The sequence below is a fragment of the Ambystoma mexicanum genome, chromosome 2q, assembly GCF_040938575.1.
Source record: "Ambystoma mexicanum isolate Mex_15411 chromosome 2q, UKY_AmexF1_1, whole genome shotgun sequence".
Lineage (NCBI taxonomy): Eukaryota > Metazoa > Chordata > Amphibia > Caudata > Ambystomatidae > Ambystoma > Ambystoma mexicanum.
Genome location: NC_090924.1, coordinates 1,241,296,478 through 1,241,440,656, shown reverse-complemented (window position 1 = coordinate 1,241,440,656; position 144,179 = coordinate 1,241,296,478).

Here is a 144,179-nt window from a genome sequence, read left to right as displayed (position 1 = left end):
CGTTTGACACCGCAGGAGGAGGAGAATAGCCAGGCCCTGCATTTTATTGCCCAGGACCAGCCTTTTTGGGATGCCTGATGACCAGGTCTATGGTAGGTATAGGTTTCCACCTCATATCATCCTAGAGCTGGTCATGGAGTGGGAGGATGAACTCACATCACCCACCCTGTGCTCCCAAGCATTGAGCCCCTTGGAGAAGGTGCTCAATGTACTGCATTTTCTGGCCACTGGGTCATTTCAGCGGACAACTGCCATAGTGGGTGGTGTCTCACAGGCCACGCAGTCACGCTGCCTACACCAGGTGTTGCCAATCATCACTGCGTGCCCCTCAGTCTGCAGGCACATATACATGCCCAGAACACCTGCAGGAAGGCAGGCCTTGGTCCTGGACTTCTACAAGGTGGCACACTTCCCCAAAGTGCTCGGTGCCATAGATTGCACCCATGTGGCCCTACGTCCACCTAGGGCCACTGAGTACATCTATCGAAACCGCAAGCACTGGGATTCCATCAATGTGCAGGTGGTATGAGATGCCAAGGGAATCATCACCTCTGTCTATGCAAACTAACCCGGGGCACCCATGATAGTTTCATATTCAGAATGTCCTCCCTGAGCCGGGCCCTGGAAGCTGGGAAGCATGGCGACACATGGCTCCTAGGTGAGTACAAATTCCTGTGCACATGCATACATGTCACACACAGACAAATTCACAAGCCCAACTAATGACAACTATTATCACCTTGCCAGGGAATAGTGCCTACCCTCTGAGCACCTACATGATGACGCCCATACAGAACCCCACCAGACCACCCAGGTAATATACAACGCAGCCCATATTTCAACTAGGGCCATAGTGGAGAGCACATTCGGAGTGCTCAAGTCACGCTTCCGCTCCCTTGACCGCTCTGGTGGACAGCTACTATATGCACCCCCAGTAGTGTGCAGGATCATTGTGGCAGCATGTGTCCTGCACAATGTTGCAGCATGGCATGCCGTACCGGTGGACATGGTGGTGACCCCACATGCCCAACACACGCACGGCCGCTGCGCATGGGAGGGGAAAGGGCATGTGGCGAGTCAGCCCGTACCCAGCTTGTGGCCACATTTTTCACCAAAACTCCAACCCCTGCGGAGTGCACACAGGCCTGGCACATACTAGGTCACAATCGATGATGAGAAAGGGACAGTCAACTGTCACTACCTTACCACCGTGAGAATGTGTCCACGGAAGTGCCACATTGTGTGCATCCCTAGCTAATTAAACACAACCAATCCCATGTGACCAAAGGGAAAACATGCAAGGCATTTCCCCCCCACCCCCTTGCTAAACAGGGCATGAAAGGGCTGGTATGCCACCCAAACCCTCCCACCACTCCTGAACCCTGACTGCCACACCATACCATGGCATGCAATGGCAAATCATCCAACCATATGCACAACACATGACACAATAGTCATGAAGTGTCATGTGAGAAAAGTAAATAGGCACCAGACAATTATACCTGACATGGAATCGGAAGAAAGTACTGACCAAAACCTCACACCCTGAAAACGGTTGCACAAATGCATGCCACCAGCGGTGCAACCAACAAAAGTTAGAAAACCTGTTGCCATGCACATTGGACAATTGCAAATTGCCATATCAAACACCGCACACTGCACAGCACAGTGAGTGTCCATTGCATTGGTGAAAACCCTTCTGCATCATTTCAAAAAATGGCATTCAACCAAATATTACCCTGTCATGCATGCACACGATCAATGACTCGGAAGTGAACATGGATTGTCGTGACACAGCGTGCATGAGAAGGCAATCTGGGTGCACGCGTTTGCATGGAGTCAATGTAGTTGGGGGGTGTTGCCCAAGTGTATTTGTCCATATGGACATGCCTAGAATACATGCATGTGAAATGAAGTGAATGCCAGTGTCCCGTACACAGCACATATAAACATAGAACCAAGGACCCCCCTGTGTGTCAAACCACACCCATCCCCTGACACCTCAAAGGAAAGCACTAGATTACATCAGCCATTGACCAGCAGAACATATCATGTACAGAGTACACCACATCGGCAATGGCAGACAGTGACCCATTACTGATTCATAGAAATCCATAATATTACCAACACACAAACTCCATCAAAGAGCATCAATGAGGGAGTGAATAAGGGAGAAGAACCTTCAAACAGTCCACAGTGTGATAATGAACTGGAAAAGCAAAGTACATATTACAATTGCATGGACCAATAAGGGAAAGTCTAGGGAGGGAATGTTGGATGACATAACTAGCATCAACATTCCTATGCCTGACGGGAATAGTCGCAGTGCAGGAGTCACATAATGATCAAATTAACTGTCAAAACTATACTTAAACTGGCGAAGGTAGGGTGTGGAAGGACAGAGGCAGAAGGGCAAATGTCTGCGAAGAACAAGTGCCTAAGTATCACCATGGCCAATGGCAATTGGGGTAGTTGTTGAAAATGACAACCGGAGTACAAGAAGGAGGCCAAAGGGTGGTGGAGAGGAAGGAGAGAATGGAGGAGGGGGCCAAGCTCAAAATTACTAATGGGGAAGATGGTGAAAGAAAGCACACACAGGGGGCAGAGGGAAACCTGACAGTGCAGGAGAGTACGGGATGTGATAATGAAGGGGGGAGACAGAGGGACACTGACAGGGGCAGAGGAGACAGGGGGCATTCAAGTGACTGAGAAGGCATGTGGACAGGTCTAGACAGGTCCACCTTTGTGGGCTTTTGATAGTGGTGGCAGGCTCAAGCATCCTGGTTGTCCGGATTGTCACAAGGGCCAAGTGCAAACAGTGGGAGGGGGGAGCAGGTCCAGGACACAAACAGGAAATTTAAATCACGAACAATGTAGTCATAACTCAGATGTCACATCCAAACACCAGCCAGGGCTAGGAAATGTCCAAAGTGGTGCTAGCAAGGAATGGGTGTTTGTTGAAATGTGTGGTGACAGGGGTAACTCAGCGTGCAGCCTTCATGTGGCATATCAAAATCACAGTGGGAAAACTGTCCCAATTCAACATTCTCAGCACATGGACGCCTCCCACCATCAGTGTGTTGTATGCAACCAAAGGGTGCATGGTACCAGCTACAGCAGGAAGTGCATCAACATAGACAGTCAATACATAACAAACATCTCAACCAACATGATGAAATGCACAGTCAGCTTAATACTCACCAAAGTGAAGCGCAGACATGCATTGGAGAACCCATCTGGAATACCCACTAGGGGTGTAAACACAAGTAGAACTGCAGGCTGGCCACAGATATGATGGAAGCCCAATGCCCATGTGTGATATGCTGTTACACCGAGCCATCCTTTCGAGCCCATGGAAAAGGGAAGCAGAAGTAGCATATGTGTCAGGACCCAAAGCAAAACACATACACAAGACAAGCATGAATGGGCCCAGCAGGAACACACAGTGGATGCCTTCCGATGTCACAAAGCACCACGCTGTCACATGTATGCACAATAGACAAAATAAAATTGAAAAAAAAAAGAATTCAAAAGAAAATACAAATTAAATCAAATAATCAATTGAAATTAAAAAATGAAAAGAGTAATGAAACAAACAAAAGCTAAATCAATAAAACTGAAGAAAAGCAGAAAAAAATAAAAAGCAAAGTGAGATCATTGAAAAAGAACAACAAAATAACGGAAAAAATAAATAAAGTGAAAAATGAAACTAAAAAGATAACATACTTACCAAAAACCATACAATTTGGATGAAAAATCAAAAATATTTTTAGAAAAAAAGTGCTGGGAAAAAAAGTGCTGAAAAAACAAAAATCAAAAATGCCCATTTATCACCCGGGGGGTGGGGAGGGCACCGAAGAGGGGGGAGGTAGAGGGTGCACCTCAACACCCACATGTGTAGATGTTGAGGTAAAAAAACAAAACCTCTCTGGGCTCAGCGCCTGTACGGCCTGACCTATGTGGGAGATAGGTTGTCATTGTCACCCTCTGGACTCACCACGCCTAGCCACGCCTTGCCCCTCAATGGCAGCAAGTATGCGGGTCTGGTAAGCCAGGTCCTGGCAGGCAATGAGACTGAGGTCAGCATGCATTACCTCACGTGTCACACGTGCCTCCTCCTGCAGGGACTGACGTGTGAGACGGAGTTCTGCTTGCATGGCCTCACATGACAAATGGAGTGACTCCCGGCTTGCATGGAGTTCAGCTGAGATGGTTCTTTCAAGCTGTACCATCCTGTCTTCTGTCCGCCTACTCTGATCCTTCATGAGGTCAGCTAGAGTAGATCGGAGGGCTTGTTGTTCCACCCTCAGGGTCTCACGGTGTGCCTCTGCTTGAGGATTAAGTGTTTCACTCAGAGCCACCATTTCAGCCCGGCGCGCCCTGTCATACGCTGTCATGCCCAGCATGAGTGAGCGGCACGTGGACTGCGTATGCGCTGATGGAGCACCATTTCCCTTACAGAGGCGAGGATGGAATGGGCCACACTTTCCATACCTTGAGCAATCATCTCAACTGCTCCCCCCTGTTGCTGTGCTATGGCAATCATGGAATGCTCCCACTCAGTTGACCCCAGTGGCACACGGCCACCACGTTGCCGGACACCACACCTGCTGGGCCCAAGGAGCCGTGGTCCTTGCTGGGTTGGTGCCGCCCGTGGCTGCAGGACTGCATCCCTCTGTCGACCTGATGCCCAGGAACATGGCCAACTGGTCTCGAGTGTGACTGTGCACCCGTAACCACCACAGGCAGACATTCCAACCCTGCCTGGCCCCCTACTGCAGGTGTTGCCGACAGAAGACCATCCAACACAGGATATCCTACCGGCGACGACACGTCATGTTGCAGATCCGGCTCAACATAGTGGTCAGAGGATACATCAGAGCCTGACTCAGAGTCAGCTCTGGACACGATGGCCTGGAGCACTTGTGGGTTCTCGTGGACTGCCACCCCACGACCACCACTGGTGCTTGGTTGGTCACGTGAACTGACCACCGTGTCTGGCATGACATCTTCATCCTCTGCCGCCAGTGCGTCATCACCTGCAACATAAAGAAAAGAAACAAGAACACGCATGTCAGTAGCACATACCACACACATACTGTTCACAACATTGACAGCCAAATAATGAAACAGCCATGTCACAGGCAACACAAACCCGAACATGCATCCAATGGCATTGCAATGCAGGGCCATACCAAAATCAGAAAAGGATGTGTGCAAAATGTGAATGCAACACATGTATTGCACGTTGCACATCACCTGCATCACACACAACCTCTAGAAGGCATATATCCAATGCCAAAATGAGAGATGGTAACAAATAGTCAGCACCTAGCATAAGCATGTGTTAACACACAAATAGACACAGCTAGAAATATAACCAAACACACCATGATACATGTAACATGCATGTTCATGTTCAGCACTCAACTACAATCAACTATGCACAGTACATGTGTCATAGGAGGCACCTACACTAGTGCATTTCCATACTGTGAGAGGAGGAACATGGGTACATACATGTCAGGTCAACATCACACAGCACCATCATGATTGCACGTTGAAGGGCTTAACTTGGCATAGGAGTGGGTGTGTGCATTGCAGTGCATGTGTAGCCTCTCAACTTCAAGATGTACCTTGTGATGACAATACTCAAACATTATGGCAGTGTAACGGCAATTGCAGCCATCATGTGCAAATGGAATGCACCAGGTAGCATGGTTTCCGTGAAACACCCACCCTCTGGCCAATAGCAGGGATGCACTGCATGGCAATGACATGTTCCATGCTTAACTGTGCATTGCCAGACGGTGTAGGCGTGCGTTTATTGAATTTCATCAGTCAAATGTCACTACAGCCAATGAGAAGTGGACATGATGGAGGAGAGGTGAGGAACCATCCATAGTACATCCATGCATGTAGAAGACAACACCAGTTGAAAAGTGGACATGGGCCTGTAACTGGGGAAGCCATGGCCATGATACAGATGTGCACAGCCTAACGTTGTGCGTGATGACACACAGACCTACAGTGAGCATGACATGGCTGTCCAAATGAGATGACACATGGATCATCCTAGACAAATACAACAATGAGCAGGTTGTCAAGGACACCTAGGGGCATACATGGAATGCACATGTAACATGATCCTGCACATATGTGCATGGGGAGCTACTGCCATCAGCACACTCAGAGTGAGCCACACTGCACCAAGGACAAAGGATGCATATGACATGATGTGACATCTCATCAAGATTGCACTCGTGCACAAGTGGCTCAGAGCGCAAAAAAAGCAAAGGGAGGGGAACAAGGGAGAAAAGGAATTCAAAACAACTATCATACTGGGCACAGTGACATACAGAACACTCTAGTGCATGGAGAAGGGATAAAGGATTGAAGACCCAGGAAGGGGGAGAAGAAGAATGTGCCAAACAGAGGAGACCAAAGACGGAAAATGAAGTGCAATGATAGAATGTCCATTAAAAAAGTGGGAGTGCAGACAGCAAGTGGCAAGTGCAAGATGTTTTGGACAGGGCAAATCTGATGAGTGCAGACAAAGAGTGCTGGACTGTATGGCGACACACACTGGACCCATTCATGTGGGAGGCCTGTAGGCAGTGCAGCAAGGATGCAGGGTGAGCAGGTACCTGATTCAATGGACAGAATGTGTGCAGGGGCACAGTGACAACATAGGAAACTGTTCAGCTGGGTAGAAGAGGGGCTAATGCAGGAGCAAGTAGGAAGGTGTTGAGGTGCTTCCAGAAGCAGATATTTCTCTCCTCAAGATTCAACGTGGCCAGTTGGCTGTTCAAAAGTGAGCTCCCAGCTGTACACACAGATCTGCTCCTACCTTATTTATTCAATTAACGACTGACCTTGAGGGAGTGTGGGGTAGAGGAGCAAAGGACTCAAGAGGGGAGGAATTGGTAGAGGGATTATTGAAGGTATTTTCTACCCAGTCCCAAAGAAATCTTGTGCACAATGCAGAGGGTCTGAAGTAACATCCTTGCATCCACTGGTAGCCAATGAAGGGGTCAGAGAGCTGGAAAGATAGGATCCCAGGGCTTGAGGCCAAGGACAAGTCTTGCAGTCCTGTACTGGATTAGTGGTGGAGGGTGGAGGTTGGAGGCAGGTCGAACATTGAAAGAGACTGTCACAGTACACCAACCTTGAGTAAACCAGAGCTTGACAGACTGTGACCATGCAGGAGATTGTTAGGAAAGGCACAGTACCCTTGAGGAGGTGGAGCAAGAAGTTAATCCATTCCAAGATACATCACAAATGTGTGTGTAAAAGGGATGTGTTGAGTCAAAGGTGACCCTGAGGTTCTTGGGCTTGCAGGTGGAGGCTGGAGGAGGGCCATGTGGGACTGGCCAGAGATTGATGGCAAAGGATGGAAAAGGTGCATCGATGAGAAGGATGCCAGTCTTGCTGGCATTCAGACAGAGACCGTTGGTAGTACACCAAAAGCAAATGGCCATGAGGCTATCAGAAATAAGGGAGGGACAAGAGGTGGCCAAGGTCAGCCAGGAAATGAGTTGGTTGGCACCGGAACTTGTTCAAAAAAATGATAATGCAGTAGTCAAGAGCTTCCACTTGCTCTCCATGTATTGGGGCCAAGAGGCCAGACCCCTGGTGAACAACACAGGTGGTGAGGGAGATTGAAGATAGGAAAGAGCCTACTTGTAGCTGGGTGGGTCACACATGCCAAACACACATGTCATTGAGTTACACGCATCAATACTCACCAGATGATGCATCATAATCCATCCTTTCTCCCACTCCATGGATCTGTTCTTCCGGGATTAACTCTGAAGCGATCTCCTCATGTTGAGTGAGTTAATCCTCCTCTGGTGGTGACCCACCACCAGTCACCAGAGACATGGTGTAATTGGAGGCACACTTTTGCTTAGCACTGCGTCTTAGGTCATTCCAGCGCTTGTAGCAGTCCTGAGCTGTGCGCACCTGGAATCCCATGGATGTCACACCACCCGCAACATGCTGCCAGTGGACCCAATGCTGGTGATGCGTTGTATGTCACTGTGGGCCCACAAGCATATTGCGTTGGTGTTCCGAAATGAAGTCTACAAGGAAGTCCAGTTCCTGATTGCAGAAAGGCTTCTTCCTTGACGTGCCAGATGCCGAAGCAGTGTCTGGGGTCCCAGCCTCTTGTGCAGGAGCATGCTTCCTCCTTTTGGACCGTGGTACTGACCCTGAGGGGGCAATGTGGCCCTGATCAGTGGGGGCAGTGGCGCTGGTGGACTGGACCAAGGCAGTGGGTGTTGGTATGAAGACCACTGCCGGGGTAGTGATGGCTGCATCTGCACATGCAGTTACCACCACCCGGCTGCTTGGGGCAGCAGATGTCATACCTGCCCCAGATATGTGTGCCACAGTCACAGCCGCAGTGGACGCACATGCCCCCACCCTCCAGACAAGATGGAAATTGTCCTGGGTGTCCTCGTCACACAACGCAACATGCGCTGCCTGACCCAGAGCCAGGGTGGAGGTGTCCACAGCTGCACCTGCAGCTACCACCACCGGTGGGCCTGTGACAGCAGATGTAAATTGCTGTTGGGTGATATGGGTGCCAGGTTGTGATGCAACAGCTGCATCACCAGGAACCACAGGGGGTGGTGGCATGTCTGCACCAGCACATGGCTGGGCATCCCGTCCTGGGGGGGCACCTCTGCCTCTTCCACCCCTGTAGCCACCCTGGCCACCCTGGCTTCCCGTTCTCCCTGGTCTCCGCGCCCACGTGCCCGACCACGTCCAGCCCTGGGAGGATGCCCAGCTTTGCTGCCCTTAGCCTTTGGTGGCCTCCCAACCATGGCACAGATGGAAAATGGGCTATGGGAGGTTCACTCAACAATTGTCCTGGGCAATTGGCTAGAAGGGGGCAGGGTACTTGATGGAATAGGTACCCCAGTCCCCCTGCAAGGCTGTCTGTGACCCCTCGGGAGAAATGATGGGTCACACAACGCTCAGGCACCCCCAAAAAGAATAGAAAAAATCAAAAAGATCTAAATAAATAAATAAATAAATAAATTAAGCACAGGAAATTGGAATAAAAAAATTGTGCACGCAACCCTGGTAGCCCACATCTGTGAATATTACCTTCAGCAGTACGGTGTGGAACCCAGGAACACAAAAAACATGTACGCGTCGAACACGCGGGCTACTATGACCTCTAAATGGTACGCATGCACAGGATGAACCACAGTGGGAAAAAAGCGTACGTGACTCACAGTCTGCCTTGCGTGGAAAATAAAAAACAAAGCCACATGCGCTTGTTTGCGTAGGCAACACCCCACCAAAAGAAGAGGTAGGGACTTCAGACGCTGTGAAGTAATCGTGTGTGATTCCAGCAGAGTAAACACACGCGTCGGTCTCCACGAACAGCACGTGCAGTGTTTTGCTGGCCCACGCTCGCCTTTAACCCGTGCTGAAGGCAACACCCGCGCGCGTAAAATCACTTACGCGCTAAGGGCCTTTCCTCGAATTACACGCATCCACACACGAACGTGATTTTTTTGCACGTGCCGAATCTCCATGCACCCGTGATGAGGGAAACGCCCACGCATATCACGTCACAAACATGCTTACGCGCTAAGGCCCTTTCCTCGAATTACACGCTGACGTGCCATTTTTCACATGCCAAATCACTCCGTATCAAGCTGGCCACGCGACAACACATGTAAGACCATGCTCCTGCCCAGAAGGCCATTTTCCTGCATCCCAGAGCCCTGAGCAGACTCCCACCAGCAAGTCCTAGGGAATTATGATGCCCTCTTCGGACGACCACACGCCGACAATGAAGGACATAAGAGGATCTGGATGGACATCGTGGCTGCCATCAACGTGGAGGGGTTGGCAGCCCGCAACATAACACACGTCCAGAAGCGCTGGGAGGTCTTCAGGTCCAGGACCCTCAGCAAGGCCCGGTGCCTCTTGGAGGCAGCGCATGCAGAGGGGTGCCGGGTCTGCCTTACCGACAACCAGATGAGGGTCCTGGAATGTATACACCCAGTGCTCCACCTCCAGGTCCTTGAGAGGCAGACCCATCTGGAGTCGAGCGGTAAGTGTCCATGTGTACTGATTGGACGCAGTGCATGTTGAGGTGCGCCAGGAGTGTGCAGCTTGGACATATGGCTGGAAAGGCCCATGTATGGTTGCGTATGTGCAGGGACATGAGCCTGCCGCATGTGTGTCCAGTCATGTGTGAGGCACATCAATGGTGTATGTGTTAAAATGCATGATGCACAAATGCATGTGGGGATGCACACATGTTAGATTTCTGTGTATGTACTGTGGCATGGTTGTGGTGTGACACATGGATGCTGCTTCCACTTTCATGTACGTGCACGGCATAAATGTGCGTGTGTGTGTTTGACATGTATGCGAATGTGATATGCCATGGATGCATGAGACATAGACATGTGGGAACCCGATTGGCAGATGTGACATAGTTGCTGATGATTACACTGTGACAGGTGGTGGAGATGTACAGATGCATGTATGTCTGGTGGCCTGTGTGCATGTGTTTGGCACTTCTCCGTGTTGCATGTGACGTCAGGCTAACCTTCAGATGTTCATGATGTTGTATTTGTATGAATGCTGCTGTCTGCTGCAACATTCCTGTTAATTTACGCCTGTGTGTGGGTTCAAATGATATGTGTGTTGGGGAGTGTGATGCTATCTGTGAAGTTTGACACTGCCACTCATGTGCAAATGTCATGTGTGTATCCGACCATTGTACAGTACCCTGATGCCTGTGTTCTGTCTCTCCCTGTCTGCAGCCTCAACTGATGAAGAGGGCGGAGACGGTGCTGTGGAGCACATCGGCAGGGATACTACCGCTAGCCAGAGACGCAAGGCCCAGCTCCCCTCCCAAGTTGTCATCTCTTTGGGGAGTGAGGAGTATGGTGCCGCATCCGCGGCCGTAGATGCCGAGGGAAGGTCCAAGAGGCGGAGGTAGGATGTGGACTCCTCGGCAGCAGAAGGGGCAGCTGAGCCTCCACAGGGGGCTATGGAGGTAGATGGAACGGAGTCATCCAGGTTGGTGGAGGGTTTGGTTGAGGAGGCCTGGAAGGGGGGATTCCACTGGTGCTAGTGGTGCAGTCCAGGGACAGGAGGCCACCGCAGAGGTGCCTGTGTGTAATCCTGTCCCCGATCCTGTGACTGCATCATCCCGCACCAGCAGGGATGCCTTCGTCCAGACCCGTTCTCAGGGAGGGGATGCGCGAACAACAACTGGCCTTCCTCTCCCTGCGGACGTGGCAATCCGTGACCGGGGCCATCAACGCCACAGGGGCAGGAATTGGCCGGAGGGCAGGAGGACCCTGGATTGGGAGTGTCTTCCGTGTGGCAGCGGTTGGGCCAGCAGATAGATTCGGAGCGGCGGCGGGCGGAGGAGGCACGGCTCACTATGGTCAGGGCAGAGAACTCCATGCGCAGGGCATTGAGGCGGGCTGAGTGCCTCGAGGCAATTCGCAGGGAGTAGGACGCTGCCATGACTGCATCCCTGCAAGACCTCAAGGCCAGGGAAGAGGCCTGCCTCCAGGACATTGAAAAGGAGTTCAATGATGCCCTGGCCCGGAACATCAAAGAGTGAGCCATAGGACTTGCCCGCCGCCTTTGTACATAGTTCTTTAGTGTTAGGTTTCCTTTGTTTTTTCTTTTGTTTTGGAGTTAATGGACTTTGCTCCACTTCATGTATATAGTTTTTTTTACTAGGACTTTTTGGTAGGTTTCATTTATTTTTGGGATCATGGACCCTTTGGACTTCGTTTGTATATAGTTGAAGACTTGTACATACTTTCTTTCTGGACAATTCCCATAGATCAATGGTTTAATTTTTTTTTGGTTTATTTTATTCTTATTGATATTGCCGATGGACCACTTTTCTTTTTTATGCTGTGGATTTTTGTTTTTCATTGGATGTTCAATACTTTTTGCTAATATCTGTCATTGTTTATTGAATTTAACATTTGATTTTCTTTCTGTAATTTTATTGGGTTTTTAATACATTCATTCTGAGTTCATGATGATTGGTGTTGTGTACCATCATTGCTTTTGTGCATGTCTCAAGTAACATTGCCTCAGTCATGTGTTGGCACTGTGTGGCTCTGTTGTGCATTTATGCATGGGCATGGTGGTTCTGGGTGCTGTGGATGGTTGTATGCTTGTACTGGGGGGGAAGGGGGATTTGGGTTGGCATTAGGGCCATGGGTCTGTTTTGTTAGGACATTTTGTTTGGTGACCCATGTGTCGGGTCCTGCTGGCAGGTGCCCGTCAATGGGGGTGGGGGTGGTGGGTGGGGGGACCAGAGTCGGGGCCTGCTGGCAGGTGCCCGTCAATGGGGTGGGGGTGAGTGGGGGGACATGAGTCGGGGCCTGCTGGCAGGTGCCCGTCAATGGGGGTGGGTGGGGGACATGAGTCGGGGTCTGCTGGCAGGTGCCCATCAACGGGGATGTGTGGAGGATGGGGGGACATGAGTCGGGGCCTGCTGGCAGGTGCCCGTCAATGGGGGTGTCAGGTGGGGGGACATGAGTCGGGGCCTGCTGGCAGGTGCCCATCAATGGGGGTGGGTGGGGTACATGAGTTGGGCCTCCCATGTGCATGGTGCCATGTGGCCTGCCTGTAGGGCATGGGCAGGAGTGATGGGCTGCCTGCGGGGCATGCCTAGGGGTGATGGGCTGCCTGCGGGGCATGGACTGGTGTGTGGCCTGGTCCCCTGTGGTGTGGGCTGCCAGCAGGGCATGGGGAAGGGGGGCACACCCGGGAGAGCACACACTGCCAGATCGCGAAATACACATACCCCGCTCGCGCCAGCCCTATCGTGTGTGAAAGTCCACGCGCACCCCAGAGATACACGTACCCCGCTCGTGCCAGCCTTATCGTGTGTGAAAGTCCACGCGCACCCCAGAGATACACGTACCCCGCTCGCGCCAGGCCTATCACGTGTGAAACTCCACGCACACCCCCAAAATACACGTATTCCACTCCTGCCAGGCCTATCACGTGTAAAACTCCCCGTGTACCCCTGGAATATGCGCAGGCAGCCCATCCACCTTGAGCATGCCCCACAGGCAACCCACACCACAGGGGGGACTTTTCCACACAATTGACCTGGCGCGAGCGGGGTACAGGTATTCTGGGGGTGCGCCTGGAGTTTTACACGCGATTTCGCTAGCGTGAGCGGGACACGTGGATTCCGGGGGTGCACGGGGAGTTTTACACGCGATAGGCCTGGCACGAGCGGGGTACATGTATTCCGAAGGGTGCGCAGGGAGTTTTTCACGCGTTTTCACTGGCGCGAGCGGGGTACGTGTATTCCGAAGGGTGCGCAGGGAGTTTTACAAATGTTTTTGCTGGCGCAAGCGGGGTACGTGTATTCCGAGGGGTGCGTGGGGAGTTTTACCTGCGTTTTCGCTGGCGCAAGTGGGGTATGTGCATTCCGAGGACTGCGCGGGCAGTTTTACATGCGTTTCCTCTGGCGCGAGCGGGGTACATGTATTCCGAGGGGTGCGCCCGGAGTTTTACACACGTTGTCGTGGTTGGGGGGCTGTATGCTGATCCACTGGCCTTTGCGACATGTACTGGATTTGTGCAATGTTTTTGGCACATGGGGTGGGGTTGGGGGCGTAACTGGCGCTGCTGCAGGGTCGCCACGCCACTCTGCACCACGTCTGGTTATGGATGTATAAATCCACAAATTTGCTGTGCGCCTAAATGGGTTTTGGTGCACGCGGCTGGCGCAGACTGCCACACGCGCACTCTGTACGCAAACCGCGTGCACCACTTGTGCTCCGAATTCTATGAATTACCCCCTAAATCAGAAAACTACATGCAATGGCTGGAGCACAATTATCCTACAGAAGAAATAAAAACCAAAGAAGTTGTTGAACAAAAAGAAGTAAAAGAAAATACACTACATGCAGCATTTTATAAGTCAATTTTTTGTGTATATGTGAAATGAGACTAACAATACTATTTTAAGGAAGAAATATTAGTGACCAAACACATATAATGTGTCTGCCTACTATAAATTGTTCATACAACCAACACAATTATTTTTAAAGTGTATTATATCTGCAATTGTTTCTAAATATTAAAAATATTTTCAAACAGATTAAGTTATTCAACTATGAAGAAGAATCAAAAAAGAAGCACCACAAAATCTACTCACAAAACTAATCCTGGATTAATTAAAATAATAAAACAACTATTAATTAATGTGGGAAAAGAAGTACAATCAATCAAAAAGGATATTGAAAATGTAATAAGAATGTGCCGTAAAAATCGCATTGTGTTAGTAAACACAGAGATTTGAATTTGTAATGTTTTTTGTCACTAAAATTGCAAACTTGGATCATGATAAATGATCTGGTGTAAGTCTCCTGGGATGATTGATGTGTATTGGAAATTGAATGGGATGATCTGGGCCATAGTGGGTTGCAGATATTTTTGTCTTATGTGTGGTCTTATATATTTTTTTGTAGTTGTAAGCAGTGGCTCTGCATAATTACATTCACCGATTAAAGGTGCTGCAACAGCTAGAGTCTTGAAATAGTGGCATCACTGGAACACTCTATTGGAAAAGTCATTGCAAATGTTGCAGATGTTCAGAGAGGAGGCTTTATTTTTTGTGGCATTGTGTTTTTTGTTATTTTATATTTATGTCACCAATTGGATATTACGATATGTCTATTTTAAAACATTAACAGGCTACCAACCATAGATTTTGACCTTTACCAGTGGATACAGCTTTCAACCATGTTCACTATATATTATATACTGTATATCATATACAGTGATCAGGTACTAGTCATGGACTTTAGCACAATACTGGCCAGTTGCCACAATCTTTTGCTGTGCCCACTATGTATTTTAAGGATTGGGGGTGTTTGATCGTATGAAAGGTGAACGCGGCAAACTGACCAAAAGAAAACAGCCCACATACTGTCACTTTTCATATGATCAAACACCACCCCCCACCATGATCAAACACCACCCCCACCCCTACTTACCGGATTGCTCGCCGCCTGATCCGCATCAACCCTGCAGCATCAGATCCTTCTCTCTAACACCGGTCAGATCTGACACGCCACAGGGTCCCTTTTTCTGTTTTTTTTTCTTTCTTTTTTTATTCAGTCCCCCACCTCCAATATCAAGGAAGCGTGGGACACCACCACAACCCCCAGGTCAATACACACCTAACATGGGGAGCACATGTTTGGTATGTATTAGCCAATTTGACTAAATATATTCGGTCAAATGATACAGGCCAAATTTGGTCAAATGCACCATTTGGCCAAATATATTTGGTCAAATATGCTAATACCCATTCAAACATATAAATGAGCCACTTGCATAGCCTTTTACCTTGAGTAGTTTGTACATGTTTTGCCCATGTCCACTGTTTGATTTAAAATAATAAAATGCAATAAGCAATGGCCTTCAACCATGCTCACTGTATATGCTGTACACTAACCAGCCACTGCCCATGGTGTGAACACAATACTAGCCAGTAGCTACGGCCTTTGGCTGTGCCGACTGTATATTTTAACATATTAATGGGCACTAGCTACAGCATTTAGCTATGGAAACTGACTACAGCTTTCAATGTTGCCCATTGTATATTTTAAAACAGTGATTGGCTACTAGGCATGGCTTTTAATCATGCGCATTGGTATTTTTGAACACTAACCGGCCTCTAGGTATGGGATTTGGTGCTGGGCAGTGACCTCAGCCTTTGGCATGGCCAAGTCTATGGCCTGAATTGTCTTGTCTTGCTGTATGTGTAGAAAATGGGTAGGCATACTTGTTGGAAGTTGTTTTTTAGGAAAAGAAAAACATTCTAGTAGTGAAGTGTGAAGATTTGGCAACAGTTTATAGATATTCGAAATGCGAAAAACAAATTCGGGTTTCTATTGGAGCACAAATCTTTATACAATGGCAGTGTGTCTGTACCAGGCTTGTGTATGTTTGATGTTGAGTTAATAAAATAAAGCTATTCTTGTTGGTGGCCTTCATTCTGATGAACAGGGATACATGAGAGTGTATGGGTCCATTTTTCTTCTGATTGTATCTTTGTAATTGGTCCCAACTCATCTGGTAGCAATTTACTGGCATTGTTTCCGGACTTACAAACTAAGAGTTTGCTGGTAGGGGTTCGGAGCTCTTGGCAGGCCTGATCTGCTGGGAGTTCAGGCTCCTACCAGCAGTGTTTTTAATAAAGCACCAGCACTGTTAGCTACATTGCCACTGTGTCAGTGAGTCAATTCCCATGGAGTCTATGGAATTCCACAGTAATGGGGATGTAGCATTTCCGCTGCCTGCCAAAATATCTTGGTGGCACCAGGAAGTGGGGAGGTGTAAATGGTGTTACAGGGTTATATCTTCGGTGTAGCTCTGAGTGGTGGTTGTGTATAATGAACCTCCACCTATTAAAGGTGCTGCTATCAACAGCTAGAGTCCTCAAACATCTGCAGCATTGGAACACTCTATTTGAATAGTTATCAGAAATGCAAGAGAGGTTTAGAGGTGGCTTCATTTTTTGTGGCATTGGGCCTCATTACGAATGTGGCGGATAGGCAAGAACAGTGCCGGTAGTGCTCCCGGCGCCGTTGTTACCTCTCTGCCACATTACGAGTTCCGCTTGCCGGGGCTGAACTGCATGCGTGGTCTGACCAGGTGAGCAGAAATCGTGATTGCACCGGCACTATTAACGGTGCCGGTGCAACCATGCTCCCGACCCCCATTCTGTTGTGATACCGGCACCCGGGAATGGGCAATTACCGGCCCATTCATCTCGTAATGGGCCGTAATGGCCCATTCGCGGGTGCCAGGGCCAGTAGCGAGTTTGGCGGTAGCCGTGCCCTTAATAAGGGCACGGCTACCGCCCAAACTCATAATGAGGCCCATTCTGTTTTAAAAGTTGATATTTTGGTTATTTTATATTTTTGTCACCATTTGCACATTTGAATATGTCTAACATTGTGCAAGAAAGCACTAAGACATGGCCCTTCTAATTTTCAGCCAGAATGCTCAGGAACATCAATCATGATAAATCATCTGATGCAATGCTTCTGGAAAGATGTGGATTATGTCTATTGGATATTGAACGAGATGGTCTGGCCCATACTGGGCTGCAGTCTTTTTGGATAATATGTGGTCTTAAATCTTCATTGTAGCTGTGAGCGATGGTTGTGCATAATCCACCTCCACCCATTAAAGGTGCTGCTAGCAACAGCCAGAGACTTCGAACACTGGCAGCACTGGAACATGCTATTTGAAGAGTTATTACAAATTTTAGAGAGGTTCAGAGCGGTGGCTTCATTTTTTGTGGCATTGTCTTATTAGAGTTGTAATTTTTCGGTGTCGGGTCAAAGTTTCGACTCAAAAGGGTCGAATGACAAAAGGGTCGAGTCAATTCGACTGAAAACAAAAGGATCGAATTTTTTTTTAGATGTATATTTTTTTTGTTGCTTTAGTATAGGTAAAAAAAGGTGTTTTTACACCAAAAACAGGGGTTTGGGAGGGAGGGGGGCCCATAAAAAAAAAAAAAATCTGACCCTTTTTTTTCGGTCAAATTGACTCTTTTGTCATTCGACCCTTTTGAGTCAAAACTTTGACCTATAACCCATTTTTGTTGTTTTATAGTTACGTCACCAGTTGGACATTTGAATATGTCTAATATTGTGCAAGAAAACAGTAAGACGTGGCCCTTCTAATGGTCCCTTTTTTATTTTTTGAGGCCTTGTCTTTTTCATTTTGTAATTTTTATTGTTTTGTTTTATTTTTATTGTTTTACATATTCCTCCCCAGTTGGACATTGCAGCATGTCCAGTCACGAGAGTATTAGCAGTGATGACATTGTCATTTGGTTTCTGAATTCATTACCACTAAGGAAGAAGGCAGCTGGGATGAAAAGCACTGCTGACAGTTGGCAATTCTTTAAAGTTAAAAAACACTGTTCCAGAAAAGAGGCAGAGGAGTAACGGTGGACATTCTGTAACAAAACTCTATGCCGTGGGACTTCAGATGTTCCGTCTCAAAGCTTGGGAACATCAATCATGATAAATCATTTGGTGTGAGTCTTCTGGAATCAAGTGGATGATAGGTATTGGAAATTGCACAAGATAGCATGGCCCATACTGGGCTGCAGTCCTTTTTGGCTTATTTGTGGTCTTATATATTCACTGTAGCTGTGAACGGTTGTTGTGCATAATCAACCTTCACCCATTAAAGGTGCTGCTAGTAACAGCCAGAGCCTTCAAACACAGAAAACTCTATGTGAAGAGTTATTAAAAATGGCTGAGACGTTTAGAAAGGAGGCGTTTACATGAAATGTCTACAGATGTGTTTTTCCTATCTTCACCAGTGCCACTTTGATGAGCAAGAGGCCTTCGCCTGATCTTTTCTTTCTGATGCAATGCATCTGCTGGAAGTCTTCATCCACTTCATCCCAGGGTACTAAAAGTGTCTTTATTTGGTTGAAGACACATCAGCATTTCGCAACTAAAAAAGGAAAAAAAAAAGATGTGGGATATGAAGATTGGGAACATCAATTATAATTAGTTATTTGGTGCAAGTCTCCTGTGATGATGTGGATGATATGTATTGGCAATTGCATGAGATGATCTGGACCATACTGGGCTGCAGTCTTTTTTTGGCTTAGCATTGTAGCTGTGAGTGGTGGCTGTGCAGAATCAACCTCCACTCATTAAAGGTGTTGCTAGCAACAGGCAGAGTCTTTAAACTCTGGCAACACTCTATTAGAAAAGTTATATGCTAGAGATGTTCAGACAGGAGGCTTTATGAATTGTCTACAGATGTGCTGCTCCTATATCCAGCAGTACCACTTGGATGAGCGAGAGGCCTTCCCAGGATCTTATCTTTCTGAAGTCTTCATCCACTTCGTCCCGGGGTAGTAATAGTGCCTTCATTCGGTTGAAAAAAAAAGATGTCCGCCATAGAATGGGATATGAAGCCTGTTCACCCTTTTGATGGTGGCCATTTAAAACAGTAAAAAAGAACTGAACAAAGAAGATGGCCACCATGGAATAGGAGAAGGAACTACATATATTCTATTTTCTTTGTCATGGCGGCTATTAAATCTTTATATGTTTTTGTTTGTAGAAGAAGGATTTGACCCAAATGAGTCACTTTATGTTTGTAGTCACTGTGTGGTGTTTTATAATGAATAATTATTTCTGCAAGAAATGTTTTCAATGCCATGGTAGTGCATGATATCTCTGTTGTGTTGAACATGTTTGAAGCGATTGCATTGCAAACTGTTCATCCTTTTGGAGGCAATGGGGCTGATTCATGGAATTTGTGTGCCAAAAAACAGGGATTTGTGCGCCATTCTGCCCGCAAATCCCTATTTGTTAAACAGGGATTTGCGGGAAGAATGGCGAACAAATCCCTGTTTTTCGGTGCACAAATTCCATGAATCAGCCCCATTGTCTTTTCGTGTTGTCATTTTTATTGTTTTACATATTGCTTCCAGCAGTGATGATGTTATCATTTGGGTTCCAAATGCATCGCCACCAAGGAAGAAGCAACTGGGATGAAAACCACTTCTGACAGTTAGTGCTTCTTTAAAGTTAAAAAGCAGTGTTCTAGAAAAGAGGTAAAGGAGGTACTTTACACATTCTGCAACAAAAGGCTACGCCATGGGTCTTCCAATGTTCCAATGTTCAATCCAATGTTTAATCTCAAAGCCTGGAAACATCTAATATGATTAATCTTCTAGTGTGAGTCCACTTGGATAACGTTGATAATGACTATCGGAAAGCGCACAAACAGAATAAAAGTAAAACGCATGGGTTCAGTTCTTTGCATAGACAGACATCAGCACCACATGCAGCACTTCCATTCACCAGTGCAACAATATTGCAAACTGCAAATGAAGCTAAACTTCAGTAGCACAGACTCCTTTTTTACCGATTCCTGATCTTTCCATGACGCAAGTCATGTTTAGACAATGGGCCATGTTTAGACAGGCGGGTGGCGTTACTCCCACCAGGTCAGACCTGGTGGAAGTGACACCACCCACCTGCAGAACTCGTAGTCTGCTGGTCTGGAGACAACGGTGGTGGTGGGTTTACCACCACCGTTGTTTCTGGACCGGCAGGCTTGTAATGATGCCCAATGTCTCGAATGGGTAGTTAAGGGTGGTGCCACATTTGAGGAATGGCAGAAGTTAATTGCTGAATACCAGATTACCTGCCATTCTTAGTTTTTTTTTAAAGTGGCAAATCCTCCCACTTTTTTCTAAAAAAATAAATAAAAACAAAAAAAGTAAAAATATATGTTGCTTTTTATTTTTATTCCCTTTCTTATAGGTTTCACCTCCCTCTTTCTGTCCCCAAAACGGCCCTTTTAAGGGCCCCCTTTTAAGTTACAAAAAGAGATAAGATTGAACAAAGACTTCAAAAATATATTACATTATCTATTGTAATTTATTTTATGCATTTTCAGTAATTAAAATCTCCCAATTGTTTGTTTGTAACAGCAGTTAAACTTTTAACACATGCAAACTCTGTAATCGTTGCTCATCTTTGTCTCACAAGCGCAATCCTGCAATCAATTGGCTGATAATGTATCTGTGGCTACAAATAACAATATTAAAAAGATGTACAATTCTGTGTCTGTACATATGTGCATTTCACCCATACATATTCGAAGGAAAAAATATTAGTTGCAGGAACGTTAAGGCGAGGAATACGTTGTAACAAAACCTTTGAAATCCAAGGAAAAACTTTAGTTGCAGGGATGTTAAGGTGAGAACTTAATGCAACAAAACCTGTGAAATGTATCTAAAGTCACCTTAACTTTGTGCCCCCTGTTGCACATCCTATGACCACAATGAAGACATCACTGATGACATCACTAATTAAATTACGGCATTAACTGTCATTAAACATGGTCTTCAGCCATGGTCATTGTGCAGGGCTAAATATATTTTAATATGGGTGTAGGAAAATTGGAAAAGTTTGAACTCTGCGCGCCATACCACTGACCGACGGTAGACACATCATCATTGTCATTTCTGTCACTTTCACAAATTGCGGCACATATTGCAATATTTATGGTAAATGGGATGTGTTACATTTAGATGACTTTGTTTTATTTTGTGTAGAGGCGATACATTTGTAGATTTGCATGGGCGCAGAAACATAACGATAAAACATTGTCACTTGGAGGGCCCTTCCCACTCAGGTGAAGCAGGCAATCAATATGTGCACACACGTGGTATTTAGCTGTATGAATGGCGGTCATGATAGGAAATCATAATAGGTATAAAAATGCACACATAATGGTATACATATATAGGAACTATTTTTCAAATTTAGTAAAAGATATGAAATATATGAGGTGTGGTTGCTCTGTGAATCATGGGTCTTTGTATTGTGGATTAATTAGAAGGGTGTTTTCGGAATCATGGCAAAGGCCCATCAGTAGTCAGCAAACAGGTTTTGTAAATTGGTCAACAGGGTGGTTGTGGTCAGTTTGCGGATGGCCGAAGTGCTGAAGGGTGAAGGGAAGATATGATCTGTGGTAAACAGGAAAGCTCATTGTTGTAAGGTATAGGCATCTTGTGAGCTCTCTGGGGTATTTGGAACAGGTGGTTTCTCACAGGGCACTTACGGAGATCAGTAGTAATACATTTCAGGAGAGCGATTGTGTTGTCAGAGAACAGAGGCACTCATGTGAATAGGAAAGGTCAGTAGTCATAAAAATCAGACACCTGACAGGTTTGGGCAATGCCATTAGCAAACATGAATAGGTCAAAAGGTAATCTACGTGTCCTTCTCTCATCTTCAAGTGTTTAGATATTTTTAGGGCAGGTCCGTGTGCATCATTAATACGAATTCTGTTATTGTGTAATGAAGAGGCAAGGCTGCCACCAAATATGGAGAGGTTTTTCGGAAGGAGTGTGTTGAAAATGAAAACCTAATTATTCATTTTTAGGGGATTGTGTCATAATGCCAGTGTCTAATGAACTGTGTGCGTTTTAGATTTCTCAGTACAGGGCAACCAATCATGTTTTGGGCATGCCTTTGCAACGGTATCTGGGGAGTGTATTAACTGTTGCAAACTGTATATAATATGTGTTCTTTGTGTAGTTCAGAGAGACCAGGGTTAGTGTGACTGTAAGATGTCATCTAAGCCCCTTCCCAGCCATTTGTTCAATAAACCTGCTTTATGGACAAATGGCACACTTACTAATTCTAGAGGTGGGCCTAATTTGGGTAATGGGGTAGAGATAAAGGTCCCACCTACAATTTGGCTTTCCAGATAGGAGCCTTAGGCTCTCCGAAAATATTGGGGGTCTCCAGTTCATCCAGCATGACTGGGGTCCTTCCAGCAGGGACAAGCTCATGCACAAAAAATAAGTGGTTTGCAGGCACCAAGAGGCCTGTCTGGTCCCTGTGGCGGAAGTTTCCACAGCCCAGCTATGAAGCAGAACCGATTGGGGCAGACTAGTTCGGATCACTTGGAGGTTTCTACGTCCACTTAAGTGCATCTTTGTCAGGTAAACCAAGTGGGGTGTAATCGGAGAAAAAAGGAAAGAGGTTTTTTTAGGTAGGCAAGAAATGTGTTTGTGAAATTAGAAGTGACTAAGCAAGTTGAAGAGTGAATGTGTTTACGTGTTAGGCAGAAACCTGTGCAGTTCCCTCTGGGACCACTGCAAAAGATTTAAGACTACAGGTGTTTGGCAGTAAACTCACTTGGTAGCAATCTGTACCACACAGATTCACTTGGTAGCTGTGGCTGAGCAGTCAGACTTCCCTCAAGAAGAGTTAGGGAGTATACAGAGTATTCACAATAGGTCAAAAGAACACAGTAGAACAAGTAAACACTGACCAGGGCTTGGTGTAAAAGAGATATAATTATTTATTTAAAACCACATCTAGAAAAACACACAGGCACTAATAGTAAGCAATTCAAAAACACGGTCACTAAAAGATATACACTCCCTTAGAAGAATATTAGACAAGTCTTAAGTAAAGCCCCACTTATTTTCAGACAGCGGTGAGCGCTTAACACAGATGGCAATCTAATAATTCGTTTTTAAAAGGGAGAGAAAAGCAGAGAATAAATTGAAACAGATCCCAACACTTTTTCACGAACACAACAAGAGAGGAAGGCAAAGTAACACCGTGAGTTTAGAGTCAGTAGGCCGGATCCACTTTAAGAGGATCAAAACGAAATGTGTCCAAGGTCACACGGTTGCAGTGCACAAAAGTCTTGTAACGGTTCAAAAAGGAGTTGGACCACAGAAAGGGACCAGTTAGAAGGTCAAGGCGGCCAGCCCAGTCCAGAAGATTAAGGGGTTATTATTACCTTGTAGCAATCTTTAGAAAGGGAGGCCTGGTGGACACGGTACCTTAAAGTGGTGAGAATACTCCAGAGGGGGCAGTTGTTCCTGGCAGCGGATGCAAGTCGGTGCTTCGTCCGGGGGAAGAGAGGATCTCGTCAGGGAGGAAGACAGGAGTCCGTTGCACTGCCAAGAAAGAAACCAGCGGCAGAGTTCTCAGTTAAAAGGAACGGTCCTTTAGTTCGCGGTACAGTGGTAAGTGGCTATTCGGTTGCCGGGGTGCTTGGCATGGGCAATTCGACCACAAGCCGGTCTGGGGTGCGAAGAGAAGAAGGTAAACTGGTTGTGCCCACCAGTCAGGGGAAGAAGCCTCTCCAGCCAGGAGATCTTCTCTGTCGTCGGGAAGTGGTGAGTCGGTTCCGCAGGGCTCCACCGGTGGTGTCATTGTGGTAGGTTGGCTCAGCTTCTCCCTCGTCGGATCCTCAGGTCCTGTGGCGACTTCTGAAGTTCCAGTCCCCAAAGCCCTGCTTTTATGCACCACACCCCCATTCACTCAGCCTAGCTGTCAATCAAACATGCTAAGTGGTGAGCCGGCTGGCTCACCACTTGGGCCAATCACACAATAGTGTGACTTGAGTTACCAAGGTAACTCAGTCCAGGGTGCCTAAACCCCCTCCCACACCCCCTGTGGTACCCAGACAGAGTGGCACTACTTTTGGAGGCTTCTGTGGAGAAGCCTGCCAAAAAGTGGAACAAAGGGCTCGACTTGGGTTGGAGTCACAGAAGAGAACACAAACGCCATTTTAGAATCGAGTCCTGGCAAAAAATACCAACCGGTGAATTAATATTAAATAAATAAACCGGCGGTATGTTCGAGGCTATGAGAATTAAATAATTAAAGTTGGTAGCCTCGAACAATGGGAAAATCCCATAGGAATATATTTGCGGTGGAATATAAAAAGTGGTATCCACTGCCACCAGCCAAAACTCGATCAGGGGGGACGGAGACGTGCCCCCTCGACTAACAGACCCCGGGGCAATCGAATTGCCCTGACCAGTACGTCCACAATATGATGTTTTGTACTGGTTTCTGTTAATAATTTGGGACTAGTAAAGCCAATGGTGACTTTACATGCCCTGGGAGACAGTAGTCAGTCCCAGGGTATGGAGTCTATGGTGGGGTGTCACTATGACACCCTGGTGTTACTGCACGGAGGGTGCTGTGTAACACACATAGAAAAAAACACATGAGACCCTATGGAGAAAAGGACCCCATAGCCCATAAAACACATTAGCAGTCAAAGGAACACCATAAATCATGTCCAAGAGTGGGAGAAAAAGAGTCTCACTCTTGGCAGGAGAAAAAAACAAACTCCAGAAATCCAGCAAAGCTGCTGGGGGACTCACTAGGTTAGGAAATTCAGCCTAAAGAGAGAATTCTCCCTAACACTCGCCCCACCCCAGACTAAGGGACAGGAGGGTTTAATCCACTCCTGGATGAATCTCATACCTCGAGTCGATGACATACATCCTAGAGAGACCATCAGCATTTTGGTGGTGACACCCTGACCTGTGCTCAATGGTGAAATCAAACCCTTGCAGGCAGATTGACCATCTCAATAGTTTTGGGTTTTCCCCTTTCATTTGCATCAACCATCTCAAGGGCTGGTGGTCAGTCTGAATGACAAAAGTAGACCCATACAAGTATGGCCTAAACTTCTTCAGAGCCCACACAATAGCAAAGCACTCTCGTTCAATGGTTGCCCACCTTGTTTCAGGATCCTTCAGTTTTCTACTGATGAAGCAAATGGGGTGCTCCCTACCTTTCCCATCCAGTTGACTGAGGACTGCACCTATTCCTACATTTGAAGCATCTGTTTGCACAATGAAAGTTTGGTGATAGTCAGGAGTTCTGAGTACTGGGGCTTGGCAAAGAGCCTTTTTCAGGGTTTCAAAGGCCTGATTGCATTCCTCATTCCACCTAACCTTTTTAGGGAATTTAGGGGAGGAGATGACATTCAGTGGAGAAGCTTTGGACCCATAGTTCTCAATGAAATTCCTGTAATACCTAGTGAGACCTAACAAGGCTCTCACCTGGGTATGAGTAGTAGGTGTTGTCCAATTTTGCACAGCTTCAATCTTACTGGGCAAAGGCCTTATTTCTCCACCTCCTAACTCATGTCCAAGGTAGACCACTTTACTCTGTCCAATCTGGCATTTACTTGCCTTTATGGTCAGATTAGCCTTTCCAAGAGCCTGCAAAACATATCTCAGGTGGTCCACATGTTCTTCCCAGGAATTGCTGAACACTGCTATGTCATCCAAGTATGACATGCAGAAGTCCTCCATCCCATTCAGAACCTGGTTTACCATCTTTTGAAAAGTAGCAGGTGCATTTTTCAATCCAAAAGGCATAACCTTAAACTGGTATAAGCCAACTGGGGTAGAAAATGCAGTTTTCTCCTTTGCATGGTCTGTCAGGGCTATTTGCCAATAGCCTGACATCAAGTCAAATGTGCTGGGGAACTTGGCTGCACCAAGTCTATCCACCAACTCATCTGTCCTTGGCAAAGGGTGGGCATCAGTCTTAGTGACTGCATTAAGAGCTCTGTAATCCACACAGAATCTAAGTTCTTTAGATCCTGCCTTCGGTACTAACACAGCAGGGCTAGACAATGGACTAGTAGAGGGCTCTATTACCCTGAGATCAAGCATCTTGTTGACCTCACCTTTGATGTGGGTTCTTACATTTTCTGACATTCGATATCCTCTGCTTTTGACTGGCAGACAGTCACCAGTGAGTATGTCATGCTGTCCCCAAGGGGTCAAGCCTGGTGAAATGAGAACAGAGAGGCAAACTGATTTAACATAGATTTGCACTCTTCCTGTTGCTCAGGTGTCAGATTTGAAGAGAGATTTACTCCTTCAATCTTTTCATCTAAAGGTAAGCCTCTGAGGAGATCAGGAAGAGCTTCACTCTCTTCTTCTTCCTCTGATGATGCTAGAAGCAAAGCTCCTACATCAGGTCTGGAGACATACGCTTTTAGTCTGTTGGTGTGGAAGACTGTTGGAGCCCCCTTGGGATTGCCCAAGTCCACCAGATAGTTGACATCTCCAAGTTTACCCACAACTTTGAAGGGTCCCATCCATTTGTCTAGCAAGGCCCTATGCCTTGTTGGAATCATAACGAGAACTAGCTGGTCCTGAGTAAACTCGACCATGTAAGCCTTTTGGTCATGCCAGTGCTTGACCAATGCTTGTCCAGCTTTCAAGTTATCACTTGCTTCTGCCATCATTTGTGACATTCTCCGTCGGAGACCTATCACATAGTCAGTCACTCTGACTGGCTTGGGGGAAGGAGCACTCTCCAACCCCTCCTTGATCAGGGCCAATGGACCTCTGACCGGATGACCATAAAGAAGTTCAAATGGAGAATAACCTACTCCCTCCTGAGGGACTATTCTATAAACAAAGAGAAGGCATGGCAGTAGAAGGTCCCACTTTCTTTCAAGGGGGTCCTCTAAAGCACCTATCATGCTCTTCATGGTTCTGTTGAACCTTTCAACCAGTCCATTTGTCTGAGGGTGGTATGCGGTTGAGAACTTGTAAGTAACTCCGCAGGTTTTCCACATGGCTTTCATGTAGTGGGACATAAAATTCGACCCCCTGCCAGAGATTACTTCCTTAGGAAACCCAACCCTGGTAAAAATACCACGGTGGGCCTTAGCCACAGCCGGAGCTGTAACAGTCCTCATAGGAATTGCCTCAGGGTATCTAGTAGCATGGTCTACTACAACAAGTATAAACCTGTTGCCTGAGGAAGTTGGAGGATCAAGGGGACCAACAATGTCAATCCCTACTCTCTCAAATGGGACTCCCACTACAGGGAGAGGCACTAAAGGTGCCACATTATTGGAGCCAGCCTTACCAGAAGTCTGGCAGGTGTGGCATCTCCTGCAGTATTTATCTACTTCAGCAACCATCTTTGGCCAATAAAAGTAGAGTGAGAGCCTTTCCTTAGTCTTCTTGAAACTCAAGTGACCATCCAAAGGAATCTCATGGGCTAACTGCAAGAACTGTGGTCTGTTCTCTTGGGGTACTACAAGTCGTTTGTTGTCCCCAGGTGCAGACTCTGTTGGTTCACTGTAGAAGAGGCCATCTTCCCAGTGTAACCTTTATTTCCCAGGCTCTTGCCCTTCAGCCTGAGCATCTGCCTGGTGGCGAAGACCTTCCAGAGTTGGACATTCTCTCCGTCCCTTACTGAAGTCTGCCCTGCTGGGTCCACCTTCTGCCAGTAAAGAATGCAGCTCAGGATGGTCAACAGGATCCAGATCTCCAATGAGTTCCTGGCCTTCCACTAGCTCTTCTTCAGAGTCTAGTTCAACCACACAGGGTTGTACCTCCCTCTCAGCCTCAGCTGGAGGGGGAGTTGATGGTGTAACTTTGGACAACCTGGGGGAATTCCTTGTTGGCTGCACTGGAGTGCTGGCTGTGAGGTTCTTTTTAGAAGTTTTAGGTTTACCTTTTTCTTCTAGTTTCTTAGAGACAGCAGCTGACATCTCCAGTGGAGCAGGAGTGATCTCTTTCTTCATCATCTCCTTGGGAGTACCACTCATGGTTCTCTCCCTTGCAGGTCTGGTGAGCTCCTGTAACCTTTTACTAGGAGGTCTGGGGGTTTGTGACACTACTCCAAGAGTTTTCAAGTCATTACCCAGCAGAACCCTTCCTGGCACCTCACTTTGTATGCTGACAGGTATGTCCACAGTCATGTCATTACACTGGATGAGAACTGGTAATTGGGGAAGCATCTGCACAGGCCCTCCAGCTAACTTGGTGAGGCGTTTGGGTGCCTTAGCAACATCCTCAGCCTGAAAAAACGATTTGTCCACCACAGTTATGCTGGCCCCAGTGTCCCTAATGGCAGGAGTCTCCTGACCATTCATCTGGACACTGTCCTTATAATACTCTTTAGTATTATCTGGGATAGAATTATAGACATCTAAGTTCTGTTGTTCCCACAAACCCAGAGACACTAAAGAAACACTGGCTGAGACTCCAATGGGTTCATCAGCCAGCAACAGAAAGTTTCCACTTGCCATTTGTACTTCCTCCTCTGGAGCGAAGGCTAAGGAGACAAGCTGGACCCCTGAAGGTTTACCCTTACATCTGGGATCTCCTTTCACATGGTCAGTAGTGCCACAAACAAAGCATTTTCCAAATGATTTATGGAATGGTGGCTTGTTCTGACCTCCTTCTGGTTTGGCACCAGGAGGTACACTAGCCTGATTTGGTTTCCCTTGTGGCTGACCCTTTTGGTTTGGGTTGGGGCCCTCTTTGGAATTGGAATTATTAGAATTCTATTTGGAGTCCTTTTTCGGCTGTTTTCCCTCATCCTTTTTCTGAGTAGCCCCAGAATCCTTGTGAGTGGCCCTGTTGGCAACCCACAAGTCAGCAGCCTTAGCTAACTTCCTGGAATCTAATTCCTTTGAATCAGCCAAGTGCTGTCTGAGCTCAGGAGAGCAGGCATCATAAATTGACTCCAACATTACAAGATTCTTCATTCCTTCATAAGTGTTAACTCTGTAACCCTTAATCCATCCCTCTAAGTTTTTCAAACTTTCACTCACCCAGGTAGCCCAAGGGGTACCATCATGCTTTTTGAGGGTCCTAAACCTCTTAAGGTACTGGGAAGGGGTCTTCCCAAATCTAGCTATTAAAGCTAGTTTCACACATTCATAATCCTTCTTATCCACCTCCCCCAACTCCATTACCACATCAGTTGCAACAGGGGGAAGCCTAGAGAACAACCAGGGAAGTATCTCATTCCCTGTGATGTCCTGGAGCCCATGATTATACTCAAACATTTTTAACCAATCCAACACATCCAATTTAGGTTCATACATACCCACTAATTCCTTAGGCATCCGGGGTCTTTTGGGACTGGAACTCCTAGAGGAACCAGAGGAGAGAGAAGCATTTTCCACAGACAACTTTTTCATTTCTAGTTCATGATTAAGCTCTATTTCTCTGAGTCTTAACTCAGCTTGCTTCTGCTCAGCCTGGGCATTCATTCTTCTGAACTCTAGCTCTTGGTTTCTTTCACATTGAGCAATAAAACGTTTGTACTCTAATTCAAGCTTCATTTTTTCAAGTTCAAAATAAGCAGGGTTACATGTAGGACCTAGTATAGGCCCAGTAGGTACAGTAGGTAAGGCAGACAGAGGCTCAGAGTGGCTAACTTCATTAGGTTCACTTTCCTCTTCTGACTCATTATCAAGACTTTGATTCAGATCAATACCATCACTGTTTTCTACATTTGCTGGGGGGTAGATTCCTCTGTACCACCCAGACTTTGGTTTTCTAACAATCTTTCTATAAGTTCCATTTTCTTGCCCTTCTCAGAGAGATTCTTATGTCTACACAATACTTTTAAGCAATCAGCAGTTTTGGCAGACAATGATTCTAGGCTATAACTCTCCATAGCAGACATAGTTAGAAAATCAGCTTTTTAGTGCTAAGCTCTGTGGTTAGTTGTCCTAAAGTGTTCAAAAAGCACTCTAAAGTGTATACTCAATACAAATCCCACCGCTGTACACCAGTGTAAGGCAGAATCCTGTGCAGTTCCTTCTGGGACCACTGCAAAAGATTTAAGACTACAGATGTTTGGCAGTAAACCCACTTAGTAGCAGTCTGTACCACACAGATTCACTTGGTAGCTGTGGCTGAGCAGTCAGACTTCCCTCAAGAAGAGTTAGGCAGTATACAGAGTATTCACAATAGGTCAAAAGAACACAGTAGAACAAGTAAACACTGACCAGGGCTTGGTGTAAAAGAGATATAATTATTTATTTAATACCACATCTAGAAAAACACACAGGCACTAATAGTAAGCAATTCAAAAACACGGTCACTAAAAGATATACACTCCCTTAGAAGAATATTAGACAAGTCTTAAGTAAAGCCCCACTTATTTTCAGACAGCGGTGAGTGCTTAACGTAGATGGCACTCTAATAATTTATTTTTAAAAGGGAGAGAAAAGCAGAGAATAAATTGAAACAGATCCCAACACTTTTTCACAAACACAACAAGAGAGGAAGGCAAAGTAACACCGTGAGTTTAGAGTCAGTAGGCCGGATCCACTTTAGGAGGATCAAAATGAAATGTGTCCAAGGTCACACGGTTGCAGTGCACAAAAGTCTTGTAACGGTTCAAAAAGGAGTTGGACCAAAGAAAGGGACCAATTAGAAGCTCAAGGCGGCCAGCCCAGTCCAGAAGGTTAAGGGGTTATTATTACCTTGTAGCAATCTTTAGAAAGGGAGGCCTGGCGGACACGGTACCTTAAAGTGGTGAGAATACTCCAGCGGGGGCAGTTGTTCCTGGCAGCAGATGCAAGTCGGTGCTTCGTCCGGGGGAAGAGAGGATCTCGTCGGGGAGGAAGACAGGAGTCTGTTGCACTGCCAGGGAAGAAACCAGCTGCGGATTTCTCAGTTAAAAGGAACGGTCCTTTAGTTCGCGGTCCAGTGGTAAGTGGCTATTCGGTTGCCGGGGTGCTTGGCACGGACAATTCGACCACAAGCCGGTCTGGGACGCGAAGTGAAGAAGGTAAAATGGTTGTGCCCACCAGTCAGGGGAAGAAGCCTCTCCAGCCGGGAGATCTTCTCTGTCGTCGGGAAGTGGTGAGTCGGTTCCGCAGGGCTCCACCGGTGGTGTCATCGTGGTAGGTCGGCTCAGCTTCTCCCTCGTTGGATCCTCAGGTCCTGTGGCGACTTCTGAAGTTCCAGTCCCCAAAGCCGTGCTTTTATGCAGCACACCCCCATTCACTCAGCCTAGCTGTCAATCAAACATGCTAAGTGGTGAGCCGGCCGGCTCACCACTTGGGCCAATCACACAAGAGTGTGACTTGAGTTACCAAGGTAACTCAGTCCAGGGTGCCTAAACCCCCTCCCACATCCCCTGTGGTACCCAGACAGAGTGGCACCACTTTTGGAGGCTTCTGTAGAGAAGCCCGCCAAAAAGTGGAACACAGGGCTCGACTTGGGTTGGAGTCACAGAAGAGAACACAAACGCCATTTTAGAATCTAGTCCTGGCAAAAAATACCAACCGGCGAATTAATATTAAATAAATAAACCGGCGGTATGTTCGAGGCTATGAGAATTAAATAATTAAAGTTGGTAGCCTCGAACAATGGGAAAATCCCATAGGAATATATTTGCGGTCGAATATAATAAGTAGTATCCACTGCCACCAGCCAAAACTCGATCAGGGGGGACGGAGACGTGCCCCCTCGACTAACAGACCCCGGGGCAATCGACTTGCCCCGACCAGTACGTCCACAATATGATGGTTTGTACTGGTTTCTGTTAATAATTTGGGACTAGTAAAGCCAATGGTGACTTTACATGCCCTGAGAGACAGTAGTCAGTCCCAGGGTATGGAGTCTATGGTTGGGTGTCACTATGACACCCTGGTGTTACTGCACGGAGGGTGCTGTGTAACACACATAGAAAAAAACACATGAGACCCTATGGAGTAAAGGACCCCATAGCCCATAAAACACATTAGCAGTCAAAGGAACACCATAAATCATGTCCAAGAGTGGGAGAAAAAGAGTCTCACTCTTGGCAGGAGAAAAAAACAAACTCCATAAATCCAGCAAAGCTGCTGGGGGACTCACTTGGTTAGGAAATTCAGCCTAAAGAGAGAATTCTCCCTAACATTAGGAAGTGTGAATTGTTTATGTTGTTAAATTTTTTATGATCTAATTCATGGGGATAATCTTGTTACCCTTCAGGTTGCTTGTCTGGTTGGCTGGAACCCTCATTTTAGAGTGAGGTGGCATCTTATGGTAAGACCACCCGTAGATACCTTTCTGAGGCATATCTTGGTATGGCCTTACTTGTACTAATTGTACTATCGGACCCAGCACCTCAAGTTTCTTGGTTAGTCTAACAAAGTGTGGTTCTCCTCCGGTGGTTTCGGGGAAGATGGTTCTCTAGTTGAAAGGTCTACACTAGTGAAAAGAGGAAGAGATACAGCGGTATTGTAGTGGAAAATATTGTGCTCCTATGCTCGAGTGAAGGTGAAATCTCAAAGGAATGGAAAGGATTTGGGCCAGCGTGTTTTAATAAGATATTCTCTTTTGTGCGCGGTTGAGGAATACATTGCTATTGAGGCTTTATGATAAAGAAGTGAGTGTGAAGAGTGAATGTTTGGAAAATCTTTTAAAGGACAGAAAAAAAAATTGTGTAGTAATTTTTGTTTTTACAGGTTGTGTTTTTGAGATTTTGGGGTATTTTTGTTGAAACATGGAAAATCCATTGAATCATTTATGTCAGGTGCTCACCGGACATAAAATAAAAATTTAGACATATCATTGGGAATGGTTGAGGGAAACGAAGGGTAAGATGTCTAAACCGTGGCCTAGCGAGTGGTCCTATGATAAAGATATATTGTAAAATCTGTGTACTTTCTTATGGACCAAATATAAGAGGTCGAAATTGGATAATAGACTGAATATCTTGGAGCTATGTAGGTTATATGAGAATAGCTGGAAGGCCCAGAAGGTTGTGGCTATGGAAGAAGGGACAAGGAAGGAAGGTGTAGGAATGTTTTCTGCACCACCACCATATGGGTGGTATCCTTTGTCGCCCGCAGAAGGGTATACAAATCCAGAGTTTGAAACTCCATATTCTCCAGTGACTGCTCTGGTGGTTACGAGATGGTCTGGGGTAATACCTCCGTCGGCAACAAATTCTGAGAGACACTAGTATGAGGGAAGCAGAAGGGTAACACCTTCTATAGTAAAGGTTTTTGGAGGGCCCTGAATGAAGGAGGAAAGAAGTAAAGTCGTTCTTAAGGACAAATCAGTGTTAACCTTGGGGCTAAAGGAGCCAGAGCAAGAGAGGGTTGTAAGGAGATGGAGTCAGGGTCAGATTCTCATACGGCTAGATACATCTGTCATAAAGAGAGTAAGTGTGGACATAGAAAAAAAGCACCACTATAGGTGAAGAATTATAATGAAAGGGAAGAGAGGTGGCTTGCCATGGCAGCCCTGAGGGTGTGGTCATCCCCACTAAAGGGTCAGGGGATGTGATACAAGGGACAGAGGAGGAAGAGGAGGATGACTGGGAGACTGATAACAAACAAGGAGGACAGGTAGCAGGCTGCCCCGAAATATGGAGAGGTTTTTGGGAAGGGGTGTGTTGAAAATGTAAACCTTATAATTATACGTTTTTGGGGGGATTGTGTTATAATGTCTGTGTCCAATTAACTGTCTAGGTTTTAGATTTCTCTGTACAGGGCAACCAATCATGTTTGGTGGGATGCCTTTGTGACAGTATTCTTTGTGTGGTTCGGTGAGACCAGGGTTAGTGTGACTGTTTGATGTCATCTAAGCCCCCTCCCGTCCATTTGTACAATAATCTTACTTTATGGACAAACGGTGCACTTACTAATTCCAGAGATGGGTCGAATTTTGGTAAAGGGGCAAATCTAAATGTCCACGCCTACACATGAATGGGTACTAATCATGACATTCAGTTATGGAGAGTGGTCCTAACCGTCACCTATGTGCACTGTATATTTTAAAACACTAACAGGCTACTAACCATAGATTGTGCCCTTTACCAGTGGCTACAGCTTTCAACCGTGTCCGCTGTATATCATATAAACTGATCAGGTATTAGCCATGGACTTCACCACAATCCTGGCCACTGGCCACAACCTTTGGCAGTGACCACTATATATTGTAACATATATATGGGCCACTATCCATGGCATTTGATATTGAGCAGTTTGTACATGTTTTGGCCATGTCCACTGTATATTTTAAAACAATAAAATGCAATAAGCGATGTCTTTCGGCCGTACTCACTGTATATTGTGTACACTAACCAGCCACTAGCCATGGTCTTCAACACAATACTAGCCATTGGTATACATCCTTTGGCTGAGCTGACTATATATTTTAACATATTAATGGGCACTAGTTATGTCATTTAGCCATGGCCACTGACTACAGTTTTCAACGTTGGCCACTGTATATTTTAAAACAGCGATGGGCTACTATGCATGGCTTTTAACCATGTACATTGGTATTTTAAATACTAACCAACCACTACCTATGGCCATCGGTGTTTGCAAGTGACCCCAGCCTTTGTTATGGCCAAGTACATGGCCTAAACTGTTATTAAGGTAATCCAACTTTTCATGAGTTAACTTATAAATGATGTTATGTCTAATTCCATTATTGATGTAATCAGTTATATTGAATGTAATTAGTGTTGTCACCAGTGATGGATTCAGTGCTATGATTTGTAATGTCGTGTCTGTGTGTGTGTGTGTGCGTGCGTGCGTGCGTGCATGTGTGTGTGAGAGAGAAGGGGAGGCGTATATGATGGGGAGCTAATGGAATGCTAGACTCTACAGGACTCTGGAGTGATACTGAATTCTTCTGAGGGTAAGTCGGTGTCCCTGCATGGAAGAAGGTATTGAGAGGGGCCTTTTACCCACAGCTGTAGCAAGAATCTAATACAACGCTTACCAGTTCATTCTCATGGCGTGTGATGAGTCATCTCGTATCACCCTCTCCTTACCATCAGAACCCCATCACCCTGAAAAACAGGATTCAAGACCCACTACTAGGGATGCCGTCCTCTCTGGGGTTTTCATTGTACCATGGGTAAATGAAGGTAAAGGGACTCTGGCCCTGAGAATAGGCAAACACACATTGTGGATGATAGATGCAGGTTGCTTCACTTGGGATTGACAGGAATCTTTGTTCTGATCCAAATACCTCCTTCCAGAAAACATCATTGAAATACGAAGTCTGAATGACAGTGGAACATAAGCCCAAGACATGAATATGGAAAGGCCTGATAGACCGACCACCCTGCTGCATGATATCCTCCCACACTGGGCCCATCCATCCCAGCTCTGATCAAACCCACTAGTCCACCCATGAAAAAGGAAAAACCTCAAGAATCTATCCAAACCGGGTCGCACCTACCCTGCACCACGCCCCAACCAGTGAACAGTGATTCAGATCTGTGTTGCCCAAACCCACCCAGGAAGGAAGGAAGACGTATCCCCCTAAAATAGATTACTCACTGACCGTCAATTGAACTATGCATTCATTACAACGTCACGTGCTAGACCACCTCACCAATCAAGGTAATATGGTAGGTGACTGCTAATAGAGCAGTCACATCCAAGGATTGGATGGGGCACTCTTTACACCAAGACAGCGGCTGCTGTCATTTACTGTTTGTTCTGTTCTATGGGCATATGTGAAAGCCACCAACCATATTAGTCCAAATAGTTTGTCACTCAGGAGGATTCTTCAACTGCTTCTGTTGCTATAATGCAACCTGTCTACATGATGGGGGATAAGGGTTTAGATTGCTGAGCAAAAACAGCAGAGCAAATACAAGATTACTGTCAATGTTGTTTGAGGATGCACTTATAGACGCAATGAAAGGCAACACACAATAGTTATATGATCATTACCTAACCCAAAATGTTACTTGAAAGGGGCACTTAGCAGTGGCATCAATGAGGGGAACTGTAGGACCCAGACCCAGATCCAACCACTATAATTTCCCCTGATAATAAGTATTACAAAAGAGTCTTATTTCTACACTAGCGACTGTATAAGACTAAATGTAACCCATGTCTTTGCCTCACTCATGGTGAACTTATTTCAATCAATAAAATGATCACATATCACGTTGGTACTATTTACCAAAAACCATGTGTGTGCCAACCCCATCAACAGAAAGTGGACCCAATGCTAGCTCCCAGGATGTTACATTCTTGCCCGTTACCAGTTGGATGTGGGTGATGAGTGGAAGTAGTGACAATTATTATGGACATGTATTAGCCTTCGAGCTAGTGATAGGTAAATCCAGATAGTTTAACAGAGCTCATGAGGATGACAATGACTATGGTCGGTGTTCTACTTGTTTTTTCCATTAAAATCTGAAGCATGAACAGCGTGTTTATTTTAGATACTTACAGCTTACTCACAAAAAGAGGCATTGTCAAACATGTCTAGAGCTCGCCAACAGAGTGGTAAAGCCACTTGCTGAAATGTTTCAGAGCTTATTAACTGAAGAGACACCCTTAAATGTCCTCATCTCTATCCTATAGAGGGGTGTTGCTCCCTCATGAAATATGGATCTGCAATAGAAGTGGTGCATCAAAAAATGTTCTGTTTTTTTCCATATAGAAGAGTCATTTCCAAGCGAGGTGAGTCATTGCCACACTAAATTGCTTATCTCTTGCTTTAGAAAATTCCACTTATTTCCTTCCTCAGTAGAGAGACAATGAGGCATATGCCTCTCAAGAAAAGCCCATATTAATCTGTTCTATTGCTTCGACAGATTAGCATATTCCCGCAATCTAGCAAGAATGCACCTGCATGTCTGTTGGGACCCAGGCAAGGGCAATACCTGCAGCTGACACCCGCCCGCTTACCAACATAATCTCATGATGAAATCTTACCCCTTCCCAAAGACATCGGTGCCTGAAAGGGTCTATTGTGGTGGATTAATGCCACCCATTTCAAGTACTGATTTGAAGCAACACCAGGACAGCAAACATATTCATGTACCTCAGGGGTGTTGCTAGGTATGGAAAAGTTGCTGGGCTTTGCTAATGGCCAGACTTTTAGGACTTGGGCCTAGCTAGCCTTTTGGTTGTAGCACCTGAGCTTCTATTCGCGGCTACAACCAAAAGACCCGGGTTTATGGACACCTCTGATAGAACTTCATTTACCATCCAACCTGGAGAGTGCACTCAAGAGAAGCCATCTCCGGTGGAATCACAATATGCTCCCTCCATGGCAGACTGCATGCAATTCCTGAGAATCGCCAGCCAATACACTCCCATTAATACTGTGGACACCTGCCAGCCAAAAGAGTTTGCAGCACCCACATCCATTGACTCCAGCATTCTGAGCATCTCTTGAGACTCACCCAAGCCACATCGACATTGTGGAGCACTGACAGAAACAGGTTTGATCCGTAGAAGCAGGCAGGTTGTTGGACCTAAACAGGTCACTAGCTCCACTTAATATGATGCAGTGGTTAGCCGGTTCAACAGGAAGTATCGCAGCAATTTCTAAGGTTTGATGGAGTACCAAAATCAGCATTGGTGAGTACCTATGGTTTGAGTGTGGTGAACACGGTTCAAAAGTGGTTTAACTGGTTTGATGCAGCAGAAGAGCGAGCATTAGCCTACCCTGTCCTACCCATTCTGTGAGGCCAACTTTAGAGGTCTTAGGACAGGATAGGTACATTCCGGGTCAGCTCTCTCATCCTAGGGAGGGTTGGAGCAGAGCGGCAATTTTGGTTACTCAGCAAGAGTCATACCCATTGTGCCCAGGGAGTGGGTAAGGAGCAGAGCTTTCCTCTGCCTTGCACTGCTCCGCCTTCACTACAATGGATGAGGACTTTGGAAAAGTCCACTCTCCCAAAAGAGAAGTGTGTGTCCAAAAGTGAATCAGGGAAGGAATCCCTCTTTTGTAGCAAAAGCCCACATGTGATTGAACCAAAACGTGCCTGGTGCAAGAGGTCCAATACCTGCCCTTGTGACAAATGGTCTTTGCCTTCTGAAAGCATAACCAAAGTACTTTGCGATAAAGGAAGCGGTGGGACAGGAAGTAGAGAGAGATACAGAGAGAAAGACAGAAACAAGATGGTTGAATCACCCGCCAATTATGTTGAGCTCCCTCTCCATTAACTCTGTCCCCTTCCCTTGTCAATAACATCAACTGCATTTTCCATGTTGTGAGGCTAGTCCTTTTGGGTTGGATGTGTCCTTTGATGCCTGTTTTTGAGGGCAGACCCTGCTGTGAGGCTGTCTTGCGGACAGAGGTGTTATCAGACCTCACCAATGATCAAAGGAGAGACCCAGCCATTTAGTTTCCCACTATGCAAGTTAGCAGTGACAGGCTGCCAGACCAATCTACACAAAACCCTCCCACAGCTGAGCTGGTTCACAGTGATGTCACATGCATGCTATCATTTTGATGTGGCTTTAATAAATATCAGAGATACTTACCAACATACCTAAAACTCAGGTATGGCTTATATTTAATAAATGACAAATGCAGCCTGTATATTAACTATAATAGTTATGTGGTTTGGGAACAGAGATACATATCTTAAATGCAGCCTCTGTGCTGAGGTGACTTGGCTATCACTTCTACTGTCAAAGGACACCTGTGACCCCTGAGTCTGCTCTTTGTCACCTGGGAGCAGGCACTGCAGGTCAACCCTTCACACAAGGGTTGTGCATTACAGTGCACTCCTCCTGTCCCATCAATCAAATATGACACCGAGAGAAGTAGTGGCATAATCCAGCAGCGTCAGACAAAATGTGGGGAAGGTAAAGACCAGACAGCTGCCCGGAGGATGTCCTTCATCTGTGCACCAGCGGGAGAATCCTTATTTGCCATCGCCTACCACCCTAATGGTGCTGCAAAAATTGAAAAATCCTTAACCTACCTAGACAGGGTGAAAGAGGAATCTGTCCAATACAGCTTGCTAGCAGATGAGCATTTGGCCAGGGCCATGAGTCCTCTCAGGACTTGCTCTTTCCTTTCATCAAAGGTATCCAGACAGAGCAGAGCTCATGGCAGTTCTCAAAACAGGGATAATAAATAACGGTACCTAGTCAGTTTAACGAACATGTTTTACTGAGGTGCATTTTACCGAAAAAATACTGAAATTCAATTATGTATGCAGCAGGGGGTAAGAGTTGAAAAGAATGGAGAGGGGCTTAGTGAGAACCCCCGGCCCACAAATTAATAAAACAGGATTCTGTATTTTTTTATTTTCTTATTTTCTGGAAAAATTCCCTCGGTACAAAAAGGTTCAGTAAAATGACAGTAAACCTAAATAACCATAGAAGACGTCTTGGTTCTGTTGGCCACAAGGAGCTGACAGCCTGTGGGTATATTAAATCACCTGCTCAGTCCCATGGCCCATGTGTCCAAGACAGAAGGTTATAAGGCCCAAGAAGGGTGGCAAATTTGCGAACAACTGCCTTAGGGACAGGACATCATTTGGCAGTAAGGAGAGAAAATAATGTGCAACAAAGTGCCATCTTCCCATGTTGAGTAGTACCTGGACAACAGAGTGTGCCTCAGTGTGGCCCCTTGCAGAAGTCTGCAGACAAAATAAGTGTGGTAATGGACAATCCAGTCACAATCACAGACACTGGATCGCCAAGATTGCTACACCTCGTGTTTTCCTTCAATAGGTTAGCATATGCATAAAGGAACATAGAGAGAGCTAAGTATCTGCATAGAGCCTCAGATCACTCTTGCAAGGTCTTCATTGTATTGCCTTAAACCTCTCTGTCAGTGTTTCAAGAATCCTGATTAGCCACCTCTGCAGGTCTCCGCCTCTGGTCCAAGGTTCAAGCAGGAGTTTGAGCCACCTAATGGGCGCAAAGGTGCTGTGAGTCTGCTCGAAATGGCATGGAGATGTTTTAGGTGATACAAAGGCCTGTTTGTGAAAATCAAGCACGATTAAAGATGGGTTATTTTTGTCTACTTTCAGACTACGTACAAAATCACACGGTGCCACATCTCTTTCAACTGCCATTTGCCATGTGTGGTGCAGATGGGTAGATGCACACTTTTAGTCATATGCAGCCACTTCTATGGCTATGTGGATTGTATTGATTTGTAGATAATTCTATTGTTAACTACAGGAAGATGCCACACATGCTGCATGCGTTAAATACAGGGACGTCATTTGGGAGTCACCAGGGGTTGCAACTGCAACCCCTGAGGTCTCCCTTGCTACCCCTGTGGTCTCCCTTGCTACCCCTAAATTTCTTTTTTAAATACATTTCCATTTGTGGGGGATTTTTTTTATTTTTTATTGTAAGCTCCTGGGCTGTGGCCACTGCCATGTGGCTCTTTGTGGAGTGGCTGGCTTTCTTGCTCAGGCCTCTTAAAAAACATAGGGTTCCAAAAGTGTAACACTTTGAACAGTGACCCAAAATGAGAAAGAATAGGAATAACAAATCATGTGTCCTTCTGGAATTCAATACAATAATTGCTAGACTCATTAAAGGTTTGTTTCAGGCACACTTCAAGGGGTGAGCCACTGATTTAGTCTGTTCTTAAACACCTCATCTCAGCCTTACATTCTTCTGAGGTCGCTAAATGAGTATGTCCACAGGTTGGGTGATATTGTATGTATATGTGTTCTAAATAACGCACTTAAGCGTAAGTGCTATATAATAACAGATCATTATCATTTGGCCTTGGACCTCTGCTTGCTTTCATAGTAATTTGTTAATATGGGCCTATACACAAGGATATTAACGATACATATGGTGATCAATTCTTGTATGAAATGTATATCACATTACAGTGATATTGCAACCATATTGTTCGTAGTGTACTTAGGAACAATACTATGGGATGCCACTTCCTGTTTTGTCAAGAGGTGACAGGTCATGTTCCATCGCTTCCGTGACGTCACTTTGGGATGGGGTCAAGTGACATCACTTCCTGTGGTGTCATCAGAGGTCAAGGGTCGTGTGATTTCACTTCTGCTACCCCTGGCATTTTGGTGAAATGAAGTGCCTGGTTAAATACCCATTGCGTGTATCATAGTTTTCTGCTACATCTACAGTATCTTGATTCTCACTTTTTCTTAAAGTCACCTTTGTCAGATTTCAGGTGTGACCAACCAAAAATATACCAAAAACAAAAAAGGTTATGCAGTACATAACCTTTTCTAAACAGGTTTCCTGTTTTAGTGTTGTCAATTATGACTGTGTCTTGTCCTTTTAGGATGATAATCTTTTCTGACCTTAAATTCACTCCAAGAACGAAAACAGTAATTTTTCAAACGCACTGGAACTTTTAAATTGCTACTGCACTTTTTTTCGAAAACAAAATCTCTTTTAAGAACAATAAAATGTTCTTTACTTCGTTTGAATGCATTTCAGACTTCAAACAAGTTTCTTAAACTACACATTTATTATCTGTATATGCTAATATTTTACACCCATTTACTTCATCAGCGTAATGAAAAGTACAATTCTAAGAATAAATCACAGGTTTAAAGTAGGGTTAACGCGTCTATCGGACACAGATGTTTCGGTATGCAGGCTGCTTGCAGAGCTGTACAACTGTACATCAGATGTCTGGTTTCCCATACTCATGTTGTCATACTGCTGCCATGCGTGACACCCGCACATCGTGCACAATAGTAAGAAAAATGCACAATAAGCATGTAAATCCTATATTGTGAAGAAGGTAATCTCCTTATTTAGCATTGGAGGCAAAACAAAAGGTACAAGGGGAAATTAAACCCGTTAGCATGTGAGTGTGAAGACTCCAGCAAGGGTTACAAACATATGATACACACATTGCATTGTCGGGGTAGGATTAAGACTTTGTGAAGTAAGAGAAACGCTGAGTTCGCGGAGCTGTAGTAAAAACCCCAATGGTGTTTACAAACAAGAGGATGGGATTGTGTACAATAAGAGGAATGGTGCAATCTGGGAGTGGGAGTTAATATTCCATATGTAGCCCATGACCCAAATGTGGCCTCAACAGGTTGTCCCCTGAGGGAAATAAGGAAAAAAAAGACACAGACACCAGGGTGTGGACATTAATATTTTATTTAATATAGTGTATAGTGTTTTAGGGCCTCATCACGAGTTGGGCGGTAACGCCGGCGCTAATAGCGTCGGCGTTATTAGCCCTACCGCCAAACCCACCGGCGCTATTAGCGCCGGATCACGGGTTTGGCGGAATGGGTATTGCCCATTCCCCACTGAGCCCATTTGGGAATTCCCCATTCCCCATTGGGCTCAATGATTTCCCGCCGGCGGTAAACGCCCCGAAAATCGGCACATTTTCGGCGGATTTCCCCCAGCTCAAAGCCATGATTTGGCGGACCCTTAAATGCAGCGGTAACAGCGCTACCGCCGCATTTAAGGGCTACCGCCAAACTCGTGATGAGGCCCTTACTGTTTTATTTACATGAACTTATCTGCACTACACTATCCAGCCCACCATGAAAATAATGTAGAGAACAGAAAAAAATAAAGGAAAAGAACAGTGCACCGAGCTCCACTGCCCAGGAGTGGGTCAGGCACGGCAGGGCAGTGAAGACTCTGGAGAAAGACTGTTAGAAAAAACAAGTTGGGAGAGAGAAACTGGAAAGGAGGCAGTGTACCTGTGTGTACCTGCCACTGAACTTGGGCTAGTTTCCCTTGGATATGTCCCTTGCCTGGGGTGAGGGAAGGCTCTGGACTAGGGCCAGAAAAGCAGAAGCACATAGCATTAACAACCAGGAAGAAAATACGGTGTGACTTTTAGAGAAACGCTGCATTCTGGCAGCGTCTGTAATGACCCCATGGTATTTAAAAACAAATGGTAAAAAGTGTGTGATCAAAAATGCTGCATATTGGAAGGTGGAGGGAAATCCAAAAGCAAACAGAACCCAGAGAAAACAATATGGGACAACAGGTCAGAATAGATATTAGTATCCAAGTAGACAAAAGAGTATGTAAAGGAGAAAGACACCTTAGAAGGGAGAAGGGACACCCCAAACTTTGCTTCCAAAAGCCAGAGACTATGAAGGCATCTGGACAATTGGTAACCAATTTAATACAGCTTTAAAAGTATGCTTCTTACTTCTCTCGGTGTAGGCGCAATGACATATGCTGTCCTAAGCACTATCATCAGGACTTGACCACAATGTTCTAACCCACAAAGCTGGACAATTTGCAGTACAACCTTTCATCAGAAAACACGATGGAGCAGCTAAATGAAAATCTTGTTTATGTTTTCCATAGGAAGCCTTCAGGAAGTATTTCCTTTTCCAAATACGGGTTATTTCTGCTGTGACATCATAGCAGAGGATTATTAAGGTCATATTCCACTGCCATGATGTCACAGTAGGGGGAAAGAGCTTTTTCTCGTCCATGTATGTTTTTCCATGTTTGGAGGCAGTGAGGTGAGGGGAGTGGGAACTTGGCCTCATTACAGGTTTGGTGGTAATTCCTGTTCCGTTTCTGCAATTTGCAAGCATGATAAATCCACCTGATCACCAGTGGCAAAATGGCAATTTGTATTTGGAAGATTTTCTGCTGGCGGTGGTTCTTCTCATGGTAAATCCTTCAATGTGTATGGTAAAGTGGAGGAAAAATGACGCCCAACACATGCTGGAAATATTTTCTCTACTTTACCGAAGCTCACAAATTTGCCAGTGCCAGAAATTCTGGGTAAAGTGGCATTAATCACATTACCTTGACTTTAGTACAATTTTTTCCTGAACTCTCAAACTTGTAATGAGTCCATTCATATTTTTTAGGTTCTTCATGCCTCCACCCCAGACCCTCTGTAATGCTGGCCCATGAGGGACAGCACAGAGATTGGAAATGTGGTGTACTGGGCAAACACAACACAAGCAATAAGATTGTTAACTTTCATCTATGGGGTGCATTTCACCTTTCAGTTCTAAGGGACATCATAGACAAGTTGAGCTTCCATTCATTGTCTAGCAGATGTCACACGGAACACCTTGGTAGACTATATATCCCCGTAGTTGATAGCCGCCCATCAATAATACTATATGTACTAATATGACTAGCAATATATACACACCAGCTAAACGTTCGGTCACAGCAGCCATTTTGATTTGTACTGTCTATATGAATACGAGCAACAGAAATGGTCTTGGTCTAGAAAGATATTGAAATGACACTCTCTCATGACTCACATCAGAGCTGCATAAAGGTCCAAGTTGATGGTCCAAAACATTGAAAAGTTTTTCACTGGTGTTGTTGATGGGGCCTAAAAAGGTAATGTAGCTATAGTCGTATTTAACTTTGTGAAAGAACCATTTGAAGTTTTAAAAAAATGGAGTGACCCAGTAAATCTGTGAGCGCATCCTCTATCTCACGTTGGGAAGGCGCTATGTAGAGGCGATGTAGGATTTGAATTGGCTGACTCCAAGGTATTGTACAAGAAGAGAAAGAGGAAGGGAAGCAAAAGAAGTTATGGGAATAGCCGAGCCATAGGGCCGGGCTTGATTCTAGGATTCAAATGTAAGCTAAACTGGAAAAATATGCATCCCTCGCTGTCTGCTTTCCTAAATTCAAACACAAAAGTCAGACATGTAATCCTGCCTCCCCAACCCTGTCAACAAAACCCCAATATCTGGCACCCTTTTCCCTGCCCCCACAAACTATACCCATATCTGATGTCCTGCTTCCCTGCCCCCATACCAGCAAATATACCTGCATCACCATTTTGGAAGATATGGTACAGTGAAATTGAATAATTTGTCCAGTACAACATACTTTCTGTAAAATGTGATTACACCCCATTCTGCACCTTGGACACTTGACCCGATGTCGCCTCATCTCTAGTGGATATTAATGTCTGTTAATGTGTGGTTATAAGGAGCTAAAACAATTTATGTTCCATAAAGATGATTTAAAGGTGCATGAATCACAATATAAACCAACTTGGAAAATATATAAAGCATTACATCAGACAAAGGAGTAATTATAGCTTTTTTTCACCATCCTGAATGGAACTCTGCTTGTACCACAATGCAAAGTAATGTTGACATAAACAATCCCCTGTCTTTTTTATCAGACTTAGACTGTAGCCTTTGTTTCACAGTGACTGGGAGCTGTTATTATGCACAGCTACTAGCAGGCTTAAACCCTAGCCAAGGGATCCTAATTGTTTCAGATGACATACATGGGAGTAACTGGAAGCACCCACATGTCTTGGATGGTAGCATATTGAAGACAAATCCTGTGTGGCAGGAGAAAATCCTCATGTCTAGTGAAGCATCCCTCGTGCACAAGACCAGTGTGACCTCCCACCACCTCATTTACAAACAGTGTATTATGTGGAGAACGTATGGACACTGCCAGTAGCCCGGGGGAAGGTGTGGAGTAGAAGATATTGTTCAGACATTCGGTAAACAAAAATGCCCCAGGTAATCCCTCGTGTCCAACAAATAGAACAGTACCTCATCTATTTCAATTTTCCATAATAGAGAAACATGGCCCATAACAATGAGCAATTTGCAAGGGACACCTCAGCCTGTGGCGTGCACAATATAAATGATCAATATTGTTTGTTATCTTTGGAGTAAATACTGTATTTTAACATGTAATTTAATAAGCTATTTGTAAGCAGGGATATTTTGTATTGCACATTTAAGAGATTAACTTCTAGGTGAGTCCAATTGTGGCAGACAAAGGAAATATGACCCCTTTAAGTAGAGTGATATCCCAGAACTGTATAGATTGGTCAAGTGTGGAAGTCCAGTTCGAAGCTAGGTTTCCTTGCTGCACAGTTTGCAGTGTTGCCAGTTTCAGACCACGCATGATCCTATTGCATTTCGAGTTTTGCACCAACATGCAATTCCTGGCTAGAGATAAACAATGTACTCTGTGTAGTAGATATTTTCAGGTAGGGCCTCCCCTGCCGGAAAAGGGCCACTTGCAAAGTTAATGGCTTGAGCGAAGAGAGGGTCCCTTTTTGCGGGCAGAGGTTTTGTTACCGGCAGGGTCGCCGAGGGTCATATCGCTATTAGTACCCGAGAAGTTGACATGCGAATGCAAGGAGTGCTTTAGATAGAAAAAATGAAAACAGTCTTTACACAGCAGCTTCATGAAGCCACTACACTTGTAAAGTGTATTTACTTTGTTGCTGACGAGGAAGGGACAAGTGCTGTGGCTTCAGGACCCCATAGTAAGGTCTGTTCCCTTTTTTTTTACAGAGCTGGTAGCACTGTGTGTGAGCTACGTGGGTGCTATGGGGGTGGGGGAGCCAGTGAATGGGTGTACTGGCTAAGCTGAACACAGGCTGCTCGAAACGCAAACTTATCCCAGTGAATACAACTTGTCTTCAGAGCTGCCTGATTGGCTGTAACTCCACTTCAGTGTGCTAATGAAATTGTGTCCAATTTGTCAGTACAGAAGTGCTAAAGACATCTAAAAGGCACCCCTATAACTGCTGCCCCTTACTGAAGTACGATGTGAGCGAATGGCCATGGATATGTTGGGACCCTTGGCTTCGTCAAGCAATGGGTCTTGTTATATTGCAGTGAGTCCGGATTTTCCACAGAAGAGACCGAGACAAATATTTTCTCAATTAAAATACCACTCAGAACATCTGAAAGGTACTCATTCAGTACTTTGCAAGAACTTTCCATCTGAGTTCATAACATACCAAGGTACCACTTTTCATGTCTAAATTTATAAAAGAAAGAAGGTGTGGATTCTGACAACTTTGTTCACATGGAAACCATAAGTACATTTGTATTTCATCCACAAATAGATGGGGTGGTAGACCACTTAAGAACCTTAGCTCGGACAGTCAGAAAGGAAATGTGTTTTACATCCTTATCATCAATAATGTCTGTCCCTATTACTTGCAATGTTAACTAAAAATGAGAACGGGCCATTACGGAATAAAGGTTAATGGAATTGGGATACCTTGGGACGTGTATACAATCGGATTCTACAAGGTTACTCCTATTTGAGAGGTTTTGGGTTAAAGGTAGTATATGGGGAGAACAATATAATAGGGGCCAGAATGCCACTGAGTTTGTGAATAATAGTGCAGAGAAATAAATCACCAAGGACAACCTGCTAAAGGCCCAGGCTGAAACAGCTCAGGCGCATGCCTATGGTCGCTGTCAGCCATTCAAAGGAGGGCTCATTGTATTAGTATTGTCGTCAACTACTGAAAATAAGGTATCAACTCAATGGCAGGCCATATGTAAAAACCGAGGAGTTGGGACATCCGAATCATTAAATACGCCAAACAAACCGGCAGCAGAAAACACAACCTCACCTGACAATTTACAGGGAAAGAGCGAAGGACATCCGGCCATCACTAACATCAACAATAAAGGTGAGAATCACAAGCATATGGGAGCCTGACATACCGGACAATTTAACTTGCTGCAATGGCTTGATTGGATGTGCTTCCTAAAAGAATAGCACAAAAAAATCAAAACAACCAAGGCATCTAAATTCCTTATATTATTGCATATTAACTCCAAAAAAGCATGAGGTTAGGGACAGTTCTTCTGAAATCCTAGAAACCTTACACTTTACCATAAACAAGGAATTAAAAGAGGGATCAACTGGGAAAGAGAGCTCATGAGCAACGCTCTCATCTTGTAAACAAGACTAAACTGCGCATCACAGGTTTGGTCTCATTCCCAGGATTGTGCCTAGAGTTTGGAGTCTGGCAATATGAGAAACTTATTTAACTCTTTTTTAAAGTAGAGGAAATAATAAAGATGGGGTGTCTTAAACATATAAACAATGAGTAGGAATTCCCAGTTCTCCTTATTCCCTATATGAATTGATGATGGTGGTTTTCCATTAGTTGTACACAATGTCTCGCATTGCCAAACTGTTTGAAAAACAAAGGTAATCCAAAATGATCAGCACCTTTCATATGACCAAAAGATATTGTCAGGTTCACCTTCTTCCTGAGGACAAAGAAAAGTCTATTACTCTGCTACCCTGCAAGGATTATCTCTCTTCACTGTTCGACCTTAGGGCCTATATGGAACACATACTGAGGAGTATGTATTACAGAAGCACGGAGAGTATAATGGGGCATACTTAGATAATAAAGCCATCGACAGTCCAATTTGGGAAACCCACATGAGACATCTCCAGTTGGTTCGACGCCCCCTTTGAGAAGCATAGCTACAAAGCATTATGTGCCTTAAGCACATCATTTTTAAAAATGTTTGTATTGTATATGGTTACAGAAGAAAAAAATATAACCTTTCACAAGTTTCAAATTAAGTACATAATTTAGCAAAACAAAAAAGAAAAGAAGAAAAGAAGAAAAAATTATACAGTTAATAAACAAAGCATTCGCATCCAGACCAATTCCAACACAATTTACACAATCATTAAAAGAATTTTACAGTTCTATCTTACAGTCCTCAAGCATCTTCACTACAGCAATCGTCTTTTGGTGCGAGTGACCATCAATCAAGCTTTCCCAAGAGCAATCTTGTGCCCAGTATGTTGCATCGACATGAATCTACTGAGAAATTGATTAAGCACATCATTGGTACAGTATCTGCAGTATCATGCGGGAAACAACAAGGCTTTAGTGTCCAAGGCTTTCAGAATGCCCTAGTATATGAGTAAAAAATATATCACAACTCCATGGTATCACTAGTTGGTTATTATTGGTGATTGTATTCTGCATTTTACATCTTTGGTGCTAGTCCTGTGTCTGACATGCTCTATCGAACAATCATCCAAATCCCCCGAACTGGAGTATTCAGGCCCTAGGTTGTTTTCAAGATCTTGAGAATGTGTTGTGTAGTTCTCCTGGTTCTCATTTCTCCAGATGTTAAACAGCCCTTCCCATTACAGCTGGATGTCTAAAGAGATGTGGTGGGAGATAATAAGACTCAACCACTTCATAAGTCAGAAAATGTTTCCTTTGTATACTAGATGGCTTCCTTAGGGCAAGAGGGCATTGGATAAAAAAGGGTGGTAGACAGTCTGAAATACGAACTGGCAGGTATACACTACAGTTCAGACCAGCCCCAGCCAGTGGGGCTGGCCAGATGCAAAGGCATGAACGCGTGCATCCTAAGGCGTTTTTTTGGTGCGACAGCTTTTACGGTTGTAATTGAACAAAGAAGAGGAAAGGCACACCCACATGTAGACTTTCTATCTCACTTTACAATTCCTTTTGCGGAATAGGAACAGGTGTCTAAACTAAGCAAATTGATACGTGGTGAAAGGCCAGAATAATAAATGCTGTTTTTGTGCTGTAGAAAACTACTGCCAGGGAAGTCAAACTTCCCTTTTCATAATCACCAGAGCAGTGGAAATTAAGAAGAAGTACTATTACCTGAACATGGGTCAGAGAAACTATCCTGGAGGAAGCAGAGAGTGAACTATGTGGTCTGGTAAAAGGATTTCAAGATGTAGGGAGCACGTGAGCCACAGTGAGAAGGAGGCGAAGAGAAGAGGCATTTTGGAACAAGGAGGTTATGTATGTACCTTCGCCGGGAAATGGACACAGAGGAGGATATACAAGATATGCAAACCGTCAGTGCTGTTTGGGAGGATGAAGAGCCCACTTCGGTGTGTCAGGAGAGAGAGAAGTGCAACCATCTTTGAGTCCCTCCTGCTTGGCTGAACTGCGAGAGGCGTAGAAGTCGCTGAAAAGAGGGAACTGTTAAACCGAAGAGGGAATTGGAAAGTCCAGTAAAAAAAAATCACTATGCGCTGTCACATTGCATTTATAAGCAAGGAGCGAAACTTTGGTTAACTATGATAAATGCTGCATTCTGAGAGTTGTTATCAGACACCCACTTCATACAATACCAAGGGGATTATGCTTGTTACCTTGCATTTTGGGAGTTGAAGTAAAATTCCTATTGCGTTTTAAACAATAGTGAAAAGCTATATGAACTAAAAGAACGCTGCTTATTTGAAGGTGGAGAGGAATCCCAAGGAGTATGGAAACATAGGAGTATAAAGAACACTAGCGGATCAGGGCATTGTGGGCAATGTAGTTAAACTATTATGCAGGTTTAAAGGAATGCAACATTAAAAAGCAAGAAGGGGAGTAGAGAAAAGCTAAAAGAATTGCTGATGTGATGCTGGAAATGCATCAGAGGGACAGGGCCTCCGAATCCTTGTCCTTTATTGCTTTTTATCATGTGTTCTGTCTTGGTTTCCTCGCAGGAGTTCACTTGGGACTCCTGGCGGTGCGGTGCGGTCCTGCATTTGGTTTGGTGAACAGACCCGTGGGATACCCTTATGGCACCCATGGGTGGGAGCATGACTCTGTACTTCTAGAGTATGTTTTTGGGCACCTGTGTGTGGCCCACAGAGGAGGGTATGGGCTGGTGGCAGCTCTGTGCTGAATTGACAGGTTCCCTGCGCATACTCCATTTTGGGATGCCCAGGCCCTGTCATTGGAATCAGTGGATTCCTGATGGAAACAAGATGGCCCCCGTGGCCTCTTGCTTGCTATCACCTGTTACCTTACTTTTCCTGAAGTCCCGGGAAGCCCTGACTCGGTCCCTTCCCCCTGACTGGCTGTTGGGTGGAAGTTCCGTATATGGTATAGTGGGGAAGTCCAGGCCACTCGTGGGAGCCTTCCCAATGACTGTATGTTGTGGGTACACCCATGGGTTGGGACCTGGGTGAATGCAGTGTGTGACCAATATGCATTTCATGTTATGGGTGTCTAGTATCTGGTGGTTGACACAATGACTGAGACAGCCCTGCCCGAAACTGGTATGAATGCAGTGTGTAACGCTGAATGGCAGAGTGCTTGTCCAAACCCACATTCTGTGTTGGGAGTGTCTGGATGGAGAAGAATGGCCTGAATGCACTGTGAGTCGATTGGCTGCCTGACTGCCTGAATGCCCTTCTGAGTGATTAGTTGCCTGCGTGTGCCCCAGCAGAGTGCATGGGAGATCAACAGTATATCTTGGGGCCTCTCACTGCTAGAAATCATTCAGAAGCTGAAGTTGATACTTGATGCTTACTCTCGAAGCCGAGTAGGAAAAAGAAGATGAACTGCTGTTCCCTTCGTTGCAATCTGAAAGCTGCTGTGCCTTCAAGAACTGATCCAAGAGAGGACCTGGCTAGGAGACCTCTTCCCGAGCTACGAGGGACTATCGTGCACCAGCTGATCTTAGCCAAAGCTCTGTGGTAGACAGACCTACGAAAGGCTGCCGACCGGAGAAATGGACCGCCGAGGATAACAAAGAGAAGTACCAGACAGCCATCCACCATCGCTGACCGCTGTTGCCGACCGGAACCAGAGTGCTCCCTTTGCCTAAGAACATTTAGATCCAAGGACTCCCTTGTCCATCACTGTTTACCACTTTTTTCCTGCTGGAGAAAGTCAAGGCCGCCGATGACCGAGGTTTATAGTGAAAATGTCGACTGCAAAAATGTCGACGGCAAAAATGTCGACTGCAAAAATGTCAAATGTTTTTTTATTTCTTTTTTTAATGGGGGGGTTCCCCCCCAAACTCCCTGTTTATTTTTACTAGCTAGACCACAAAAAATAAAAATGTAAAAAAAACACATTTGAATTTTTTTTTCGACATTTTATTTTCGACATTTTTGCATTTGACTTTTTGCAGTCGACATTATAACTGGACACCAACGACCCAGGAGAGTCCGCTGGTGGGTTTCCCGCCACCCAAAGACCTAAGAGACGCGGATAAAGCTACTGAAGCCAGCCGTGGTCCCATCCCATTCACCGATGCCAAACACCAATGACCCAATGCCCTTGCTGGGAAAGTTCTTCATTGACTCTTTGCGGCAACAAACACTCGTCGTCGAGGTGCACTACACGCCTCAGATTGCAGGACGTTTTCGACCCATGGTCAACGAGCACCGCAAGAACCGAAGCTGCTGCCGCAATGATAGTGTTCCCCCTTTTTTCCTCATGGGATTTCGGCGATCTGTGGATCCTGCCTTAAAGGGAGCCACTCAAGATGGATCTGTCAATCACCAGACATGGAACTATGCTATTCCAGATACATTGGGGTTGTTGTCATGGCCACAGGCCCCAGAACACAAAAACCACACGATCTAGTGATGGGGCAATGGGTCACTTGACTCACTTATGTCCCTTTGGGACCCATAAACACAGGGGCCCTGGCTGAACACAGTCCTGGTGCCTTTGGCACCAGGCTCATATAGAGATGTGAGCAGTAACACTTTTTGCAGTGCAGGAGTGTTTTTACTTTATTTCAGTGCAGGAGTGCTTTTATTTTACAAGAACTTTCAAGGAGCTGAAAGCCTTTATTCCAGAGAACATCCTCATGTGCTGACTCATCAGGTGTGGCTCCCCAGGCCTGGACTTCATGTGCTGACTCATCGGGTGTGGCAGGGTGTGGCAGGCAGGCTGAACCTGTGGGCATGGCTTCAGAAGCTCAGCTATATAAGCTGCTCCATCCTTAAGGCCAGTGCTTTGCGTGACTGTGCACTCGCCCTCAAAGTGACGATCATCGCCGCTTGGACCAGTTTACTTAGTTTACTTAGCTTTGAAACCAGGCATTCTCCTGCATACTCACCTCCAGGAAACCGGTGCTTCATCGCTTCATCTGCAGACTCATCTCCTGACATCCAGTGATCTTGATCCTGAGGCTGCAGATCACACTCCGCATCCACAAACTCGGACCCTGTGAAGAAGAACAAAGACAAGGTTAGAACATCTGTCCTAGGGCCGTGCCGCATTTGAACCCCACGCGCCCCCTAGTTAACAATTTACCAGCCACTGTACCGCTGCAGCTTCGTTCCTCATTCTCTCCGGCTGCCACCTAGAGCTCTGCAGCTTCTGCAAAGCAGGTAACATCACCTGCATGGGAAGAAAGCAAAAGAGCAAACATCAAAAGTGGAACGAACAGCAAGCAATACAAGACCACGAACTTTACAATACAACAAAAACAGATGAGGAAAGACAGAGGCAAACAGGAACACTTACCTGAAGTAAAGTGCCTTAGTCGCGGCAGGACTGGACCACCATGTGCAAGGGACCAGTGAAGGAACTCAGTCCATATCATAAAAGAGCCCCTGGCAGAAGCAGCAGGATAGAGTGTTCGCCAAAACTAATCAACAGGTGAGCTTTCCACAGGTACCATGGTTTGGGAAAAGGGGTCTGGAAGGTGATCAGGCGCACAAGCTGGCATACTCACGCCCCCTATTCTCCACGCAGGAGCAGTCCCGAGCAACATCAGCTATTACCACCAGTCACCACATAAGCACAGAGGGCAAAGTCGGACCCAAGCAACCTCACCTCTGGGAGGGCTGCAACCGTGGCCCAACGCCTCCGCAGAGACCAGGTGAGCGTAACAGAACGCGAAGCCTCTTCGAATCTCTGCCTGGGCATTATGGAAACTTCTGAAATGGACAATTTGGTCCAATTACTGGGAGAGTTACGGGCTGAAGTTCATGCCTCAAGACAGGAAACCAATGCCCTAATTTGGGATCTAATTGTGAACCGGGAGCGGACAGATGAACTAGCAAGTACAGGGGATTCTTCCAGGGGGGTTCCCCTGGCCCCACCAGAACGCTTCACAGGCGATCCAAATAAGTACGTCATTTTTATAAATCAATGTTGCCTACATTTCTTGTGCAGACCTGGGGCATTCCCCAATGATCAAGTAAGAGTGGCATTTGTACTCTCATATTTGGGAGGTAGTTCAGCGGACTGGTCAATACCCTTGGTAAACCAGGATGATCCTTTGCTTCGAGACTTCAGAGGTTTCCAACGTGGAATGGAGAAACTATTTGCAGGGCATACTCAAGGGCGGTCTCTGGACAATGAATTCTTATCACTATGGCTAGGTAATCAAGATTTACTAACATATATCACTTCCGTCAATCGTCTGATAGCACAAACTAACTGGCCAGAGGAGAAAAGAACTACGCTCTTTTACCAAGGCTTGCAAGGGGAACTTAAGGACGTATTAGCACAAGTAGTAAATCCCCCGGAAAGATGTGCTGAATACATCGACCTGACAGTGCAGCTCGATCACAGATTGCAGGATCGGAAGATGGATCGGGCCAAGGCTGAGGGGCGGACGGTCTACGTGCGACCCTCTGAGAATCAAACAAAATCACACGATCAGTTCAAGCCAATGCAAATCGGAGGCTTTTGGAGCCCACTCACCAAGGCAGAAAGGGAGAAACGGAGACAGCACCAGCTTTGTTTGTACTGTGGTAAGGCAGGTCACTATCTCAGAGAATGCCCAGTGAAACCACCCAGGAAAGCAGTTGGAGCAACTGACAAGAGTGCACGAGAAGAACAGGACTCGGGAATCTCCAACGCCCGGCAAGCGTAGGGGTCCACTTGTCGAGCGGTGAAAAGGAACCTATACAGACCTCACATCTAGTCATCCTTGTGCTCCTGGTAAACCACAAGCAACCGTTGAAAATACATGCCTTGGAGGCATACATTGACAGTGCGGCTGTGGGAAATTATATGGCCCAGGATCTGGCTACCCGGATAGGCCTTCCTCTCTGACAGAAGCAGGTTTCGGAAAACATCACAGCAGTTGATGGATCTCAACTATCATCTGGCCCAGTGACGCTTTACACCGAGAAGGTCACTCTTTTGTGTCAGGACAGTCACCAAGAGGACATCACCTTCGATCTCATCGGCGCTCCATAGTTCCAGATGATATTGGGAATTGACTGGTGTAAACGAGTTCTGACCTTTCCCCAAAGACTGTGCCGACACCTGTCATAGCAAGAGATTCTCATTAAAAGGTCTTACCAACCCAGGTTCATCAAAGAAAGAAACCATAATGGGCCTCACCAGTTCACTACCACCTGAATACCTGGATTACCAAGATGACTTTCAAAAAGAGCAAGCAAACACCCTACCTCCGAACAGACCTTATGACTGTCAAATTGATCTAGTACCTGGAGCTCAAGTTCCATGCATCCGGATTTACGCCCTAACAGAACAGGAAAACCAGCATCTAAAAACCTACCTCGATCTGGCAAATGGCTTCTTTCGTCCGTCCAAGTCCCCTGCATCCTCTCCGCTTTTTTTTGTGCCTAAAAAGGAGGGAGACCTGAGAACTTACATTGACTACAGAGCACTTAACCAGATCACGGTAAAAAAACGGTACCCGTTACCGCTTATTCCGAGCTCTTGGATCAAGTCAAAAATGCTCAGATATATACAAATATAGACTTACGAGGGGCCTACCATCTAGTAAGAGTCAAAAAAGGAGACGAATGGAAGACAGCCTTTCACACGTAATATGGCCTTTATGAATATCAGGTTATGCACTTTTGACTATGTAATGCCCCGGCGGCGTTCCAATTTTTCATGAATGACGTGCACCGCAAACTGTTGGACGTCTGCGCCCTTGTCTATATTGATGACATTCTTATCTATTCGACCACCAAGGAGGACCACGTCAACCATGTCCGGGCAGTTTTGGAGAAACTGTGGCAACACCAGCTAAATGCCAAATTGGAGAAATGCTTCTTTCATGTGACAGAGGTTCGAATTCCTCAGATTTGTTCTCACACCACAAGGCTTACGCATGGACAGGTCAAGGTAGACGCTATCCTTAACTAGCCCTCACCGACATCCAAAAAGGGAGTACAGAGTGGACTCTGGTTCGCCAACTTTTATCACCGGTTCATTCCCGGCGTCTCCCAGATCGTCCACCAATCACTTCTTTACTACAGAAAAATATACAATTTATTTGGTCCGCAGAGACAGAGAAAGCCTTCCAGGAGCTAAAACAAGCATTTACCACAGCACCAATTCTACGGCATCCTCGACCAGAACTACCATACGTGGTCGAAACTGATGCTTCCAACATGGCAATGGGAGCAGTCCTGTCACAACGAGACCCCGAATCAGGTCAGTTGCATCCCGTGGCATTCTGGGCTTGCAAGTTTTCAACCCCTGAATTGAATTATGCAATCACTGATAAAGAACTGCTAGCAATTAAGGCAGCGTTCAAAGTCTGGATACATTATCTTCTTGGAGCTAGATATACAGTCACCGTCATCACGTATCATCGCAATCTACAATATCTGAAGACCGCTAAAGCACAATCATCATGCCAACTCTGCTGGGCTCTCTTCTTTGCGGAATATGACTTTGTCATCACCTATAGACCCGGATTACGCAATGGAAAAGTGGACGTACTGTCTCGCATGAGTGAGGGAGAAAAGGCATTCAATACACCAGACCCTGTGGCCATCATCCCTGAAGGACGAATCCAAGGCATGATTGCAGCAACCACCACTCTAGACAACTTAAAATCTGACATGCAACACTTGATGAGTCCACCAACGCCACAGGAATGGCTAGGGAAGTGAGACCGGTATACGATCGTGGACAATTTACCATACTACCAAGGACGATTGTACATCCCAGATAAGAAATTACAGAATCACATCATCGCAAACTATCACGATTCATTAGTAGCATCCGGGAATAGCCAAAACCAAAGCTAAAATAAAGAAAAATTACTGGTGGCCAACTTGGCGAAAGGACATTGGGCCTCATTACGAGATTCCAGGTAAAAACGAATCCTTACCGGCATGGAGGCAATACTGCGTCGGAGTAGCACTGATGCAGCTAACAGTGGCCGATTACGAGAATGCGTGCATGCGCGTACCAGCTTGTCAGTAACGTCCGTACTGGCATGCCATTAACGACCCTCAACCCCCATTAGCAGCATCATGTAATGCGCTGACACCTCCTCTGCCTACGTCCACCCCTAAATAACAGGCACCGGCAGTACCGGGTCTGGCAATACCGGGCCCAGCAATACCGGAACCGGAAGTAATGTAATCACACCGGAACGGGAAATGCAACGGTGGCCATCTTGAAAAACAGAATCCATTGCAATCCTCCACACACAGGACCTGGACCCCCAAAACACCAGATATATCTCTACCAGATTGCCAAAAGCTATCAAGAAAGGTGCCTCCCGTCAGTGCAAGTTGTGCTTTTCTGAAGACGAACATGTTGGCAGACACATTGGTCGAGAATGCTGATGTGGTTTTTGCTGCAGACCTCAGGCGACCTGCACAAATAAAGAAAAAGGATATATGGGAGGAAGTGGCCAGAAACGTCAGTGCGGTCGGCATCACCGCCCGCACAGTAAATGACGTCAAGAAGCGGTGGGATGAACTACGCCTCCGTGTGAGGAATATACTGTCCGCCAATCGGAGCCAGGGCTAGCAACAGGCGGCGGGGCCCACTCCCCCATAAAGCTCACCAGATGGGAAGAGACATGCGCCAGTACCATTGGCATGGAAGGCATCGAGGGAATCGGAGATGTGGAGTGTGGAGTATCGTCATCGGCAGATGGAGGTGAGTGTCCACAAAAACCATAGAAAACCAAAGCATGATGTTGGCCTACTAATGTGATAGTGACATAAGGCAATGAATGGGCCATTGCACACATCCCTGTCCAGATGTGCACCGTCACATCAACATGCATGCTGCATGCCAATGCCATACCTGAAACACACCCCACAAACAGCAAAACAGCATGTGTCACACTGCACGCAGTCCACAACACAAAAGCATGTCACACAGCATTCACCACCTCACAAATGTGAGAACCTGACGTATGCCTGAATAACCCCGCCATATAGCAAGGACCCTGTATGCCACAACTCCAAGATAGCAATGCATCACATGGGAACAACTGCACCAACACCAATGTATGCATCATGTACCTACAACCATCACTGATGCTGTTCCCCTCTTGGTTCCCCAAAGGCACAGATGCCGACAGTGATGCCAGGATACTGTGGCACAGCCCAGGATGCCAGCAAAAAAGGCCAGGGCCAGGGATGATGGCACCAGGCCATCAACATCAAAGGCCACTACCAAGCACCAACTGCCACCCAAAGCAACACCAATAGAACATGCCAAGGCACAGGAGCTGCAAACAACAGTAGAAAACCACAAGAAGAAACAGAGGACATATCCACTAATTCGGAGGTAGTGACAGATGGGATCCAGTCAGCCGCAAACAGCTCAATCGGGGAGGCAGCTGCCTCAGCACCCCAGAGTGGAGACGAGGGAGAGGGCCAGGTCAAGGAATGCTTACATGAGGATGGCAACCTGTCCAGTGATGGTGCACGAACACCAAGCCCCCAGCAAACCCCCAGAACACTCCACAGAGCACCCCAGATAGCACCCCTCAGCACCAGTCAGTAGGACAGTCGATCCAAGAGGCCAGACCTGCATTGGGCCCCTCGGCAGTTGCCCCGCCCACCTCCACAGCTATTCGGGACGTAGAGGGGCACATGGCCCGAATGGAGGAGCGGCAGCAGGAGCTCACGGACCTTGTCAAGCAATATTTTGCAGATGGTGCCTTGACAAGGCAGGAGGCACGTGACAACACTGCGGCCATGACAGGGGCCATGGAGAGGAATACCAGGCTGATATGCGAGGGGCTTTCAGCAGTGACCCAGGTCCTGGCCAAGATCGCACAGACCTTGGAGGTGCAGCATCCTGCACCAACAGTGGAACATGCAAGCACGGCGAAATCTACCTGCACATCTGCCAGCTCAATACAAATGAGCCCCGTGCGAAGATCAACACGCACCACACGGCGCTCAGATATGCAGCCCCCGGAGGCCAAGAGAGGCTGTCAGTAGCAGGGGCAGCCTGCATGTGCTGACTCATATCTCATAGAATGATATGAATTGCACATCATGTGTGGGGGTGTTGTGGGGGAGGAGAAGTGGGGGGGGTGTGGGGGTGTTGTGGGAGAGGGAGAGAGGGAAGAGGGGAGGGGGTGTATTGAGGTGTTGTGGGGGAGGGGGGGTGTTGGGGTGTTGTTGGGGGAGGGGGAGGTGGAGGGGGTGTGTGGGTGAGTTGTGGGGGGAGTGGGGGCAGTAGAGGGCCAATACACTATTTTGAAATATACTGTTCAATACAACCGTTGTGTTAAAAAAAGATATCACAAGTAGAAATTGGTTATTTGGCCTGTGTTCATTCAATGCATTACAGTGTACAGTGTCCATCTACCACCACACTCTGTGTCCATATGCACACGATCCCAGTGCCCAGAGTACAGTCACCATTCTACCCTCTGCGAAATTGTCAAGCACTGATTGGTGCACCGCACGTCCATCTGCTACATGGCGCCCTGGCCGTCGTGCAACATCTACTCCCTCCTCATCCTCATCCACACCCAGTGCTTGCTGGTCAATGTCAGGTGACAGAGAAACGTTCCTCCGGATGCACATTTGTTCAACATGGCACAGACCATGATGATCTTATCCAGCCTCTCAGGCCCGTAGAGGAGTGCGCCAACAGCCCTGCTAAGGCAGCGGAGCCGTGCTTTCAACAGGCCAATGGTCTGCTGGATCACAACACGGGTACGGGAATAAGCCTGATTGTAGTCCTCGTCGTGCCTGTCCTGTGGATTCCTGACAAGGGTGAGGAGCCACGGATTTAGGGGATAGCCAGCATCACCTTCATGGCAGCACAATAGTGTATGAGTGGGAGTATCTCCTACATGACATCTGTACTAAGGGTGTACATTGTTTATGTTGGTACGCAGGATATCAATGTTGTTAGTCATTGGCTACACATATGCGCAACTATCTGGCCTGTTCACTACTTGGCGACGACATGGTGTAGGGCATGTGTGACATACAGGATAGAGGGGCCTTGATATGGGACTCACCACACAACCAGATCAAGTGAGAGGGACCATGACATGGTCACATGTGAGGGTTGTGTGGCAGGTGATGTCACAATATTCAGGTCATACAATGTTTGTAGCTTTAGGATGATGTGTACCATGTCACATGTACTTTGCACTCTCATGCTTGCAGCCCTTTGATGATGCCATGCACATGTCCCGTGACATATGCACACATTTTGTTGTGCCACTACGTGTTTGGTCTAATGCTCCACAGGTGTAGGTAGCATTCCCCTAATGATGCAGGGTGTCCACTTGCATGCTGGTACTCATGTACTGTGGATGGCTACCACTGCAATTGCACTCATATGGGTGATGTTGACTTTTTTGTAGGTGTGTTTACGTGCAGTGGTGGCACAAGTTTGTATTTAATTTTGCATACACCAGTTCACTTTGCCATGTTGGCATGAAGCGCTACTACGGAGGAGGGCCAGTGACAATCAGTGGATTCCCTGTTTGGAATGTATTCATGTGCACTCATGGATGCATTGCCGGTGTGGTGCTTTGATGCGGTCATGTACATTAGGCTTACTCAATGCATGTTGCTGTATTGTGTTGCAGGGGGCACGGTCTGATGATGTGTAGTGGACATGTTGAGGGGTGTGGGCTGCTTGCAAGTCTGACATATTGGCATTGTTGTGCCGCAAGGGTGAGTGGGTTGACATTTTCAGTGTCATGTTTAGGTTGGGATGTTTAGCGGAGAGTAATTTGCAATATGGGAAGTGTCCAGTCACCATCCCATTCTCACCCAGGTGGAGTATGCATCTCACCCCCCCATACACTGGTATGGGTCTGTGTGCAGACTCACCCAGCAGCCAGGCATGTCGTGCAGCATGTCGCTCCATGTGGCATGGTTGCAAGTACTTCCACAGCACCTTGACATCATGTGTTCATCCCAGAAATTGTGCACAGCAATGTGTGATGAAATTGCTGGAGTCACATGCCATCTGCACTTTCATGGGGTGGTATGGCTTACAAATGCGGTACACCACCTCCATGGCATGAGGGGCCACCAATTCCACATGGGTGCAGTCGAGGGCACCAATATGATGTGACATGCCTACCAATGCATGGAAGGCCATTTTTTTGTCATTCACCTCCTGGCCAGTGCGTGCTAGGGAAATGTAGTCCCTTGCGTGCTTCATGCAGCTGCCCCATTGTGTGCTGGTAGGTGCCTGTGGCTAGGAAATGGAGCACAGTTACTACCTTCAGTAGAGGGGGGATGGCGGAGAAGATTTCAATCAGGCTGACAATGTCATTATGTATCATGTCCACAATGGAGGTGATGGTGTCCAGGTCCTGGCGGTACTGGGTGTGGATCTGCACAGGGGTTAGGTTGTAATGACTGGCCCTGATGCGAGGAATTGGTGGATGCCTATGTGGAACCAGTGGCTGCACTGGTGGAACTTGCTGGGCCTGTCTCACCCTCCTTCTCCTCCTGCGTCTCCTCTGATGTGCCAGTTGTAGTTGTTGGTCATGGAGTGGCACTGCAGGCATGCCCCCCAGCCACGAATTTGCAACAACAAGTGGGATCATTTTGGTGTAGGAAGGGGTGTGGTGTGTGGGTGTGCTCCTTTTGTGCTGGGACAGGTTCCATTTCCTCCACCTGTGCTGATTGTGTGCACTTATCGCAGATGGGATCACAGAAGTTTGCTTTTAACGTGTGCTCTGCAATGCCGGTGATGCCGGCATCACGGTGTCCCTAATTACTGCCTTCTTGATGCCGGTAGGTGCATGTCCGCATGACTTGTAATGTCCTCCTATCAGCGGCATCCCGGTATTGCCGGCCTGAAGGGCCCATGCCCGCGCACTGTTAGGGAGAATTCTCATTCTATGGCTAATTTCCCTTACCTATAGAGTCCCCCAGCAGCTTTGCTGGATTTGAAGGGTTTATTTTCTTCTCCTGCTAAGAGTGTGACTCTTTTTCCCACTCTTAGGCATATTTGCTCTGTGTGTTCTAGGCTATTTTTTTGTGTTTAATGTCTTGGGGTTTATCTCACCCCCATAGAAACCATCTTTACCCACATGTGTTACACAGCACCCTCCGTGCAGTGACACAGAGGTGTCATAGCGACCCCCAAACATAGACTCCATACCCTGGGACCGACTACTGTCTCCCAGGGCATGTAAAGTCCCCATTGACTTTACTAGTCAATCTTTATGAACAAAACCAGTACAACCCATTTTGCTATGGAGGTACTGGCAAGGGTTAATAGTTTTTCCCTTATGTTCATTTTCGAGAGGGTACCGTACAGTCCCTCTCTCAAAGGTTTCAGGCTGGTGGCAGTGGTTACTACCAAAAATATTCGACCACAAAAATTTCCCATTGGGATTTTCCACATACCACATTTACGGACAGCCTCTAACATATCGCTGGTTTCTTTTTATATTAACTTTACTCCGGTAGGTTTTAATTGCCAGAACTTTTATATAAATTCTTTCTCGTGTCTTTCTCTAAACTCCTAACCCAGGTCGGAGATCCTTTGTTTGTCCTTTTGGTGGGCTTCTGCCAAGAAACCCTCCTTTCAGCGCCACTGAGTCTGGGGTGGATCCATTGTGTGGGAGAGGGAGTAGGACCCCTGGACAGGGTTGCCTCAGCAACCCATGTCACACTCTGCCCTGATAGGCTGGAGGGTCTCCCACCAGGTTGACCACTCCACTGTGTGAGTGACAGCTAGGCTGTATGAATGGGGATCTTTTTTCATAAAAGCAGGGTCCTGAGGACTGGAAGAGCAAGACGTCACCACTGGAACTAAGAAGCCGAAGAGGAGAGAAGCAAAAGACATCTGCAACAACTGAACCACCGGTGATGCCTTGCTGCAGCGTCTCACCACTTTTCTCCACACGATGAAAGAAGATCTTCACCTGCAAGAGCCTTCTTTCCTTGAGCTGGTTGGGCCAACCAGTTTGCCAATCGGCTTCCTAGACCTGCCTTGGTTGAATCACCAGTACCCTGTACTCGGAGACCGGATAGCCAGGCACTCGTCCACCCGGACCGCGATTTAAAGGAGCATACCTTTTATTCGTTGGGCAGCACCGTGGCTGGTTTCATCCCTGGGCAGTGCAGTAACTCGAAACTTCCTCCACGACGAGAGCCCCTCTTCCTCTGCTGGATCTCCCAAACTGAAGGAACTGGCAGGAACAACCGCCACCGCAGGAGCCTCTTCTTCATTTTAAGGTACTTTGTTCCGCCAGGCCGCCCTTTTACATTGGTATCCCTAAAGGTGCTTTAAATCCTTTACCTACCTGTTGGGTTGGCCACCCCTATCTTCTAACACTGTCTTTAACCTTCTGCATCCACCTTTTCGAATCGTTTAACAAAGACTTGACTGCAGCCACAAGAACATTTTACTCCTGGGCCCTTTGCCCTGTACCACTGACTCTGGCACAGGCATATTCACTCTGGTTGAATTTGTTAGAACTGTCTTCTCTAGATTGCTTCTCAACTATAACTGTGGTGGTGCACCCACTTCTTATAACCACCTTCTTCTCCCCACTTTTAAAACTTGGGAAGTGCCATTTTGCTCGGTTTTCATTTAAGTATTATACATGCTAAAGTACTGCCTTGCCTAAACTTGTTCACAAACTTATGGGAAGTGTTGTTAGGGTATGTAAGAAGATATTTCTGTATAACGTGTGTTTTCCCTCCTTGTGAGAAATTGATAGAGTGCCATTTGTGTTTGGTTTCCACTGTGCCGTTTTGCTCAGTTTTCACTCTTGTCTACAATTTAACTAAGGAGTTGTGTATACTTTTCTGGACTGATTTTAACTTGCTTTTATAACTGTGATTAATGTATTGAACTGGAAGTGTGTAATAAATATATATATATTCTTTTTAATACAAAGCTTTGGTCAGTGTTTCCTTGTACCCTAGTATTTGTAGTCCTATCGTGTAAACCCTGAATACTGCTCATCTCCCTCTTCAGATAAGTCTGACTGCTTAGCCACAGCTACCAACTAAATCTTTGTGGCACAGACAGATACCAAAAGGGATTTATTGGTCATACCTGTAGTCCTAATATTCTGTAGTGCTCCCTAAGGGAACTGCACAGGATTCTGCCTAACACGCACATGCCGGTACAGAGTGGCATGGTCTCAGCGGTGGCGCTAATACCGGGATGTCCACTCGTAATAGGCCGGAGTGGTAAACGGTGCCGGTATTCCCTTACCGGCATTGTTTTTCCATTACCGCAAATCTCGTAATGAGGCCCATTGTCCTGTTCATCGCAACTTGTGGCACCTGTGCACAACACAAGTCCCAAAAACAAAGTCCCGCAGGTCTGCTACATCCTTTATAAGTACCCCCAGCACCTTGGCATACGCTAGCAATGGATTTTATTACAGACCTTCCCTCCTGTAACGGATACAATACCATCTTAGTTGTCGTAGATCTGATTTCCAAAACGGCCCACTTTATTCCCCTGAAAGGTCTCTCAACTGCTTCTACTCTGGCTTCCGTGTTTTTGGAACAGATCGTCTGGCTACACGGGTTCTCATCAATATTGATATCAGACCGAGGTACTCAGTTTGTCTCTGCATTCTGGAAAAAGGTGCTGTAAAATTGCCAAAATTGACCTCCGGTTATCTACAAACCATCACCCCCAAACCGACAGCCAGACCGAACGGACTAACCAGACCCTCAAGCATACATAAGGTGTATGCTGCAACAAATCGAGGATACCTGGAACAACATAATTTGGTTAGCAGAATATGCATATAACAACTCCATTCACACCAACAAGCCCATTCTACATAGTGTACTGTCGGCATCCACGGACATCCATTTTCAACCCACTCGAATCATTAGAAATGCCTGCTGTAACAACCTTGCACAAAATCATCACGGAAGCAGCAGAGCATCTTGCCAGAGCCAAAGAGAAACAGAAGCAGTTTACGGATCGACACCAAAGGGAAGCTCCCAACTACGAAGTCGGAGACAAGGTTTGGTTAGCATCCAAAAACATCCCTCTGAAAGGACCACGGGCGTTCACTTTCAGATATCTGGGACCCTACACTATCAAGGCTGTGATCAACCAAGCGGCCATGAAATTAGAATTACCAGCCCACATGCGGATCCACCCAGTGTTTCATGTCTCCCTCCTAAAACCATTACGACCAGGTACGTGCATCGATACTCCACCGGATCCCGAAATAGTTGAAGGAGAACCAGAATACAAAGTTAAAAGGATACTAGACTCTAAGATGGTCTGGTCCAAGTTATACTACCTTATAGACTGGAAAGGTTATGGACCCCAAGATCGGACCTGGGAACCCAGTGAGCATGTCCATGCTCCACGATTAATCAGGCAGTTCCACCACAATAACCCCACTAAACCAGGGCCAGGGGGAAACCACCCATGAGAGGGGCCTTGAGGGGGAGTGCTGTCATGGCCACGAGCCCCAGAACACAAAAACCACACCATCTAGTGATGGGGGCAATGGGTCACTTAACTCACTTATGTCCCTTTGGGACCCATAAACACAGGGGCCCTGGCTGGACTCAGTCCTGGCGCCTGCGGCACCAGGCTCATATAGAGATGTGAGCAGGAACACTTTATTTCAGTGCAGGAGTGCTTTTACTTCATTGCAGTGCAGGAGTGCTTTTAGTTTATAAGAACTTTCCAGGAGCTGAAAGCCTTTATTCCAGAGAACATCCTGATGTGCTGACTCATCAGGTGTGGCTCCCTAGGCCTGGTCTTCATGTGCTGACTCATCGGGTGTGGCATGGTGTGGCAGGCAGGCTGAACCTGGTGGGCGTGGCTTCAGAAGCTCAGCTATATAAGCTGCTCCATCCTTAAGGCCGGTGCTTCGCGTTACTGTGCAATTACGTGTAACGTGACGCTTATCGCCGCTTGGACCAGTTTACTTACCTTTGAAACCAGGTGTTCTCCTGTATACTCACCTCCAGGAAACCGGTGCTTCATCGCTTCATCTGCAGACTCATCTCCTGACATCCAGTGATCTTGATCCCAATGCCGCAGCACTGCACTCCGCATCCACGAACTCGGACCCTTTGAAGAAGAAAGACAAGGTTAGAACATCTGTCCTAGGACTGCACCGCATTTGAACCCTCTGCGCCCCCTAGTTAGCAACTTACCAGCTACTGTACCACTGCAGCTTCGTTCCTCATTTACTCCGGCTGCCGCCTCGAGCTCCGCAGCTTCTGCCAGGCTGGTAACTTCACCTGCAAGGGAAGAAAGCAAAAGAGCAAACATCAAAACTGGAAAGGACAGCAATACAAGACAACGAACTTTACAATACAACAAAAACAGATGAGGAAAGACAAAGTCAAACAGGAACACTTACCTGAAGCATAGTGGCTTAGTGTGTGAAAACAAAATCAAAATATTGAGGCTGAGTATCCCAAAAGGAAATACACCGAACACGGGTTACAAAGGAACATACAAAGTACTTTATTTTATACTGAATCCAGTTACTAAGAACAGACCAAAAATCAGATAGCTATCGGCCCTCAGTGCAACAAAACGAACTCCAGCGTGGTTCAGTGTGTTCAGTGAGAGACGCTGTACATTAGAATGCATTGGTTTTTTATACTCTTTGTGAGCACGATGTCCAGCCCCACTTCGGGTTAATATTCCGCTAATACATCACCGTTATAGGGTTCATGCCAAGTCTCGCACATCCGCATATAATTGGTTTGCTTTTAATACATATATCAACAAGCCTATACAGCAACTGTGTATTCTGGGATTTCCCAAGCAGGTCTTCTCAAACATTAATACAATGTAGTTAAACAAGTGTTCTACGTTCAGTATTTGAATACATTGTTCTTAACATATGCTCGCGGATTAGTTTCATTGCACGAGTAATCCTTTACACACAGGTCAACGAAGGACAAGGTCTCAGTTCACGACCTCAACAAGTACCCTGGAGGCAAGTTACATATTAGCTACATACAGAGGTCAAGACGGCCATGTTGTATTTTGGAATGACATCGTCCACCATTTTAACTCACAGGGTGACTTTACAAAGCGAACCTAAAATGGTGGATTGACCTAAAATGGCAGCTCACATTGATTTTAAGGCCAGGACCTTGCAACACGGATTTCTTCGCAAGCGATTTATAAGCAGCTTGGCGTAGGCCAATATTCATATATTTATTGCGATAGGAAGCCCGATATAATTTCTTATTTGACAAACCCTTCTTTTGGCCTATGCCAAGTGCTAAAACTACTTTGGATCTCCTTGCAAATAACTCCATGCATCATCGTCCATGCACCCTGAATCACTGTCGGAAATATCTATTGCCATTAGGTCATTCGCTAAAATTTCACTCAACACATATTCTTTGGAAGTTTTATCTGGGGCATACACTTTATGTCCTATCGAACCGATCGCTTGTGCGCAACATCCCCCTAGCATCGAACATATACTAGGTAGACACTAAATACAGCAGCAAAGAAACAAAAGAATTCCCAAAATAATTAGCAAGGCCGAAAGTACCTTCCAACCCCAAGATCGCAAGAAGTCCCGGAACCAAGCGCTAAGATCCCAGTTTCCCTCGGAACATGCACTTCTGAACTAAGGACGTGCAGATTCTGTATTGCCTTGAAGATGGTTGGGGAGGAATCTGGTGCGAAAACACAGCAAGCGGACCCCACCAATTTACACACTCCACCACGTTCAGCCAGAATGATATCTAATGCCATCCGGTTCTGAAGTGCTACTAGTTTTATCGCCTTTTGTTCTAATGTCATATTATAGCGTGTGTCTGTGGTCCGGTTGATGGTTCTCTCCAGTACTCTCGCTAGTCATCTGATATCTTTGGAATTCGCTATCTGCCCCCAAAGTGGTACAACTGATTTTGCTATATCTCCCAAGATTTGTGCTGGGGTGTAACCATTTTCGTCCTGCCGTGGCCGAGCCGTTGAAACTTCTTGTGTACTAGCTATAAACACCCCAGGTAACAGGATCCCTAAAAACCAGGTTCCCTGCCAATCCCTGGGCAACCATGGGAATGCTATATTACTGCAGACAAAGTAGACAGGTTCGCCTACATACAAAGGTCTGTTTTCCCCAGTCAAATTTGCAACGTTGGCACAACCTAGAAAATCTCCCATTGACTGAGTTCCAATCCTCTGTATGCAAAAAGAAACTGAATCTGGGCTATCATCTTAAAGGAAATCAAAGATTGGAAAGGACGAGACAGTCTATCAGAAGGCCTGATAGAAGCAACATTAGGTTTACTCCTGTTTGCGAAAAGCGAGCATCCCATGGGAGTCTAAACACGTTTCTCAAAACTATTCAAATTGGTGCCATCAAAGTTCCCTGAGATGCTATCATTCCAATGGCCAAAGAACAGTGCTCTAAGAGAAGCATAGCAAGCAGTTGTCAAAGGTAAAGGATGAATATACCAACCTAGCCCCTTATCCCGGTGTTGCGGTAAATGTGAGCAGACCCAACAGTTAAACTTATTAAAAATGGCATGCGTGGCATTCATGATAAGTAGCAGAGTATTATTGTGGTACCTTTGTCTATGCTGAGAGTCCCTAGGGGACAGAGTATGCAAATGTATGAAGGGAGTAGGACCAGCAGGTACATTTTCAGTGGGCAACAATGATTCTAAAGGATGCATTTCCTCAAGGTGCCACAATCCTAAGACAGTGACTATTATAAACCCAAATATCATTGTAAAAACACAGCAATATGTTTTCGGGGCCCAGGCATATTGTCCATTGTCCCGGTTGGTCACCCCTCATTTACAAGTCCCATACGAGCGGTAGCAGGCATTGTAGTCTTCACACGGATACCCCCAATGTTCGTTGTTGGCGACCTCCCGCCGCGCGACTTCTTAGTCCTTCCACAACCCTAGCCAACAGAATTCCCTTTCTCAAATGTGGGCAAAAACAAGCCCTCGATGATCCTTTTCTTCTTCGAATGCACAGCCGAACCATGCTGTAAGTCTATCAGATGCACAGCAAAACCGTGCTGTAAGTCTATTTTCTTGGACACAGATTGTACCTTACTTTTCCCAGTACTGATTGATCCGGAAACAATGTGTCGTCACTTCCCGCTGGAAGCAACGTATCAGAGACAAGTGAAGATGCCGAATTTGAAACAGCAACACTTTTGGAGAGTGTGGAGACGAAATGGCAGCTTCACCAAGCCTCACGGGCTCAGAGAGATTCTCCGACACACTCTCAGCGCTATTTACTGCTTTGGGATCGTTGGTTGCAGCATTAGCGAGGGGTTCTGTTTCTTCTGTAACGTGTGGCACTGGGTGAGGACGTTTCTTGACGTGGGACGCGTGGATCCAGTTCTTTCTTACAGGGACCCGCACCGCTGTTTGGGTGACCAACAGGACTTGGAACGGGCCACGCCAGCGAGGCGCAAGGCAGGAAGAGCGCTCAAATGCCTTGATGAGCACCCAACTTCCAGGCCGTATACTGTGGTCCGGGCCCTCGTATCGTACAGGTAAAGCGTCTCGTACCTGGTGATAAATCAAATACAGGTTTTTAGTCAACTGGCTGCAATAATCTGAAAGTAATACATTTTGAACATTTCTCAATGAATTGCATTTAGGAAGGTTCCAGATATTGGCAGGTCTCCCCATTACCACCTCAAATGGATAGAGCCCAGTCTTAGTTTGAGGGGTTGTACGCATGGATAATAACACAATCGGTAAGCCGTCTGGCCATTTTAGTTTGGTGCCGGCACACGTCTTAGCAAGGGTGCTATTGATTATACCGTTGTGTCTTTCTACTAGTCCGGCACTCTGAGCATGTCTGGCCTAATGGAACCGTTTGTCGATTTGTAATGCCACACATATCTGCAGAATTACAGCAGCAACAAAATGTGGACCATTGTCCAACCAGATAACTCTTGAAAGCCCGAACCGCGGGAAGTACTCCTTTAACATGGTTTTCGCAGTAGTCATGGCTGTAGCATCTTTGACAGGGAAAGCCTCAACCCATTTACTAAAAGCACAGATGACCACCACCACATATGTTTTATTGTCACATCATTCCATTTCAATAATGTCAAAGTGGATAACTTCAAAGGGGACAGAGGGTGGCCCAAAACCTCCCCTTGGAGTTACTGTCCCCTTTCGCACATTGTGTTGTAGGCAAATCATACAATCCTGGACGTAGCGCTGGGCAATTTTCAAAATTTTGTCATTTGCCCAAACTTTCCCTAACATTTTTGTCATTTTCTGGGCACATACATGCGTAGGACCATGGGCCATGATGACCATCATCATTATATACGCGTCAGGGAGTAGCCATTTCCCTTCCGCTATGTCCACCCAACACCCGTCATCATCAAGTTTCCCCAAGCCTTCAGCCCACCTCTTGGATTTTTCTAACGTGGCATCGGTACAGACCCAACACCCTCATCCATTGCATAAGCATTTACAGTCTCCCTTGAAACATACATCTCTGTAAGGGGATCGGTATCAGTTTGTCTAGCTATCTGATCAGCGAAAGCATTCCCTTGCCCTATGTCATCTGTAATCTTTCGATGTGCTGCACATTTCATAACTGCTAACTGAGTAGGGAGCGCAAGTGCTGAGAGTAGTTGTACTATTAGGGAGCCATGTTGGATTTTAGTGCCATGTGAAGTTAGGAACCCTCTCTCTGACCAAAGCCTCCCAAAGTTGTGAACCATCCCAAAGGCATACTGACTATCAGTATATATGTTTACTGCAAGCCCTTCGGAAAGTTCAAAAGCTCGGGTCAATGCTATAATCTCTGCGGCCTGCGCAGAGTTATGCATAATTATCTTGGTTTCCACGACCGTGCTTAATGTGGTGATTGCATAAGCAGCTGTGGATGTACAATCTGGAAGTTTGAAGCAGGAGCCATCACAGAACAGCTCTCCTTGTGGATTATCCAAAGGAGTGTCTTTCAAATCAATTCTACCCTTTGTTTCTTGTTCGGTAGTATACAGACAGTCATGTGTCTCTTCATCGCCACAAGTAGTATCTTGCGGGAAAGGTAGGAGTTCAGCCGGATTAAGAACACAACACCTCTTAATTTGAATGTGAGGAGCAAACAAGATCAATTCATATCTTATCAAACGTGCAGAAGTGAGTTGTGTTTGGGTTCGGTTCAGTAGAACATCTACAGAGTGAGGCACCATCAGCGTTAGATCATGGCCTAGGACCATTCCCTCACTCTGTTTTGCAGACGCAGCAGCAACAGCGACAGCTCGCAAACATCTTGGCAAAGCGCATGCTACAGGATCAAGAGCGGAAGAAAAGTAACCGCACAGCCTATTCTTCCCTCCATGTTCCTGCGTTAATACAGCCAAAGCACATCCATCACATTCATGCACAAACGACACAAAGGCCTTTTCATAGTTTGGTGTGCCCAAAACTGGTGCAGAGCATAATGCAGTCTTAAGCAAGTCAAGCGATTGCTGGTGTTCCACGTTCCACGGCAATGGCGAAGAAATGCCCTTCTTTGTCAAAGCCAACATCGGTTTGATCACTAGTGAAAAATGTGGGATCCACAACCTACAGTAAGAAGCCATACCTATCAAGGCTCTAACTTCCTTCTGTGTATTTGGGACAGACATGCCAGAAATGTGTTTTATTCTTTCAGGTGTCAATCTTCTTCCCTCCTTTGACAGGAGATAGCCTAAATAGGCGACCTCCTGGCAACAATATTGAATTTTTTTAAGCAAAGCTTTGTGACCATGCTTAGCTAGATGGATAAGTAATATCACAGTGCCCTCCTTACAGGCGCTCTCAGAGTCAGCAGCTAAAAGCAAGTCATCAACATATTGAAGCAATGTACAAGTAGAGGGCAATTCAAGGGTATCAAGCTGTTCTTTCAAAGCCCTACTATAGATGCTAGGACTCTCTGTGTACCCTTGAGGTGCACGAGAAAATGTGAACGAGCGTCCCCCTAAGGTGAACGCGAACAAGTATCTACTATCCTTGTTTATAGGAATACTAAAGAAAGCATTCTTTAGATCCACAACACTAAAGTAAGTAGCTGTAGCTGGAATCATAGTTAAGATTGTCGTCACATCAAGCACAATTGGAAATTGTGGAGCGACGACTTTATTAATGGCACGTAAATCAATTATGAAACGGAATGAAATTGCATTATCGCCTTTTTTGTACACGGGCAAAATTGGACTATTACGCAAACTTCCTGAAATTTCTTCAATCACCCTGCGATGCACAAAATCGGAAACAATGCATTTCAAAGCTCGCTCACCCTCAACTGAAAACTTATACTGGGGAATGCGTGGCAGCTCAATTCCGTGTTTCAAAACTATCTTAACAGGTTCAATCTGTAAAACACCAACATCATTGTCGTCAACAGACCATAAGTTCTCTGGTACATTAATGAATTCTGGTGGCAAAGGTATAGTCAAGAAGAGCGAGATAGAAAATTGCTGTGGTGAAATCGTCAAGCGCACTCCATCAGAAGAACAATAAATCACTGCATTTAATTCTTTTAACAGATTCAACCCCAGCAAGTTCTCTCCACAATTCGAAGTCAACAGAAATGGACAGTGGTCTTTAAAGGGACCCAAAGAAATGGGTACCGGCAAAGAAACCGGACAAATAACTGGTGTGCCAGAAAACCCTACAGAAACATTGGTTTGCCCTGACAGTGGAATGTTTGGAACCCGTGAATGATCAATGGAAGACTTCTGTGCTCCAGTGTCTATCAAAAACTGATGTTTCCTATTTCCCACCACCATTTCAACATAGGGACCTTTCTGATTGACGGGAATACGTGTAGGTTCCAAACCCTGCTTTGGGCAATCCTAACGAAACAGAATGTCATCAAAAGGAAGCTCTTCAGATAAATATGCAGCGGAAAGATGATCAAATATTTTCCTGGTGTCCACATTCGAAATCTGATTATCCTGTGAAAAAGGTTGCTGAGGATCCTGTGTAAACTGACCTCTACCAGGGCCCCCTACACCCGGGCGACCTCTGGATCGTCTACTCATATTCCCAAATGTGTTATTCGACCTTTGTTGAAGGACGGGGCATTGTGCACACCAATGACCCTCTCAACGACAATAGGCGCACTAGTTAATGTTCACAGGACCCAAGGGCACACTCCCTTGTGGGACATACTGACCTCTAATCTGAGAACTACCCCCTCTGGGGCCTCCAACAATTTGCTGTAATAGCACTTTAGTCTTCAAATCATCTTTTCGTTTTTCAACTCTATCTTTTTCATTATTGACATGGTTCTCATAGTACTGAGCCATGTGCTGTACTTTTGATTGCGATTTCGCCTGCCAAGTGCTCTCAGAAGACATAATTTGTGACTGGATGTCAGGCAGCAATCCACGCACAAATTTGTCCACAAATAACCTTTTCCCAGACTCTGTGCCTAGGTCTTGTCCACTCAAATCCGAGAATACCTGTTCGAACCGATTAAACAACTCGGTTGCACCCTCAGACTTTCCTTGGACACAGGCCATAACTTTGTCCCAAATAATTCTTTTCTCTGCAATTACGGTTTTTAATTTTGCAATAATTCTATCAGGCAAAGTCAATATCTCCAGAGGCGGTCTTTCACCAGCTGGCCTTTCTCCATCGAGTCTAGTTATATTTACCCACGTATCTCCCAACCCTGGCACGTCGTCTATAGTTCAAACTTGTTTCCATGAATCTACAGGCGGGAGTACAGGGAATAACAAATCAATATCACCTAAGGTGAACACTGAGGATTGCAAAACTGACTCTATTTCTTTATAGAATCCTGTCGGATTTTTCCTAATATCAGGAATAGATTGCCTAATAGTATTCACTTCCTGTCTTGAGAACGGGACATGAACGAACTGTGATACATAATGTGCAGGAATGTCCACAGCGACTATACCCCGTGCAGCATCGGCCGCAATCTCAACCTTCGGGACAACTGTCGGAGGAACCTCTCTCATAGGCAACTGAGAAGTAGGTGGCTCCGAACACTTAATAAGCAACAGAGCTAAATTGAGCGCTAAAGCAGTCGAAGAAGTGTCAAATAAAAAAGCTCTCTTGTAAATACTCAATAACTCTGTGGGACAACTAATCTTTCTTTTTGCACAATCATCCTGTAAGAACTCGATCATTATCTGTATCACTTTCCTCTGCTTTTCTGGCGTATACTGACTATATGTGTCATATACTTCAACTGGAGTTATCGACACATCTGAAATCCATCTAAACGCATCCTTCGTACAAATTCGCGCTTCCTCAGATATCGATTTACTACAAGGAAGGAACCGTTTCTGCACATAAATACTTTCCCCCTCGTCATCCTCATTCTGCAACTTTTCTAACTCCTTTCCATACCCAAATAACCTCTCAAACATGCTCATTTACTTTCTCCACAGTGTCTCTAGAAAACGCTAAAGTGTTTAGATCCCTTAACCCTTGTGGGAGATCTGCATTATTTAATTTTCCCCACATCACACATAAGTGAATCCCTAAACCTTCAATAAAACATTTTTCTCAGGAAAATTATCCATATTACAAAGTGTGGCAAAAGAATTAGCTTGATCATCCCTCTCCATACAATGCTTAGCCCATGCAATGAAATCACGTTTCATCTCTGGTGGTACAGTATTGCGAGTGACTACTCTCGACCCTGGACCTTGATTGGCTACAATCGGCACAGAACCACTTGGAAGGGAGGGAGCAGGCAAATTCAATGGAGGTACTGTCAATAGTGCGATAGGAAGAGGTGGAGGAGCTGGAGGAAGAGGAACATTAGGAGGAGCAGGAACAACTGGAACAATAGCAGGTAGAGCTGGAATAGCAGGAGGAAGAGGCAAACCAGCAGGAAGAGGAACATACGCAAGTGGCGCAGAGGCACCAGGCCTTAGTTCATTTAACAATTTGTCTATGAATTCATCGGAAGCATGGAGGTCTTTGGAAGGATAGATTTTCTGAATTCCAAGTGAGAAAGCCCTATCCATATTCCTAGTCAATTCAGAATGTTTATCTTGGTCATACAATAATGCCTTTTCGGCGTTCGTCTTATGACGGCGCGCCTGTTTTTCTCTACTGTTAAGTTGCTGCAACGCTTCTTTTTTTCCAATTCTGCAAAACATCAAATGCTGCAGGTCTAGGCGTTTTCTTTAATAGAATTGACTTTAAATACTCAATACGAGGGATTTCAAAACTACCATTGATTGGCCACTGAAGTTCGGAGGCATGCCTGGTTTGTCTGTGCCAAATGTCATTAAATACTATGCTTCCAATGCCATGCTTACAGTACATAGTACATGCCAGCAACCCCTCCTGTGCTGCGGGACGGCTAAATTCCAAAGATTGTCTGTCGCTGTGGAGCAGCGCCCTGAAGCAGGTAGACAATTTCCCAGGCATATCAAATTATTGGTGTTACTTGGTCGATAATTGTGTCTGCATGCAGATACAATGCGCCAAATTCAAATTATCAGGGTTAAATTAAGAGTCGGGTAAGGACTCACCTGAACAAACCTAAGGAGGTCCGATCAGATTTCAAAGAATCTTACCTAACTAATCTTACCTCGTGTATGGTGATTTCGGCAAATCTGCCCGAAGCGATAAGTGGACCCTCCTCAAGATGCCGTCTCGGACCACAAGCTAATCGTCCAGGGATCGGGTCGTTCAGCGCTGCTGAGGTTTCGTGTCTCGTTCAGTGGGGCCCCCTTTTGTCACACCATCCGATCTCGGTCTGATAGCCTGCGTCAACCTTCAACAATCCGGCATCAATCTTGAGGGTCCCTATTCGGGCGCCAACTGTGAAAACAAAATCAAAATATCGAGGCTGAGTACCCCAAAAGGAAATACACCGAACACGGGTTACAAAGGAACATACAAAGTACTTTATTTTATACTAAATCCAGTTACTAAGAACAGAGCAAAAATCAGATAGCTATCGGCCCTCAGTGCAACACAACGAACTCCAGCGTGGTTCAGTGTGTTCAGTGAGAGACGCTGTACATTAGAATGCATTGGTTTTTTATACTCTTTGTGAGCACGATGTCCAGCCCCACTTCGGGTTGATATTCCGCTAATACATCACCGACCTAGGGTTCATACCAAGTCTCGCATATCCACATATAACTGGTTTGCTTTTAATACATATATCAACAAGCCAATATGGCAACTGTGTATTCTCGGATTTCCCATGCAGTTCGTCTCAAACATTAATACAATGTAGTTAAACAAGTGTTCTACGTTCAGTATTTGAATACATTGTTCTTAACATATGCTCGCGGATTAGTTTCATTGCACGAGTAATCCTTTACACACAGGCCAACGAAGGACAAGGTCTCAGTTCACGACGTCAACAAGTGGCCTGGAGGCAAGTTACATATTAGCTACATACAGAGTTCAAGACGGCCATGTTGTATTTTGGAATGACATTGTCCACCATTTTAACTCACAGGGTGACTTTACCAAGCAAACCTAAAATGGCGGATTGACCTAAAATGGCGGCTTACATTGATTTTAAGGTCAGGACCTTTCAACACGGATTTCTTCGCAAGCGATTTATAAGCAGCTCGGCATAGGCCAATATTCATATATTTATTGCGATAGGAGGCACGATATAATTTCTCATTTGACAAGTCGCAGCAGGACTGAACTACCAAGTGCAAGGGACCAGTGAAGGAACTCGGTCCAGATCATACAACCGCCCCTGCCAGAAGCAGCATGACGGAGTGCTCGCCAAAACTAATCAACAGGTGAGCTTTCCAGGGAGAGCGCATCCCATGGGTATCACGGTTTGGGAGAAGGGGTCTGGAGGGGATCAGGCGCACAAGCTGGCATACTCACGCCCCCTATTCTCCATGCAGAAGCAGTCCCGAGCAGCATCACCTATTACCACCAGTCACCATATAAGCGCTGAGGGCGAAGTCGAACTGGAGCGATCTCACCCTCAGGAGGGCAGCAACCGTGCCCCAACACCTCCGCAGAGACCAGGTGAGCGTAACAGTTGTAGAACTATTTAGAAGGAAATAAGACTCTTGTGAACAATATATGAACTGGGCTTTTACGATATATCTTTATTTTACAGGTTACCCAGATGGGGGATCCTCATACAGGACTGTGCCTGGTGGTAGGGGCTCATTAGTCTGCCTAGTGTTCTAACCAACTGCTTTCCTCTTATGTCTGTTGTTGGTTTTCTTTATTACTTGATTTGTATGACATTTAAACTAAGTCCAGTTGATGCACTTTAATGAAATATCATAGTAATTGTGATACCACGTAGAACTGTGTATATATTTGCCATTGTAGATTAACTGAGCACAAAGTGAGTTAGTGTGATTGTGTATATAACTTTGAACCTTAATTATAAAAAGACTGTGTTTTCACTAATACAGTGTGTGGACATACCTTTGAGGGTGCTTGGGGACTGCACTGTACTTAAAAACCAGATCCCATCACCTCCTGTGAGCTAAGCCTTAATTGCTCACCATGATACAACTAATAGAGAATCGTGGCTGGGGTCCTCTGTGCCTCTCCTCTGCCATATAGAGAGCTGGAGTACAGACACCCCTCTCCAGTCTTTACACTGGTGGCAACGGTAGGATGCTCATGGTTTTAAGAATCAGTGTGTAACCTTGCCACTTACAAAATATCTACACTGTGTTAAATCAAGGTTTTGTTGTGTACTACATTACAAGGAATGGAATCTATTGCAATTGGTAAATTGACTCGGATGAGCTTAGAGGCTCTCCGAAGTGATTGTGAAGCCAGGGAGTTAGACTTTGAGGATAAGTCTAGGGCTGCGCTGATAGCTACTCTGGTGGACTACCAGACTGATTGTGAAGCTCTTGAAGTGGGGGATGCAGCCATTGAGGCCCCTACCCCTGGGGGTGTTGTTGCATCTGATTCTGGGAATGCCACCATTCCTGCTGCCTCTGTTCCGATCTCCAGAAATGTTTCTTCAGGGAATGCCTTGGAACTTGAATTATTAAGGATGAAGTTAGCCTTTGAATACAAAAAGTTGGAAATAGGAGCTGAGCTTAAGAAAGAGGAGTTGGCACAACAAGTGATCCTTAAAGCCAGGGATCTGGAACTAAAGGATAGGGATCTTGAACTGAAGGGCAAGGACCTTGAACTAAAAAACAAGGACACTTAATGTCAGAAAATCCAGCTAGACAAAGCTAGAGTGGAGACTTCAGCGAAACCAGTTGAGAGTGTCAGGTCCCCAGCCACCAAGTTTATGAAAGGTTTGGTTGCAGAGGGTTCTGTTATCCTCCAATGGATTGAAGCGTTTGAGATGGCTTGTGGAATCCATGATGGTGATAAAAGAGATTGGGCTAAGTGTTTGTTAAGCACAGTGCCTCAGACAGGATATGCCTGTATTCTGAAACTGAGTGTGGAAGAAAGCAGTCAGTATGAGTACACAAAGTCTGCTTTGATTGCCAAGTTTGGCAAGACACCTACCCAATACCTTAAAAGGTTCAGGGAATTTAAGGAAAGAGAGACTGGGTCTTTGATTGACTGGGTGAGTGCAGCACATACGAACATGATGGGTGGATTGATGGTTACAAAGTGAAAACGTTTGTTCAATTGTCCCACCTTTTGTTTTTTGAGCATTTTTCAGAAGCCTAGTCACTGGAGCTGGGTCAATATGTTGGTGACCAGAACATTTTAGATCCCTTTAAGCTGGCCAGGCTGGCTGACAAGTGGGTCTCCCACTGGTTGTCCCCTAAGGACTGCAGTGGGAAGGACAAGGACAAAGAAAAGGGGGCCTCTCAGAAGTATGAGGAGTCCCAAAAGCAATCACAGTTGGGTAAACCAAAACGTTCCTCTCCTAAGACCCAAACATCTAGTGGAGATAGGTCCTATGTGGGTGGGAGTAATAGTAGTGGTCCTCCTGCTGCAAAGCAGGCTCCCAGTGGTTCCAGTACTGTACCCCGCATTTCTGGTACTTGTTGGGACTGTGGGGCTCTGGACCACAAGAAGGGTGACCCCAAGTGTAAAGGTAAGGCACTTAGAGTCCAGATTGTCAGCCTAAACTACCTTTACCCCATTCCTGATGTGGGGGCCACTACCCCCCCTTTACAGGGTTCACATTTGGTGCTCCTGTAGAGATTTCCATAGTGTCCCTTGGGGCCTGGGACCAGTACGCAGAAGTATTGGCGACAATCCCACAGAACACCCGTAGGTTTTTGAGAAGTGTCCTCTTGAATGGCCAGACTTCTATTGGTTTGAGAGACACTGGGGCGAGCATGACAGTGGGGGACAGAACCTTGCTCAAGCCAGAGGACTATGTAGGTGCTCCTCTGAGAACCACCAGGATAGCTGGTGGGCCTCCCAAATTATCACCTGTAGCCTTAGTCAACATTACGATTGGAGACAAGACAGCAAAGCGTCCTGTCCTGGTTCAGGACAACGTGCCTGTTAACATTTTGTTAAGCAATGATTTGGTAGAAATGGGGATGATCTCGAATGGTCTACCCATTGCTGCTGCGGCAGTCACCCGATCACAGGTCACACCGGGTCCGGCTGCGATTCCGGTACCCACGCCGATGGGGAAACCCAAGGCAAGAAGAAGGAAAAGCAAGAATGCCACCTCTGCGAAGGGTGTCCCTTCTCTTCCTGCTGCTTCAGCAGCGCCCATTGGGATTCATGCTCCGGACGGGCTGGGTCCAATGGTAAACCCAAACTCATCTCTTAAGGGAGATGAGGCAGAAGACCCTCCTGTGGGAGAGGTGCTCAACCCAGAGGACCATTCCGACCTTCAATGCCTGTTGCCTGAAGGGGGACCCTCCCGGGTGTACTTCTGTAGGGGACAGAGAGAGTGCCACTCTCTGAAGGGTCTGAGGAAATAGGCCCTGTCCCAGGCACAGGGAGAAGTGCCTAGGCCAATCCGGATTTATTGGGAGGGTGAGCTCCTTGTTAGTGAGCCCATTGAGGAGAGCATGTCGCCTCAATCACTGACAGAAGAAGCAACTAAATTTCTCAATATGGACAGAAAAGAACATCCCAATCTCCCAACTCCCCCTTAACTGGAGGTCAAAACAAAGTCGGGAGGGGGGATTTGTGGGATGTATTGACCCACTTTGCTATACTATGCGGCATCACTCTGCTATTTATGGTGCAAGAAACAGCAACAATGGTGGCAAAACTCTTGTGCGCGCCAAAACCTCCAAAACCACGTTTTCCAACACACAAAAAGATGGCTGCACAACCTGCCACCCATGGTGTGGTGGAATAGAACACACTCTGTAGAAAAAGTGCCAGTGGGCCCCATGACAAGCAAACATAGAGTGCTGAGCGAGAGCAGCACTTTGCAAGTAAAACTCCAAAATTTGCCTGTAAATGACATTTATTTTGCTGCGAAAACTCCAAAAGGCCTGCACATAATATTGTTTCAACACTCAAAATCTTGCTTGGCACTAAAATTAATTTAATCTAATGAAGCACTGTGAATGTACAAAGTCCTAAAATGTGAAAAGCAAAACATTTTCTCAGAAAAACTGGATTGCCTGTGAATGACAGCCCCTGTCAAAATCTGTGTGCAGCTCTCTGGGCTATATGTGAATGACAGCCCTGTCAAATGGGCTCTCCTGATGAAACTTCAAAGTTATCTAAACTAAAAGTCTGTTGGATTAGCAAACGTAAAAGGATTGGTGCTAAAAGGAATACAGTTCTTAGTTGTTTTTGATTCCACAGGTTTAAAGCTAAGAATGTAATGTATCTATGTCATTTGATGCAACAAGTTTGGTTTCTTCTGGATTTTAAGTCAAGAAATTAAGAATATATTATCCTGACTGGGCCTGCAAGAAGTGGAAAAACAGCCCCCCCCCAAGGGGAGTGAAAATCTCTCAGCAGAAACTCACTGACATATGATAATTTTGGGTTAGGCCAGAGTTTTGTCTGTAGCCAGAGAAGGAACAATGGCAGGTCATCCAGGCCAGGAAATGGACATGTGAAAAGGTCGTAAACTGCTCCTTGAAGGAATTCCCCAAAGGAGGGGTCTGCTCCTTGAGCTCCAGGGAGAGACAAAAGGCGGACTATTTGCTGCTAAGAATAAATAATTAACCATTTTTAGAGACTCATAACTTTTTATCCAAAGTGGTGAAAAATATAAAAAGGACAGATTTGTTAGTCTAATTGTTGGCTTTATATTTCAAGAGGCGGTGGAACTGTGTAATATATTCTGGACAGGAATGGCAATATATGTGGTTTTATGTGAACTGTATTGATGCTAGAATTGTAAAAATTTGCAGAAAGATTGGAAAATGTGTTCATGGCGAAATGGACAAAATTCTGCAGAAAGGGATTTTGATGAAATGATACTACATAAAATATGGAATCTTTGTGTGCGATTTTCATATAAGTTACAAATGTATAAATCTGTATTTAGGACAGAATTTGATTTGGATACTTGTGGCTAGGGGAGGTTTCTAAGGACTGTAAAAGCCGACCCATGAATGTGACATCATCCGTCCTTGATCCAATCACTCAGATGCAAGGCGGAGATGAGGCTCTGATCCAATCCCATTTCATAGGGGCAGGTTTAGTTAAGTCGGCCCATTCACCCATTTCTGTGACATTTGAAAGGATAGAGACAGCTGACAACACATAGGGACTCTCTCTCCTTATTCCAGCGAAGCACTTTGTTCCAGCAATCAACATCCAGCCTTTAACATCCTTCCAGATCCAGATGCCAAGAATCTTGCCAAGCAGTAGCTGAACCATTTTCAGCAAGTCCTCAATCCTCAAACTTATTCTCACAACCCAGTGTAGCGCTGTGGTGTGGGAAAGCATCCTGAACTAGAAACCTGAAACTATCTAGCTTGCAACCATAAGGCATGCCTGATGAACTCGCTCACCCGCTGATTATAATTCCCAGAAACAAGAAGGGCAGATCCTGTGCAGTTCCGGTGACCGGCCTAGCTGATCCAGTCCCGCGCCTGGTGTGCTGTCCTTCCTTGATAGACCCAATCCATTGACCAGAACCGTGACTGTCAAAAATCTTAAATCCCAGTGGATTGTGAGTATTAATAGGACGCTAGAGAACTATTGTATACCTTGCTTATCGTGTTCCACTCTAATCTTTGAACTATCCCTACTTTCATAACCAGTAACAGTGTCATAATCTTTAGTGCTATCTTCGTCTGTCTAGATGCTAAAGCGCCATTTTCATAGTCATCTTGTTTGTGTAACTCTGACCCATAAATCCCACTTTGAGTGTCTGGACTGGTGCCACCGGGGAAGGTGATGGGGATATGTTACTGACGTCATGAATCAGTCTCAGAGCTTACATTGTCCCGAGTTGGTTGCCTAGCCCAAACGCTCTAGACTTGAGTAAAAGCATAAGCCATATTTTCTGGTTTGTGGGATGTATTGACCCACTTTTGCACTGCTATGCTGCAGCACACTGTTATGATGGGGCCAGAAACAGCAAAATGGCAGCAAAACCCTTGTGTGTGCCAAAACCCCTGAAAATTGCGTGTTCCATGCACAAAAAGATGGTTGCCCAATATGCCACGCATGTTGTCGGTGGTGGAACAGAGCTCTCACTACTGAAATGTGTCACTGGGCTCCACAACAATTGAAAGTGGAGTGCAGAAGGAAAAAGCAGTGCTTTGCTAAATCAAACTCTAAGATTGCTTTAAATCTCTTTTTCTTTTTCAAAAAAATTCAAATTTCTTACTGGGTGCTACAATTCACTTAGTTATGAAATCATTGTGAACTTACAAGGTCCTGAAAGGCTGAAAGCATAGAGATATTTTCACATTAAAAGTGGCCTGCCTGTGGATCTGTCAAAAATCTCTGTGCAGCAGAGGGCTACTGTGATGACAGCTGCCTGGGGCCTGCCTGATTAAATTTTAACATGTATAAACTGAAAATCAAATGTTTGCAATCTAAAAGGCCTGTTACTGATAGTAGCCCATATTGTATTGTTTGATCTCATGATTTAATATCTTGAATGAAAATCTTAGCTGTATTTGATACAACAAGTTTGTTTTGTGCTAAGGAAAATGCCAGATAATTTAACAATTAATTTAAACCTGGCTGAAGCTGCAGAACTTGAAAAACAGGTTTTTCTCACATAAGGAAGGTATTTCCTCCCAGCAGGAAATCACAGAGAAGTGTTAATCACAGGGTAGGAAAGAACGTGGTCTACAGAAGGAAAAGGAACAATGACAAGCTGCAGCTCATGAAATTCGAAGTGTGAAGACAGTCGTAAATGGCCTCTGCAAGGAAAAAACATGGGGGATGGCTGGAGCCAAAGAACCATTTGCTGCTTAACATGCACAAATAACATATTTAAAAAAAAGACTGATGACTTACTAGTCGAAATTGTGAAAAATACAAAAATAACAGAACTGTTAATGTAAGTTCTGGTTGCATGGGTGAAGAGGCGCCAGAACTGAATGAAATGCATGGACAGCAATGGCAAGAAATGTGATTTTACGCAAAATGTATTTCCGCTAGAATTGTGAAACTTTATACACTTATTCCCATGTTAAACACGCACACTTGTAGAAAATTGGTTAAAAATTGGACGTTGTGTTCCTAGTGAAAAGGGCAACATTCTGTGAAAAGCGGAGACAAGATCCCACACCTACGGGGTTTTGAGGAATAGCTGCTACCTAACATTTGTAATCTGTATATGTGATTTTTAGAGGTTGCACATGTGGAAATACGTATTTTGCCAAAAGGAGATTTTGTGTTGCTGGGGCTAGGGGTGGATTCACAGCCTCATAAAATTGCACCATAAAGATGACACTCCATTTCTCTCCTCCTATCAAGGCAGAGAGCATACTCTGACCCAATCACCTTTCAAAGGGACAACCTTAGGGTAAACTGGCCCACACCCCTTTATGATGTCATTTCATAGCATAGAGACAGCTCACCACCCATAAGGACAGACAGATTCACTTACTATCCAGATGTTGGGGGAGCACGCTGCTGCTGAACTCTACATCTTCCTTGCTGCAGACTCCAGAAACTTGGCAAAAACAAAGGGCCTATTGCATAGCTGAATCATTCTCAGGTAGGCCTCAAATTCCAGAACAGAACCCCACAGGCCTAAGGGGAAGCATCATAATACAGCCGGGCTGTGCTGTTACTGCTTCCTTGCTGAAGTGGAATATCCTCAGAACCAAGAAGTGCAGATCCGATCCAGACAGGCCAGCCGTCTTTCCTAAACCAGAGCCAATCCCCTGACAAGAACTGATAGTCCCATTTAAAAACTTATCCAGTGAGTATAAATAGGAAGAATTGTGTCACTAGCATATGTACTTTGCATAGTCTTATCCCAATCTTAGACTCATCCTAACATGGATTCAAAACCTGTATTGTTAGGAGCATCTTTGCATTGTCTGAAAGCTCTCTCCAAACCATCCTCTCTTCCCTCCATAACCAGTATTGTTAAAACTATCTTTGTGCTGATCCTTTTCTCATCTGAGGAAGGCGAGTTTCCTTAGCAGGCAGTCACCCTGATCAAGTGACTGTGTGGCATTTGTTTTGTTCATAATCATCCTCTAGTGTAAGCAACCCATTTGTCATTTTTAAAAGCGCATTCCTGTTTTCCCTTCTTGCGCCTATCTCGGAAAAATGACCTCTACTAAAACGTCTGTAACCCCCTCCGTTTTTGTGATAGAAACAAGATTTCAGCTTCTGCTTGTAGCTAACACCCACAGCTTTCCATCACATCCAAAATGCGATTCTCCCGTTATATTGAATGTCGCTCAGTGAAAGATTTGCCGCAAATTTTCGTTTTGGGAAATCTTTACACATGTAAAACAGCTTTTAATTGATTCTGACTTGAATTTTAAGATTTCAAATGTTGTCTTTAAATCATTGCTTGGGTTTGTGTGCAATTATTCAAAGCGGCTCCCATAAGAATTTATAACAATTTCAGCAATTTTGACCATATTTGGTGTTTTTGCCCAGACCATCCTAAAGATAACTTTAAAAGCCATTCTGACAGCTTGACAGTCAATTCCTTTTTCTCTTGTGTTTGAAAGGGGGAAAGTGAGACTGATATTCTGTTTGAATTCTGCCATTCCTGAATACCTGCTCTCTCCTCCTATCTCTTTACATTGCCTATTGGGGGTTGAAGGGGCGTGCAGGGGGAACCTCTAACCACAGTGCTATCTGATCTGAACCCACACAAAAGTATTTCTGTGCTAAATTGTTTTGCTCACTACTTACTACTTGTGTATTAAAGAGATTATTTAGTGTTTCCTTACCCCATTGGTGATTGTTGTGTACCTCTTAAGACATATTGCGATTACATTTTAAATACATAAATAAATATTTACCTTTGCAAACCAGTCTGATTCCTGGTTCAGTGTGACCGGGGGGGTTCCAGGAGAAGAGCGTGATATGAGTGGTATATCGTTCAGAATAAAGAACTTTTAGACAAAAATAAATAAGGATTTCAGTTGTGCACTACGTGCTAGCGTTGACTTGGGTGTGTGCCGGATTGAAATCACTTACAGCTTGGGGGCTCATCACGAGATCCTGAATAAGACATACCACTTGTGACAGTCTAACAACGTGGTAACTGACGGGGTACATACACCTTGTTGGGCTACCATACTGTGCTACACTGTAAAAACACCCTTCAATAGAAATACTCAAAGGACTTAGGCCTGTTTCGCAAAAGTAAAGTAACCCTGAGATAAGTCAGAAGGAAATTAATATTTCCAAAATGGCAACCTTAGTGGAAATCAATATTGCAAGGGAACACCTACTGCACAAATTGTTTGTCAGGGGTGAATGGGTAGAGCAGGATGCGAAGGTTTGGCTGCAGGAAATCAAACAACAAGTCACTGCCACAGAAATAGATACAAGACAGGGCCATGGTCCATTACACCAGGCACTTAGTGAATTGTATATGGCCCCAAAAGTAAAAGAAGAGCAATGTAAAATTGGCAAAATAGAGGCTTACCTGTACCTCCACATTGGAGTAATACAGGAAAAATATGCCGACAGCCTAGATCTGGCAAAGAGGCAAGTACAATCCCTAGAGAAAACCCAAACTGACCTGGACTCTGCAGAGCAAAGGCTACAAAAGAGCCAGGAATCAGAGAGAGAGACCAGACAGTGCCTGACAAAAGTAAAGGAAGATCTGGATCTCCTGCAGCAAGCGAAGGCAGAACAGGATACCAAAATACTGACACTACAAAAAGAGTGTCAAGAAAGGTTGGATTCTCTACAACAGAGCCAACAAAAGCTGGAGCAGCAAAACATTATAATAGAGTCTGCGCAGGGCAAATGGTTGCCCTAAAAAATCAGACTGATGAACTAAAGGAGGAAAATAATAAATTAATAGTGAAGGATCTCCACACTCAAACAGATTTTGATGAGGAGCGCCAGAAATTATATGCCAGAAAACAAAGGGATGACCTGGTTTACAGAGGGGAACTCTAATTCAGAAAAGGGACGCCTTAGGCCAGGAAGTCAGCCATTTAAAAACCAAGTTAGAAGAAAATCATCTGACCCTTCAGGGACTAGGTGAACTCAAAATGGACTATGAAAAGCTGTTGGAGCATACCAGGAGGGTGGAAGATGCTCTGGCAAAGAATAATCAGGCCAGTAAGGACCAAATTCAGGAGGTGAGTCTCCTGCAGCAAAAATTGGCCCAATACTCCCAATCCAGACAGGAAGAACAGAGAGACAATGAGGCTCTCTGTGAAAAAAATGAGAGGCTTCATAGACATATAGCCATGCAGGAACAACTCATAGAGACCAGTAAGGCCTTAATAGAGGAACAAAAGGGTCAGATTCTTGCATGTCATCAGGGAGTAGGGGCTGAAAGAGATGAGGTTAGATGGAAGAGGGAAACCCCTGAGCATAACCTCAGAAACCCTGGCATCAGGGACTTTAACCAGTTCAATTCCATGGACTCTGCCACCCCCATGTCCACTGGCTCATATGAACCAAGGGCCACATGGATGGTAGACTTCAACACAATGGGAAATATGGGGCTAATAGGTCAGAGCATCCCAGAAATGGATGGGCAGGCATCTATGTACAGGTTCCCAAGTGCTAGGGCCATCTTCTCTGATCAGGGAGACTCCAGTGAGGGCAGAATCAGAGAGCTGGATCCTCAGAAATATCACATACATAGGGATCAGGCAGTAAAATTTGGTGGGGAATTTCATGAGACTAGGCCCACTAAGAGCATCCTGAAAACGTCTTCCCAGCTAGGACAGTGGGGGGGTACTCAACCAATCCTGGAAGCAAGGAAGAGTCAGAAGACTCTTCTGAGCACCACAGGTCCTAAGAGACTAGGCCCCCACATTCTGCCAGCCATTCCCAAGCTCGCAGAATCCGGGAGAGTCTAGAAGATCAGACAGCCTCCTCTGGTAGCTGTGCCTCTGAGTCAGAGGATGAGTGGACCAGGGTGACCAGACCTAAAAAGGATAACAAAGTTAAGAGAGATTTACTCAAGGATCCCTGAAACAAATAAAAGCTATTAGGAGCGTCATTACGCCCTACCACAAAAATGCCAAATATTCGGTTTGGGATCACCTTGAATTCTTTGAGCAGATGATGGAGACTTTCCACCTGAAGGACAGCCAAAGCTCTATTCAGTATGTAAAGTGGACATTTTCACCTGAGTACTCCAGCTTCTTTGCAGGGCTGGAGGATCAGAACCATTCCAGATGGCCCACATATAGGGCAGCCATCCTGAAACATTTTTCTATTTATAGAAACCCTCAAGAGGGCCGCAAGGCAGCCTACAACCTACAATGTAGGGAAAACCAGGCCCCACAAAAATTTGTCCAGGAATTGAAATGTGCCTTTGCGCAGACCACTAGAAGGGTGCGCACTGACAGTAAGGAATTTGTGAACACCTTCTTTCATGCTCTTCCTAAATACATTATGACCCAGCTAGTGAGGGACTTTCATGAGAAAAGATCACTAGACTGGGTCATTGAACAAGCAACATGCATCTATGAAGTACAGAAGCCACTAGAAAGTAAAAATATTAGCAAAAACCCCAAACCAACCAACACCCCTGCTGCTGCCAAGGTGGTGGAGGTGAAGGTTGCCCCCATTTTAGATCTGGAAATGGGAGGGCCTAAAAACCTTCCTGTGCAGAATCCGACCAACCCCAGACCCAGAAGGCACTCGGGCCAATCCCAAACAAGGAGTCAGGGAGGTAACCTGACAAATGGGACCCCTAATTCCCCTGACAACATCAGCGAACGCTACAAGGGCAACAGACCAATCCTGGGCTATGTGTGGACTTCCCCAGCCCAAGGGGGGAGTCCAACCAGACAGCTGGAAACCCAGGAAACTTCCCTACTCACTTTCCCCAGCAGGGCCGTAATCCCCCAATGCCAGACAAAATTTCTTTCCCCAGTACCCGCCAAACCTCAACCCCCAAAACAACCCTTCTTTCTTTCCCCACTTTCCTGAGCCCATAGAGCCCAATCCGGGAGAGGGGAGGCCAAGGGTGGAGGGGTACACAAACTATCCTAACCAGGGGTATTATGCGAGAAGGGATAGTTACCCTTCCCGGGATCAACCCAGGGTAGACCAGAGGACCCGTACCAGCCAGAGCGGGTGTCCTAAATGGAGCGCCAGGTCCAGAACATGGCACAGGATCTGGGTCGCATGCTAAGGGCTCAACAGAACCCTCAAAGGAGCATGGCGGACCAGAACTCCTCAAATCCAGGGTCTGGTGCTCCAGAACAATGATGGGGGTAGAACCCCAACAACCCACGGTTCCCAGGGAGGAGGCACAAGGGTAAGGGGGTGTAAAGCCTTAGAGGAAGCTTCCTTCCCCACTTGTGTAAAGCCATGGGAAACCCAGGAACTGGAACCAACATCTCCTGCCCCCGAAAATCTGCAACCCAAGGAACAAAGGGTGGGTAGGAGAAATAAAGAGCCTAAAAAGGCCCATTTTGTGGAGGAGGTGCAAATCTTCCAGTTTGAAGGAGAGGGGTCCTCCGAGGTTTCTGGCAAAAGGAACTTCTCCTTCAGGGATGGGGGAACTCCTCCCAAAGAAAAATGAGTCCCAAAGGATCCCAATCCAGACTGGGTAGATGTGGGGACCAAGTTAAAACTGCCCATCATCAAACCCCAGAATGACCAGCACGAAAATCCCCTTGTTCAAACCCATTCAGGTGACTGCCTCCAAAAGGAGGGTGGGGGGGCAGCCCAGAATCAGAACCAGGGGAGTCCAAAACTTCCCCCATATCTAGCTGTCACCTTTTTCTTCCAGGTTCCCAAGATCACAAACAGAATCCGGCCCAAATCACCTCGCTGTCAGTATCCAAAGCAAAGAAATTAACCCACCAATTGACCAAAAAAGTGCATTATCTTTGCCCCCTTCAGGAAAAGGAGGGAAGATTTTATGCCCCGGTCCAAATAACGGGGCAATGTACAATTTTGGCACTGGTGGACACTGGATCCCAAGCAACCCTTCTGTCAAAAAGGGCCTTTGATCAGCTGAATTCAGGAAGGGGGGAGAAATACCAAATCCCTCGCACCCCTCTTCCTGGAGAACTTCAGAACTTCAATGGAAAGGAAATTCCTGTCGAGGGGACTGCGGATTTAGACATTAAAATTGGGCGACACAAGGGGAAGCACCCATTCATAGTTGTAACTCCAGAGGGCACACCATGTTTACTAGGGAATGACATCCTGCGTAGATTGTCTCCCCTCATAGATTGTGGAAACTAGGTCCTCTGGACACAGACTAACCGACCAATAAAACTGAAACAGAGTGTCAACCATGTTAGTTTAAATGGCACATGCCACATGGTTGAACAAAAATCTGACCAAATTGAATTTCATTTCCAGAATAATCAAATCCCAGACGTGACAGTAATTGCAGTAGGACAACAAACTGGTGATGGGGAGTCCTCTCTATTTCTGAAAATCAACCTTCCTTCCAGTCTAAGGTGGCATTCCACCGTGGAAGGAAACACTCTGAAATTCTATACAAATTCACAATCAGAAAATCCCATTCCTATAGTGCAAAAAGATGAGAAATCAGCTCAAAGCTTGGCTGGTATCCAGAAAATTGGAGAGCAGTGTTCATCCCTATTCAGTTAAATGAGGGGAAGGACTCTGTTCTCGCCAGAGTATGTGTGAACAACGGTAAGAGCTTCAGCAGCGAGGCCATGTTCCGAAAATTCCCAAAAGATCCAGCCATTCCCACATTTAAACTGGTAGACAGTTAGACAAATGCGAAATGGACCTGGAAACACCCAATTCCAAACATCTCCTGCCAAGCAGGTGTATGCTCAAAATTTCCATAGGCAACAAGAGCATAGTCCATAATTGTTGGGTTGTGCGATATGTGCCTGCTGCATTTTATTTAGGCAGTGACATTCTCAATCACTTTGCCATTATTTTGGACCTAATTAACTTCAAAGCCTGGCCCCGATTAGTGGGTAATCCCATGGACTTTGATGACCCAGAAAAAGCATTTCAGCTCAACTGCTGCCATATGCAGTTGAAATTCAGATTGGAGAGGAAGTCATCATCCCAGAACGGACCCAACAGTTCTCACTGGAAGTAAAAATTAAAAGAGGACAGAAACTGAAAAATCCTGACTCCTATGTCCATCTCAATGCTCATTTACAACTGCAACGGTTGGGGGTATACCCAACACCACTAGGCAACATAGAACACAACACCATTCCAGTAGAGGTGGATAACAGAGACCTAAAGAGTATTACTCTGGGTGCAGGCACCATTATTGGAATGGCGGTTGATGACCGACATTTTTCCATAGATTTAGTTAACAAACTGTTAGGACCAATCCCCAAGCACTGTTTTGACAGTAATAGCGACAATGACACAACACCAGACAGGATCTTCACCCGGCAGGGTATTCTTCCTGCCCTTGTGGTAAGGAAGGTGTGACCTGTGACTTCAGGAGGGATGAGGTGATTTTTCAAGTCCACAAGGACTGCCTTCCCCACCTGAAGCCATTAGTTCAAATCAGTACTTTCACCAGGGACTTCTCCACCCAGCTGGAGGAGGCCGCTGAGATAGCCAAGCCAGAAGTCTTTCCAGGCTTCAGGCAGATGGTTGAAGAGAGAGTCAATTTAGCTGATGCCTGTGAGACTCTGGAGCAAAGGTAAAAATTGAAACAAGTTTTCTTAGAATTTCAAGATCTCTTTGCAGTGGACTCATAGGACTGTGGTCGCACCGACATCCACACAACAACAATTCCCACGGACCCTGGCATGACTCCAGTGTTTGTGAAGCAATATCGCTTATCTCTCACATCAATGGAGTCCCTTTCTGAAATAATTAAGAACCTTGAGTCCTGTGGATTAATTTGCCCAGTCCGCAGCACCTTCAATAATCCGGTGCTGGGGATTTTGAAACCTAACGGCCAGTGGAGATTCTGTGCTGACCTAAGGGAGCTCAACAAATGGGTCCATACTTCCCTATGGCCTCTTCCCTACATTGACCAAGGGCTAGCCCAGATCCAGGGGCCGAAGGTATTCACTGCCATTGACCTGACCAATGGTTACTGGACTGTGCCTATCAGTAGGGGGGACCAATACAAGCTGGCCTTTACTTTCGGGGGGCAGCAGTACACTTGGACCCGGACTCCCTTTGGATACATCAACTCCGGCAATGAATTTAACATCTTTCTACATAAGGCCATGCCAGACCTTGGTGAAAGGGGTAACCTGGCCTATGTAGACGATGGTCTAGTCAAAAGCTCAACATTGGAGGAACACATAGCAGAGATCCGTTATGTCCTGACACAGTTGAGGGCTGCCAGAACAAAACTCTCTTTCCAAAAGGCAGAGTGGTGCAGAACCCATGTCAATGTCTTGGGGCATGAGATAACTCCTCAGGGTCTCTGTCCCCAGGAAAAGAAAGTAGAAGCCCTCCAGAAAATAAAAGACCCCACAACTCTGCGGGAACTAAGGAGCCTCCTTGGACTAACTAATTACAGCAGAAAGTTCATTGAGGATTACGCAGAGATCACAAGACTCCTGATCCATCTTTTGAAGGGAGTCAAGTGGGAGTGGGGTCCAGAACAAGCTGAGGCAGTAAGACAGCTCAAAAGAAGCCTCTCACAAGCACCTTGCATAGCTTACCCTGTCAAAAACAAGGAGTTCTTCTTGGAGACAGGGTTCTCAAATACATGCTTGACTGCAGTATTATATCAAGAACATGACAAGGTCAATAAAGTAATCTCCTATGAGAGTAAGCCTTTATCCTCTCTGGAGGAAAAATTTTACGATTGTGAGAAGACACTCCTGGCAACGGTGGAGGCATTAAAGAATTACCACCCATTCATCCAGGGGGAACACATCATAGTGGAGACTCCACACCAGCCTCTGCAATATCTTCAAAGTGACAGAATCCCGGCCGGAAATGTGAGTAATTCCCGAATTACTTCCTGTATTCTGTCAATGCAAGGCTTTCCTGTGGAGGCCAGATATGGCCAAAACAAGGGTGTCCTCTCGCGCAAGGTCTGGCTGACTTGCATGATTGTACCAGAGAAAACTGTCTCAAGGACAAAATTCTCAAAATCAAGGACAAAATGGAGGCCTACCATAATTCCCCAAACAAAGTCTATGAAGAAGACCAGTGTGAGGGACTGCCCACTGTCTATGTGGATGGGTGCTCCTACCATGTTGACAACAATGGGGAAAAGGAACTTGTGGCCGGCGTAGGGAATGCATGGGTGAATGATGCCCCAGAATCCTCCGCTGGGTACAAAATCGGTCCCCGAAGTAATCCAGTGGCAGAGCTGATGGCTGTGCATCAAACCATCTTAACTGCTGTCCAACACCAACTCCACGAACTGGTCATAATCACAGATTCAGATTATGTAAGGAACAGGTTCGTGGAGCAACCAGAGGCATGCTATGTGCTAATAATAAACCTTTAAAACATGGAAAATTAATACAAAATATTGATGATCTGGTCACCTCGAATGGGATGACCATCTACTGGAAAAAGATCAAGGGTCATTCTAAAGTAGAGGGACCAGACAAAACTGGAAATTACCTAGCTGATCAGCTGGCCAAAACCGGAGTCATCAGGGATCTATTTGAGATCAAGTCCCTGTTGGGGAAATCCAGGTCACTGCTATCACTAGGTCCCAGACAAATGCTTGCAATGAACTCTCAACTGCACAATGGAGTAAGGAGACCCCAGATGCTGATTTGATTACGGCTCAATAGGGGATCCATTAATTGGTACGTTTTATCAACACATTGAGGACCCTGAGAACTTTCCCCTGATGGATACCAATTACATTGGGAAAGAGGACCTCAGAGTGTTGATGGAATGTCCAAAAATGTTCAGAATCCAAGACGGTTTGTTGGTGAGGAAATCCATATCTAGCCATGACCAGTGGTTGGTCCCTACCTCATTCCAAAGCCTGATGCTAAGTCATGCCCATGATGCGGCCACAGCCGGTCATCGGGGGTTTCATACGACATTAGAAATCTTGCGAGAGGTTTCATATTGGTCACGCATGGGGCAGGACCTCGACCAATACTTGAAGGGGTGTCTTGTGTGTGCACAATTTCAGCCAACCTCACTCACACACCATGCTCCCCTCCAAAAGAGGGGGATGACACTGTCTTGGTCAGATTTACAAGTCGATTTTATCGGGCCCGTGATTCGCTCCTCTAGGGGGGAACAAGTACATGTTGACTGTAACATGCTTGTTCACTAAATGGGTGGAATGTCTCCCGGCCCCAAATTGCAAGGCAGAAACAGCAGCTGCCCTGATGATCAATCACATCTTCTAGCATTTTGGACTACCCCAAAGGATTGAGTCAGACCGGGGTAGTCACTTCACTAGCAAAGTGATGACAAAGATGTGGGAGCTACTTGGGGGTCAAAAGGAAACTACACATTGCCTACCAGATTCCCTCTAGTGGTGGAGTTGAGAGATATAACAAATCTATTGTGAGCATATTAAAAAAGTTTGTGGCAGATTCTGGGCCAAGTTAGGACATTCAATTATCCACTGTCCTGATGGCCATCAGATCTACCCCTTCTTCTGCAACAAAAATGTCTCCATTTGAGCTGATGTCTGGACGAAGGATGGTACTACCCCAGAATCTGCTCTATTGAACCCAAGAGCAGACTTGATAAATGCCTCCACAACTCATGAGTATGTTGAGAATCTGAGAAAACACTTTCAACATGCTTTTGCCTATGCTAAGCGGAATCTAGAAAGTTCTGCAGACAGTATGAATACCCACTATGATCTTAAGACAACTAGAAAAGTATATCAAGTAGGAGACCGGGTCTACTTGTACAATTTCCAAAGGAAACAAGCCAAAGAGCGTAAATTCCTCCCAAGTTGGTGGGATCCTTTTGAAATTGTGGACAGAATTTCACCAGTCGCCTACAGGATCTGCATCCCGAAGGGCAGTTTGGCAGAAGGGGAAGATAAGTGGGTCCACATAAACGAGCTGAAGAGGTACCATCCCAGGCTTACTTTACGGCAAATAGATGAGCCAACCGGAAACCCAGAGGGGGAAATTCCGGATCCCTAGAAGAATCCACCCATTAAAACCATTAGTAAATACAGGCGGGAATATTGTAAATTGTAGTCAATGTATGCCTCTGCCCCAATACACCCTCAGGGAGAAGTAGTGGGGAAATGTCCATAACCATGCTATGTTCTGTCTCCTAACATTGGAAATAAGAAATTCTAATTACCAAGGAGGACCAGTCGGGGCCGGGAGGAAAGACCGAAGGAGTCCGGAGTGCTGTTCTATACTCCAAACCAGAACCGGTGAGGAGAGTGTGTCCATCCAGCACTGACGGGAGAAGCATATGACTTTCCCCAGATGGACCCAAAAAAAAAAGAACATCCCAATCTCCCGACTTTCCCTTGACGAGCAGTCAAACTCAAGTCGTGAGGGGGGCTCTCTGGGATGTATTGACCCACTTTTGCACTGCTTTGCTCCATCACTCTGTTATGATGGTGCCAGAAACAGCAAAATGGCCAACAAACCCTTGTGCGCGCCAAAACCCCTGGAAATTGCACTTTTCCATGCACAAAAAGATGGCTGCCCAATCTGCCACAAATGTTGTCGGTGGTGGAACAGAGCTCTCACTACTGAAATGTGCCACTGTGCTCTACAACAATTGAAAGTGGAGTGCAGAAGGAAAAAGCAGTGCTTTGATAAATGAAACTCCAAGATTGCTTTAAATCTCTTTTTCTTTGCTGCTGAAACTTCAAAATGCTGGTACAAAACAACTTTTAAAAAAATTCAAAATTCTTACTGGGTGGTACAATTCACTTGAATCATTGTGAATTTACAAGGTCCTGAAAGGCTGAAAGCATAGAAAGATTTTCACAGCAAAAGCGGCCTGCCTGTGGATCTGCAAAAATCTCTGTGCAGCAGAGAGCTACTGTGATGACAGCTGTCAGGGGACTGCCTGATTAAACTTTAACATGTATAAACTGAAAATCAAATGTTTGCAATATAAGAGGCCTGTTACTGATAGTAACCCATATTGTAATTGTTTGATCCTGTGGTTTAAAATCTTGAATGAGAATTCTAGCTGTACTTCATACAACAAGTTTGTTTTGTGCTAAGGAGAGGGAAACATAATTTAACAATTAATTTAAACCTGGCTGAAGCTGCAGAACTTGAATAACAGGTTTTTCTCACAGAAGGAAGGTCTTTCCCCCCAGCAGGAAATCACGGAGAAGTGTTAATTACAGGGTAGGAAAGAACCTGCTCTACAAAGGCAAAAGGAACAATGACAAGCTGCAGCTCAGGAAATTTGAAGTGTGAAGACAGTCATAAATGGCCTCTGCAAGGAACAAACATGGGGTATGGCTCCTGGGCTTCCAGGTAGAGGACAAGGGGTGGAGCCAATCAACCATTTGTTGCCTCACATTGACAAAGAACATATTTTTAAAAAAGACTGATAACTTACTAGTCAAAATTGTGAAAAATATAAAAATAACAGAGTTGTTAATGTAAGTTCTGGCTGCACGGGTGAAGAGGCGCCAGAACTGTGTGACATGTTCTGGACAGCAATGGCAAGACATGTGATTTTAAGCAAAATGTATTTCCGCTAGAATTGTGAAACTTTATACACTTATTCCCATGTTAAACACGCACACTTGTAGAAAATTTCTTAATAATTGGACATTTTATTCCTAGTGAAAAGGGCAAAATTCTGTGAAAAGCAGAGACAAGATCCCACACCTACGTGGTGTTGAGGAATAGCTGCTATGTGACATATGTAATATGTATATGTGATTTTTATAGAGGTTGCACATGTGGAAATATGTATTTTGCCAAAAGTAGATTTTGTGTTCCAGGGGCTAGGGGTGGATTCTCAGACTCATAAAAATGCACCATAAAGATGACACTCTGTTTCTCTCCTCTTATCGAGGCAGAGAGTAGACTCTGACCCAATCACCTTTCAAAGGGGCAAGCTTAGGCTAAACCGGCCCACACACCCCTTTATGATGTCATTTCATAGCATAAATAGAGACAGCTCACCACTCATAAGGACAGACAGATTCACTTACTATCCTTATGCTGGTGGAGCACCCTGCTGCTGAACGCTACATCTTCCTTGCTGCAGACTCCAGAAACTTGGCAAAAGCAAAGGGCCTATTGCATAGCTGGACCATTCTCAGCTAGGCCTCAAATTCCAGAACGGAACCCCTCAAACCTAAGGGAAAGGATCATAATACAGCTGGGCTATGTTGTTACTGCTTGCCTGCTGAAGTGAAATATCCTCAGAACCAAGAAGGGCAGATCTGATTCAGTCCTGTGCCGTGCTGTGACCAGAGCGCCTTGCTGACCCTGTCCAGTCCTGTGCTGTGCTGTGACCAGAACATCTTGCTGACCCTAACGAGTCCGATGTGCCCAGCCATATTTCTTAAACTAGATCCAATCCCCTGACCAGAACTGACGGTGCCATTTTAAAACATATATGAGTATAAATAGGAAGAATTGTGTCACTAGCATATGTACTTTGCATAGTCTTATCCCTATCTTAGACCCATCCTATCTTGTATTCAAAACCTGTATTGTTAGGAGTATCTTTGCATTGTCTGAAACCTCTCTCCAAACCATCCTATCTTCCCTCCATAACCAGTATTGTTAAAACTATCTTTGCACTGATCCTTTTCTCATCTGAAGAAGGCGAGTTTCCTTAGCAGGCAGTCACCCTGATCAAATGATTGTGTTCCTGTGTGGTATTCGTTATCTTCATAGTCATCCTCTAGTGTAAGCAACCCCTTTGTCATATTTAAAGGCACATTCCTGTTTTCCCTTCTTGTGCCTATCTCGGAAAAGCAACCTCTACTAAAACATCTGTAACTCCCTCAGTTTTTGTGATCGAAACAAAATTTCAACTTCTGCTTGTAGCTTTCCATCGCATCCAAAACTGCATTCCAAATCAATGCGATTCTCCCGTTATCGTGAATATTGCGCAGTGAAAAGTTTGCCACAAATTTTTGTTTTGGGAATTTTTTACACGTGTAAAACAGCTTTTAATTGATTCCGACTTGAATTTTGAGATTTCAAAAGGTTACTTGGGATTAAATCATTGCTTGTGTTTGTGTGCAACTATCCAAAGCGGCTCCCATAAGCATTTATAACAATTTCAGCAATTTTAACCATATTTGGTGTTTTTGGCCAGTCCATCCTAAAGATAACTTTAAAAGCCATTCTGACAGCTTGACAGTCAATTCCGTTTTCTCTTTTGTTTGAAAGGGGGAAAGTGGGATTGATATTCTGTTTGAATTTTGCCATTCCTGAATACCTGCTCTCTCCTCCTATCTCTTTGCATTGCCTATTGGGGGTTGAGGGCTGTGCAGGGGGAACCTCTAACCACAGAGCTATCTGATCTGAACCCACACAAAAGTATTTCTGTGCTGAATTGTTTTGCTCACTACTTACTCCTTGTGTATTAAAGAGATTATTCAGTGTTACCTCACCCCATTGGTGATTGTTGTGTACCTCTTATGACATATTGTGATTACATTTTAAATATGTAAATAAATATTTACCTTTGCAAACCAGCCTGATTCCTGGTTCAGTGTGACCGTGGGGGGGGGGGGGGGTTCCAGGAGAAGGGCGTGATATGAGTGGTATATCGTTCAGAATAAAGAACTTTTAGACAAAAATAAATAAGGATTTCAGTTGTGCACTACATGCTAGCGTTGACTTGGGTGTGTGCCAGATTGAAATCACTTACAGATTCTAAATGTTATGTTATGTTATTTTGCATTTATATAGCGCCTTATATACCATTGGTATGGTCTGAAGGCGCTGGTAGGTTGAACGCCCCTGGGAACCGAAGTTCGGGTCAATAGAGAGAGAAGAGAGAGTCAAAAGTGCGTGTGTGCACCAGGTATGTGTGCAGCTGATGCGGAATTCAGGTGGTAGCTGCTTCTTAGCGGTAGGTGTGGTGGTTGAGAGATCAGGAGTATCTGTTCGCTCTGGCTGGCTTTATCCAGGATGAATGTGGCTGCGTTAGGCCTGAGGAGAACGCCTGGCTGGGGGGTGTGAAACCAGCAGTGTTTACTTAGAGTGTTGTGGAGTGAGCGGGAGATGTAGATATGAGAACAGTTATACCGAATGGTGTCATAGTATCTCTGTGTTCTAGTTGAGTGGTGATGTAAGGGAGAGAGTAGGCGTGAGGTGTGTTATGATAAGTACTCTTTCAAATGTTCACTGCATTCCAAAACATATTATGTATGTCACGCAGTTCCGAGCGGGTCCGTTCTATTCATTTTGTTCATTTCAGGGGTTCGGGATTGTACTACACATTCATGCTTGCTTGACCTATTCTTCTCCAGTGTGCCTCACGCATGCTCTCATGTGTTCCATAAGTGTGCACTCCTGTCTTTCTTGTGCATGCATTCCAGTTTACCCAGCGCATGAACTCCTGTCTGCCTACGCACTCATCCGCTTTGTATACTCAAACGCTTTCTATACACTCATCCGCCCTCCACATTCATCCGCACCCCACACTCATCTGCTCCCCGCACTCATCGGTCCTCCACATTTCTCCGCTCCCGCACTCATCCGCTCCCCACACTCATCCGCTCCCCAACACTCATCCGCTCCCCAACACTCATCCGCTCTCCACACTCATCCGCTCTCCACACTTGCTCTGTGCTTTCCACATTCAGTCGCTCTCCACGCTCTTCCGTTCTCCATGCTCCTCCGCACTCCACACTCATTCGCTCTCCACCCTCATCCGCTCTCCACACTCATCCGCTCTCCACACTCATCCGCTCTCCACTCTCATCCCCTCTCCACACTCATCCGCTCTCCACGCTTATCTGCTTTCCACGTTTCCCACCCATCCGTTCTCCATACTCATCCGATTTCCACGCTCATCCACTCTCCATGCTCATCCGTTCTCGGCGTTCATCTGCCCTCCTCACTCGTCTTTTCAACATGCTCGTTCACTCTTACACTTTCGTCTGGTTAAACGTTGTCCGCTCCGCACATTCGTCCGCTCCGCACATTCGTCCGGTCCGCACATTCGTCCCGTCTACACACTCGTCCTGTCTATACATTCCTCCCGTTTACACAGTCATCCCGTGTACACACTCGTCCCGTCTAGACACTCGTACAGTCTTGATACTCGATTACCCGGACCACCCACACATCGGCAAAACATACTACTCGTTGGCCTGATAAATTACTTGTCTGTTCTGCGTGACTATCCGTTCCAGACACTCATCCGCACTGTGTATTTGTTCGCTCTACACATTCATCTGTTTCACAACTTTCATCCGTGCCACACATTCATCCACTTCACACACTCGTCCACTCCACACACTCGTCCGCTCCACACATTCGTCCGTTCAGCACACTCGTCCGCTCCACACATATTCGTCCGCACCAAAACGCTCATCCGTTCCACACACAACATCCATTTCACACACTCACCCGACACCACACATTCATCTTTTCGCACATTCGTCCGCTCTATCACCTCATCTGCGCCGCTCGTACGTCTGCTCCATGTATTCGTTTGTTTCGGAACACTCATCCGCTCTCCGCACTCATCCGCTTTCCACACTCTTCCGCTCTCCACACTCATCCGCTCTCCACACTCATCCGCTCTCTACACTCATCCGCTCTCCACACTCATCCGTTCTCTACATTCATCCGCTCTCGCACTCATCCGCTCTCCACCGTCGTCTGCTCTCCAGGCTCACTGCATCCTACGCTTCTGCGCTCTTCACTCAGTCGTTCTCCACACTCGCTCTGTGCTTTCCATACTCATCCTCTCTCCACACTCATCTGCTCTTTACACTCATCCGCTCTCACACTCATCCGCTCTCCACCGCCATCCGCTCTCCAGGCTCAACTGCATCCTACGCTTCTGCGCTCTTCACTCAGTCGTTCTCCACACTCGCTCTGTGCTTTCTACATTCAGTCGCTCTCCACGCTACTGCGCTCCTCACACTCATCCGCTCTCCACACTCTTCCGCTCTCCTCACTCATCCGCTTTCTACACTCATCCGCTCTCCTCACTCATCCGCTTTCTACACTCATCCGCTCTCATACTCATCCGCTCTCACACTCATCCGCTCTCGCGGCTCAACTGTATCTTACGCTTCTGCGCTCTCCGCTCAGTCGTTTTCCACATTCGCTCTGTGCTTTTCGACATTCAGTCGTTCTCCACGCTCCTCCACTCTTCATGCTCCTCCGCTCCTCAATATTCATCCGCTCTCCACACTCATTTGTTCTCCACACTCATCCGCTCTCCACACTCATCCGCTCTCCACACTCATCCACTCTCCACACTCATCAGCTTTCCACGCTCATTCGCTCTCCACGCTCCACACTCATCTGCTCTCCATACTCATCCGATTTCCACGCTCGTCCGTTCTCCATGTTCGTCCGTTCTTGACGTTCATCCGCCCTCTTCGCTCGTCACTTCTAGATTCTCATTCACTCTAACACTTTCGTCTGGTCAAGCGTCCATCTAGATCTCCTAGTTTTCTGATGATTTATTCATATTATCCACTTCACTGTTTTGATCTACATTATTCGTTTGGTATTGTTTGTTTTATGGTTTACATTCGATTTTATTTATTTATTTATTCATTTTTTTTTTTTTTAGTTGTACATTTCTTGCTTCCGGTCAAATTGCTGGTTGGTTTTAGGGGAAGAGCCAGGTTTTCAGTAGTTTGCGGAAGGCCGTTAAGTCTTCAGTTAGGCGGATGTGGGGTGGGAGCGAGTTCCATAGGGTTGGGGCTAGCGTTGAGAATGGTGATCCGCCTAACCTGGTTGAGTTTGTCTTAGGGATTACTAGGAGGCCGGCTGAGCTTGATCTTAGGGTGCGAGTGGGGTGATAAGGTATTAGCTTGTCTTGAAGATATTGCGGTCCGGTTTTATGTAGTGCTCGATGGGAGAGGCATAAGGTTTTGAAAGCTACCCTACGGGCTACTGGAAGCCAGTGCAGTGTCTTAAGGGCTGGGGATACGTGGTCTCTTGGACCGAGCGCGAGTAGAATTTTGGCTGCCGCGTTTTGTGCTCTTTGGAGTTTGTTTAGTTGGTAGGCATGAATTCCGAGGTATAGGGAGTTTCCGTAGTCCAGTCTTGATATGACAATTGATTGGACCGCGGAGACTCTGTTGGGAAATGAGAGATATGGAAGGATGCGCCTAAGATTTTTGAGGTGGTAGTGGCAGGATTTTGAGACATTGTTGACTTGGCGCGAGAGTGTTAGGTCGGAGTCTAAGGTGCATCCAAGATTTTTCACTGTGTTGGAGGGTGTCGGTGAGTTGCCCATGGCGGGTGGCCAGGGTAGTGGGTGCGGAAGAAGATCGAGCTTGCCGCAAATCATGATTTCTGTTTTGGAGGGGTTTAACAGGAGGTGGCTTTGGGTCATCCAGAGTTCTATGTTAAGGAGGCAGGATGCCAGGTCGGGTCGGGATTCGGGTTTCGAGTTCAGGATTTTTAGAATTAGTTGAGTGTCGTCGGCGTAGTTGTAACACAGGATGTTGTGTGAACGAATTATTGGTGGGAGGGTGATCAGGTAAAGATTGAACAGGAGGGCGGATAGACATGCTCCCTAAGGGACTCCCGTGTCGACAGGTCGGGGTTGTGAGGTAAAGCTGGAGAGTGTCGTTATTTGGTGCCGGTCTTTGAGGAATGAAGCTATCCATTTAAGGGCGGTTCCGCGGATTCCTATGGAGTGGAGTCGATCTAGGAGGATTGAGTGATTGATCGTGTCAAAGGCGGCCGATAGGTCGAGGAGGATTAGTGCGGCGCATCCGGCAGAGTCTGCTGTCATTTTAAGGTCATCCCAGATCGAGGTTAGGGTGGTTTCAGTTCCGTGGCGTGATCTGAAGCCTGATTGGGCTGGGTCTAGGAGGCTGTTGGTTTCGACAAAGGAGTTTAGTTGGGAGTAGGCGGTTCGGTCAATGAGTTTGGCAAGGAACCTAGTGTTTGAGATTGGGCGGTAGTTTTTGGGCTCGAGTGGGTCGAGCAATGGTTTTTTAATTAGAGGTTTGACGTGCACCGTTTTGAATGCGTCGGGAAAGATACCGGAGGAGAGGGAGGAATTTATGATAGATCTTGCGTATTCTCCTGTGCAGGTTGAGGCAAAAATTTCTTTAAGGGTTGTGGCTAAGCAGGGGTCCAGTGGTGAACCAGAAGGTTTGCGGGCAGATAGCAGTTTGAGAAACTGTTCTGGCGATATTGGACTAAAGGATTCAAACGTTGGTTGCGTGGAGGTTACGGTTGCAGGGCTGGGCGGTATGGGCGGAGGATTGCTCGGTGGCTGAAGTTGAGCCATCTTAGTGTTTAGAGTTTTTGTTCTTTCGATAGCCGTGTTGTGAAAGTGGAGGGAGAGTGAGTCGCACAGTGATTGTGTGGCGGTGGGGCTGGTTGTATTGCAAGCAGGATTGGTGAATTCTGAGATGATTTTGTGGAGTTCTTTGCTTGGGTTTTTGCAGTTTAGGATTCGGGTGTTGTAGTGGGCTTTTTTTGCTTTCCGGATTTCGGACTTATATTGATAGAGGTGACGGGCCAAGGTGGTCCTGTTTTCGTGGGTTTTCTCTTTCTGCCATTTGCGTTCTAGGTATTTGTAAAGTCGTTTAGTGGTCTTCAACTCAGGAGTGAACCATCTGGGGAAAGGGGCGCAGCGGGTTGATGGTTTGCATGGGGGGGTGAGTCGTAAAAGAGGTGCGTTGAGCCATGAGTCAAAGGCCTCAGGGGTTAATTTGTTGTCGGGAGGGCAGGTGGGTGGTGGAGATTGGAGGAGTGCCTCGGCTAGGTCCGGGGTGATCGTTAATTTTTTCCAGCATTTGCGTAAAATCGGAGGTTCGGATGCAAGTACGGGAAGGGGGTCAGGTGAGTGGATGGCGAACGAGAGAATGAAGTGATCTGACCAGATGATTGGGGTGGGGGGCTTTAAATGAATCAGGGTGTTGGAGCTAAAGATGGCATCGAGAGTGTGTCCTTTGTAATGAGTCGTGCCGTTTATGTGGGGTTGGAGATTAATTGCATCTAAACCATCAACCAGGGGGTGTGTCATAGGGTTGGTGGGGATGTCGAGCCATATGTTGAAGTCACCAAGGAGGGTGAGGTTGGAATGGTTTAGTTGCATGGTGGCGATTGAGTCGCAAAGGTTGTTTGCGAATTGTCTATCGTAACCAGGGGGCCTGTAGATTATTAAGAAACTGTGAGAGAGCGATGGGGAGAGGGAAAGTTTAACGAGGAGAGATTCGCAGGAAGGGATGGAGGGTTGGTTGTCGATGATCGAGGCGCGGAAGAGAGATTTGAAGACGAATGCTACCCCACCTCCTCTGGATGGACGGTTCAGTGGGATGAGGGAGTAGTCAGGGGGAAAGGCTTCACTAGCGATTGGGTTGAAGTCATTGGAGAACCAGGTTTCGGTGATGAAAACTAGGTCTGGTTTGACAGAGGTGAGGAGGTCATAGATGCAATGTCTGTTTTTTGCTACGGAACGGGCGTTAAATAGGATACAGTTCATATCGGCAGGCAAGTTAGGTGTAGGTGCTGGACCGGGGTGTGGCGGTGGCGGAGAGAGCTGAGGAGGGGGGTTAAGGTCGGTGATGCTAGAAGGGAATAGTGGGCGGGCTGAAAATTTGGCAGGTTCCTGGCGGGGCTGGGTGGCTTGGTGTGATAGGATGATTGGATTTGGGTTGGGTGATTTGAGGGAGGGGTGTGGGCGGGGGGGAGTTTCAGTTGCAGTTGATGAGAAGTCGAGGGAGAGGGGTTTCAGGAAGGGGGAGGCCACGGGGGAAGGCGGAGAATGCGGGAGAGAGGGCGTGGGTCGGGACAGGGGAGGGGAGGAGGGCTGAGAGATTGAGGGGGACCAGGCGCGTTTCCTCTTTAGTTTCTTTGCTGCAACTGGTGTGTGGGAGAGGGTAGGGGGTTCAGAGGGGGAGAGGGAGGCAGCTTCGGTTCGTGCTAGGGCTCGGCGCGCAGTTTTTAGGGAGGGGAAAGAGTGCGTCGGGGGGAAGGTGGCAGGGGTATGAGGGCAGTGCGGTGGGTGGGTGATTTCCGGGTGGGGTGTGCTAGGTCTGATGGAGAGGGGAGTGGGTGTGGGCAATGCTGGCGGGTCGGGGGTGGAGTTCAGGGGATGAGTGGTTTTAGGGTGAGTGCTTCGCCATCGTGCTCCTCTGGCTTGGTGTTTGGAGAGGGGAGTGGCTGCTTGTGTGGAGTGGGGTGGGGTGATATGGGAGGGAGGGGTCGGGAGGGAAGGTAGATCGGAGAGTGGGGGTGGTCCCCTGCGGTCGTTTCTGGTAGGCTCAGGTGGAGTGGGTGTGCTCATGATTGGTGCTGGCGTTCGGTTGATTTAGGAGGGCTTCTGATTGTAGTTCTAGGATCTGGGGTGTCACGCCTTTAGGCGCACTTCTGGGTTTGACAATATTAGACTATTTGGTGCTCTCTAGGTATAATAGTCGGCAGATGAATATTAGTTTATTAGGTATGTTTCTGAGTTCTCCTGTACACAGGAGAAGGTGTTCGGTCAGTCACTAGATTCAATTTACTTGGAGGGGGTGTTAGATTATTTGTCACTGCTATTAGAAACGCTTTCTAAAGTTCACCGAGAGATATATGGGACATTTTAGTGGATCTTTGGACGGGTTATTTGGGCGTGTCACTAAATTCAACTTTCCAGACAGGCTATTGGTAGCATTTTAATTGGTCGACTTGCAATTGGGAACACTTCTAGAGAGGCTATTGGGCGAAATTTCTAAGTCCAGTTGGGAACACTTCTAAAATCAACTTTCTCAGAGAGGCTATTGGGTGCAACTTCAAATGCAATTGGGGACACTTCTAAAATCAACTTTCTCAGAGAGGCTATTGGGTGCAACTTCAAATGCAATTGGGAACGCTTCTAAAATCAACTTTCCTCAGAGAGGCTATTGGGTGCAACTTCAAATTCAGTTGGGAACACTTCTAGAATCAGCTTTTCTCAGGGAGGCTATTGGGCGCAACTTCTAAGTGCAGTTGGGGACACTTCTAAAATCAAATTTCCTCAAAGAGGCTATTGGGCGCAACTTCTAAATGCAATTGGGAACACTTCCAAAATCAACTTTCTCAGAGATGTTATTGGGCGCAACTTCAAAATGTAGTTTGGAACACTTCTAAGATCAACTTTCTCAGAGAGGCTATTGGGAGCAACTTCAAATGCAAATGGGAAACACTTCTAGGATCAACTTTTCTCAGGGAGGCTATTGGGCGCAACTTCTAAATGTAGCTGGGAACACTTCTAGGTGCAATTGGGAATACTTCTAAAAACAGCTTTTCTCAGAGAGGCTATTGGGCGCAACTTCTAAATGCAATTGGGAATACTTCTAAAATCAGCTTTGTCAGAGAGGGCGCAACTTTTCTTAGAGATGCTATTGGGCGCAACTTCAAAATGCAGTTTGGAACACTTCTAAGATCAACTTTCTCAGAGAGGCTATTGGGAGCAACTTCAAATGCAAATGGGAAACACTTCTAGGATCAACTTTTCTCAGGGAGGCTATTGGGCGCAACTTCTAAATGTAGCTGGGAACACTTCTAGGTGCAATTGGGAATACTTCTAAAAACAGCTTTTCTCAGAGAGGCTATTGGTCACAACTTCTAAATGCACTTGGGTACACTTCTTGACGCAATTGGGAACAGTTCTAGAATCAACTTTCCTCTGAGAGGCTGTTGGGCGCAACTTCTAAGTGTAGTTTAGAAGTTCTAGGTGCAGTTGGGAAACACTTCTAACTTCCAAACTTTTTCCTGAGAGGCTAATGTGCGCAACTTCTGAATGCAATTGGGAACAGTTCTAAAACAACTTTCCTCCGAGACGCTTTTGGACGCAGCTTCTAAATGCCATTGGGAACACTTCTATAATCAATTTTTCTCAGAGAGGCTATTGGGTGCAACTTCAAATGCAATTGGGAACACTTCTAAAATCAACTTTTCTCAGAGATGTTATTGGGCGCAACTTCAAAATGTGGTTTGGAACACTTCTACAATCAACTTTTCTCAGAGATGTTATTGGGCGCAACTTCAAAATGTGGTTTGGAACACTTCCACAATCAACTTTCTCAGAGAGGCTATTGGGAGCAACTTCAAATGTAAATGGGAAATACTTCTAGGATCAACTTTTCTCAGGGAGGCTATTGGGCGCAACTTCTTAATGTAGTTGGGAATACTTCTAAAATCAGCTTTGTCAGAGAGGGCGCAACTTTTCTTAGAGATGCTATTGGGCGCAACTTCAGAATGCAGTTTGGAACACTTCTAGAATCGATTTTTCTCAGAGAGGCTATTGGTCACAACTTCTAAATGCACTTGGGTACACTTCTTGACGCAATTGGGAACAGTTCTAGAATCAACTTTCCTCTGAGAGGCTATTGGGCGCAACTTCTAAGTGTAGTTTAGAAATTCTAGGTGCAGTTGGGAAACACTTCTAACTTCCAAACTTTTTCCTGAGAGGCTAATGTGCGCAACTTCTGAATGCAATTGGGAACAGTTCTAAAACAACTTTCCTCCGAGACGCTTTTGGACGCAGCTTCTAAATGCCATTGGGAACACTTCTATAATCAATTTTTCTCAGAGAGGCTATTGGGTGCAACTTCAAATGCAATTGGGAACACTTCTAAAATCAACTTTTCTCAGAGATGTTATTGGGCGCAACTTCAAAATGTGGTTTGGAACACTTCTACAATCAACTTTTCTCAGAGATGTTATTGGGCGCAACTTCAAAATGTGGTTTGGAACACTTCTACAATCAACTTTCTCAGAGAGGCTATTAGGAGCAACTTCAAATGTAAATGGGAAATACTTCTAGGATCAACTTTTCTCAGGGAGGCTATTGGGCGCAACTTCTTAATGTAGTTGGGAACACTTCAAGGTGCAATTGGGAACACTTCTAAAATCAGCTTTTCTCAGAGAGGCTGTTGGGCGCAGCTTCTAAATGCAATTGGGAACACTTCTAAGATCAACTTTTCTTAGAGCGGCTATTGGGTTCAACTTCAAATGCAATTGGGAATACTTCTAAAATCAACTTTGTCAGAGAGGATGCAACTTTTCTTAGAGATGCTATTGGGCGCAACTTCAAATGTAATTGGGAACACTTCTAGGTGCAATTGGGGACACTTCTAAAATCAACTTTTCTCAGAGAGGCTATTGGGCGCAAATTCTAAATGCAACTTTCAATGAGCGGCTATTGGGGACACACCCGAAAAGTTGAAGATTGAGTGGTAGGGTAGTATGGCGAGAAGAAGTTGTTTCTGTCTCCGCCCTTGCCACCCTTACTTGTCGGTGTCTTCTTGCTTCTCCTGCGGATACCTGCAGATACGCCTTGGAGCCGTCACTGTAGGAGCCGTCCTTTGCCTTGGGTCCTTAGCCGAGGGGCTGCCGGGCAGAGGGCTGCCCAGGAGGGACTGTGAATGAATGCTCGATCTTCAGTCAGGACCAATCAGGGCGCAGGGGAGGGTCGGGAGGCTCCAGGAAGCGGGAGGAAGCGAGGGTTGCGGGGGGTGGAATTCGGGGCCTGGGGCTTGAAAAATGGCGTTTTCAGTGCGGATGCACTTGAAATTACAAATGCTCAGGCACAAATGGGGGCAAACTCACCTACAGGCCGCAGCAGCACAATAGGAGACACGGATGTTGTGGCCGTGTATTACTTTCCCAAGGAGGGACCGGGGACCAATCAGGGCGAAGGGGAGGGTCGGGAGGCGGGATTGGGAGGCTCCAGGAAGCGGGAGGAAGCAAGGGTTGCGGGGGGTGGAATTCGGGGCCTCGGGCTGGAAAAATGGCGTTTTCAGTGCGGATGCACTTGAAATTACAAATGCTCAGACACAAATGGGGGCATACTCACCTACAGGCCGCAGCAGCACAATAGGAGACACAGATGTTGTGGCCGTGTATTACTTTCCCAAGGAGGGACCGGGGACCAATCAGGGCGAAGGGGAGGGTCAGGAGGCGGGTTTGGGAGGCTCCAGGAAGCGGGAGGAAGCGAGGGTTGCGGGGGGTGGAATTCGGGGCCTGGGGCTGGAAAAATGGCGTTTTCAGTGCGGATGCACTTGAAATTACAAATGCTCAGGCACAAATGGGGGCAAACTCACCTACAGGCCACAGCAGCACAATAGGAGACACGGATGTTGTGGCCGTGTATTACTTTCCCAAGGAGGGACCGGGGACCAATCAGGGCGCAGGGGAGGGTCGGGAGGCGGGATTGGGAGGCTCCAGGAAGCGGGAGGAAGCGAGGGTTGCAGGGGGTGGAATTCGGGGCCTGGGGTTGGAAAAATGGTGTTTTCAGTGCGGATGCACTTGGATTTACAAATGCTCAGGCACAAATGGGGGCAAACTCACCTACAGGCCGCAGCAGCACAATAGGAGACACGGATGTTGTGGCCGTGTATTACTTTCCCAAGGAGGGACCGGGGACCAATCAGGGCGCAGGGGAGGGTCGGGAGGCGGGATTTGGAGGCTCCAGGAAGCGGGAGGAAGCGAGGGTTGCGGGGGATGGAATTCGGGGCCTGGGGCTGGAAAAATGGCGTTTTCAGTGCGGATGCACTTGAAATTACAAATGCTCAGGCACAAATGGGGGCAAACTCACCTACAGGCCGCAGCAGCACAATAGGAGACACGGATGTTGTGGCCTTGTATTACTTTCCCAAGGAGGGACCGGGGACCAATCAGGGCGCAGGGGAGGGTCGGGAGGCGGGATTGGGAGGCTCCAGGAAGCGGGAGGAAGCGAGGGTTGCAGGGGGTGGAATTCGGGGCCTGGGGCTGGAAAAATGGCGTTTTCAGTGCGGATCTAAATCTAAATCTAAACTCAAGTCTTTGTCCAAATTTGTGTCTTTATTTTCGAAAAACACCTCTCACTAAAACCTCTATAACTCCCTCAGTTTTTAAGATCAAAGCGAAATTTCAACTCCCACTTATACTTAACATCCACTTGGCCTTTGAGATTTCAAATGTTTTCTTTTGATTAAATCATTGCTTGTGTTTGCTTGCATCTGTTCAAAGTGGCTCCCATAGAAATGTATAATAAATTAAGCATTTTTTACCACATTTAGTGTTTTTGCTCAGCCAATTTCAAAGCCACCCTGACAGTTGAAAGGTCAATTCTGTTTTTCTCTTGTGTTTAAAGGGGGAAGGTGGGAGTGATATACTGTTTGATCTGTGTTATTCCTGAGTACCTGCTCTCTCCTCACATCTATTTAAATTGCCTATTGGTGGGTTGAGGGGTGTTGCAGGGGGAACCTCTAACCATAGTCCTATCTTTTCCCTACCAACCCAAACGTATTTTTTTCTGTGCTGCATTCTTTTTGTGTTCATTACTTGATTCCCAGTGCACTAAAGATATTATTCAGTGTTCTGTCACCGCATTGGTGATTGTTGTTACCTATCAAAATATATTGTGATTTAAATTCTAAATTCTAAATAATTAAATAAATATTTACCTTTGCAAACTAGCCTGATTCCTGGTTCAGTGTGACTGGGGGGGAGCGGGGGGTCAGGAGAAGGGTGTGATATGAGTGGTATATCATTCAGAATTTTGAACTTATACATACAAATAAATAAGGGTTTCATTTGCGCACTATATGCTGGGCGAGACTTGGGTGTGTGCCAGATTGAAATCACTTACAGCTTGCATTTTTCATTTTTTTTATTTAATGGGGAAGGCAACACGATGCTGCTCCCTGTTGCCTCTCCACTCCCTCCCTCCACCCAAAACAATCCAATACCCCTCCCCACCCCTGGCCCCACTTACCTGCTGGACCGGAGCCTTGTACTCCAGTCCTGACACGCCTCCCATCTCCTGGCCACCACCATAGACATGGAAAAGGTACTTAGTCCCTTTTCCCTATGGTGGCGGCCATCTTTTCTTCTTTATTTTCTTTTTTTTTCTCACTCAGGAGATCGGCTGCACAAGCAGCGCAAATCTCCTGGGGGAAAATAGAAGCATTCCCACCCTGGATAAAGCCTGGGTGCAAATGGATTACACCCCCTTGGTGTGTGAGAGGACATGGCCAACAGCAAACAGCCCTCGCCGAGGGCCTCGGTTTGCTCTCGCCGAGCGCCTCGCTTTGCTCTCGCCGAGGCCCTCGCTATGCTCTGGCCTTCCTTGGCTCAAGAAGGTGGCCCGTTATCGGCCATGTCTGCCCCCTGCCAAGGGGTTGAAAACTACAGTCAGGCATTGGCCTAATGTTCTACAGTGCTTGTTTACTCATGAGGCTTGTTGTCCTTACAAAGGTACCTGCCTTCAAAGGAGACACATTTCCAAGCATTTTTTAAAAGCCATGTGTTCTTCAGTATCTCTAACAGTGAGGGACAAATTCATCTGGCCGGCTGCACTGAGAAAGATTTTCGTGTTGAAAATAAAGAGATGCATTTTAGAAGAAGAAGAGTGCCCTTAGTGGGAAGGAAGGAGGGCAGTAGCGAAATGTACTTGTTACGAACACGGCACCAGTGCAGTAGAATGTTTCATGGAATTAATGGTCACAATATTCGACAAAGGAAACCAATGAAAAGATCTTAGAGCAACAGTCATTGCGTCTCGAGGGTCAAGATGGAGAATCAGGTGAGTATTAGCATTTGGTAAATGCAGCAGAACATTCAACAGAAAGGTTGGTAGGCCCACATGGATACTACTAGCATAGTCAAGCTATGAGATAGTCATTTAGAGGGTTTAGTTATGCTTAATATCTTTGAGGCTAATAACATTTTGTATGAGGCAGGAAACACATGTCCTAGGTTGTTAATCTTTTGTGAGTGCATGTATTACAGAAAACACATTGATCACATGATCTTCAAAATACTGCAGACTATTACTAATAGCATTTAAAGTGCATTTCTGCAGAGTATTGGAGATTACCGAGTACATGACTTCTTATTGTAAGACTATGAAAGCAGTATGCAAATCACAAGATATTCAAGTTGCCTTTGGTAAATTGTAAAACAGCAGTTATTACTTTGGTCAAATTAAAAGACCTACATTAGCAACATCTGTGGAGCATCCACCTACTCTATCCCAACTGCCCTTTGAATCTCTACAGTACTTGCCATGAAAATTTTTAATATCCTCCGATCAAACTGATTTAAACGAAAATAACTCTTAACATTGTTGTTTCACCTACCCAGATGAAGTTGCCATTCGGTCGCAAAGACCTTTACTGAGACAATTACCGCCCTTTAAAAGTTATTGAATCATAAAATGCAGTTCTTGGGGGACCTAGACAGAATTTAGCATTTGCAGTTCCCTCCTTGAACATCTGTGGTCTAAGAAGCAAGCTACCTGCCCAGGAGGGGTATGAGTGTAAGGGTAGCCAGGTGATTTGCTTCAAAGATACCTGATTAAGCTCACCATCTCACAAAATAGGGTATCATACATTTCATCTCCACGCTACTAAAGCCTAGAAATGCTGCCCTAATGGTGGCCTCCTTATATGGATCGGTATTGAGTTAGAAGTTACTTGCAAATTAACAGAGATAGAGTCTCCTGATCTCATGGCTGTTTCACTTAGCTTCAACGGAGGTCCTACAATGATACCAATTAATTCCCATCCAAGACCTAACTTAAAAGCAATACATGCCTTTGACCAAGCTAATTTTTATTTCACTGGTTTAGGGGATACACACATTGTGGTCCTGTTATGATACTGGAGATTTGAATTGCCAATTTCAATCCAGACACCACCCTTCAGACAATCTCACTCTAGAAGATGAGATATGGGGGACACTAGACCTCCAAGAAAATTATCCCCCTCGTAGATACCTATGGCAAGCTTAGTAGCTGGAATTACTGGTTCCCATGGCCACAAAGCATGTGATGAGTGCTTTAGGGAAGATCATTCAGTGCTTAAAGCATAAAGAACATTGTCAAAATAAAGTCTGATTGATTACATCCTAATCAATTTGGAGCGGTGTAATGCTATTCAGACATTCAATATTATTGAGCGACTACCGAGCGACCACGACCCCTTAAAAACAGACCTATAGAGACACATCATCATGTCTCAAATATTGAGATCTCAATAACTCAAGGGCTCTTAGATGGCTGGTAATAAATAAACTGTACCTCTTATCAAATTTATATGCAAACATATAACATTGTTAGAATTTAACGCTAAGGACAAATATGAACTGAACCCTCTACGATTTTATTATACCTTGGTAAATATAGATTGTATAAATACAGCATAATTTGTACCCAATGAGCAATCTTTGACTAACAATAAATCAGGGTGGTTTGACTACAAATGTAGAAGGGCTAAGCAGTTTCTCTTTAGGGAAGACAAAACTGTGAAAGGGGCCTTGTCTCTGATAAAAGGAAGGAGTACAAGGATTTGGTCTTTATGTCCCATGTGCTATTTAAACAATATGCCCCGAGCGGCGGGGGCATTACCGACTCAGGTAATGCCCTGGGGCCCATAGTTATGGGCCTGAGCGAAATGAGGGCCTTAACGAAGACCCCGGGGCATTACCAGAGTCGATAATGCCCCCGCTGTGAGGGGCATATAGCTATTATTACCCCGGCCCGCAAAAACTGTGTGACCGGGGCACTAAAATCTTTTTTTTGTCCTGAAACGCTGCTGTATTTTGGGAGAAAAACAAAAAACAAAGACATTAAAGAAAATGGCCACCATGGAAAGGGAAATCGGAGTCCATTTTCACTTTCCATGGCGGCCATCGGGAGTGGACGCGCTGGAAACAGAAGCGTTTCCAGCACCTACGCTCCCGAAAAGAAAAAAGAAGGTAAATGCGGTTGGGAGGGCGGTTGGGAGGGCCGGTGGCAGGGGAAGGGAAAAAAAACGTACCTGGCTCCCTGGCGGGGGATGATAGAAGCCTCTAGCCGTGTGGAGGCTCGGAGCGGGGATGGCCCCGCACCAAGTCTCAACACGGCAGGAGGCTGCCATCGTCCCCCACCGGGGACAAAGGATAGAAGGTGAGTGGGGTGGGAGAGCAGGGAGGTGGGGGTAAGGAGGGAGGGGGAAAAAAAAGCCAAAGCTTTACCTGAAGTCCCCGGCAGGGGGCGAAGGCAGCCTCTCAGCCGTGGGGAGGCTCTGAACGGGGATGGCCCCGCTTTGAGCTTCCTCATTGGCTGAGGGGCTGCCACGCCCCCCGCTGGGGACAAAGGCCCTGGAATCCCAACAAAGGGATTCCCGGCCTGGTAATGACTTGGCGAGGGCCAATCAGAATGGCTCTTTCATTCTGATTGCACCCTTGCCGGGTACTAATTTCGAATATTAAAGGCTGTACACAAAAGTGGCTGTTTTATTTACTGCCGATTTGGTGCAACCTACAATATATGAAATATATAACTTTTCAGCCCCCCACTCTCTGACAACCAATCTCCCGCTTGCCCTCACACTTAAAATCAGGGGGCATCTCCCCTGAACCCTCCTTTAATCCCACCATCCCTGTCTGCCATAATTATGCCTGACCACCACCTGACAGAGAGATACACGCACATTCGCAAACACACAGAAACACATACACTTACTTATCTACCATTCTCCTCTCTTCCATGCAAGAAACACTCCTCCAAAGAAACACACACCTTCTCCCAAGGCCCCTCCCCTTCACACTACAAACATTACCCAACAACATACACAAAGACATACAGGCACTCAGACAAACACTCACCTCACAGGCGGCTACTGTCTTCCCCTGCTGGCCGCACCTGTCAGCCCCTGTGTGCTCTCGCGTGTAGTTGGGTAGCAACATTTAGATTTAGAAAGACTGCTCTGAGCGGTCTCAGATCGGTCTTTCTAAATTAGTCTTTTTAATTTTCGACAACATTAAAAAGACCTTTTTAATTAATAAAAAGAGCAGAACATTCCCAGGATATATTGGACTTCGTAAATAACACAGCTTGAATGAAATGCTTAGAAATAACGTTAGCGTTTCAGGTGTTATACACAGAGGATAAAGTAGTTGGATGCACTTTCGATCTTATTCACACTCACCAGGGCTCTTTCATTAAACAACTGTTTGGTCTTCACTAGTGTGGAGGTCCAACGAGTTCTGCAGTCTCAACAAAAGAAAAGGCACTAGGTCCTGATAACCTTCCAGTAGACCTATTCAAGAGTGATCATTGTACATAGATGCCTTTCTTGACCAAATTCTTCAATCAAATTAACCTATCTCTGAACATACATAGCAGCCATCATCTTCCCAATGTACAAAAATAGAAATTGTGAAAATACCATGAAATTACTGCTCAATATCATAACTAGATGTGTTAGTTAAAATATATTCCAATCTCATCCTTCAAGACTGGAAGACTGGGCTCTGGAGCAAAGTAGCCCAAGCATGCTTCAGAAAACACTCTTTAGCAGCTGACCAGTCTTTTAGAATCTTCTTAATCTTACAGAAATTTGTCTCACTAAAGCACTACATAATGTACCTAGCATTTATTGATCTTCAAACATCCTCCAACACTGTGCCGTGATTCCATGTATTCTAACGCAATTGCATATCCCTACAATTTAATCAATGAAATCTGTGCCTTTTACCAAAGCAAGTATGCTCTGGTGCACTGGGGCACTAAGGACGAATATACGGAACCAACTACCATCAACAAATGTGTCAGCAAAGGTTGTGCCCTGGCATCCCTGTTGATTATTCTGAAGATCAACAATTTGGCTGAAGCCCTTATTCAACCTGTTAATAACGCACCATCTCTGGATGGTAAAAAATGGGGCCTGCTGCTCTTCACAGGCAATGACGTATATCGAAATCTCCTTCTGATCTCCAACATCAACTGAATATTTGTACAGATCGTACAGATTAGTGCAAGAAGAAAGGCCTAACAGTCAACATTTCAAAAACGAAACCTATGACATCCTAGGTCTGCTGTCTGCAAGTTCACCATGAATAAAAAAATGCTGAAGCCATCTGCCATAGGTCTCCCTCTATTATGGGATAACACCAGTATGTATGGAGAGAGGTCCAAAACCATTTAAATTTCTTATTACAATGACTGGGTTTTAACAGAGCAATAAGATACATGTGCTCACCAATGTTTATCGCCGAAATACTTTTCTATTTACCACCTAACTGGCGCATATAAATATATTGGAACAGTATTGAAAAACAATAGGCCTCATTAGAAGTCAGCCGGTCTGGAAACAACGGGGGCGGTAAATCCACTGCCACTGTTGTTTTGGGACCGGCTGATTCCGAGTCCTGCAGGGGGGAGGTGTCGCTCCCGCCAGGTCTGACCTGATGGAAGTAACACCACCCACCTGCAGGCGAACATGGCAATACCCGCTCTGTCATAGACAGAACCGGTCTTTCCACGGTCCCCATCCATGGGAATGGGGCTTTATAGAATTCTGCCTCCAGAAATACCGGGGCACCAAGGTTGTAATGCCACGGTGATTCCGGCAATCACAGAGGCGGAATGGAGTTACCGGTCCAGCGGCAGCCTCCCAGTTTCTCCGGCATGGCTACCGCCGGACTCGTAATGAGGCCCAATGTTTGCAAAGTTTTGTTTTGGTATATTACCGCTTGAAAAGCATACTAGTCATTGGGGAATTGGTCATTCCCCAAATTCCACTACTGCAAAATTTGGGACAAAGACAAATACAATGTTTTCTTTATTTGCCCCTATATGATTCCATTACAATCAAATGTCTCATACCGATACTGAATGCATCTGACATTAGGTGCAAGAACAAAGCTAAAAGTGATTATGTGTGCTTTTTCAATGTTATTAACCATGTTTTTTTTTATTAAAGTCTTACAGGGTAATTCATAGAATTTCGCAGAAAAGTGTCGCAAGCGGCTGACGCAGAGTGTCCGCGTGCGATTGACTGCGCCAGGCACGTGCGCTAAAACCGATTTCCGCGCACAGCGTATTCATGGATTTTAGGCTCCCAAACCAGCCGTGGCGCAGAGAATCGCAGCGACCCTGCCGCAGCGCCAGTAACGCCCCCAAGAACGCCCTCGCGCAAGGAAAAGCCATCAAAATCGCAAAATCATCGCAAAGGGCTGCGCTAACCCTGGACCAGTTCACCGGGCTGGCAAACAGCAAACGCCAAGCGGGGAACGTGTATTTCAGGGGTGCGCGGGAAGTTCCACACGCGATTTGCCCCGTGCAAGCAGGGTACGTGTATTTCAGGGGTGCGCGGGAAGTTCCACACGCGATTTCAGCAGGGTACGTGTATTTCAGGGGTGCGCGGGAAGTACCACACGCGAATGGGCCAGTGCGAGCAGGGTATGTGTATTCCATGGGTGGCGGGAAGTTCCACACGCGATTTCATCAGGGTACGTGTATTTCAGGGGTGCCCGGGAAGTTCCACACGCGATTGTCCCAGTGCGAGCAGGGTACGTGTATTTCAGGGGTGTGCGGGAAGTTCCACACGCGATTGGCCCCGTGCAAGCAGGGTACGTGTATTTCAGGGGTGCGCGGGAAGTTCCACACGCGATTTCAGCAGGGTACGTGTATTTCAGGGGTGCGCGGGAAGTTCCACACGCGAATGGGCCAGTGCGAGCAGGGTACGTGTATTCCATGGGTGCGCGGGAAGTTCCACACGCGATTTCATCAGGGTACGTGTATTTCAGGGGTGCGCGGGAAGTTCCACACGCGATTGTCCCAGTGCGAGCAGGGTACGTGTATTTCAGGGGTGCGCGGGAAGTTCCACACGCGATTGGCCCCGTGCAAGCAGGGTACGTGTATTTCTGGGGTGCGCGGGAAGTTCCACACGCGATTTCAGCAGGGTACGTGTATTTCAGGGGTGCGCGGGAAGTTCCACACGCGAATGGGCCAGTGCGAGCAGGGTACGTGTATTCCATGGGTGCGCGGGAAGTTCCACACGCGATTTCATCAGGGTACGTGTATTTCAGGGGTGCGCGGGAAGTTCCACACGCGATTGGCCCTGTGCAAGCAGGGTACGTGTATTTCTGGGGTGCGCGGGAAGTTCCACACGCGATTGGCCCTGTGCAAGCAGGGTACGTGTATTTCTGGGGTGCGCGGGAAGTTCCTCACGCGATTGGCCCCGTGCAAGCAGGGTACGTGCATTTCAGGGGTGCGCGGGAAGTTCCACACGCGATTTCAGCAGGGTACGTGTATTGCAGGGGTGCGCGTGAAGTTCCACACGCGATTTCAGCAGGGTACGTGTATTCCAGGGGTGCGCAGGAAGTTCCACACGCGAATTCAGCAGGGTACGTCTATTTCAGGGGTGCGTGGGAAGTTGCACACGCGATTTCAGCAGGGTATGTGTATTTCAGGGGTTCTGGGGAGTACTACACGTGAATTGGCTGTGTGGGCCCTCCCAGGTGTACGCTCCACAACCTCCACGGCCCCTGCAGGCAGCCCACACCACAGGGGACTATCCTGCACCCCTGCTCATGTCCCGCAGGCAGCCCATCCACCATGGGCATGCCCCCCAGCCAACCCACATGTCACCTTGCACTACAGATCAACTATGCATGTCTCCCACCACCCCCACCCCCCAGCCACCATGGGCACCCTCCACGAGGCCCCCACTCATGTCTCCCACCACCCCCACCCCCCAGCCACCAGGGGCAGCCTCCACCAGGCCCCCACCCATGTCCCCTATCACCCCCACCCCCCAGCAGTGCAGGGGCACCCTCCACCAGGCCCCCACTCATGTCTCCCACCACCCCCACCCCCCAGCCACCATGGGCACCCTCCACCAGGCCCCCACTCATGTCTCCCACCCCCCACACCCCCCAGCATCCAGGGGCAGCCTCCACCAGGCCCCCAACCATGTCCCCTATCACCCCCACCCCCCAGCAGTGCAGGGGCACCCTCCACCAGGCCCCCACTCATGTCTCCCACCACCCCCACCCCCCAGCCACAAAGGGCAGCCTGCACCAGGCCCCACTCATGTCTCCCACCACCCCCAACCCACAGCAGTGCAGGGGCAGCCTCTACCAGCCAGGCCCCCATCCATGTCCCCTATCACCCCCACCCCCCAGCAGTGCAGGGGCACCCTCCACCAGGCCCCCACTCATGTCTCCCACCACCCCCACACCCCCAGCAGTGAAGGGGCAGGCTCCACCAGGCCCCCACCCATGTCCCCTATCACCCCCACCCCCCAGCAGTGCAGGGGCACCATCCACCAGGCCCCCACTCATGTCTCCCACCACCCCCACCCCCCAGCAGTGCAGGGGCAGCCTCCACCAGGCCCCCACCCATGTCCCCTATCACCACCACCCCCCAGCATTGCAGGGGCACCCTCCACCAGGCCCCCACTCATGTCTCCCACCACCCCCAACCCCCAGCAACCATGGGCAGCCCCCACCAGGCTCCCACCCATGTCTCCCACCACCCCCACCCCCCAGCAGTGCAGGGGCAGCCTCCACCAGGCCCCCACTCATGTCTCCCACCACCACCACCCCCAAGCAGTGCAGGGGCACCCTCCACCAGGCCCCCACTCATGTCTCCCACCACCCCCACCCCCCAGCAACCATGGGCAGCCCCCACCAGGCTCCCACCCATGTCTCCCACCACCCCCACTCCCCAGCATCCAGGGGCAGCCTCCACCAGGCCCCCACTCATGTCTCCCACCCACCCCCACCCCCTAGCCACCATGGGCACCCTCCACCAGGCCCCCACTCATGTCTCCCACCACCCCACCCCCCAGCAGTGCAGGGGCAGCCTCCACCAGGCCCCCACCCATGTCCCCTATCACCCCCACTCCCCAGCAGTGCAGGGGCATCCTCCACCAGGCCCCCACTCATGTCTCCCACCACCCCCACCCCCCAGCCACCATGGGCAGCCCCCACCAGGCCCCCACTCATGTCTCCCAAACCACCCCCACCCCCCGGGAGTGCAGGGGCACGCTCCACCAGGCCCCCACTCATGTCTCCCACCACCCCCACCCCCCAGCAGTGCAGGGGCAGCCTCCACCAGGCCCCCACTCATGTCTCCCACCACCCCCACCCCCCAGCAGTGCATGGGCAGCCTCCACCAGGCCCCCACCCATGTCCCCTATCACCACCACCCCCAGCAGTGCAGGGGCACCCTCCACCAGGCCCCCACTCATGTCTCCCACCACCCCCACCCCCCAGCAACCATGGGCAGCCCCCACCAGGCTCCCACCCATGTCTCCCACCACCCCCACCCCCCAGCAGTGCAGGGGCAGCCTCCACCAGGACCCCACTCATGTCTCCCACCACCACCACCCCCCAGCAGTGCAGGGGCACCCGCCACCAGGCCCCCACTCATGTCTCCCACCACCCCCACCCCCCAGCAACCATGGGCAGCCCCCACCAGGCTCCCACCCATGTCTCCCACCACCCCCAGCCCCCAGCATCCAGGGGCACCCTCCACCAGGCCCCCACTCATGTCTCCCACCACCCCCAACCCCCAGCAACCATGGGCAGCCCCCACCAGGCTCCCACCCATGTCTCCCACCACCCCCACCCCCCAGCAGTGCAGGGGCAGCCTCCACCAGGCCCCCACTCATGTCTCCCACCACCACCACCCCCCAGCAGTGCAGGGGCACCCTCCACCAGGCCCCCACTCATGTCTCCCACCACCCCCACCCCCCAGCCACCATGGCCAGCCCCCACCAGGCCCCCACTCATGTCTCCCACCACCCCCACCCCCCAGCAGTGCAGGGGCACCCTCCACCAGGCCCCCACTCATGTCTCCCACCCACCCCCACCCCCCAGCAGTGCAGGGGCAGCCTCCACCAGGCCCCCACTCATGTCTCCCACCACCCCCACCCCCCAGCAGTGCAGGGGCAGCCTCCACCAGGCCCCCACTCATGTCTCCCACCACCACCACCCCCCAGCAGTGCAGGGGCACCCTCCACCAGGCCCCCACTCATGTCTCCCACCACCCCCACCCCCCAGCAGTGAAGGGGCAGCCTCCACCAGGCCCCCACTCATGTCTCCCACCACCACCAACCCCATCCAGCAGTGCAGGGGCACCCTCCACCAGGCCCCCACTCATGTCTCCCACCACCCCCACCCCCAGCAACCATGGGCAGCCCCCACCAGGCTCCCACCCATGTCTCCCACCACCCCCACCCCCAGCAGGGCAGGGGCAGCCCCCACCAGGCCCCCACTCATGTCTCCCACCACCCCCACTCCCCAGCAGTGCAGGGGCAGCCTCCACCAGGCCCCCACTCATGTCTCCCACCACCCCCACCCCCCAGCAGTGCAGGGGCAGCCTCCACCAGGCCCCCACTCATGTCTCCCACCACCCCCACCCCCCAGCAGTGCAGGGGCAGCCTCCACCAGGCCCCCACTCATGTCTACCAGCACCCCCACCCCCCAGCCACCAGGGGCAGCCTCCACCAGGCCCCCACTCATGTCTCCCACCACCCCCACCCCCCAGCCACCATGGGCAGCCCCCACAAGGCCCCACTCATGTCTCCCACCACCCCCACCCCCCAGCAGTGCAGGGGCAGCCTCCACCAGGCCCCCACACATGTCTCCTACCACCCCCACCCCCCAGCCACCATGGGCAGCCCCCACCCAGCTCCCACCCATGTCTCCCACCACCCCCACCCCCCAGCAGTGCAGGGGCAGCCTCCACCAGGCCCCCACTCATGTCTCCCACCACCCCCACCCCCCCGCCACCATGGGGCACCCTCCACCAGGCCCCCACTCATGTCTCCCACCACCCCCACCCCCCAGCAGTGAAGGGGCAGCCTCCACCAGGCCCCCACTCATGTCTCCCACCACCACCAACCCCATCCAGCAGTGCAGGGGCACCCTCCACCAGGCCCCCACTCATGTCTCCCACCACCCCCACCCCCAGCAACCATGGGCAGCCCCCACCAGGCTCCCACCCATGTCTCCCACCACCCCCACCCCCAGCAGGGCAGGGGCAGCCCCCACCAGGCCCCCACTCATGTCTCCCACCACCCCCACTCCCCAGCAGTGCAGGGGCAGCCTCCACCAGGCCCCCACTCATGTCTCCCACCACCCCCACCCCCCAGCAGTGCAGGGGCAGCCTCCACCAGGCCCCCACTCATGTCTCCCACCACCCCCACCCCCCAGCAGTGCAGGGGCAGCCTCCACCAGGCCCCCACTCATGTCTACCAGCACCCCCACCCCCCAGCCACCAGGGGCAGCCTCCACCAGGCCCCCACTCATGTCTCCCACCACCCCCACCCCCCAGCCACCATGGGCAGCCCCCACAAGGCCCCACTCATGTCTCCCACCACCCCCACCCCCCAGCAGTGCAGGGGCAGCCTCCACCAGGCCCCCACACATGTCTCCCACCACCCCCACCCCCCAGCCACCATGGGCAGCCCCCACCCAGCTCCCACCCATGTCTCCCACCACCCCCACCCCCCAGCAGTGCAGGGGCAGCCTCCACCAGGCCCCCACTCATGTCTCCCACCACCCCCACCCCCCAGCAACCATGGGCACCCTCCACCAGGCCCCCACTCATGTCTCCCACCACCCCCACCCCCCAGCCACCATGGGCAGCCCCCACCAGGCTCCCACCCATGTCTCCCACCACCCTCACCCCCCAGCCACCATGGGCAGACCCCACCAGGCTCCCACCCATGTCTCCCACCACCCCCACTCCCCAGCAGTGCAGGGGCAGCCTCCACCAGGCCCCCACTCATGTCTCCCACCACCCCCACCCCCCCGCCACCAGGGGCAGCCTCCACCAGGCCCCCACTCATGTCTCCCACCACCCCCACCCCCCAGCCACCATGGGCAGCCCCCACCAGGCCCCCACCCATGTCTCCCACCACCCCCACCCCCAGCAGTGCAGGGGCAGCCCCCACCAGGCCCCCACTCATTTCTCCAACCACCCCCACCCCCCACCATCCAGGGGCACCCTCCACCAGGCCCCCACTCATGTCTCCCACCACCCCCACCCCCCAGCAGTGCAGGGGCACCCTCCACCAGGCCCCCACTCATGTCTCCCACCACCCCCACCCCCCAGCCACCATGGGCACCCTCCACCAGGCCCCCACTCATGTCTCCCACCACCCCCACCCCCCAGCAGTGCAGGGGCAGCCTCCACCAGGCCCCCACTCATGTCTCCCACCTCCACCACCCCCCAGCAGTGCAGGGGCACCCTCCACCAGGCCCCCACTCATGTCTCCCACCACCCCCACCCCCAGCAACCATGGGCAGCCCCCACCAGGCTCCCACCCATGTCTCCCACCACCCCCACCCCCAGCAGTGCAGGGGCAGCCCCCACCAGGCCCCCACTCATGTCTCCCACCACCCCCACGCCCCAGCAGTGCAGGGGCAGCCTCCACCAGGCCCCCACTCATGTCTCCCACCACCCCCACCCGCCAGCAGTGCAGGGGCAGCCTCCACCAGGCCCCCACTCATGTCTCCCACCACCCCCACCCCCCAGCAGTGCAGGGGCAGCCTCCACCAGGCCCCCACTCATGTCTCCCACCACCCCCACCCCCCAGCAGTGCATGGGCAGCCTCCACCAGGCCCCCACCCATGTCCCCTATCACCACCACCCCCCAGCAGTGCAGGGGCAGCCTCCACCAGGCCCCCACTCATGTCTCCCAGCACCCCCACCCCCCAGCCACCAGGGGCAGCCTCCACCAGGCCCCCACTAATGTCTCCCACCACCCCCACCCCCCAGCCACCATGGGCAGCCCCCATCAGGCCCCACTCATGTCTCCCACCCCCCAGCAGTGCAGGGGCAGCCTCCACCAGGCCCCCACACATGTCTCCCACCACCCCCACCCCCCAGCCACCATGGGCAGCCCCCACCCAGCTCCCACCCATGTCTCCCACCACCCCCACCCCCCAGCAGTGCAGGGGCAGCCTCCACCAGGCCCCCACTCATGTCTCCCACCACCCCCACCCCCCAGCAACCATGGGCACCCTCCACCAGGCCCCCACTCATGTCTCCCACCACCCCCACCCCCCAGCCACCATGGGCAGCCCCCACCAGGCTCCCACCCATGTCTCCCATCACCCTCACCCCCCAGCCACCATGGGCAGACCCCACCAGGCTCCCACCCATGTCTCCCACCACCCCCACTCCCCAGCAGTGCAGGGGCAGCCTCCACCAGGCCCCCACTCATGTCTCCCACCACCGCCACCCCCCCGCCACCAGGGGCAGCCTCCACCAGGCCCCCACTCATGTCTCCCACCACCCCCACCCCCAGCCACCATGGGCAGCCCCCACCAGGCCCCCACCCATGTCTCCCACCACCCCCACCCCCAGCAGTGCAGGGGCAGCCCCCACCAGGCCCCCACTCATGTCTCCCACCACCCCCACCCCCCAGCAGTGCAGGGGCAGCCTCCACCAGGCCCCCACTCATGTCTCCCGCTACCCCCACCCCCCAGCAGTGCAGAGGCAGCCTCCACCAGGCCCCCACTCATGTCTACCACCACCCCCACCCCCCAGCCACCATGGGCACCCTCCACCAGGCCCCCACTCATGTCTCCCACCACCCCCACCCCCCAGCAGTGCAGGGGCAGCCTCCACCAGGCCCCCACTCATGTCTCCCACCACCACCACCCCCCAGCAGTGCAGGGGCACCCTCCACCAGGCCCCCACTCATGTCTCCCACCACCCCCACCCCCAGCAACCATAGGCAGCCCCCACCAGGCTCCCACCCATGTCTCCCACCACCCCCACCCCCAGCAGTGCAGGGGCAGCCCCCACCAGGCCCCCACTCATGTCTCCCACCACCCCCACGCCCCAGCAGTGCAGGGGCAGCCTCCACCAGGCCCCCACTCATGTCTCCCACCACCCCCACCCGCCAGCAGTGCAGGGGCAGCCTCCACCAGGCCCCCACTCATGTCTCCCACCACCCCCACCCCCCAGCAGGGCAGGGGCAGCCTCCACCAGGCCCCCACTCATGTCTCCCACCACCCCCACCCCCCAGCAGTGCATGGGCAGCCTCCACCAGGCCCCCACCCATGTCCCCTATCACCACCACCCCCCAGCAGTGCAGGGGCAGCCTCCACCAGGCCCCCACTCATGTCTCCCAGCACCCCCACCCCCCAGCCACCAGGGGCAGCCTCCACCAGGCCCCCACTCATGTCTCCCACCACCCCCACCCCCCAGCCACCATGGGCAGCCCCCATCAGGCCCCACTCATGTCTCCCACCCCCCAGCAGTGCAGGGGCAGCCTCCACCAGGCCCCCACACATGTCTCCCACCACCCCCACCCCCCAGCCACCATGGGCAGCCCCCACCCAGCTCCCACCCATGTCTCCCACCACCCCCACCCCCCAGCAGTGCAGGGGCAGCCTCCACCAGGCCCCCACTCATGTCTCCCACCACCACCCCCCAGCAACCATGGGCACCCTCCACCAGGCCCCCACTCATGTCTCCCACCACCCCCACCCCCCAGCCACCATGGGCAGCCCCCACCAGGCTCCCACCCATGTCTCCCATCACCCTCACCCCCCAGCCACCATGGGCAGACCCCACCAGGCTCCCACCCATGTCTCCCACCACCCCCACTCCCCAGCAGTGCAGGGGCAGCCTCCACCAGGCCCCCACTCATGTCTCCCACCACCCCCACCCCCCCGCCACCAGGGGCAGCCTCCACCAGGCCCCCACTCATGTCTCCCACCACCCCCACCCCCAGCCACCATGGGCAGCCCCCACCAGGCCCCCACCCATGTCTCCCACCACCCCCACCCCCAGCAGTGCAGGGGCAGCCCCCACCAGGCCCCCACTCATGTCTCCCACCACCCCCACCCCCCAGCAGTGCAGGGGCAGCCTCCACCAGGCCCCCACTCATGTCTCCCGCTACCCCCACCCCCCAGCTGTGCAGAGGCAGCCTCCACCAGGCCCCCACTCATGTCTCCCACCACCCCCACCCCCCAGCAGTGCATGGGCAGCCTCCACCAGGCCCCCACCCATGTCCCCTATCACCACCACCCCCCAGCAGTTCAGGGGCAGCCTCCACCAGGCCCCCACTCATGTCTCCCACCACCCCCACCCCCCAGCAGTGCAGGGGCAGCCTCCACCAGGCCCCCACTCATGTCTCCCATCCCCCCACCCCCCAGCATCCAGGGGCAGCCTCCACCAGGTCCTCACAATCCCCAATCATGTGCGTCATGGTCAGCCTCCACAGCCAAAAAGCCCAACCAAGTAACCCATTCACCCACATGGAAAAGGAAATTACATGTTACATCCCCAATGTTCATAAAGCTAATGAACCCATGTCCGTCACACACAATGGTTGCAATTGAATGGGAAAACACCCAACATGACATGCATGAAAGCAATGAGATGATACCACACAGTGAAGTATGAAAACAAAATTGTATTAAAAAAATAAGAATGCAAATGAAATGAAACAAACTACAATGGGAATGAAAAAAAGATAAGCTGCATGTCTGTTAAAAAAATATAAACACCAAATCCCAATCCAAAAAAATGTCGTCCAAAGTCAAATGAAAAATAAAATCAATCCAATGAAGAACTATGTACAAAACATCTAAGGGTCCATGAGCCCAACTGAAGAAAGGAAACCTACAAAAAACCCTAACTAAAATGCAACTATATACAAAAAGTGGAGCAGTGTCCGTCGACTCCAAATCATAAGAAAAAACAAAGGAAACCTACAACTAAAGAACTATATACAAAGGCGGCGGGCAAGTCCAGGGGCTCACTCCGTGGTGTTCCGGGCCAGGGCATCATCGAACTCCTGTTCGATGTCCCGGAGGCGGTCCAGTTCCATGGCCCCGAGGGTCCGCAGGGACGACGCCGTGTCCTCCTCCAACCCCCTGCGGATTGCCTCGAGGCACTCGGCCCGCCTCAGGGCTCTCCGCATGGAGTTCTCCGCCCTGACCATTGTGAGCCGCGCCTCTTCCGCCCGCCGCCGCTCCGCACCTATGGCGTGGCCCAACTGCTGCCACACGGAAGACACTCTCTGTCCTGGGTCCTCCTGCCCTCCGGCCGATGCCTGCCCCTCCGATGTCGAAGGCCCCGAGCCTTCATGTCTCCCACCATGTTGCTGCTGCTGCTCTGCCTCTGCCCGTGCACTGCCTCCTGCTGCCTGCACATCCTCCGCCGGCTGGGGTGCAGTTGTTGATGTGGCCACCCCTGCTGGACCTCCGACTCCCGACTGTGGCAGGGATGCCTCCTCCACCAGCCTGGCCGCACCGTCAGAGGCAGCTCCACAGGGCACCCAGGTGACTGATGGGTGGGAAGATGGCACAGAGGACGACTGGCGCGTAGGGGGTCCAGTTGAGGAGGGGGTCAGAGCAAGCCCCATCAGACGGAGGAATCCGGCCTGGGTGACCTGTCCCAGCAGGCTGACGTGGTCAACGAGCCATTCGAGATGACGTGCAGTCTCTCCATGAAAAGACTGCAGGTCACCTCGCATTGCCCGTTGACGCAACGCCACACCAGCCAGGACAGGCTCAACCCTGACCTGGATGGCCACGTCCGCAGGCAGAGGAAGGCCAGTTGACGTCAGCTCATCCCCTGCCTGAAAACGGGTCTGGACGTAGGCATCCCTGCTGGTGCAAGATGATGCAGGGACAGGATCGGGGACAGGATTGCACACAGGCACCTCCGCGGCGGCCTGTGCTGCCTCCTGTCCCTGGTCCTGCACTGCACCACTAGCACCAGTGGGATCCCCACCTCCAGACCCCGTCTCTGGTGCTTGCACGGCCTCCTCCTCCACCAAACCCCCCACCAACCTGGATGACTCCGTGCCATCTTCCCCGGTTGGGCCCTGTGGGGTCCCAGTTGCCCCTTCTGCTGCCGAGGAGTCCAACTCCAACCTCCGCCTCTTGGACCTCCCCCCGGCAGCTGCGGCCTGGGACGCGGCACCGGACTCCTCACTCCCCGACGAGATGACAACACGGGAGGGGAGCCGGGCCTTGCGTCTCCGGCTGGCGGTCGGATCCCCGCCGCTGTGCTCCACAGCACCTTCTCCGCCCTCTTCATCAGTTGAGGCTGCAGACAGGGAGAAACAAAACACAGGCATCAGGGCACTGTACAATGGACACATACACACATGACAGTTGCACATGAGTGGCATTGGCAAACCTCAGACATGTCATCACAATCCCCAACACACATGTCATTACAACTCGCACACATGAGCCATACCACAGCCATATCGCAACTGCCACCACCATCCCTACACATACAACTGCATGAGCAGCCAAAGGGGAGCCAGACATCACATGCAACACAGGAAGTGCACCACACATGTACACACACCACCACACTTGCATGCATGTGTACACCTCTGCCAAGTGTCGCACTGTTCAGACGGGCATCCATGTCACATCTGCCAATCAGGCTTCCACATACCGCTGTCACATGCATCCATGTTGCATCACTGTTGCACCCTTGTCAAATACACACACATGCACATGTACACAGTGCTCATACATGCAGCCGAAAACAACATACATGCGTGACATCACGGACATGTCTACTTACATAAACATTCATCCAAACATGTGTGCACGCACAACTGCATTTGGCATGCAAGCCTACACACACAAGCACCATCCATGTCTCACACATTACAGCCCTCGCATGTGTCAGCCCCACGGCCCTGTACACACCCACCCATACTCGACCCCATACAAACAGATGTGCAACCTGCACAATACCGAATAATCACCACACGCACTGCTCACAATCAGGATGCATGTACACTCACCGCTCGACTCCAGACGGGTCTGCTTCTCTAGGACCTGGACGTGGAGCGCTGGGGATATGCGTTCCAGGACACTCATCTGTTCTTCCGACAAGTGGCCCCGGCGCCCCTTGGCATCCGCTGCCTTCAAGAGGCGCCGGGCCTTGTTCAGGGTCCTGGACCTGAAGTCCTCCCAGCGCTTCCTGACATGTTGTAAGTCCCGGACTGCCACCCCCTCCGCGTTGATGGCAGTCACGATGTCAGTCCAGATCCGAGTCCGTCCTTCCTTGTCGTCGCGGGAACTTCCAAAGAGGGCATCATACTGCCCCAGGACTTGCTCCACCAGGACACCAACTTCGGTGGCACTGAAGCTGGTGCCCCTCTGCCTCTCTGGCCGGGGGTTGTCAGTGGTCACAGATGGTGTTTGCCCCGACATGACAACCCCAGAGGCAGGAGTGGGTGGGCAACTGGGTCCTGGGGCTGGGCTGTGGAGCGATGGAATCCCAGTCGGGAGTCTTCAGTTCCAGCAGGGGTGGTCACAGCAACAGCACCCCTGGCTGATGTGCAGGCAGCAAATGGCAGTGCACGTGGGCAGCAGGCAGTTAGGCAGCAGCAGATGGCAGGTGGGAGCGTGCTCGGGGCTCTGGGGGGCAGTAGTTCGGCCTTCTGGGCAGGAGCGTGGTCTTCCGTGTGCTTACGCGTGGCCAGCTTGGTACGGAGTGATTTGGCACGTGAAAATCCTGCACGTCAGCGTGAAAATCGAGGAAAGGCCCTTAGCGCGTAAGCGCGTCAGCACGCATACGCGATTCTATTGGACCAAAGGCCCTCAGTGCGTAAACGCGTCGCCAGCGTATGCGCGTCTATGAAGTCACGTGCACGTTGAATTGGGCACACGTTAGAAAATGTTGCGTGTGAAAAAAATGAAAGACACGTCCGAGTGTCAAAGCGTGTAATTGGTGGGAATGGGCCTAGCGCGTACAAGCGGCAGTGACAAAGTGTGTAATTGGTGGAAATGGCCCTACACGCAGAAGTGACAAAGCGTGTAATTGGTGGAAATGGCCCTAGCGCGTACACGCCGCGTAAGTGACGCTGGACGTGTGGGCCTGTATAAAAGGTACGTGTAGAACACCATTTCCTTGTAGGTGCTTTTCGTGGAGAGCGAGTGGGTGAATTCTGTACTTCTTGTCGTTTCACACGCGATTTACTTCACAGCGTTTCAAGTTCGTATTCCCTGTTACCTCTGACAGCTTTGTCTCTTTTTTCTCTTTTACTGGTTTACCTGGGCCTGTTCCCTCAAACAGTGTTCCCTTCTACTGTTGTCCTGTCTCCTCAGACAGCGTACAAATCTTCTTTTGGCGGGGGTGTTGCCAACCAAACGCGCTCCTTTTTCAAGCTCTTTTACCTGCCAGCCGGTGAGTCATGCACGTATCTAACATCTGTGCTTGCCGCGTGTGTAGCCAACCCCTTCAGAGGTCATTCTAGGCTGCGTGTGACACGCATACGTTCATTCTTGTGTTATTGGGTGCCACAGCGTAGTGCAGGTTTTTCTTTCTGCACACGTGGTCTAGGAGGGGTTGCTTGCACGTCATCTCCCTTTTTTGGGGCTCCTGTGCGTAGCGTGACCCGCCATCTTTCCCCAGGGGTTACATTCAGCCTTGCTAGAGCACTAGGGTACAATTACCATCTGGTACCCAACCCCTTTGACCCCCAATTGCCCAGGACAATAGTTTAGAGCCACTCCCATACGCACATTAACATCAGTGCCATGGCTGGGAGGCGAGGATTCCGTAAGGGTGGCAAAGGTGGAAGAGCCACCAGTGGTGGCCGTGGTGGATCCGGTAGGGGACGTGGTCATTACTTGCAGGGTGAGCTTGTCCCCCCATGTGTGGAGGACCAGTCAAGGGCACCCATAATCTCCCCCCCCTCCCGTTGAGGCTGATGTGGCTGACACCATCCATGCTCAGCCCTTGTTGGACCAGCCCATTGTGGCACCAGACCTGGCTGACTCCATGGCTGACTTCCAGGTCAGCAGGCCTATGACACGAGCACTGGTGCACGTTGATGTCATCATGCCACGTGCATCTGGGGCAGCAAGGTCATCTGCTGCCCCAAGTAGGCAGGGCGGAGAGGCTGCAGGGGCAGCTGCGGCTCCATCCACCCCAGCTCTCACACACCCAGCCAGGACAGTGTCGGTCCTAGTCCATACTGCTGACATTCCCCCTGACACCATTACACTTGAGCCAATGCCTGCACCAACTCCCATGCTGAGTGTGCAATCCCACACTCCTGTTACAGAGTCCACCAGGGCTCCTGCCCCTAGTGTCCAGAGCGGCGCAGGACACTCAGGATCACCACCACCTTCCAAGCGGAAGAGGAAGAGTGCTCGTCCGGCACAGGCTGATGCCCCAGACACGGCTACACAGTCCGGCCCGTCCAGGAAGCCCAGCTTCACGGATGACGAACTGAATGCACTTGTCGAGTATGTGTCCGCACATGATAACGAGATGGTCATTGTTGCAGGATCCAAGACCACACCTGCACAACGCCAGGCACACTGGCAGACCGTTGCGGACATCGTAAGTGCCCTTGGAATCGTGAGGCGCACAGCCAATGATTGCTATAAGCGCTGGAATGACCTAAAGCGCAGGGCAAAGAGTAAGCTGGCCTCAAGTCATGCCGCAACTCTAGTGACTGGAGGTGGGTTTCCAGTAGTAGACATGGACCTCACTCCACATGAGTCAGTCGCTGGGACCTACGTCACGGAGGAACAGATCCAAGGCGTGGGAGATCTGCCTGATTACGAGGCATTGTCCGGTGAGTGCACATGCATGTGTGTGTGAGGGCTTCTGTTTGTGTGCCAGGTGAGAGTGTGTGCGCCTGAGTCGTATGGGTCAGCCATGTGCTTCATGCAACACATCCTGCGTGGCTGCATTAGGCCATAGCAGTATCCCTTCTGCCAACAGTAGACATCCAGCCCAACTGCACGCCAGTTGCCCTTGAAGTGTCACCTTGCCACAACATTGTTGCTTATTTTTCACTGTTCATTCAGGCAGATTGTTTGCATTCCACCACTTTTACTAGGCATTTCGCAGTCCTCTAGTCACATGTCTGACATGGCTATGGTAAGGTGGAGTGACTTTTTTACCTGGATATCATTTGTTCACACATGTCCCTGTGCAATTGGACAATTTTGGACTGACAGCTCCAGGTGAAAAATCTGACCTGTTTGAATTAGAAAAGCTATTACATGCGGGAACTGGACTGAATTAATAGGTGCTGCCCTCCTCTCCATCTTCACTCAATAGCAATGGTACATTCCATCTGTGTGATGGCATGTGTGTTTCACCTGGCAATCACAGGCCAATGTGTGATGCCACTGCCAGGCAGCATGCAGAAAATGTGTTCATCTTCCATCTTGGTGTCATCAGTGTGTGCCATTTGCCTGCCCTTCATATGCAGTGAGGGTGCATGCATGGGAGGGTTTTAGTCATGTGGGACATGTGTCAATCAAGTACTGGTTCTCTTGCTTCTCAGCCCTCATTGTGTGCCATGGTGCTAATGCCTGTTTCCATTTCTTTGTTTTTATGTCTTTGCAGGGGAAGACGCACCTGATACTGCTGGGGTTGTGGAGATGGTGCAGACCCAGGAGGGGTCCGAGGGCCGACCAACCACCAGTGAGGGACGTGGTGTGGTGGTGGGTGAGAACCCACAAGTGCTGCAGGTCGTGCTCTCAAGGGGTGTCTCTGGCTGCACCTCCCCCGAGCTGTACTCAGGTGTTGATTCGGATGATGAGACCTAGGTGCCGTCGCAGGTGAGTGTTCCAGGGAGGGATTCTGTTCTGTCCCACCCACCTGCACCAGGGTCAGAACCCTCAATGGGGATGTCAGTGTTGGCAGCTACGCCTTTGGTGGTTACGGATGCAGGGTCACACTCCGCGACATCTGATCCTGTTCCTGGGCCAGCAGATCAGAGGGGGAATGCAGTCCTGCAGCCTCAGCCAGTGCCGGCACAGCAAGGCGCAGTTCACCTTACCCCAGACATAGTGTGGTGCCCGCCGACGTGGTGGCCGTACACCACCTGGCAATACCGCATGGGAGCAATCCATTTACGGTATGGCAACCCAACAGGCAGCATCATCCAAGATGATGGCTCAGGCCATGGATAGGGTGGCCACTTCCATTGTCCCCCCTGAAAGGCTGATGGAGCGACTACAGCAGGCAACCGACTCCATCTGCCAGTCACACAGGGAGGACATGTTGGCGTCCAACAGGGACAGGCGGGCGGCACTGGCGACTCTGCAGGAGGCCATCTCCAGAGAGTCCCAGGGCCACAGGGAAGCCCTGAGGCAGGAGCTCCTTCACCTCAGGACGACTCTTGTTGAGCTTGAGGCTTCAACACACCAAAGGACAGAACAGCATTTTATTTATTTATTTTTTTTTTTTATTTTTATTTTTTTTTTTCCCAATTTTCTTGGGACAATTTGTTGCCTTCCGTGGTTCCTGTGGGCATACGCTGCATTGTGGCTGGGCACATGCAGGCTTCTCATGTATTTGGTTCAGATGCTTGGGTTTGAGTCACACACACCCCTCCTGCTTCCCGTTTCCATGGGCTTGCAAAGGGTGTGCCCAAGTGACATTGACGTACATGGTGACATTGGACTCCCCCTACATGTGTGGGTAGTCTAGTCAATACTGTGTATACATTCCTAGTGCATATTGCTGTTGTGTTGTACACTGCATGTTGCATTGATGTGTAACTCATCATCTGTGTCTACCTCCCAACTTGCAGGTCCCTTCCTCATGTCTACACAAGGCCCTCTAGTTTGGAGATGGGGTCCATGTTGGCAGCAGTGCAGCTACTACTCTACCTGGCGCCAACACTGCACAGTTGGTAATGGTGGGAGTGCAGGCATTTCCAGGTGGTGAGACTACTAATTTCTTACATTTGTGATGTCATGTTAATGGTAGTACCTGCTCAAGTTTTCTTGTTGGTCCTGCATTACTGTGAGAATTTCAGGTGTTGCAAGTTTAAATTAGGGACACTGTACATAGTGACACTAGTGTCATGTTGTGGGGATTACTTTGTTTACCTGCAAATGGCATGACATGGCACGGTGTGTCGTGGGGCGGTGCTGGGGATGGGTTGGCTGACATGGCACTGTCCTCTTGTTGCATTTTGCAAGTGGGTATTCATTTTAGCTGCTTGGATGTGTTTCTTCACAAAACTGCATTGGTGGTGTCTGTGTGGGTAGGGATGCACACATTGTAACACTGCCAGGTGAACAATCTCAGGCTGATATGGTTTTCACGGTTGATTCTCCAGACATTCAAGATCAGTGTCAGGTTGAGTCATCATTGATTGTCAGATGGAATGTGCCAGGGCAGTGTGCACTCCACAAGGGTGTGATTTCTATGTGAAGTAATTAGCCACTAGCTGTGTACGGGCTGCCTCCCCCCGTGCCCTTTCCCCTCCCATGCGCAGCGGCTGTGCATGTGGTTGGGGATATGGGGCCACCACCATGTCCACGGCCAGGCCCCGGCGTGTTGCAACATTGTGCAGGACACATGCTGCCACTATGATCCTGCACACTACTGGGGGAGCGTACAACAGCTGCCCGCCAGAACGGTCAAGGGAGCGAAAGCGTGACTTTAGCACTCTGAATGTGCGCTCCACTATGCCCCGTGTTGTAATGTGGGCTGTGTTATATCTTACCTGGGGTGGCGTGGTGGGGTTCCGAATTGGCGTCATCATGTGGGGGCTGAGAGGGTAGGCACTGTCCCCTGTGGAGGTGGTGATTGGTATCATTGGTGGGGTTGTGACCTTGCTCAGTATCTGACATGCATGCATGTGCAGTGGCATTCAGACTCACCAAGCAGCCATGTATCGCCATGCCGCCCAGCTTCTAGGTCCCGGCTTAGGGTGGACATTCGGTAAATGAAGCTGTCGTGGGTGGAGCCGGGATAGTTGGCATATACTGAGGTGATGATTCCCTTGGCATTACATACTACCTGCATGTTGATGGAATGCCAGTGCTTGCGGTTCCTATAGATGTGCTCTGATGCCCTGGGGGGACGTAGAGCCACATGGGTGCAGTCGATGGCACCTAGCACTTTGGGGAATCGTGCCACACCGTAAAAATCCAGGGCGGCAGCATGCCTTTCTGCAGGTGTTCTGGGCAGGTATATGTGCCTGCGGACTGATGGGCGTGCAGTGATGATGTTCAAGACCTAGTGTAGGCAGCGTGACTGGGTGGCCTGTGATACCCCACCCACTATGGCACTTGTCCGCTGAAATGCTCCAGTGGCTAAGAAGTGCAGTACATTGAGGACCTTCTCCAGGGGGCTGAGTGCTTGGGAGCACAGGGTGGGTGATGTGAGGTCATCCTCCCACTCACTCACCAGGTCCAGTATTATGTGTGGTGGAAACCTGTACCTCCCATACCATACTGGTCATCAGGCATCCCGAAAAGGCTGGTTCTGGGTGTGAATATTCTGGCCCTGACTATCCTCCTCCTCCTCCTTTGGTAGCCCACGCCCACTGCTGCTAGCAATGGTATGTTCATCCTGGCTCTGAGCTTGTTATTTAGTTAGCGCGCAAATGTATGCATTGCGCGTGTTGTAGGCGAGCGTGTGACCCGCGCACCCCTGAAATCCAGTACCCAGTCCAATAGCGTGTGGAAATTCACGCGCACCCCGGGATACAGGTGCGCTGACGTACTTGCGTGTGTAAGTGCCCGCGCACCCCTGATATACACGTACATAGGCCAATCGCGTGTACGCGCACTTTTGTCCAATTACACGCGATGACACTCTGACGTGCTGTCCAATTACACGCGATGACACTCTGACGTGCAGTCTTTCCACGTGTGCTCTGTCATCACGTGCTGTGTGGGAAACACCCGTGCGGGTCACGTCACAGACGTGCTTACGCGCTGAGGGACTTTGGTCCAATAGAATCGCGTATGCGTGCTGACGCGCTTACGCGCTGAGGGCCTTTGGTCCAATAGAATCGCGTATGCGTGCTGATGCGCTTACGCGCTAAGGGCCTTTCTTCGATTTTCACGCTGACGTGCAGGATTTTCACGTGCCAAATCACTCCGTACCAAGCTGGCCACGCGTAAGCACACGGAAGACCACGCTCCTGCCCAGAAGGCCGAACTACTGCCCCCCAGAGCCCCGAGCACGCTCCCACCTGCCATCTGCTGCTGCCTGACTGCCTGCTGCCCAGGTGCACTGCCATTTGCTGCCTGCACATCAGCCAGGGGTGCTGTTGCTGTGACCACCCCTGCTGGAACTGAAGACTCCCGACTGGGATTCCATCGCTCCACAGCTCAGCCCCAGGACCCAGTTGCCCACCCACTCCTGCCTCTGGGGTTGTCATGTCGGGGCAAACACCATCTGTGACCACTGACAACCCCCGGCCAGAGAGGCAGAGGGGCACCAGCTTCAGTGCCACCGAAGTTGGTGTCCTGGTGGAGCAAGTCCTGGGGCAGTATGATGCCCTCTTTGGAAGTTCCCGCGCCGACAAGGAAGGACGGACTCGGATCTGGACTGACATTGTGACTGCCATCAACGCGGAGGGGGTGGCAGTCCGGGACTTACAACATGTCAGGAAGCGCTGGGAGGACTTCAGGTCCAGGACCCTGAACAAGGCCCGGCGCCTCTTGAAGGCAGCGGATGCCAAGGTGCGCCGGGGCCACTTGTCGGAAGAACAGATGAGGGTCCTGGAACGCATATCCCCAGCGCTCCACGTCCAGGTCCTAGAGAAGCAGACCCGTCTGGAGTCGAGCGGTGAGTGTACATGCATCCTGATTGTGAGCAGTGCGTGTGGTGATTATTCGGTATTGTGCAGGTTGCACATCTGTTTGTATGGGGTCGAGTATGGGTGGGTGTGTACAGGGCCGTGGGGCTGACACATGCGAGGGCTGTAATGTGTGAGACATGGATGGTGCTTGTGTGTGTAGGCTTGCATGCCAAATGCAGTTGTGCGTGCACACATGTTTGGATGAATGTGTATGTAAGTAGACATGTCAGTGATGTCACGCATGTATGTTGTTTTCGGCTGCATGTATGAGCACTGTGTACATGTGCATGTGTGTGTATTTGACAAGGGTGCAACAGTGATGCAACATGGATGCATGTGACAGCGGTATGTGGAAGCCTGATTGGCAGATGTGACATGGATGCCCGTCTGAACAGTGCGACACTTGGCAGAGGTGTACACATGCATGCAAGTGTGGTGGTGTGTGTACATGTGTGGTGCACTTCCTGTGTTGCATGTGATGTCTGGCTCCCCTTTGGCTGCTCATGCAGTTGTATGTGTAGGGATGGTGGTGGCAGTTGCGATATGGCTGTGGTATGGCTCATGTGTGCGAGTTGTAATGACATGTGTGTTGGGGATTGTGATGATATGTCTGAGGTTTGCCAATACCACTCATGTGCAACTGTCATGTGTGTATGTGTCCATTGTACAGTGCCCTGATGCCTGTGTTTTGTTTCTCCCTGTCTGCAGCGTCAACTGATGAAGAGGGCGGAGAAGGTGCTGTGGAGCACAGCGGCGGGGATCCGACCGCCAGCCGGAGACGCAAGGCCCGGCTCCCCTACCGTGTTGTCATCGCGTCGGGGAGTGAGGAGTCCAGTGCCGCGTCCCAGGCCGCAGCTGCCGGGGGGAGGTCCAAGAGGCGGAGGTTGGAGTTGGACTCCTCGGCAGCAGAAGGGGCAACTGGGACCCCACAGGGCCAAACGGGAAGATGGCACGGAGTCATCCAGGTTGGTGGGGGGTTTGGTGGAGGAGGAGGCCGTGCAAGCACCAGAGACGGGGTCTGGAGGTGGGGATCCCACTGGTGCTAGTGGTGCAGTGCAGGACCAGGGACAGGAGGCAGCACAGGCCGCCGCGGAGGTGCCTGTGTGCAATCCTGTCCCCGATCCTGTCCATGCATCATCTTGCACCAGCAGGGATGCCCACGTCCAGACCCGTTTTCAGGCAGGGGATGAGCTGACGTCAACTGGCCTTCCTCTGCCTGTGGACGTGGCCATCCAGGTCCGGGTTGAGCCTGTCCTGGCTGGTGTGGCGTTGCGTCAACGGGCCATGCGAGGTGACCTGCAGTCTTTTCATGGAGAGACTGCACGTCATCTCGAATGGCTCGTTGACCACGTCAGCCTGCTGAGACAGGTCACCCAGGGCGGATTCCTCCGTCTGATGGGGCTTGCTCTGACCCCCTCCTCAACTGGACCCCTTACGCGCCAGTCGTCCTCTGTGCCATCTTCCCACCCATCAGTCACCTGGGTGCCCTGTGGAGCTGCCTCTGACGGTGCGGCCAGGCTGGTGGAGGAGGCATCCCTGCCACAGTCGGGAGTGGGAGGTCCAGTACGGGTGGCCACATCAACAACTGCACCCCAGCTGGCGGAGGATGTGCAGGCAGCAGGAGGCAGTGCACGGGCAGAGGCAGAGCAGCAGCAGCAACATGGTGGGAGACATGAAGGCTCGGGGCCTTCGACATCGGAGGGGCAGGCATCGGCCGGAGGGCAGGAGGACCCAGGACAGAGAGTGTCTTCCGTGTGGCAGCGGTTGGGCCACGCCATAGGTGCGGAGCGGCGGCGGGCGGAAGAGGCGCGGCTCACAATGGTCAGGGCGGAGAACTCCATGCGGAGGGCCCTGAGGCGGGCCGAGTGCCTCGAGGCAATCCGCAGGGGGTTGGAGGAGGACACGGCGTCGTCCCTGCGGACCCTCGGGGCCATGGAACTGGACCGCCTCCGGGACATCGAACAGGACTTCGATGATGCCCTGGCCCGGAACACCACGGAGTGAGCCGCTGGACATGCCCGCCGCCTTTGTATATAGTTCTTTAGTTGTAGGTTTCCTTTGTTTTTTCTTATGATTTGGAGTCGACGGACACTGCTCCACTTTTTGTATATAGTTATAGCATTTTAGTTAGGGTTTTTTGTAGGTTTCCTTTCTTCAGTTGGGCTCATGGACCCTTGGATGTTTTGTACATAGTTCTTCATTGGATTGATTTTATTTTTCATTTGACTTTGGACTACATTTTTTTGGATTGGGATTTGGTGTTTTTATTTTTTTAACAGACATGCAGCTTATCTTTTTTTCATTCCCATTGTAGTTTGTTTCATTTCATTTGCATTCTTATTTTTTTAATACAATTTTGTTTTCATACTTCACTGTGTGGTATCATCTCATTGCTTTCATGCATGTCATGTTGGGTGTTTTCCCATTCAATTGCAACCATTGTGTGTGACGGACATGGGTTCATTAGCTTTATGAACATTGGGGGTGTAACATGTAATTTCCTTTTCCATGTGGGTGAATGGGTTACTTGGTTGGGCTTTTTGGCTGTGGAGGCTGACCATGACGCACATGATTGGGGATTGTGAGGACCTGGTGGAGGCTGCCCCTGGAGGCTGGGGGGTGGGGGAGGTGGGAGACATGAGTGGGGGCCTGGTGGAGGGTGCCCATGGTGGCTGGGGGGTGGGGGTGGGTTGGAGACATGAGTGGGGGCCTGGTGGAGGGTGCCCCTGCACTGCTGGGGGAGGGGTGGTGGGAGACATGAGTGGGGGCCTGGTGGAGGCTGCCCCTGGTGGCTGGGGGGTGGGGGTGCTGGGAGACATGAGTGGGGGCCTGGTGGAGGCTGCCCCTGCACTGCTGGGGGGTGGTGGTGATAGGGGACATGGGTGGGGGCCTGGTGAAGGCTGCCCATGCACTGCTGGGGGGTGGGGGTGGTGGGAGACATGAGTGGGGGCCTGGTGGAGGCTGCCCCTGCACTGCTGGGGGGTGGGGGTGGTGGGAGACATGAGTGGGGGCCTGGTGGAGGCTGCCCCTGCACTGCTGGGGGGTGGGGGTGGTGGGAGACATGGGTGGGGACCTGGTGGGGGCTGCCCATGGTGGCTGGGGGGTGGCGGTGGTGGGAGACATGAGTGGGGGCCTGGTGGAGGCTGCCCCTGGTGGCTGGGGGGTGGGGGTGGTGGTAGACATGAGTGGGGGCCTGGTGGAGGGTGCCCGTGGTTGCTGGTGGGTGGGGGTGGTGGGAGACATGAGTGGGAGCCTGGTGGGGGCTGCCCATGGTGGCTGGGGGTGGGGGTGGTGGGAGACATGAGTGGGGGCCTGGTGGAGGCTGCCCCTGCACTGCTGGGGGGTGGCGGTGATAGGGGACATGGGTGGGGGCCTGGTGGAGGCTGCCCATGCACTGCTGGGGGGTGGGGTGGTGGGAGACATGAGTGGGGGCCTGGTGGAGACTGCCCCTGCACTGCTGGGGGGTGGGGGTGGTGGAGACATGGGTGGGAGCCTGGTGGGGGCTGCCCATGGTGGCTGGGGGGTGGGGGTGGTGGGAGACATGAGTGGGGGCCTGGTGGAGGCTGCCCCTGCACTGCTGGGGGGTGTGGGTGGTGGGAGACATGGGTGGGAGCCTGGTGGGGGCTGCCCATGGTGGCTTGGGGGTGGGGGTGGTGGGAGACATGTGTGGGGGCCTGGTGGAGGCTGCCCCTGCACTGCTGGGGGGTGGTGGTGATAGGGGACATGGGTGGGGGCCTGGTGGAGGCTGCCCATGCACTGCTGGGGGGTGGGGGTGGTGGAAGACATGAGTGGGGGCCTGGTGGAGGCTGCCCCTGCACTGCTGGGGGGTGGGGGTGGTGGGAGACATGAGTGGGGGCCTGGTGGAGGCTGCCCCTGCACTGCTGGGGGGTGGGGGTGGTGGGAGACATGAGTGGGGGCCTGGTGGAGGCTGCTCCTGCACTGCTGGGGGGTGGGGGTGGTGGGAGACATGGGTGGGGGCCTGGTGTGGGCTGCCCCTGGATGCTGGGGGTGGGGGTGGTGGGAGACATGAGTGGGGGCCTGGTGGAGGGTGCCCCTGCACTGCTGGGGGGTGGGGGTGGTGGGAGACATGAGTGGGGGCCTGGTGGAGGCTGCCCCTGCACTGCTGGGGGGTGGGGGTGGTGGGAGACATGAGTGGGGGCCTGGTGGAGGCTGCCCCTGCACTGCTGGGGGGTGGGGGTGGTGGGAGACATGGGTGGGAGCCTGGAGGGGGCTGCCCATGGTGGCTGGGGTGGGGGTGGTGGGAGACATGAGTGGGGGCCTGGTGGAGGCTGCCCCTGCACTGCTGGGGGGTGGTGGTGATAGGGGACATGGGTGGGGGCCTGGTGGAGGCTGCCCATGCACTGCTGGGGGGTGGGGGTGGTGGGAGACATGAGTGGGGGCCTGGTGGAGGCTGCCCCTGCACTGCGGGGGGGTGGGGGTGGTGGGAGACATGAGTGGGGGCCTGGTGGAGGCTGCCCCTGCACTGCTGGGGGGTGGGGGTGGTGGGAGACATGGGTGGGAGCCTGGTGGGGGCTGCCCATGGTGGCTGGGGGTGGGGGCGGTGGGAGACATGAGTGGGGGCCTGGTGGAGGCTGCCCCTGGTGGCTTTGGGGTGGGGGTGGTGGGAGACATGAGTGGGGGCCTGGTGGAGGCTGCCCCTGCACTGCTGGGGGGTGGTGGTGAAAGGGGACATGGTTGGGGGCCTGGTGGAGGCTGCCCATGCACTTCTAGGGGGTGGTGGTGGTGGGAGACATGAGTGGGGGCCTGGTGGAGGCTGCCCCTGCACTGCTGGCGGGTGGGGGTGGTGGGAGACATGAATGGGGGCCTGGTGGAGGCTGCCCCTGGTGGCTGGGGGGTGGGGGTGCTGGGAGACATGAGTGGGGGCCTGGTGGAGGTTGCCCCTGCACTGCTGGGGGGTGGGGGTGGTGGGAGACATGAGTGGGGGCCTGGTGGGGGCTGCCCATGGTGGCTGGGGGGTGGGGGTGGTGGGAGACATGAGTGGGGGCCTGGTGGAGGGTGCCCCTGCACTGCTGGGGGGTGGGGGTGGTGGGAGACATGAGTGGGGGCCTGGTGGAGGCTGCCCCTGTACTGCTGGGGGGTGGGGGTGGTGGGAGACATGGGTGGGAGCCTGGTGGGGGCTGCCCATGGTGGCTGGGGGTGGGGGTGGTGGGAGACATGAGTGGGGGCCTGGTGGGGGCTGCCCATGGTGGCTGGGGGGTGGGGGTGGTGGGAGACATGAGTGGGGGCCTGGTGGAGGCTGCCCCTGGTGGCTGGGGGGTGGGGGTGGTGGGAGACATGAGTGGGGGCCTGGTGGGGGCTGCCCATGGTGGCTGGGGGGTGGGGGTGGTGGGAGACATGAGTGGGGGCCTGGTGGAGGCTGCCACTGGTGGCTGGGGGGTGGGGGTGCTGGGAGACATGAGTGGGGGCCTGGTGGAGGCTGCCCCTGCACTGCTGGGGGGTGGGGGTGGTGGGAGACATGAGTGGGGGCCTGGTGGGGGCTGCCCATGGTGGCTGGGGGTGGGGGTGGTGGGAGACATGAGTGGGGGCCTGGTGGAGGGTGCCCCTGCACTGCTGGGGGATGGGGGTGGTGGGAGACATGAGTGGGGGCCTGTTGGAGGCTGCCCCTGCACTGCTGGGGGGTGGGGGTGGTGGGAGACATGGGTGGGAGCCTGGTGGGGGCTGCCCATGGTGGCTGGGGGGTGGGGGTGGTGGGAGACATGAGTGGGGGCCTGGTGGGGGCTGCCCATGGTGGCTGGGGGGTGGGGGTGGTGGGAGACATGAGTGGGGGCCTGGTGGAGGCTGCCCCTGGTGGCTGGGGGGTGGGGGTGGTGGGATACATGAGTGGGGGCCTGGTGGGGGCTGCCCCTGGTGGCTGGGGGGTGGGGGTGGTGGGAGACATGAGTGGGGGCCTGGTGGAGGCTGCCCCTGGTGGCTGGGAGGTGGGGGTGCTGGGAGACATGAGTGGGGGCCTGGTGGAGGCTGCCCCTGCACTGCTGGGGGGTGGGGGTGGTGGGAGACATGAGTGGGGGCCTGGTGGAGGGTGCCCCTGCTGGCTGGGGGGTGGGGGTGCTGGGTGACATGAGCAGGTGTGCAGGGTAGTCCCCTGTGGTGTGTGCTGCCTGCAGGGGCCGTGGAGGGTGTACAGGGAATACCTGGGAGCACACAGCCAAATCGCGTGTAGATTTTCCCGCGTACCCCTGTCACACACGTGCCCAGCCAAATCGCGTGTGGAACTTCCCGCGCACCCCTGAAATCCACGTACCCGGCCAAATCGCGTGTGGAACTTCCCGCGCACCCCTGAAATCCACGTACCCGGCCAAATCGCGTGTGGAACTTCCCGCGCACCCCTGAAATCCACGTACCCGGCCAAATCGCGTGTGGAACTTCCCGCGCACCCCTGAAATCCACGTACCCGGCCAAATCGCGTGTGGAAATTCCTGCGCACCCCTGAAATCCACGTACACGGCCAAATCGCGTGTGACACTTCCCGCGCACCCCGGTATACATGCACACATATTTTTTTTCAGCGGGTGTCCGTGTTTGTGGGTACCCCTTTGCACGTCATTTGTCCTGGAGGGCCACAGTATGGGACATTCATCATGGCAGTACATAGGTGCTATTTGTTGGCGCACCTTTTGGCGCACATTTCTTACAGGCGCAGAGACGCTACCGCCTGCTTTCTTGTGGCGGTCGTGTTTGTGCCTGTGCGCTGGTTTGAGCGTGCGCTTTTTTGCCCTATTCTATTCCATGAATACGTGTTGTAGGCGAGCGTGTGGGCGTTCCGCGCACTTGTGCCCTGTACTTCCACCGTGATGCCCACATTTTGGCAAGTTGTTCCCCATTCCGAGTGTTACGCCCCGTGTTCCGCCTACTTTTGTTGCGTGCGCCGCGCTATGTGCGATTTTCGCTGTGGCATGTGCGATTTTCGCTGTGACCTGGCGCACGCAGTTAGATGGCCTGTGCGCCAACGTGCGCCGCGCACTTTTTTATCGCACATCCGATGGTTTTCTCGCGCACGGCCTTCCATGAATCGATGTGCGCTGCTTTTCGTGCGATTTTCGCACTTGCACTGCGATTTTCGCAATTCCACTCCGATTCGCACGTTTTTGGCCACTTGCGCCGCGCTAATTATTCCATGAATCGGCTTCTTAGTCTGTGGGAAGTACTTTCTCAACAATACAAATGGTTGACCATAGATATAAGCATACCTGAAATTGATGTGGGTTCCCACTGGAATAGCTGTAATTTTGCAATATAAATTAAATTTAAGTTTAGATATGCTTATACTGACCTCACATTCTGAGCATTGATTGTGTAATGGATAAAGATTTTAGAAAAATAAGCAGCCTCTTCAGCTGGTTTTATGACTCGCTGCAATGTTCTACTTTTGCTTTTTATAGTGCAATCAATTAAAACACACTTCTTAATGAAATGTCTGATTTTGTTTTTTAAACGGATTGATCAAGTACAAAATACAGCCCAATATATACTAAGTGGTCCATTACAGAGAAGCACTAAAAGGAAGCATTCGAAAGTGCTCTACTTTTTTGTGTTTTTTTCAGTTTTATGCTTGTAAAGTGGACATCATTGAACACGCAGAGCATCAATTTGTTCTGTGAAAATGATTCTTCCCCTGGCTTGTCTTACTGGTCCCCACACTACGCTTGAGCCCCTTCCATACACTAACAACATCAGGTTGTGAGTTGGGTGGAATCAGCACTTCAGCTATGAACTGTATGGATGTGGCTGTGAAAACCCAGGCACTCAGCGGATAGCCATAGTCAAGCTACTGCATACAATGGGTAGGCACAGATCAATTGAAGGAATGGCAGTTGCAGCATCTGCACATACTGAAAGTCAGAGTATTATGAAATGAATGAAAAATATCATATAATAAATATATTTGATATGTGCATGTCCCTCTATGATGTGTCTAGTATCGAGTAGTATATAGGCTAATGACATTCCCACAGACCTCTGATCATCAGGTTTTATGTACCTTTTGGTTCCAAGGAGTTGGCTCCCCCACAGCTGCCCATTGTACCCCCATTTTATATTGAGCCTTTTCGTTTGTCCTGGTAAACATCATCCATCTCGAGTCTGTCCCACCATCTCACCATTTTGGCCCTCTTACCTCAACTCTCAGCTGAGACTCTAGCCACTATTTATGGATTCATAGTGCTACAGAGCAGCCTTATTCTACGAGGGTACCAAAAAGGAGGACGCCAGGTTTGAGTACTTGGGTCACGATCGCGTCCCACTCCTCACTGACGTTTTGGATTGAATTTCACATGTGGAGTCTACATCTGCCCAATTGGGCCTCGTGTGTCTGCAGAACCGACTTTCTCTAAAATGCCATCAAAAGTATCCAAAGGGGTTTAAGAAGTCGGTTCCGCTGTAACTTCCCACTACATACAGCCATTTTGTATTGGCTCTCTTTATCTGCACAGGGTCTCATCTCCTTCATCTTGGGCCTGAATCCCCCACCCCACCACTTCAGCCATCTTTTCAGCTCTCCCACACAGCTTAAATGCTATTTGCCATATTTAGGGCCTGGTAGAGTTGTGGTCAGTGATGTAGTGAGATTAGCAAAGCATGCGATGCATTCAGCCTGTGTGCCATTTGGCCATATGCACTGAAGATCAGCGGATCCTAACATGGCTCCCTAACACAACAGATCCTACATCAGCCTGATCTCAATGTGATCATTCTATACCCTATTATCAGAGGCAATGGGCCTTGTATTCTGTTTTCTATTGGTCCTATACATTGTGATGTTGGTCACTACTTACCCTCTACCTAGGCTCGTAGTGTTTTGCACTTTGGTCGACAGGGCCCTTGTTCATTCTATGTATTTGGTTTTAGCCCTATAGTTAGTATTTTTCTTTGTGACTCGTGCTATAAC